Source organism: Cydia pomonella, chromosome 1 (genome assembly GCF_033807575.1).
Source record: "Cydia pomonella isolate Wapato2018A chromosome 1, ilCydPomo1, whole genome shotgun sequence".
In the NCBI taxonomy this organism is placed as follows: Eukaryota; Metazoa; Arthropoda; class Insecta; order Lepidoptera; family Tortricidae; genus Cydia; species Cydia pomonella.
Window position 1 is genome coordinate 24,924,257 of NC_084703.1, and position 144,179 is coordinate 25,068,435.

Consider the following 144,179-nt stretch of genomic DNA (forward strand, 5'->3'; position numbering starts at 1 on the left):
TTTACTTTACAATAAAACAACTTCAAGTAGAAATTAAGAAAACTTTTCTTTTTTTGTGTTGCTTTTTACTTATTCAAAGCTAGTTGACACACATTGCTATTATTTTTTATTCCCTTATACAGTTAAATAGTCGTACAAAAATATTTAATACGTGCAAAAATATTTATCGTAATACAGAATAGACCCATAAAAAATCTATGTAGTTAACATGTGAATGCTCAAGTATATATGGTGCTAACAAATTAGTTTCCGATTTTTTTATATTAAAACAAATAACTTTAAATAGTAATTAAGAAAACTTTTTATACGAGTATGTATTTTTTGTAATGATTTATCCAATAAAAAAAGTTAATCATCTAAATATAATATAATCCTAAATGTTTAACACTGCCTGTCATGTCAACAATTGTTTCTCTCAAATGTCATAATATATGTGTCATTTGTTTTAAGAACGTGAAGTGGCCAGTTAAGTGTTAGGTAAAAGAGGTTCATTGTTCATTCTGTTCAACGAGGTCTCATTTGTTTATCTCTTTAACAGGGTGTTTTTGCGTAACAATTTTTTTTTCAATTTTTTTCAAAACATAAAATCGATACTTAAATATGTTCCAGGAGCCGAGTACTTATTGGTAGCTAATTTGTTAGCACCTTATACCTATACTATACACATGTACAGAAAGCCTTATACGTACAACCTGGAGCTATGTATATAAATTTAAAAACCTTTAACTGATTTTACGAGCCTTTGCTGGCCTGCTACTCTAGCCTCCACCGATGGTTAGGTGCCATATGCCCGGATCTAGTAATGAGGATTGTAGGTATATCAAACTAGTGAGGTTTGTTGCTCACAAAACTGTAGGTATACCTTTTTCCGGAGCCAGTAGCTCCTAAGTAATTATATGTAGTAGGTCATGCCTACGAATACAAATAAAATATTTGGTGAAATTGGGAAATGTCGCTGTCTTGGCCGCGGACACCTATTTAATAAGGTTGACGATAATATCTACCTGAACAAATGATTGCGGTTGCTTTCATATGAGTTATATTTACGTACAATTTACATAAACAGTAACTCAGTATTTTTTTAACTCAAAGTTGTGTAAGTAATTGTTAGAGGTTTGCACGGTTAACTGTTGATTGTTCGCTCCGACACGGTACTACCTAAATTGCAGGTGCCATAAATAAATAAACTAGCAAGCCCATCCGACCGCTATTTGTGTCTATCGGCGAAAGGTAAAGACTGGTGGTCACATTTCTTTATTTTTGTGAATAGTCGGACTTTGTTTGTTAAGTGCCGCTTTGAAGAAAGTTGTAAAACATGGGTTTATTGAGCTTTAGTTACCCACCTACCATAGTACTCCGTTATACAAATAAACAAGGTTTTTTTATAGAATAAATTGTTGCCTACTTATATTAGTATTGGTATAGTGTACACAAACAAAATATTTTGTTACAGACGTTCAAAGCCCTGTTTTTCCCAATATATCTCTAATAAAGCGGAAAATAAACGTGGCCTAAATCGATGTTATACCTTGCCCTTTTTTGCTTAAATTTATAATATACCTAAATAAAACAAAGAATATCTGAGCTGAAACTGACCGAGACCATCCACCAGTTGCCTCTAACTCAAAGCTCTATTGTTTCAATATTGAAAAGCAAAGATCGCAGAGCTGTCGACTCGGTGAGACTAGTGGTGATGAGGAAGATTGACTGCACAGTGTAACTGATGTTACCGATACCGTTTTCTACAAAGCAAACGATAGAAAGAAATTAAAGCCGTCGTTAATCAAGCAGAATTACTAGTAAACCATTTCAAAATCCCGACGGCTAAGGTGAAATGCATTTTGCTGGTAAAGTCCTTTTTTTTTTAGTAATTCATAATTATACCTACCCAATTTCATTCTCACAACTGAGACGAATCCAATGACACATTTGTATAGTATATACATGTGTATATATATGTATATGCTCGAAAAACTTAACCCTCCTTCTGTAATCGGGTAAAAATTTGCCAATAAAATCACGGTCCTCAGTAGTCAGGGCCAAAGTAGCTGAAATAAATTATGTACAGCAACTAGCTGCCGCGCGTTGAAATCTTTTGTGCCTTGCGCCTTGCCGAACAGCTACGAAACGACTGTAACGGTGAAATCGGATACACAATTGATTGCCGCTAATTATTATAATTAAACGTAAATCCCCGTAATTCAGTGGCATTATTAGGCATGTGCATGCGTACAACAGTATGACTCGTGCATAACAACACAAAAATAAATACGCCACAGATCAGCAAATCCACAGGAATTTCTCTTTCTGATTTAGGCAAATTTTAACAACTACTCACTTAATACTATCATCGACTCGAATGAATAAGACGGATATTCAAGAGAAAATAAATTAAAGATTTATTACCCTTTATGTGTTGAATTACTTTAAAGTTTTTAAACATACATAGTTCACGTACCTAAAATGTCTTACATAGTTTATATGTTGATGGCAACGCACCAGGTATTAGGCATTGGTAGGGTTGCTACCCATACTATAGTATATAGTATCGTACTATATTTTAGTCAATTATACTATATATTATACAAAAACAATATAGTACCAAAATACTATATTTTCATCACAAAAGAAATGGGTATACAAATGTCCCCGATATTGCATCGTAGAGTCAGACCAATCTAAGTTGGTAGTGATAGCCAGCGCAAGTGTTATTTTAAACGTCTAACATCTATTAAATTATGTTTACTTAACACTTGCACAGGCTGAGCTATCAAATTCGCTGCCAACTTAGCTTGGTCTGACTCTGTGCTGTGCGACTTCGATTTTTAATCGCCGCAATTCGCCTCAAATCGGTGTACTATTATATTTCCTCTTTCCCAGTAAATACTATATTTTTTTCAATATATTTATTAAAATACAATGTTTCGGTAGAAAAAAGGCGGCAACCTAGGCATTGGACAGCGGCTACGCGGGACCACGTTGGCGATCTCAGGATGTCAACTTGTTGTGCAATCGTGATCACCTACACGTAGTTGGGGCATTAAGACAGAAAGAACCGTTACAATGACACAAATGTTACTCATAAATGACTTACAGTTTTTCACTTAATTAAGAAAACTGTAAATAACGGTATATTTTTAAATAAGAACATGGTGTCAGTGTACGCGTATGCTTTGGTATGTATGTATACGGTGAATAGCTTCAGGACTCTTAATGCTGTATGTAACCTCAAATATGGCCTATCAGTAAATATCAGTAAATACCTACGTTGAAAAATCGCATACCAATGCTATAGAGACCATAAGAAATATTTATAAGCGAAAGACTACAGTCCTATCTATAATTATACTGATCTTAATCAAGAGTAAAATAATGCACATTTCACCTACTTATAGGTACAATTGTTTTACTTAAGCTAAGAAAAACCTACGGTCGATTTACTCAAATAAGCTTCTTGGAGAACTTCACAATTTTTGTGCTTATTAAGACGTAAGTATACGTCAATTCGTGTAACCAGACTTTTGTACTAGGCCGGATATTCAAATCGGACGTTTGGATCGAACTGCAATGAAACAACGAAAAGAAACATATTAATAATGCGTATAGAAAAAGCTAAAAACAGAGAGATATTACAACTGAAAAATTCTTATATACAAAGCGTTTGAATGAACTTGCGTGAATAATAAGTAAGACAAATGATACAAAGGTATAAATCAAAATAAGACAATAAAGCGAGCTGGAAGTGGGTCAATGTGTCACTTTTGGGGCATCAGTTAGCGGCACGTCGTTGGCGACGAATCAGCTACGAACACGGGCCGCGAGCCGCGGCCTGCAAGCTTCAGCCGACACTCGCAGAGCTATCTCGTGCTGTGATACCCTGTGAGCTATAAATCATAAAACATGTCGAAATCTAGGGGTACGATTCGCCGAATAACGTTTCGCAGAGTGATTCATTTGTAGATGTAACTTTTGGTCGACTAACGTTACGCAGACTCTTCAAAGTTCAGTTCGCTTCCGTGTAAATTAGCAGAACTATTATTGGACGATTTTCATTTGGCAGAGTAATCTGTTCGTTTAAGAAATGTTGAGTCGATTAATGTTTCACATTTAGTACATCGTTATTTTCGAAATAAAGTTTTTACTTACAAAAAAACTGACTTCAGAAAGGATGAAATAAAATATTATCCCTTTTTAAGTATATGCGTTAAGCATAGTTTTGGTTTGAATATTTTTTTTACTTAAATACGAACAAAAGCATAGGTATTGTACAAACAGCAACACTCTTAACTGTCCACCAGTGGCTGAGTGGACCTCATGCCTTTTATAATAAGGTCCACCAACGGACAGTTAACAATGTCGGCCATCGAACCTAAGCAATATAGGTTTTTAATATCTGGACGAGCCTTGCTCGGAAAATGTATAAAACTCAAAAATGCGTGTTTTCCCAGAGATACGGACCTAGCTAGATCGATATCCCTCCCCCCCCCCCCCCCCCCCCCTCCCGTAAATCCCCATATAGCAAATTTCATCGAAATATATATATATAGAGTCTGTTCGGAAAGAGAAGAGTCGTGGAATGTATTGGGCCCATACATTCCACGACTCTTCTCTTTCCGCACAGACTCTACAAGAATTGCTCCTTTCAAGGCATACAATTTTAAGGTCATTTGTGTTAATGAAAATAAGTATATAATTAAATATATCAAAACCATGTTTATCAGACTCAAACTAAAAGTTGTTGTGTAGATTAGTAATGTCCTAGTCTAGCCATAAATAAGAGCGAAGTTTTGTTAATCAATATGCCAAATGATTATTCGACCTATTGTGTTTCGACCAATAGTTTCTCGGGTAATTGTGAGAGTTACTAAATGATTATTCTACGAAACGTAAATATGTGTATCAATGTTCTGCGTATTGACTACTCGTGCAAACGACTATTATGCGTAATGACATTCTGCCAATCGTCACTCAGCCAAAGAGCCCGTCTGCGAATCGTTGTCGGCGAATCGAAAATCGGCGTATTGTTTGTCGGAAAATCAATAGGGCACCTCAAATACCACCTAAAGGTTTTTTGAATTACCTAAGAAGGTCGTACACGGCGATTTGGCGCAGTTATATCTCCATTCAGCGACATGTTAGAACTGAGGGCCTACCGCATACCACGTTCGACGTCGCACATGTAAATTCGTACGTAAGTCTGACAGGGAGGCAACACGTCGAACGTGGTTCGGGTGGGCCCTTTGTAGCGGTGTCAGTCGTGACTCGTGACATTTAAATTGGTGTAATGGTGAATCATGCGCAGATTTGTTAACACACGGAGTATAGTAACGCCGTACCATAGTAGCATCCGTGATTCCATTAAAGTGGTTTTTTTTTAAATTAATATACTAATAATACATTAGAATTCGTGATTCTTTGTCTACGCAATTCAGCGCGTTGTGAGTCCTTTTGTTGTACTGAAGGTTTAGGTATTTGACAAGCGAAAATTATTGGACACTAAAGAAATCAATTTATAACAGAGTGTTAAGTATATTATATACATATATGTATTAGGTTTATATGCATAATTTGTTTTCCAAAAGACGTAAAAAGCCAGCTACAACCTCGTCGTGTTAGGAGTAGTTATAGTTTCGGTTGTTCTTTTAAAATAACCTAATATATAATATAACGCTTCTTTAACATAAAAGAGTCATTGTGTCGTGTACGTCGATGAGATACAATAGGTGTTTAAAACTAATAATAAAGCGCTTTCAACTACTATCAGTGTCTGAAGTCGACTATAAAGCAAAATCTCTTACTAAGTATCTAACCAATACTCTCCATAAGTTCTGTCACAAAGGTTTCGATTGATAAAATGTAATACAAAGTTTTAAATTAAAAAAATCCATGATTTGAAAGCTTGTTTTATACTGATTAAAACGTAATATAATTCGTTTAAAAGATCGCGTTTTTATTTACTACTTGTTTACTTTGGGACTGTCGTTAGATGCGAATACGCGGCTGGATTGTGAACATTATACTTTACAGAAAGGAGTAAAAATCAGTGTCACATTAATAAAATAGATAGAATTGTTTATTTGTATGAACTAACGGGCCCATATTGGGTTGCATACAAATGTAAAGTCATATATTATATTATGTCATACATTTTTAGCTATAATATTTGATGACATACATAGCAGTTGTCATATACTTATTGTACATACATAACGAACTAAATCTAAAATTTTATGCGAAATAAATTAATGACTATAAAAATTATGACATAACTCATTTATGACAAAAACCCAGTCATGCACAGGAATAATTATGACTAAAGATTTTATGACTTACAATTTTATGCATAAAGTGTTATGACAATTAAAAATATGACAAAAGTTGCTATGCGACCAGAGGGAGGGTACATCTCAACGATCCTGTTTTTAGGGTTCCGTAGCCAAATGGCAAAAAACGGAACCCTTATAGATTCGTCATGTCCGTCTGTCTGTCCGATTATGTCACCGCCACTTTATTCCGAAACTATAAGAGCTATACTGTTCAAACTTGGTAAGTAGATGTATTCTATGAACCGCATTAGGATGTTTACACCAAAATAGAAAAAAAACAAAATAAATTTGGGGGTTCCCCATACTTAGAACTAAAACTCAAAAAATCTTTTATCATCAAACCCATACGTGTGGGGTATCTATGGATGGGTCTTCAAAAATGATATTTAGGTTTCTAATATCAATTTTTTCTAAACTGAATAATATGCGCGAGAGACACTTCCAAAGTGAAAAAAATTGTGTCCCCCCCCCCCCCCTGTAACTTCTAAAAACAAAAGACTGAAAAATCTAAAAAAAATATATGATATACAACCTTCCACCGAAAATTGGTTTGAACGAGATCTAGTAAGTAGTTTTCTTTAATACGTCATAAAATTAAAAAAAAAATTTTTTTTCATCAAACCCATACATGTGGGGTATCTGGATAGGTCTTCAAAAATGATATTTGGGTTCCTACTATCATTTTTTTCTAAACTGAATAGTTTGCGCGGGAGACACTTCCAAAGTGAAAAAATGTGTCCCCCCCTCCCCCCTTTGAAACTTCTAAAATAACAGAATGAAAAATCTAAAAAAATTATATGATATACATTACCATGCAAACTTCCACCGAAAATTGGTTTGAACGAGATCTAGTAAGTAGTTTTTTTTAATACGTCATAAATAGTACGGAACCCTTCATGGGCGAGTCCGACTCGCACTTGGCCGCTTTTTGTTTATGTAAGATTGTTATTGTAAAAAAGATAAATAAATAAATAGGGATATTTTTTGCATGTGTTTTTATAACATCCAAATATTACTTCTATGCAAAACTGAGACAGCAAATTATGTTAAATTATATTGTACGTAATTCAGCATCAAATAAGCTTTCAACCCATATATATGAATAATAAGAGATCTGTACCTTTTAATCCTTTTTGACAAAACTTATGACCTGACTAAGTAAGTGAACTTATGACTACAGTCATCTTTATCTAATTTTAAAGCCGCAAAATCTTAAAACTGTTGTACCTATTGTTGAGTTTTAATCACCGCTAAAACGTAATAACTATAGCGATTAGTAGGGAACTTTCTTGGCTCAAATTAGGTTAATAATAGTAGTATTGCTCTACAATGGCTATATTTGAGCTGTTATAGTATATGACCATAATGGCTCCATGGTGAAATAAATCTTTTCATCAGTATCTGATAAATAGGACATTTTGGCTGTATACTCCTATTATAGGCCAATCAAATTAGCTCCATAAAAGGCAGTTTAAGAAATAAATTTCCAGAAAGCTGGAAATCGTTTTAATATCCACATTTGGTCCTAAATGCGTGTAAATCCGAGACTGCGCAATCCCAAAAGGTGTGCATAGTTTTTGGGAGCCTTGGAAGAAACATTTTCCTTCGACTACCAAACCAATATATAAATAAACCATCGACAATTACAATGGCACTACCAGCAAGGTTTGGTGGATCAGACACAGATGTAAAGGCCTTTTCACCACACCAACGCGATGAAAATACTAACTATGAAATACCAAAAAAAAAACAAAACAAATCAAATCCAAATACACGTAATAAAAAATGAATTATTCATAATCATCATTTATGAGTCAATTCTACCAGCTAACATAAGGAAACAACTCTACGTTTGCATCTGATTACTTTACCCCACATGTGGATAAAATGCAACTTTCTCATTAGTTTTTGAACAATCAAAAGGGCCTTTACCAGTTGGTGTGGTGAAAAGGCTTTTGTACTTGTACTAGAGTAGTACTATACGTTTACCCCTATACAAAACATTATCAAATAAATACATCTCGTTAATTTAATCTTCAAGGCAATTGATATGCTCATTTATTGAACAATTTGAGGTCCATGAGTCGTTAAGAGCTCATTAGCAATACTAATTTGCACGTTTAGTAATAGTTTTAGTGTGACAAATTAATACATTATGGGTAAATATTAAATAGGTTTTATGGATTACTTATCCTTAATGATCAATCAACATGTGCCTATAATGCCGTACAGGTACATGGGCCCAATGAATATGAATTGATGTGTAAATATATACATGTATCAATATTTGTTTTACAAGGGGGTAAAGTTTTTGTTTAACCCCTCGTGCCCGATTGATAACCAATCAAGCATATGATTCAAAAATAAGAAAATTTTGTTAAGTTTAATCTTGAGCGTTGCGAGTGTTTCAGGGCAAGGGTTAAACAAACTATGCTTCCGACTAATACGAAACACAAGAGTTTTCACAATATCAACGCGGGAGAATACTAACTGTCAAACGTTACACATCATATCCAAATGAATTTTATTTAATTTTTATCACTAAAAATCATTTCTTCACAAACGCCTCAAATCACTGCCACTTATGGATAAAATGCAACTTTCTCATCAGTTTTTAAAGAATAAAGAGAGCCCGTAGAAGCTGGTGAGGGGCAAAATGTATTAAAACGATGTGTACGTATGCATTAGGTAGACAAAAGTAAGTGTAAAGTGCACATAAGCCTAAGCTTCATGCAATCATTGCAGGCATGCAGAAAGCTCAGATCAGACTTCTAAGAGTAGCTAGAGTAATGTTGTTTACCATGTCAATGTCAATGTCAAATAGGTTACAATAAATAAGTTTACAGTACATATGGTGCTACTTTATCGCACTAGTGCGAAAATTAGCATATTACGTTACTGTGCCGAACATTTAAAGGGCAATATGTACTGTAAAACGTTGTACGATACATGTGCGAATAGGTAATTCGCAACTCGTGTCGATTTATCGCCACTCGTTTCGGATTTCCTATTTTTCGCACTTGTATCGTAATGTACTATTACAGTACATATGGTGCTAGTTTTCCGCACTAGTGCGTAAATTAGCACATTATGTAACTATAGCATAGTTATGTCGAAAATTTAAAGTTTTTCGCACTTATATCATAATAGTACATTACGAATAGGTAATTCGCAACCCGTGTCGATTTAAAACACTCCTTTCGGTCGTGTTTTAATTTATCGCCACTCGTTTCGTATTTCCTATTTTTCGCACTTGTATCGTACAACGTTTTACAGTACATATGGCCCTTTCAATGTTATATATTATGTGTTGCACTATATGTACTGTAAATCACTATTCTGCACATTGACGTTAAAAGGGGCAGGATTTGTAACTTATAATATATATACAGGGCGTCCCAAGACTATGGGACATCAAGGGAAAGTACCTTAAATATCGTAGATAGGATATTTTCCTGAACAAAGACTTTATTTTATTTTTAAAAGTAAGTAATATTGCATTCAAAGAATTTCTAAAAAAATGAAAATTGCTTACTTTTTCTGGGAATTAAACGGAAGCTTGAAATTTTAATCAAAATTTTACTCTATTCATTTCTTTCGCGATATCATATTTCTGAGATGACTTATTTTTTATGCATTCCTTCGATTGGCATCATAAAAATACAGGATGTTTTTTTTTCCAATTTGAGTCGGGTCGATTTCGAAAGTAACTTATTTTTTTTTAAATCTTTGAATGGAGTATTACTCAGTTTTGAAAATAAAATAAAGTCTCCTTTTAGCAAAATATCCTATGTCTTATATTTAAGGTACTTTCCCTTGATGTCCCATAGTCTTGGGACGCCCTGTATATATCTATATATATAAATGCACGTGCATTTATATATATAGATATATACACGTGTCCTGACTGATTGACTCACCAACGCAGAGCCGAAACTTCAAATGCTAGAAAGTTGAAATTTACACACTAGGTTTCATTTATAAAGTGTACAAGAGCTAAGAAGCGATTTTGTGAAAATCAACCCCAAAGGGGGTTATAAAGGGAATTAAAGTTTGTATGGGGTTCAAGGTAGGGTTCAACTTCGTAAAAAGATATAATATTAAAATACAAGTAAACGAATTTCAGCGTTTTTGCAAATTCATCCCCTAAGGTGGTGAAAAATGGGGCAAAGTTTGTATGGGGTTCAAATATTATTTTAAGATAGGAACTTGAAACTTGTTAAAAGGTATTTTTTTAAAGAAGAAAATTTATTTTAGCGTTTTTGAAAATTCGAATTGGGGTCGAATATTTGTATAGAGATCAAACATTTTTGTGATTGCGGGACTTGAATCTTTGTTTAAAGGCATATTATTAGAATATAAGAAAAATAATTTCAGCATTTTTAAAATTCATCCTCTAAAAGGGCCTAAGGGGTCGAAAGTTTGAATCCGCTACAAATAATGCTTTAAACATCTTTAGAAAGGCATACACTTAAACATTACTAAAATAAGCCAGTAACTTTCCTTTTAAAGTAAGCTAGGAACTTGAAACTTAGTAAAAGGGCATTATATTAAAATAAACAAAAACTCATTTTACCGTTTTTGAAAATACATTCCCCGAGTTGGTTAAACAAGTGTTGAAAGTTTGCATCAGGAACGAAAACTTTTGTAAACAGTGAACATGAAATGTAAAAAGATATTACCATAATAGAAAACAAGAAAAATGAATTCAGCGTGTTTAGAAATGTATTATTCTTTAAGGGAGTTAAAATGTATTGAAAGTTAGGATTAATCTCCTAATTCGATGAAAAAGGGTTCATAGATTGCATCGGGAGCGAACATTATTTTAAATAGTGGACTTGAAAGTCTTCTAAGGGGGCTGAGAGGGATTATATCGAGAACATTTTTTTCAGTTAGGGGCTTGAAACTTTGTTGGTTGGAACAAACAAATCTTAGGCGTTGTATAATAATTAACAATTGATTTACCGTCCCTATCTTTTGCTGCATAATGTTCTAACACTCTCATGTATATAATATATAAACTTCTTCTTCCTCCTGCCCTTATCCCTTTAGAATATATAATCACCGACATAAAAATCCTCACGTAATAAATAATACCTACATATTCTATTTATTTGCTTTTTAATCTACATAATTTTTTTTTCCGTTAGATCTATTAGCAATAATGTAAATTTTATATTTTAATCAAGGTCACCTCACTGGTCAAAATACACCTAATTCCAATAAAATACAGTTTCCTCAACAAATAATAATTAAAATCAAGGCACAACATGAATTAACCATTTCCATCTTGAAGTATGAGCTTAAGAGGACCAGGCACTGAAGGGCCAATAAAGAAAATCATTGGATGTGCCACTTACCGTGTGGCTGCAAATTTGCGCAGGGATTATACAAGCAAAAATCATGTCTAAATGGATGGTGGTAACGGTTAGACAGAGTGAAAGCATCGTTTGTAGGTCTGTAGGCTGTCAACTGCTGGAAGTAGGCGGCGCGGCGTGCGCGAGCGAGTGCCCGTACGCAACGGAGATAGCTGCCCGCTGGGGCTACCAACTTAAAGAGAAATGCGCCGCTGATCTAATTTTAACTCTTATTGTATGGCTTGTCCGATTTATAAGATCAATTTCGCCATAAATTTACTATGGCGTTAAAAACGGACAGAGTATACTAGTTGGATGGTTATTTCACTATATTTACACCATATAACCAAAAGCATACATTAAATGCAGTTACAGTGTCACTACTAATTTCTGAAACATTATACAAATAAAATGCACGTACCTAATTATTAGAATTATTTAGTTAGAAGAAATAATATAAATTTTATGACAAGTTTCTGTTATATTTGAGTATTATAAATTCCACATCTGCGAATGTAGCAATTTCTACACTACGACCCGATGACGGTGACAATTCTGCACCGAGCAGCGACGCAAGATGTAGCGGGCTGCGCTTGAGCAGCCCTGCCCGCTCGGTGGTGGTAGAAAATTTTGGTGGGAAGCAAGTAGGGTGCGCCCGCGCCACAGTCCGTCGGTGCTACGCGCGGTACGCGCCCGCCTTTTACTCGTGCAGTGCGGTTACACTCCCGCTAAAAATTGGACCACAAACTATAAGTGTCACTACTGCAACTTTTAAACCAGTGTACGTTCAAAAAATTATGAAACACGTTTTTGTTCCATTTTCGGAAAATATTATAAATTTTGTGCAAAATGGAGCAAATTGCGGGTGTTTTTGGGAAATGTTTGTAATTGGCATTTATAAAGTGACGTGACAGTGCCGCGGATTGTTGGAGTACACAGTGGATAAGCACTCTGGACGCCGTTTTATTTTCTAATTTTTTTCTTTCTTCTTTGTAAATAATCGAGGGAAATTATGTTATTTAATTTTTATTTATGCCAATCACACTTTTCCTTTTCTTATTTTTCTTTATTAACGTTCGTATTAAACTAATTGACCTCTTAACACTAATTGCATGTTGTCCTATACCATAGTATTAATGATTTACCGTAATGCGATAGTTTTCTACCACAGTGAGGTGGAAAATTCGTGAGTTCGTGGCTTGTTCAGATTTCGGCTCCCCCGACTGGTTTTTTACAGTTCTAACGGCGCGCGCGCCGGTCCGCGGCGACACTATTTTTTATGAATATATTTGATTTGCTTGTTAGAAATGTATTTAATTCACCTAATTACAACTGCTATTTAATGTAACGAAATATTAATCATTATTACTTTTACTCGGTTAAATATTTGATACTTATTATCTACATAACGGTACAATTAGTATCGTGTTATAAGCTTTTGTATTTAACACGCATGTTATCGACCTATCGTAGGTATGTAGCGAAATTGCTTTGTATTCGTAGGTAAAGTAGGTACGTATATCTTTATTCTTTGTAAGCATCGGTTGCTAACTTGATAGGTAGATTACTTATTCTACTAAAGTCTGTCATTCTTGTTTTCTAGTTTCCACCCTGATCCCGTGCTTGTTTGCCCCATTTACGACTCTGGGTACTCCCGCGTTCGCTGTTGAAGGCATACAAGTGACTCCTGTGACATTTGACAAGTGACACGACTCGATCTCGAGGAACTGTTGTACAAGTGGACTGTGTATGATGTTGGTTCGGCTGTGACACGGACACGCTGCGCTGCGCTCTCGCTCTCGCCCGACTCCAGCCTGGTAAGTCTTTGAAGCTTCTCCGTATGATATTTACTGAGTCGCGGCCTGCCTTGCGTTGAAGCGAAGTTTATATTACATATTTTTGCTAATTAAAAGTATAATTTAGTGATCAATGTCAATGTTTTAGTACCGGCATCAATGAATGGCAGGCCTGCGTAAATAATACAACGTAAATGATTAATTTTCTAATTTTGTGTTGTCATATTTTTTATAGATACGTATCTTGTAAGGATTTATTGCGAAATATTTAATGCTATGACTATATATTTTAATAAGACGCTTTTTGATTGCCCTTCTTATGAAATAAATAATAAGTTATAAGTTTTCCTGATATAAATTATGTTTATATTATATTTGATCATTATTTACTACCTATTGTTACAAACTACACGGGATTTCATCGCGGTTAGAGTACCTTCAGGACCACGTATGTTCGGTTGGACACGACTAAAACGACACTGTTTTAATTATATCGACATGTGACTGCGCCCTGATTAAATACACAAATACAATTAATCAATATGTTGTCTCTAAACAAACACTGCACGACCTTGCTGACTATCTATTTAAAAAAAAAAACGAAGAGTGAGGGTGCCCCTTATTAATTTCAGATTACTAGTTTACAAGTTGCTCTGATTATGAAATAAATTACATGGGTACTGCATAAAATGGTCGTATAACGTACTCGTATTGCTCACGCTACACCTTGCACATCCCAATTTCCCAAACCACGGGTTTGCTTAGCGTGGCAATCGTTTTAATCTTGGCTAAATCATTAAGATTTTAAAACTTTGCTGTAAAACATATCCTGTGGCTGTAACACAAATAGACATAATGACATAAATATTGGTATCTCTTATCCGAGTTTGACGGAAAGTTTTCGGTAACACGGGCACGGGTGTCAGTGTCACACATTAGTTTGTAAGTCGTAAGTAGTAACTGGGCTCGGCACGATCTAATGTGAAGCATCCTTATTTCTGGTCGTGGGTGCATACAATCCAAAATATTAATTAATTCGTACTTAATTATGTATAACATGTGTTTGTTATTTTTTTAATAATAAATCGATATTTATATATATGTAGGTAATAAAAGGCGTTAATTACATTAGGCTTTTTTAATATAACCCTAGATTATACTTTATAAATATTCATATTTAGTACTTAGTATGGGTGTTTCTATCAACTAAATCAAGTGTATTCGCTCGGACGTTCGTTAAATAAATAATAATAGGTAAGCAAAAAGGTACCTACTAACAAATATAATATGTATTTAAGTAGCAAAGAAACAAACAGGGTACAGCCGGACCAAGAAAGGTTACCATAACGTTATGAATCAAGATATGGTTCAGGGATCCGCGGCTTACAGCTGCAGGACGGCAGTGTCATGTCAGCTCGCGCCGCCCACCGCGCACTGCGCCGCTGATTGCTTCACAGCGCGTTTATACTGTGACTCATTGAGCTTTAGGATTCAACGCGAAGGATGAATGTATCACCTGTATACGACCTCTAACGAGTGGTAATTACTACTTTTAGGTGACACATTCAGATATCTCGAAAACTACAAATAAAAGTTAGAAATTTCAGTGCCTCCAAACGTAAAACGTACCCATGGTGCCTTAGTTAATACAGTCGCCATTAAATATATCGGAACGGTCAAGGTGCTCAATATATCTGAACACGGACTTTAACGTCTTGATAATAGAGGTTTTGTTCGTATATTTGTGAACACCTTGGCCGCTTCGATATATCTAATGGCGACTGTACATCTGTGCAGGTACTTTAGTGAACTCATGGTTATTTGGTTACTCATTTAAAAACAAAGGCCAATTTCGGTTTCATGTGCTGATGTGTGAGCATTTGCGTAAGCGCGACAAAATCTACCTAAATTAGTAGGGCTAAAATGGTCGGCTCTTTATCTTTTCTCACCATACCTGTCGCGTTCTACCAAATATGTACGCAAAAGTGACGGGCATAGTGACAAGTCATAAAAATTGAACCATACTGCTACCGCAGATTAAATATCATGAATTAATTTCTTTTCAAACTGAATTCGCATGCACTGAATCTAAATTTCTATGTATCACGTATTTGCTCTTGTATAGGACTTATTACTGACACTCCGCTGCCCGTCCGTCCGTCCGTCTGTCACCAGGCTGTATCTCATGAACCGTGATAGTTAGCCAGTTGAAATTTCTAAAGATTATGTATTTCTGTTGCCGCTATAACAAAAAATACTAAAAACAGAATAAAATAAATATTTCTTTCCAATCTCCGAAATTAAGCAACGTCGGGCGGGGTCAGTACCTGGATGGGTGACCGTTTTTATAGATAATGGTACGGAACCCTTCCTGTGCGAGTCCGACTCGCACTTGGCCGGTTTTTATTTTAAATTTTACCTATTGTGGTGACAAACAAGCATTTAGCCCACCTGATAAAAAGCTGTTATCAAAGCCTATTTATGGATGATGTGCTATAAGGGTATAAAATGCGCATCGCCGGCCCTTAAAACACCTACACCTCTTAGAAAAACCTCGGCAGAGAACTCCTTGCGTAGTTTTCGCGGAAGGAAACATCGGAATCAGGTACTTAAACCTAAAATACAGGCAATCTTACGAGTGTCGTACAGGCGTAGTACCCTGATAATATATGGCTACCGCCACTCACGAACACAACGAGTTGCATACTGCACATTGTACATACGGGAAAATATAGTGGAAAGCCAATACTGTTATTAGTAAGTCCTCAATAGTATTTAACATTGGCAAGCGTTAAGGTCTACGTCTAACAGTGACACATATACCGCGGGACGCGCGGGCGGCGGCGGGTGCTGCGCAACTTTCACTCGCGCGCCGGAGATGTGCGCCGCGCCCGCGCACGCTAGATCCGCGGCAATGACCACGCGAACTGGCAACAAGGCGACATGTCAAGTGCAACACGACTGCCGAGAATTGACCGAGTTCACGGATGACAAATAAATTTGAACATATGTCAAGCATGATAACATTTACTTACCTAATACAAGAGCGTACTAGAAAATTAAAACGGAGAACTTGACAACTCCTTACTTTCTTAAAACCTTTCTTACGAGCTGAAGAGCTCCTTATAGCTTCACACTTCAAGCTGTTATCATATATTGATTGATGATCAGATCTAATACGTATTATATTAAGGAAATCAAGAGGTCCACAAAGTTGTTTACTGACACCTATTAGCCTATCTCTAGTCTCTTTAATTTTACAAATTGTTAGATATGTAATTGCAAAATGAATGGTATTCGTCGAGCAGGATTGTGGCGATCAGCTGATCCCGACGGTCGAGTCCGCGGAACGCTTTCACCACGGCGCGATGGCCAATGGCCGCCCGATCGTTGTTATTGATTTAAATGTCGCGTGCGCAGTTTATATGTACATGCCTAGTCGCGACTCTTCTTGCTAGGGTAAAGGATGACAACATACACGTAGTAGGGATGTTGCAACAAAAAATATATCTATGTTACATAACGAATCGTCTAAACCTGTAACATTATTAAAAGAAACCCAGTAGCTACCAGAATTTAATCCATCTATGTAACTTCGTAATTTGTCAAACTGGAGATCAAATGAAGGTCACGGTGTTAATTTTGTGAATAACGTAAAACTTGTGGTAGGTACGTTTTGAAAAACCGTATACGTACTTGAGGTTCAACTTACATATCCCTCATAACTAATTAACCAGTGAGAAGTGATCAAATGTATTTAAACTTGTTGAAAAAGATTAGATACGAGTATATTGTTTACATTGAAGTGCAATAAGTGACATGAGCGGGGTAGGTACAGGTACTAGCATCGATGACGAGATTTAGATGCAGCACCAGTGCAGGCGAGCAGCCCGAGCACCAGGAGAAAGCTGCTCGTTGCGGCTGCCGGCGAACTTGCCGGCTCCACCTGATTATGATGACTTGTCACACACCAATCAATTTAATAAAAATATCATATTCAATGTGTATTAGTGCAAAATTTTGTTTAGGGAAGGGACGCACGTTATAATAAATAAACAGTATACCATGCGGCATAAGATTCATTTATCAACCTTCTTGCAGAAATTGGCAAACAGTAAGTAAGTAGTAGTAAAGTATAAAAAAATACCCTTGTAATTATTTGGTATCTACATATACGTAAGCATTGTATACAAATCAGTAATTAGTAGGTATTACATAAATATCTGTATGTCAAAAATAACGAATTCCTTAAAGATATTTTGAGACTTTAAAGACACATGCCATGCCTAACAGGACAATACAGCTTTGCAACACATGGTGCCCAAAATACACGTTAAGTAAGGCTTTCCCATCGCGTGAGGCTTTCTCCCGGGTGCAAGATAAAGGGCTGCGACAGATGTACCTCGAACCCTTCAATCAGTCAATATTTGAATGAAATTTGGAACGGCAGGTAGAAAAAAAGAACATGTGCTTGTATGGTGTGGGAACATTGTGTTCGTGGCAACCAGTTATTTACATTTTATTTTGTACAACTAGGTGCTTATTTATAACCGTTAGTACTGGTACATTTAATGCTGAATTTAAATCCAAACTTAGTCTCTAACATATTATGGCCCAATTTATATAAAAGGATAGGCTACGGCCGCTTCTCCATACAAACTTAGCCCTCATTTTCCTCTCTGGATATAAACATTATTAAAAATATTTTGACACAGTTTGTTATATGTCAACCACACCTATGCTCCTATGTTTGGTTTTTTCGATTTATTATTATTATAAGACTTATAAAAGTTACATAAAATCCGTTTTTCGCTCCAATTACTTATACAAAAAAAAGTCAAACATAGGATCATAATTATGGTTAATATACACCAAAACATGTAAAAACATTTGCCATAATGTCAATATCCAGAGGGGAAAATAGGAACTACGTTTAAGAAGCAGCCGTGGCCTATCCTCATAAGTTTAACTTAAAATTATAAAGTAAAATCATATCTGTAAAAAAGTTCCATATCACGTTTAGTAGTTTTATAACATTGCATTATACATATTATGTGTGTAAATAAAAATAAAAATACACAAACACACGCACATATATATATATAGCCGCGCCCATACCATTGGCAAAGCGAAGTTGATGACGGAATGAGATAAAGTAAACACCGAAACTATAACAAGGGATGCCATGACACCTGTTAAGCTCTAGCTTCAACGGGTTAGTGGGCTAGCTCGGGTTTCCCCCGGGCAAATGATTCAACATCCTGCACCTATTAAAACGATTTCCTGTTCGTTCCGGATTTAAGGCCGATGTAAATAAAGGGGTGATCACAATAGGCTACCTCTAATGATGGGTTTAACCGCATTAGATAACTATGGGGGCGTAAGTGATCAGAGTTTCGATGGGTTCGAATTATCTTTTACTATCTATGATTTTTTGAAGTAATGTCTTTTTATTGATGTGTGATGTTTAATTACTTTGGCGGATTAAGAAATTGTAAGGACTAATCTCCTAAAACAATGTAAGTCTGTTTGTTATTCTTTCACCTAAAGGAATTTACAAATTTGATCAATAATAAAGTTCCGCTGTTACAGAAATAATAATAACATTTGCTAAAAAGAGAAAAATAAATGCGTGCAATAAAAGCCCCATAAACAAACTATAAATTTATCTAAGTTTTCCCTAATGGGTACCTAAATCACCATTGGATCAAACCTCGAAAAATATCGAGATCAAAACGTGCCTAAGATTTAGATATTGTAAAACAAATATTATTCAATAAAAGTAATAAAATTCAATCATTTAAAAAATGCGTACATTTCACAATTCGGGCATTTCTCACCCATTACCCATCTCAGCTGCAACCTGACCTCGGAGACCTTGGGTGCGAGCCTTGCCTCTACCGTGAGCGTGCCGCAGAGACAGCGCACGGGCATTGTCCTGTTATGTCAATAAACTTGACCCACATTACATTCATAATAGTGTTAGAAATCAGTTAGGATTGAATCATGTTTTAATTAAAATTACATATGCAGTCTGTAAGGTTGTGGAATGCTTTTCCCATTGACATAAGACGTGCTCAATCCCTGCCCATTTTTAAAACACGTTTAAAAGAACACTATTTATCTCTCTCTTAGTCATGCTCCTTACACTCATATCTTTTTCTTACCTGGTCGTTATTTTTCTCTTACTTGATTACTCATTATGTATTTATGTATTTTGTGTAGATATATGTAGTGTATTATTGTTGCCTATATAATATATGTAGTTTATGTAGTTTATTTCTCATTGTTTGTAGTTTCTATTTACTTATTTTATAAACTTTACACTTATGTGGTTTTGCACTGCCCAATAACTTTATTTCTAGCCACTGAATCGCTATCTGAAGGTTGTCTGGAAGAGATCGCTTTTTAGCGATAAGTCCGCCTGTTGTTACCTACTTACTTCTGTCCTTTTTTTTTTGTAACATGTATGTTTCTTTGTAGTGCACAATAAAGTATTTTATTATTATTATTATATGCAAAACATAAACTTACATAAGTAGGTATGTAGGTATAACTTATTGCAATATCCAAGATAGGGTTGTTTCCAATTTTTGAAATGCTTGTAATACGTTCTATATTAACCAATCGTTGCCCCTAAATTGAAATTTTACCCTAAAAACGGCTTTAAATATGTTAAATTAACAAAATATATTTTGACCCATGCTTCCGCGCCCAAAACGCTTTTTGAAAATTGTATGACGTCACAGACTCACAGTTTACGGTTTGACACATAACTATGTGCATACCAAAGAGGAAAGTAAGTATATAGGTACATATACACACGTAACACCAAGGCCCCCCCCGTTGTCTATTCTCAGTACAAAATCTGATACTCAATTTAGGTGGTGGGCAAGCTGTGTATGCGTGCTTGTGGGTTTTTAACCAACTAATAAAATATGTTTTCTGTAATAATTGAGTTATTATATATCATAAAGTTTTCAGTATCCATTAGTTATCCATTTCTATGATGTTAATTTTAGTGCAGATATCAAAGCTTCAATTAATTGCCCACCACCAAAATGGCTACGGCTTGAGTATTAAATTTTGCACTGAGAACAGACAACGGGGGGCCTAACGCAAAAACCGAAAATCACATATTATGGGGATCTTTCTCTTTTACTCTTACTAAGACGTAATTAGAATGACAAATAAAAATGCCCGCAATGGCAAACTTCGATTTTCGCGGTTATAGCCCAGTGTCACACCGTGAGTGGTGACGTCATCAGAATCTTCAATGTTGTTTCGACTTGGGTCACGTGACGTGTGGTAAAAGATATTTTAAATTCAATATTTACAAAAATATTATCATTAGAGGTCCACTAAAGGTAGTTTAACATGTTCTTATATAAGAATTTATTGGGATACTATTCTGCCCTAAGATTTGTAGATGGAAACAACCCTATTCCTGTTTTTATCCTGATGAAGTAATTACTAACCGTAGTATTCATTATTTAATAATACGTTTGCAATACTGAAAAAAAGGTTTATTGTTTGTAAGTATATAGGTACATACACACGTAACACCAAGGTCCCCCGTTGTCTATTCTCAGTACAAAATTTGATACTCAAGCCGTAGCCATTTTCTTCATCTAATTTTTTATCAATTTTTGAGGTACAATTTGTTTGGGTGTGATGTGTATTTTAGGAATGCTGCACGTTTGAAAATACTATTACTGCAATGTTCTGCCGCCAGAGTGCATACCACCTATCGTAAACCATAGAGTAACTTATACATACTGTGCCTTAAATGTTTATTTAAAAGTTTTCAAAGCTAATAAAATATGATATTGTTGCATCATCAAGGCGGTTTGTTTGCAAAGGGCCTACCGGGAAACGCGAAAATCGAAATTTTGTTATCTGCCTCTTTATCGCTCGAATCTGCAAGAGTGATAGAGATGTTAGATAACGATTTTTCAATTTTCTTGTGTCGCGGTAGACCCTCAATATGTAATGGATTGTGGTAGTGGCGCCCACTACGCAGAGTTTCACGTAATATGCCCTATTGTATGTCGAGTGTTTTTATAATTTGAACTCGAAGAATTGTTGTGCTAGAATTTTGTGCCCTGAGTCGACAGCAAATTTATAGCGCATCGAATATATCTTGCGACTGTTTGGTTAGGTTTTATCAATTTAGTTACTTTCATATTAACCTTACGGATAATCCAGAAGGAAGTGCTCCAACTGCGACTCTCCAAACTAAAGTGGCAGCTGTGTACTCAATAATAATGAGTTACAAAAAGTCGCATATCAGACAGCTACTGGTTCATGAAAGAGCTGATGAAGGGTAGCCTTCCATTGTCCTATGGTTCTCAAACATGGTCACTCACAGAGAGCCAGAAGTCCAAATTGAAGGTTTGCCAACGGGCTATTGGACGCAGCATTTTAGCTGTGAAGAGGATAGATCGTGTCTAGAACACCACGCTGCGCTCAAACACCCGCATTACTAACGTTGGCGAAAAGACTGCTAGGCTCAAAGGCGACTGGGCTCATCACATTTGCCCCATGCATCCCGACAAGTGGAATAGGTTAGCTCCCAAGTGGATGCCAGAAGTGGGTGCGGACGCGGCAGGCCCAGACGGAGATGGCGGGGTGGCCTAGACACCTTCCTCGACAACTGGCCGGAAGAGGCACTAATTCGGGAGTCGTGGAGAACAAAAGGACAGGCCTTTGCCCAGCAGTGGTACACCAGAATAGGCTACTAAAAAAATCAGCAGATTCATCCAAAAGAATCAAGTAAAAAAAAAATTACGTTAGAAAACATGAATCTAAATAAGTAGATACCCCACAACCGCCATACAGGGCAACAAATTTCATACAAAAAGTGTATGCATTGTCCGAAAGACATAAGAAAAAGAAATTTAAATAAAAGAAAAACTTACATATCTACTTCAGTTTTTATTAATTATATGAACTTTCAGTACCTGACCTAGAATTTAGACCAGTATTTAGATACCGTGAAGTACCTATAAAGGAAAAATAAAATTAAATATTCTAAGTAATTGCAATACTGAATATGAAAATAGTAGTTTATGTTATTTCTACATAATGAAAGGCATTAAAATACGAGTGTGGGTTTATAAAACGAATGAAATAAGTTTAATAAAAGGATCATACGAGTATTTTAATGTCTAATGATATACAGTTACATACCTACACTGCTTTATCTACATCAATATCATTAGCTTCAATAAAACAAAGTCCTTTTATATTAACTAAACGTCATAATGCAAACTTTTTCGCGCATGTCAGGCATCCGTTGTTTTTTTATTCAGAGACAAACTAGAGTCGGGGTCGTCTGCCATATCGTTCGATATCAAGTAACATGCGAACATGTAAAAAATTGTTTGCAAGTGAAACTTCATTTGGAATAAAACGTCATCTCAACTGATATTAAAATAGGGGCCAAAACATATTTCTTTGTTTCTACGACATGTTCTAAATTTAAATATAATTGAGGTATCGGTTATCGGTAAAGTTAAAATTACGATGCACCTATAGATACAGGTTTGTTAATATAGGCCATTATCATTTCTGAATATATTACAGCCAGCGGCGGTATCATGGTTCCATTTTTATCACTTGTCACTATGCCCGTCACTTTCGCGCTTACATACTTGTTAGAACGTGACAGGTATAGTGACAAATGATAAATAACCGACCATCTTAGCCCTACAGGGGTAAGATGGTCGGATCTTTATCATTTGTTCACCATACCATTTTCTTTTCATTAGCGATCAACGCTCACTAGCTCATAAGTAGTAAGCAGTCAATATTAAATTAAGTTTTAGTAAGAATTAATCTGGGGTCGTACTTTCGTATATCAAATTTGTATTAAATGTTTAAGGACCTCTCGAATGGTGTGACAATGTTGATGTTTACTTAAAAATATTTTTTAAGCTTTTAGTTACATGCATGGAGTGCGTCCCTAAAAATATATTTTATTAAATTTTAAGTTTGTAACTATGTAGTGGCTCACAAAATACATCTACGTTCCAAATTTCATTAAAATATACCTTATAGTTTTCGAATAAGATGGCTGTAACATACGGACAACGGCCAGAACGGCGGCTACGGAGCCATAAAAATGTAGTAGTAAAGGTTGCCGAGTTAATCGTGTCACATAGTACCTACCTAATACTATTTGTAATGCCTTCTTTATAGTCGTCGGTGTAGCTTATGAAATACGGCGTGTCGTGAACAAAAGATTTCCTTTGGTAGGATTGGTTTCAACTTTATCATAACATCTATATAATTTAAGCTACTAAGCCAGAACAAAGATACCTAGATAGATTTATGCCAAAAATTATGCCTTGGAATTAATCATTAATTAATATAATCCCAAAAATTAGTGAAATGGGAGGTGGAAGCAGTTGTATGGGTAATCAATAACTGCAGAACCGATTTTGATGAAATTGACGTCTACATCTTTGATTTAGTTGAAAATGACACCAAACTTAAACAATCATTAACTTCAGACATCGCAGACGCTGAAAAAACCCCCAACCCTCTTCCTGCATCATAATCTGGCTCTCCACTTCTTAAATACATCTTATGAAGGAAGATTAATTCCGCCAGAGGAAACTATTTGTTCAGACCATTCAGCCATCGCCGTATTTGACCTTTTTATGCTTTCTGCATGCTATTAGTACAATACTCGAAGTTTCTTTTCTCGTTTTCTACGTTCTGGCCATTGCTATCAATTATGTATGAATTTATGAAAAGTTATAAAATAGGTAAGTATCACCTTTTGAAAGAGGTGCATGGTCTTGACTTACCTACTCGTAGTTCTAACTATTGCTACATTTATAATTGTAGTTCATATTATTATCATTTCAATGACATTTTCTATGGGATAAGCAAAAGGACCTTGTTTGGAAAATTCAACTTACAACTGTTGCTAAATGTTCATCATTACATAGTTGATATTGATTTCTTGAACAAAAATAGGCGAAATCGCAATTGATAAGCAAACGCCATCATATGCGGGTGTTATTTTTTGCAGAAAGCGTTATTAAATCGTATTAAAATAAATTCGCACTAATTTATAACAGCAGCACAAATAGCAGCATTCAGTTCAACCATTCGTGGTTATGCCCAAATCTTAGTGTGAAAATAGAATATGTAGTATTATGTATTTTATTCAGGTATAATTCTACAGCATTATAGCTAGACGCCAATGCGCTGTAAAATTCAAAGCGTAGAAGTAAACCTGTAATAATAAAATCAAAGGCTGAATATGACAATAATTAATTAAACTATGTAGATTATTGTATTAATTTTAACGCATTTTACTGAGTGCGGTATTGTAAATATAAAATTGAAGATATAGTGTAATAAGTAGAGATAAAGAGGAAATGCCGCCAGCATCCTTGGTAAATACAATGCCAAAAGGGCCTATTTTAGATATAAGCTAGTTATAGTAATCATCTGTATATATCCATTATGTATATTTTTATTGTAAATAAATACTGAATTAGTAGAGACAAATGTAATTAGGTATAGCAAGTTCCCATCGGCAAACAAAACTTTATCCTCTGGTTATCACACATTATGCAGCATGTGTACTGACATGATTACATTATGTAAATGTGATTCAGGGGTCCCGAGGAACGTACGGTTCCTCAGCACGTGGAGTGCGCGGGCTGCCCGCGGCCGGGCGGCGCGGCGCAGCGGCGGCGAACGGCCTTGTTCGCGGTGAAGCGTGCGCGCAGTTAGCTACGTCACGCGGTCCGTACGCTAACTGTACCCGCACGTGGTCGCGACTACGGGACCCGACACGATTATTCGATGCTCATTACCGGCCATGCCAATAATTCGTTGTCTGATCTAAACTTTAGATGTTGTCTTGAAATTTCAGCAATAACTTGCACATAGCGCAAATTAATTGCATTAGGGTTAACAGCCAACAGAGCAAGTTCATATACCAGTACCAGTACCAATATTTAAGTCATGTATAATCGTAGGTATACATGTAGCTAATGTTATTAGCTAGTATATTTATCTAACGAGGCCTTGCATGACGGTACAAAGAGGACACTAAACGCAACTTTGGAAATCATGTCGATTAAAGACCGAATCGAGTTTTCACCATGCCGCCTAAAGTAGCGAGTGGATCTCTCGCGCTAGTTGCCGCGCGGCCGGTGGGGCGGCGGGGAAAGGTCTCGCCCCTCACGTAGGCTGTACTTGACTTTGAAACGAGGTTTCGCGGACACGGCGGGCGGTGCGGGGGACGTGTCTCTAAAAGTGAAACGTCCATAACAGTACCCGACTGATTCACGGATTGGTTCTCCTGGTTAATTGCGGTGACTTTGTCGAAGAAGATGAGTTTTAAAGCAACATTCATCTTGCAAGTCTTTATCCCGGGTTTTTACATAGACAAAAAATTAAACTGTAGGGTATACTCCTCAAGCTTACCAACATGTGTTCAGCGACTTTTAAAAATTATGAAGTCCTCCTATGTTTCATACAAATTAAAATATTACCTTCAATCTACGCTGTCATCAGTGTAGTTAACGTTGCTAGCCACGCTTTGAATACAACAAAAATGTAATACGGAGTGTTCTATAAATCAAAATACAAGTTATTTTTAGAAGTTGCTGAGCAAATGTTGGTTAGTTTGAGGAGTACAGCCTACAGTTTAAATGTTTGCCACACCACACCCGGTATATACGACCGCTTAGTTTAAGGATCCGAAGCCGCTATTACAAAATAGTTAAGATATTATGCCCTTGAAACTCGAGGATGGTTAAAGTTTACTTGAGATACTTAGTTTTCCTTTTAACTTTCCATGTACAACCGCTGTCATGCTGTGGTTTAACTAACCTCATAACAAAATGAGGTTATCAATTCGTAAGAAAATGGTTGGTGTTATTTATATATTTACGATGGTGCCAAATTACAGCTACGGTCACTGAGCTTAGCTGCAGACTAACGATCAGATGGATAGACGAACATGGTAAAACGGTTACTCTTGTTGTTAACTATGAAACCTTATATTATTTTTGTATTTATTGTTAGTCTATTCGGTGGCTATTTAAAATGCGCATTCTACAGACTTTCTTGTCATGAATTTCTCGTAAATCGCGTCACATGCCCCACTGCCACTGATCGTTGCTAGTGACAAACAGGATACTCTTAAATACTTTTTCATAATTAGGTCGCTAAAACCGGTTAAAGCTTCACGCAACGCAACAACAACGGAAAAAGACTTTTGTAACTTTTTCTTTTGTACTAAGTTGGTATTATTTGCCTCAAGTATCAACCTACAACGTTAAAATTTAGAAATGCTGCATGCAAAGATGAAACTTGAAACTTAATTGTTTTTACATTGCAATTCAATAAGGATAAACTTAACAACTTGTAAACGATATATAAATTATCTCACAGCACTTTAAATAAAGCACATATAAGGCAACAAGTGTAACAGCACAATTTATAATTATGTTATTTGACCAGTTAAACGCACATATCAACTAATACAAGGAAAATGCACCGATAAACTCACAAAACTTATTAGGTGACATAAATCTTTGGGTGACATTAATCATAGTCTACGACAAGACTTTCTAAACTCAATTATTTGTATGTGTAGTTTTTCGAATTTTCTCACGACGTCACATGTAATGCAACGCATTAAAATAAAAGTAATACCTGTAAATTTAATAATTTGAAGGAGTTAAACAGCACTGTGTAGTTGAAGGAGATCAGTAATGTCCTATTGTAGGCGTGATATGGAATGGGATGCAGCCGGTTTCCAAAAAGCCGTTATTGAGGTCACGCGCTGGTCCCGTTACCCCGGGACGAGGGACGGACCTGTTTGTTGCTGTACTTTTGGCAGGACTCCATTCTGAAGACAACAATACGTATACAACTAATTATAATATATTTAAATTTAATAACAAGACAATAGTCAATAATGATCCCTTAGATCATTATTGACTAACATCTCATGATGCAAATAAAAACGAACTTGTACTTTGTTTCCATTGAATAATTATTCAAAACTAGTGACGCGCCCCGCCTTCGCAAGGGTTATCTAAATTCCAACAGATTTAACCACGAATTCCTGAAGTTATAATTTTTACGGAACAAAAAACTTTATATGAGTTTTGGTTAAATTTTGGTTAAATTCGGCAAAAAGATAAAAAAAAACTATTTTTTACGTTTTCTGCACACGACACGATATTTCTTTTAACATCTTGGCGAAAAAAAAAAACATTACAACGAACAAGCAAAGTTTTCTTTTACTGATAAATTGCGCCTGTCAGTATGTAAAAATACGCGTTTTTTGCTGCGACGCTGCCACTATGTGACTAGGTTTAGACATACCTACTGACAGTCGCAATTTATCAGTAAAAGAAAACTTTGCTTGTTCGTTGTAATGTTTTTTTTTCGCCAAGATGTTAAAAGAAATATCGTGTCGTGTGCAGAAAACGTAAAAAATAGTTTTTTTTTATCTTTTTGCCGAATTTAACCAAAACTCATAAAGTTTTTTGTTCCGTAAAAATTATATCTTCATGAATTCGTGGTTAAATCTATCGGATTTTATGTAACCCGTGCGAAGCCGGGGCGCGTCACTAGTTTTGAATAATTACTATAGAGGCCGGGAAACGTATGGTTGCAGGCCAAGTAGATAAAGACGGCTGAGCGTAGCGAAGCCGGATAGAGATACGCGGCCGGCAACCCCGTTTCGCGCCGAGATTTGTATAGTGATTTTCTTGCAATTAAAACAAAAAATTGTAGTCAATTTGTTTTGTGGCGACCTACTCGGCTCGCCACTCTACCAGCGGTGCCTTACGCGCGTAAGTCCACGCGCCTGCGCGATGCGCCACCGCCGTTGCTTAGCAACGAATATGCACAACAGATCACCGTACCAAGCTAACTGAAAAATATTATTTGTTGATGGTTGAATGCCAAGACGTTATGTCACAATTTGACGTTAAAAAACAAAAGAAGGTTGCTTTACGGTCCTAGGTATGTAAGGCAGTATGAAATTCCTTTACATATTATCTTCACTCATCGCACCTGATATGTAGTATTTCCGGACCTAATTTGACGTAAGTCATGACATCATTACATAGCAAGTTTGAGAAAAGTAATTTACCTTTAAATATTACTTAGTCTTGCACTTTTAAAAATACTTAAACATGATACAATCTTCAATGAAACATTTAATCCTTTTAAATTAATTACACATTGGTAAAAATGGCGCCTAAACGAAAACGCGTTATTTGACATAGCTGTTTGTTGAAAGTTATTTTCATACAACAAACAATATTAATTAATTAGAGTTTGTTCGCATTATTTAGTAGGTACCTTCACATTTCGGTTAAATTTAACCTACAAGATTTGACTCGATCTATCGATAAGTCAATTTATAGATCCTTTCTTAATTATCCATCAGAAAAAAAAATGTGATCCCTAATTTGGGTGTTAGCTCTGTCTGTTTTCACGCTTAAACCGCTTCACCAATTAAGATGAGGCTCGACGAAGGATATAGGATAGTTTTTGACAATCATCATCATAGGAAACGCTATCGCAGGAAAACCCTATTATCTAGCAGTGAAGTCAAAAAGTATGGGCGTCAACGCCACGCTGCTTACATAAAGCTCGAAGGCGCATGAGCACGCCAGTAGGTCAGTGTACCGCGCGTTGATGTCTTTACATCCACGGCTCTGCGGCGCGGCGGCGGCGGGCTGAACGCCAGGTACAAAACCTAAAAATAAAACAAACAGTTATATCACGTGTACCACACTGTGAAAAAGTGACTGTTAATACTACTAATTGTGATTATTTACTACGTTAAGATATGAATAATGGGGAATTAAAAAAATAATAACATTTATATATTTTAACTAAAAAACTTAAAAGAGGCGTACGTAATATTCGGAACAAGATTATCATTTGAATAAAATTTCTGGGTTAAGTATAGTTTTTATTAACTCCGTTTTTTAGAATGTTTTCGAGTAGTAACTATATTCCTTTGATATAATTACAAATAAGTATTGGATTTGAAGTTGATTGAGAAATTATAAAATATACTTACTCACCATTTTTGGTACGGGCGAATTTAAGATTAGAATATTCTGTTCCAAAACGTTCATACTAGTCATGCACTGCAACTTGATGTCAATATGTTATAAATTCTTTCTATAAAATATATTGAAGACACATAGATCTCATATGAAAGTGTCATTTGATGCCGTTAGCCGGTTTGACATTAAACGCTGTAATTATTTTATGGCTTAAAAGTTGACAATCGCTAATAACTGACAGGCCGATGTCATCCGGTGAACTGGTAATCAGTGGGCCCCTTTAAATGTAGCGTTTCGTTGAAAGGAATGCGTATTTAATCATTATTTAGTACAAAGTAGAAATGCTAAAGTAAGTAGGACTGGCTACTAGGTAGATGCGAGGCACGATGAGCCTGCTGTTCACAGGAGGAGGGAGCCGCGTTGGCTTCCACCTGCCTCGTGTGTAGGCACCTCAACGAACTTCAGACGGAACAAAAATAATTATAATATGTTTCGTTAGAGTGTTAACCTCCGCGGTCCGGGCCGGCCTACCCCTTGAGAATAAACCGTGTCGGGTGTATCTCGTGAACTATGGAGTTTGCTTAATTATATTGAAGAATCGCAAATGGGTAAATTGCATTAAAAATGTACATAGGGTGACTGCTATAGTTTTTGGCCACTGCATAGTAATTGGTCACTTTTAGCAAATCAGAAAGAAACAAGTCAATTGAAGCCTTATTGTGTAGAGTGGCCAACTACTATGTTAGCCTATAGCAGTCACCCTGTTAAGTATTGTTAAGGACCAGTTAATCTTAAGTTAATTGATTCCTATTACAAAAAATTACCATGTAAAATGTATTGTATTGTATTTATTGTACGGAATTCATACACATATAAGTTCATAGTAAACGCCAATAAACTTTTCGGCATATTTTGAAATAAATAGAAACTTCTCAAGCATCGTAACACAATGGAATTAGTTAACTTAAGATTAATTACAAGTCCTTAACTACGTACATTTTTTTTTGTAAAAGTGACGTTCGGCTGGCAACTGCATGACTGCTACGCAGGCGCTGTCACTGTCAATTGCCTAGAGGAAGCAGTAACGGATAGAACGTTCGAATCATGACAGTAATGAACTAAACTGACAGTTGCAGCGGTCGCATCCACGCCGCAGCCCTCCCGCGACAGCAGTGCAGCTGCAGTTACCATCAGAATGTCACCTTAATTCATCCAAATATCTTAACCGGGAGCATAATTGTCATTACAAGATTGTAGATCGTCTATTAAAATACAGTTGCGTATTTAATATTACCTAACTTGATAATTGCTTACTTTTACATAATTATACTTATTATGAACAGACTTTGTTACAGGTGCTTGATGTTTATTTTAGTCGTCATGCCGTTTACTTCAGGCTTATTTTGTGCGTAGTCAAATAGTTTTTTCCTTTGCATTGAAAATAAGTTCATAGTTGTGATTTGAAACCTTTCATTTAGGTACGATTAACATGTGTAATGTAACAATTTTTTGGTGAAGTATATAACCTGTGTCTTATAAAATAACGATAATGCTTTGCGAGATAAATATGTTGCCAGGAGAGCTGTTTTAAACGCTGTGCGAATGATTTTTCAAATTAGTTAAATGCTTATGCGAATGAATGATCAACACATTGGTAATGTATTAATAGCTTGCACTGCGACAAACCTGTTCCCACTTATTTAGTTAAACATATTAGAATATTATGCGAATACACGCTTGAAGCCAAGCGAAGCCAAGCTTAACGTTGTCCCAATCGCAAAGCCCTGTCCCGGTACAAACAAACTGCGCTTAAACTGAAACCTGTGTGAGAAGTTGAGAACTGTAGATACCCTATACCAGTATACCACTGCAGTAGGTGTAGTTCGTGGAAGTCCATCTGTACCGACTCTATCGACCTATAAGAGCATAATTTTCCCTTTTTGTGAGCGTGAAAGGCAGACTAATTCTCTAGTAAAAGTGTCAAACCTTTATCGATAATGCCAATCGAAATTTAATTGAAGTGTACAAACGATCATGTGACTTTTCGTTCGCATCTGTCACCCCGATACATTTTTACTTTTTGATAGTGGGATTTTAAGGTTGCAATGTACCTTTTTCATTTCAACAAAGGCACTGCGGGCTATTCCTATGCATGTTCTTATCTCCATTTCACTATTCCAATTCTCAGGTAACCAGGTAGGTGGCTGTTTTAGTATTGGATTTGTTTGATATGACTATAAACTTTGTCTTGGATACATTAATTCTGAGAGCAGCTTTGACACTATATTCATTGAGCAGGTAGACAATTTTCTATAACTCAGCCCCTGATGACAAAATTAGGACCGTGTCATCTGCATATCACAGGTTATTGATAAGATGACCATTTACTTTAACGCCATAGTCCAAGTCTTCTAGGGCTTCTGTCATGATTGCCTCAGAGTACAAATTAAAAAGTGTCGGCGATAAAATGCACCCCTGCCACGCCACACGTGCAATAGTTACTTCTTAATTCACTTAAATATACTAACTACATTGTATGCAATAATGCGTCAGTAAGAATGCGGGATAGTTAGGTATCGGATAGTTTGAACAAGAAATAGTGTTGCATTGAGTCCGTATTCGATCTAAAAATGAAAATCGGTACAAATAATAAAAAAATCAGCCGTGAGCATGTCCGGCAAGGCCAATCGCGTAAGGTTCTGTTGTTACCGTTTTGTTAGGATAGGCTAAACGGGGGCTATAAGTCAGTACCGTGTATATTACAATAGATACAAGCATAAGGGAGTACCTTCGCAGTCCTTTGTTCGTTCATTTAATAAGAAGAGAAAACGGCTAGGCCGATCATATTCGTTATAGTTTTAATTGAAAGTGTGTATTAAGCTTTTGTTTTACTTATTTTCATATTTTGTGGACCCATGGTTCAAAAGTTAGAGGAGATTTATTGTCTTCTAAGTTATTTGTCCTCAGGACACATTTTTTCTTTCGGAGCAATTATTTCTGAAAATATTCACTTTATCAAAAAATGATTTTCGGAGACCCTTCTTCGTTTTTTTAAACCTATTTAAGAGGCTCCCTAGCGCCAATGACCTTTTTCATAACGGACGGTTACAGTCTACGGTTCAATTTGTAAAGGTTAATTTTCAATATTATCAATTCTAATTAACGTTCGGCCAACACTGCCTGCGGGTGTGCGGAAGGCCTTTCAATACAAAACGGAGGTCACAATGGAGAATGGACAAAGTTTGCCCATTTTGATTTTCTCCTTTTTTTAATTCATTGGTCTGATCATGACAAAATTGATAACTGAGGATATTATATCCGCTAAATATTCATCCGTAGTCAAAATTTACACAAACAACTGCCATCTTGAATTTCTTCATTTTTGCTCTAATCATGACAAAATCTGAGTATTCTAAAGGCGCGTTCCTTAATAATCCGAGGTTAAAGTCGTAAAAAACGGCCTCCATCTTGAATTTCTTCATTAGGGTTCCGTAGCCAAATGGCAAAAAACGGAACCCTTATAGATTCGTCATGTCCGTCTGTCTGTCCGATTCTGTCACAGCCTCTTTTTTTTGCTCTAATCATGGTGAAAATTGATATCTAAGGACTCGAAACGCTCCTTAATAGGAATTCAAAGTCAAAATTGTAAAAACGGCCACCATATTGAATATCTTCGTGTTTTACTCTAATCACATTAAAAATTGATATTTTATCCGAAGTCAACATTTTCATTTTGTCCCGATGTGAAAGACCTTTAAACATAAATTCGTAGTCGAAATTTTAAAAAACAGCAGCCATCTTGACATTCTTTATTCAATGATAATTAAATTGATGCCTATGAATCTATTCTATATAGTTTTTGGCGAAACGCAAGTTCTCAGTTCGGGGCGAACTACCTACGTACTAGTTGTCTTACAGATGTAACTTGCGTACAACCACATTTTGCAATATTGTATTTTGCATCGGCAAGTCTTATACAAAAATACAATAAACCACACAAAAAAGGGGCGAAGCGAAAACGTAAGATAAAATTGAATTTGCCTACAGGTAATAAAACGTAAGATAAGGAGCATACCAAGAATACAAAACGGTAATACGTTCGGAGCGGAGAATCCTCAAGGCCAAATGCGCGCAGTGGGTCGTTCCCGGCCACGTGGGCGACGACCTCTCCGGGAACGATAACTGTAAACGCGGTGTAAACAGTCCTTCCCCAGGCAATCCCAGAATGAATACAGGCCGTTGACCGCGGGAAACGGCCCGCTGGTTCTACTCGGAAGGATGTTAGAGTTATCTCTGCTCGAGTCTGCCCAGTTGTGCTGCCATAGGCGTCTTCATGTTCTAAGCACTTGTTCCAACAGATCAATAGAACATAATTTTGTATGTGTAATAAACTAAGAATATTGTCGGTTTTAAACATTAAATACAATTGATTAGGTTTCTACTCAATACAACACATGGAACAAACAATACCGAAACTCGGTACCTATAAATGAAGCAAAAGATTAACCTCCTATTATGGGATCTTACCTAATCATTGTCAATACAAATTTGCGACAATAATTCATTGTTTTCGGTTTAAATAACCTATCCCGTAAAAATACCTATTCCCCTACGCAACGTAGCTCCGGTGATCCGGAGGTTAGATCTGTGTTATTATTTCTGATAAGGTTGTTGTTGACAAGCTCTTATTACAAATACAATATAAGTTGTTTTCGCTAACCATGGCAGGTTTGTAGTTAAAAGCGTAATCGGTAGCGTAATCAAAGTAATATTCTGAATCTGAAATTTGAAGTAACAGAATAATATCATAGTAGGCAGCGCTGTGCTGTAGGTAAATCCTTGTGCTCAGAAAGACAGCGTCCACCGGTCCGGTCCACTCCCAAAAACCCGTTGTAGGCTCGTAACGGTACGCGCCGTTACCGAGCCTTGACAAACCGACGGGCAAATACTTCATATTAGGCAATTAGGATGAGAGGATCTCAAACGTGCCGCCGCTTTGTGTTAGCGCAGGTCGTCGCCTAATTGTTTTGCGTCTACCTCCGTGAAGGTACTTGGAGGCTCACCGCCATATGTGCTTAAACAGTACCTGTATTGCAGGTTGTACTATCGGAAATCGGAGATTACAGGTGTGATGTACAATTTGTCGTATATCTTATACCTTTAAACGAGCATTTTTTGTATATATATATATATATATATATTTCGGGGATCTTGGAAACGGCTCTAACGATTTCTATTACGAAATTTGCTATATGGGGGAGAAAAACCGATCTAGCTAGGTGTTATCTCTCGGATAACGCGAATTTTTGCGTTTTTATATGTTTTCCGAGCAAAGCTCGGTCTCCCGGGTATTTTAATGTGCTACAAATGAACCAACTCCAAGCTACTGATGCTGTTTGGATATACTTTCCTAAAATTTTATAAACAGGACTGTCTAACTGATACTACAAATTCAGAATCCCCCCATAAAGCTAAATATTTAAATGCTGAACCGATATTACAAGTTGATTTTATAAATGAAACACTTTTTGACCTCGAGAGCGAAGTTCTCGAAGCAAAGGTACTTACTTGAGTTGAGGCACTTTTATCTGAGGGAGTGTTTTGTATAGGAATGTTTTGTATGTTTTTATATTTTAACCTCGAAAAAGGCTCTTTGGTAAAAGCAGACTCGGTAAAAGCGTCGAAAATTCTAAAGATACTTTTTAGGGTTCCGTACCAAAAAGCTACAAAAGGAACCCTTATGGTGCAACTTTGTCCGTCTGTCACATTGCTAAATATCTCGAGAAGTACTTAAGCTATCGATTAGAAATTTGGAATAGTAATGAATAACGCTAAACTAAACATATTGGAAGTATATTTATTTTATTTTATTTGTTTTAATTATGGAAATTCCCAATATAAAGAGGGGGCAAAATTTCAAAGTCTAGTTACTAGGCCAAGTGGGGTATCATTTGAAAGAGCTCAATTTGAACATTACCAAACAATTTTTTTTTTCATAGTGAAAAAAATTTACTTATGAAGCAAAATGTGAAAAAAATACCATTCCCCCCCCCCTTATCTCTGAAGTTTACGAATGAAAAATTATGAAATTTTTATATAATAATAACATTATCTAAAGATTACAGGAAAAATAAAATCAGACCTCTATCTTGATAACTTTTTTTTTAATTAACAGAAAATATTTTGTTATTTAATTTGCAATTTAATCCCGTTTGCAGGTGTTTATTATTGTTGAAATTCCTATGAAATTACAATAAAGGCACCATCCTTCAAATAAAATAAAAATTATCGATATCGGTTCACTTGATAATGATGATGATGTTTGTTACCTCTTCACGCTTACACCGCTGAACCAAGATAATTTGAGTCGTGGGGAACAGTTCAGTTCAGTTCAGTTCAAATATACTTTATTCATGTAGGCCCAGCAACAAGCACTTATGTATAGTAAGACAGTATTACATATTTATTATCTTAAGCTAATTATCAGAGCAATTTATTAATGTAAATATTATTCCATATATAATACTAATGAATATAATTCATAGATCAAATTTAATACTAAGTATTTCACAAAATATCGTCAAACAAAAAAAACAATTGTATAAAAAATACTAGTCTAAAATGTTTCTAGAATCAATTCTAAATGTCATACAAATAAAATAGTTTTATTTTTAGGAAGTACATACATTGGAATATCCATTTCATCATCATTATTCAAATATAGGAAATAATTAATCATTTCGAATCACAATTAATCCCACGTCATTTTATCATCCATGTAGTCTTGTGTGGTAAATTTACGCTTTACATGATTTTTTTAATTTATTAATTGATTATTCAGTAATATGGTTCGGAAGTTTATTATAAAATCTTACACAATTACACATGAATGATTTTTTTAATTTTATGGAGCCGAGTGAAGGGCAGTGCGAACTTATGTTAATTTCTAGTATTAATATGATTAATGTGACAATTTTTCTTAAAATCGGCAATATTTTTATGTACATAAAGAATATTATCATAAATGTATTGACAGTGCACTGTCATTATGTCAATTTCCTTAAATTTATCTCTAAGTGAGTCTCTATGGTTCATTTTATATATTGCTCGAATAGCAAGCTCTTCTGCAGAACAAAAATGGTAGTTATCTCTGCAGCACCACCCCACAGTAAAGTACCATATGACATAATACTATTTTACTTACTGCAAAAGCTGCAGAACTCAGTCTATTCGAAACTGGAGTTTAGAATCTAAAGTTGTACCAAGAAAAACTGTACTATCAACTGATTCCAATTCCTCATCCTTCACAATGACACTTGTTTGCACATGCCTTACATTACTAGTGACAAACTTAATACATTTAGTCTTTTTCTCATTTAACAATAAATTATTAACATCGAACCAATTTACTACTTTAGAAATAGCATCGTTTACATCATTGTAAGCTTGTTGCTGTCGTTTGACTTTGAAAATAAGTGAGCTGTCGTCTGCAAACAATACTATATCATGGTGGGTCTTTACAAGGAATGGCAAGTCATTTATGTAGATAAGGAACAGGAAAGGCCCCAATATTGACCCCTGTGGTACACCCATAGAGATCGATGACCCCGGTGATCGCTGTCCATTCACATCGACCCTTTGTATTCTACCATTTAAGTAGGATCTAAGTAAATTCAGTGCCGCTCCTCTAACTCCATAATAGTGTAGTTTCCTAATTAATGTTTCATGACAAACGCAGTCGAAGGCCTTAGACAAATCACAGAAGATACCTAAAGCATCTCGTGACTCCTCCCAGGCATCGAAAATATGCTTAATTGGCTCAACACCAGCATCGGTTGTCGAGCGACCCCGTGTAAAACCAAACTGCTTATTACGCATTAAATTATTGACGTTAAAATGTCGTATTAATTGAGAAAGAACTAATTCTTCAAAAATCTTACTGAACGTTGGTAGCACAGATATCGGTCAAAAGTTAGTGGGGTCAGAGTTGCTACCCGATTTAAATAAAGGAGGTATTTTACTATGTTTCATGAGATCAGGAAACTCGCCGCAGTCAACATTTATGTTAAATATAATTACTAAGTCAGGCGCTACAATTTCTACTCAGGATTTGATAGCATAGACAGGGACTCCCCAAAGGTCATTAGTTTTTTTGACATTAACTGAATTAAACGCCTTTACTACATCTGAGGTACACACATGTTCAAAATGAAAGTCTACACAACACTCTGGAGCGTTATCTTTTTATACAGCATAGTTCATATAGAATTGGTACGCACTAGTATTTTGTTAAGTTAATAAAATAAGAAAGTTATGAATGATGAATTTTAAATAGTAATGTATTTAGGTTTAAAAATGTATAAATTAAAAAAAAAAACTGTTATGTAAATAATTATGAACTGTTTTCTTAATGGACCCCCGTCATTTTCTGCACAACACTTTTGTCGACATTTTTGGCGTGTTGATTTCTTGTAGATCGCAATGAATTGATACCCTGGACAATTTGACTAGTCTTATTTAATTTTTTTCATGATTGCCCAGTAGTTTTGATGGATTGAAATTGGGGACAATTCGAAGGATTCATCTCGCGGGGCATGTAATTGGCCTGATTATTAGCATACCATGCCAAAACTTTTTTGAGTAGTGGCAGCTGGCTAAGTCTGGCCATCATTTCACAGGACCGTTGTGGGTTCTAATAAATGCCAATACTCATTTCTCTATGCACTCTTTAATATAAAGGTCCGACTTCATTGTTGACTATGTTATAAAACTTTTCGTCTTACAGCCGCAATTATAAATTCCTTGCCATATCATATGTTTTTTTGCGAACTTGTCAAATTTCACGAACTTATATTTTTCGGGTAAATTACCTCTATTATTGGCCATATAAAACTTCGAACCGAGTAGTTGATTAAAATCGAGTGTTACATACGTCTTGTCGTCCAACAACAAGCAACCTTCGAATTTTGTCAATACTGGGTCGTACAATAGTCGAGCTAGTGTTTTAGCTTGTCGGATCTGCTTAATAGTCCGATTTGGCTGTTTTATTGCTCGATAGCTCTTATAGCCACCTCTGAGGTGAATCATCTTTATCATTCTAGAAGTTTCTTTGAATTTTTGGGATGAATCATAATTAGATCGTCCTGAATTTTGTTTGAGTGATCTTGGGACTTTTTCCCAAAATCTTGTTATTTGTCCCAGACCTCCGATTGGTTTGTGTTTTCCTGTCGGCTGATAGAGTCTCCTTGTAACGTTTTATGACCCTACAAATACTAGCTTTTAGCATCTTAAGCGACTTAGCTGTCTTTGTCCGGGATCGATAAGAATTTTCGAAGTATTTGTGCACGATCAATCTCCTGTTCTCAATTTTCATGGTCGAAAACTTTAAAATGCATAAAGCTAGGAAAATAATATTTTTACAATTAATACTTTGAAAGTTGTTGATTGAACTGTAATTGTCAATTTTTTTCCCGCCATGGAATTATTATTTTTTAAACATTGCTAATTATGTGCCAATTCTATATAAACTATGCTTTAATGTAACAGCAGACGAGGGTGATGAATTTAAATCCTTAGTTGTGAAAACTGGTACCGTGGTGAAATTTTTTTCCAATTCTGTAGCTACTTCTAAATTTGAATCTATAATTTTGCTATCGATATTTAGTTTAAGATTAAGATCATTAACTGTGTGTTTCGAGCGACCAGTCTCCACATTGATTACTTTCCAGGTTGCTTTAATAATGTTGGAACTATTTTTTATTTTTTGACTTAGATAATTTCGCTTAGCTATATGACAATCTATTTTAAACTTTTTCGAATATTTCTTGACATGTTCTTTAAATTCATCACTCGTATTAAACCGCCGTTCCTCATACAAGGCATACAGTGCACGTCTTCGTTGATGTAAGTCCGCAGTAGCCCACTGACTAAAAACTGATGCACCACTAACTAAGACCGATTTTGAAGTAAATATCACATTATAATGAATGGATCATAAAAGTGTGAAAGAATGAATTATACATACTATTAGGACTCATATCGGAAGACAAAAAGGGTAGCGCCTGAAATAAAATTTGCTTCATTCTTTCTACGCGGTCCGAGGTTACTGGTACAAAAGTTAGTTGTTTTCTCAAAGTATTTTTCCTTAATGTCTCAAATACCAATAATTGACCTAAGTGGTCTGATTCTAAATTACTGATAACTTTTTTAGTAATAGGAACAATATCAGTGAAAATATTATCTATACAAGTTGCACTAGTAGCAGTCACTCTAGTAGGCTCCATAAACATGTGGTTGAGATTACCAGATTTGAAAGATTCAACAATCTACAAGACATTGTTGAATTTTCCAAAATATTTACATTAAAGTCGCCGCATATAAATAATTTCTTACTAGAAGATGATATTTTAAGTAGCACAGATTCCATTACACTTTCAAATATTTCAAAATTATTTAATGGCGGCCTATACACACAGACAACAATAAATTGCTCCAATTCTACTGCACTTAATTCTATAGTCCGTTCAACAGACAAGGATCCTTACGTTCCTTAAATTTTAACTAACTTTTAATATAATTAAGGACCCACCATGTATGGAACTAATTCTGGTGAACGAACTTCCCACCTGATGATTATTAAATTGAGGCATTAATTCATTACTTGTTAACCAATGTTCAGTAATACATAAAATATCAACATAAAAATCGTTCATAAAAAGTTCAATCTGTAAATCTTTTCCTCTAATACATTGAATCTTTTGATGCACCAGGTGGATATACTTTCCATGTTTACAGTATTTTTTATTATAATTATTTAAAACTAAATTGCCAGAGACAGAATCTTTTGTCTTAACAGCTAGTTTAAATAATTGGTTATGACTGGAACCAATTCCAAGCTCATAATGGGCTGCTCAATAGGAGCAGAGTTGTCTGCCAAATTCTTGGCAGAAATGTCAAGTAAATAGGATAGCGATTAAGCTATTTGTCTCTTGTAATAATTTGAAAGGTAACACTTACCTTTAGTCAAAAACACCGTAGGCATATGGTATTTACTAACAAATTTGTTAGTGTCAATTATGCTAAACTTACTATTATATGTACAAAGATTATATAGAGATATATTCAACTTATGTCTAATTTTATTTTCTGCCTCTGACATTTGCTCACAATAGGGGAATGTGAAAATAATAACTTCATGCACTGCAAGTAAATTTAACTTTTCAAAGTATTTAAGAAAATTATTTTTGTTCACATTTCCCCTATTACCCATAAGCAGTGTTGTCTAGACGACAGAATAGTTTTATCCCCGAAATATTTATGCATTTTTGACCAAATAGGACTTTTTGGGGGTGGAAGTTTGTATGGGGTATATAAAAAGCAGGTTGGATAAAAAATACGAGTAAATACCCACATCACAAATTCCACGCAGACGGAGTTGCGGACAAAAGCTAGTTCCTTATGAATATTTCTGAAGCGTTAGTTCGCGAGCCTTACGTACGTCTGAGACGAAAGCTCAAATTCATTCTTCTTTGTTGAAGTTATTGTAACCTAATAATCAAACTTAACCTATTTTAAGTAAATCTAATGGCAATGAAGGTTAGATTAAAAATTAACCCACGATAGGAACATGTTTTTTTTTATGTTGTGTTTAGAAGTCAATTGGGAATTCATATAGCTTTATCAATGACTTTGCTTAGGGAAGCTTTGATATGAATACCGCCACAAAAGTCCTAAAATACAATACTGAATGCATATAATTTACCTCTCCTACATATAGAGAGGATGTATTTTTACGCTACTACCAACAGGGTGGAGTTTTGTTACGTAGGCCACAATTTTTTTTACATCAGGGACCTACCACCGAGTATAGTGTGTTAACCAGTTTTTAAACTCTAGAATTTTCCAAAAACATTTAAATAAGTACATATTATTTTAATTGTACAAGATATTATAACAAAATATAAAAGGTAAAGGTACAGTCAGCATGAATATTAGCGGATGAACCAACGCACCAAAAGTATCTGCAACCCTAGAATACTTTCACAAATAGAGATACATGTACTTTACTATTCGCGCTCAAAAGTATTTGCCACAGTCTAATTGTTCTACATACAGAGACACATGTCTTTTTGTTAACCTCTTAGAAAATGGTACCATACAGAGCGATGAAAAGCAATGGCAATGCAAAAGAAATCACTACTGTGCTAAAGTAATGGATCGAACACATTTTCGAAAAAGTTATTTTCTGTGGACAATATCATAAAAATTAACGACTTTGGTACATATGTATCCTGTTTTTCTTGTTTGGGTCTCAAGTACAAAAAAATGTAGCCCGCCTGTAAGACGTAGCGTAAAAATTTGCTTTAGATTTCCTTAACTTTGCTGTCTCACGAAAAACACGAACGAATTAACCATGTATATGACCCTACTAGGTCCGTAAAAAACTGCATGTAAGCGTGATTTACAGTTTAAAAGAATGTTTATTTAAGAGATATGAAACCTATGCTAGAGTAAAGAGTATTTATAAAAGTTGTCTATATATACGTAGTTTAAGATTGTAAAGTTTAAATTAATGATTTTTTTTCGCTTAGTTGTCCGATTATTGATAGCCACTTAAACTTCCACCAAAATTCACAAATAATCGTATCACAATATTAATTTTGAGGCCAGCCCACACGCTATGCCCGCATCGAAAATTTGTCGCACATTAAGCGAGAAGGTAGGTATAATCTAAACGAGAGTGAATGAGAAGGGTATAAGAAAAACAGGGCCGGCTAACGGTACACACACGGAAGTGTGTCAGTAGCGTAAAGCGTGCTTCAAAAGCGATAGGCAGCAAGCGGCTTCACCGCCGCAATCGAATACCTACCTTGACCCTGTTACTATTGATTCGGAAGTTCTATCAAAAGTAATCTGGTTTTCGATTTTCACGGTGTTGATTCACAACAATAGAGCGTTCTCTGCTTCTGTTTTAATACCTACATAGTCAGCCTACTTTGAAACCTACCTCAAGGGTGAACTAATGATTTAGAATACCAGAAAACCTTTCCTGGCCTCATTTCAATTTCAATATTTTTGATAAATGATGTTTTCCACGGCAATGCCACCGGCAGTAATGCGAGGCTTATTCGCAATTAGAATTTAACATTAAAGCATATGCGCTATTTAAGGCACAACATTAACTCGTAGCCCTTACAATTGACGCACTTCAACGTGATTGCTTTTCTAACTCCACTTCTTTCTGTAGTCGAAATACATACTAACCTTTTTCTATTAAAAGGACGTCAGAGTCATAAACACAGCTGTTTTTGTTATAACTCTGCAGTATTAAGGTTCCCAGGGGTATTAGGCCTGGTTCGACATGGACTTAGCCAGTATTGTCCACTACTGCTAATAGTGTCTGCTAGTGTTGATACAGTATCGAGTCCTTGAGCCCTTATCTTTAACTTCTATCAGTTTTTAGGCTCTACTACACAGTTTGTAAATGGAGTCCTTAAACGAATCTTCTGTAAAAGCTCAACTCATTTCTAGAGAAGATTTTTTGCACCAATTTAATGATGCAGTAGTTTTAACCATTTCGATATACTCTTATTTACACAGAACCTTCAAAAGTGATATATTTATTTTGGGACTCTTCTTAATCCTTTTGAGTCACGTTACTAGAATACTGGGCTCCGGACTCAAAATGTTATGAAACTTTAAGCGACGGCCGCTTCTTCATACAAACGTAGTCCCCGTTTGTTCTCTCTAGATATTGCCCTCATGGAAAAGATTTTTATAATATTAGATGTTTAAATAGACTATAGCTATATAAATATAATAATATATATACGCGAACATTAGAGCAAATAGTAATCTAAATTAAATAAATAATAATAATCGATTGTCCATGTACGTACTTCCTTTTATTTTTGTATACTCAATTAAATAACATGATAGGGAGGCTACATTTTTTTTTACTTAATATCTACCTGCCACTGTTGAATTTCAAAAAACAGTATGCCCTGTACGCGTTACACTACAGTCATAGTTTATAGAAAATATAAATAGTAGTTTCAAATGCATAAATGTCTTGAGGGGTTCCCGATTTTCATCGATTTTTGACTAGTTTTGAGTCTTTACTCCTACATTTGCACTATAGGTACAATTATAAAACAAACGGCTATCGGTTTTTTAATCTTTTATCTCAATTCTGGTCTGCCGGATTTTGAAAGAAATTAACAGTTATTTTTTCATAACATTGTTTAAAAAAACTTTATTTCATTACTAGATTGCTGTGAAGGATTTTACATGTACGAAGTCTACATATTTGGGTTTCTAAAAACTGGTCAGAGATTTTAATTTTTTACTAATTGACACAAAAGTTATGGCTAGTAAACCAGTTTTTAGGCCTAACATTTTGAAGTAAATATGTCGTTGCTGTTAATATTATAAGCTACAAAAAACAATAGAAAACTAAGGAATTCAGATCGAAGGTCATTGGCGTTAGGGACCCCCTTAACTGGTCAAATAAAACGTAAAACGAAAACTTCAGATCAATATGTACGTATGCAGGTAACGCTACGCTAGTGCTCTATTTTTTTATGCATAACAATTATACATACCTACAATTGTTATGCAATGCAAATTATTTAAATGAAATTATTTATGGTGGCCAGTTCCGAATACTATTCCTATTAAATCGGTATGATCTCGATTGAGCAGATGATAAAGGGGAGTTTACGTATTAGTTAAGAGTACCCAACGTAAGCCATGTAAAGTGCGTAAATGATACAATTTGGCCATGCATGATATGGGTTTTTTTTAATTAATGCTCATTTTCAAGCAGCACTCTTTGAATGATTTGTGAATGTCAAGCTACATAATAAAAACACATTAATAAAATATCTAGTCATGCATTTTTCTGGTATACACCTAATTTTATTAATGTTTAATTTTTATTGTAAATGTATACCTATGGATCGGTGTTGTCTGGAATAAATGATTTATTATTTTTCCCTTTATTCATGTATGGTCTTAGATTAGGTCATTTACGAGTATACTATGAATATAAAAGCTAAGCTTAAACCCGAAATAAAAAAGATAAATTGTTAGGTTGTCTGTGACGTTTACCTTTATATATTCGACAACATCAACAACAGATTGATTGTGTTTTTATTGCGTAGTTTGATATCCACCAATTATTCAAAAAAGTAGTGCTTGAAAATGAGCATTCATTTAAAAGATATACCATATCATGCATGGCCAGATTTTATCGTGTACATACTTTAGGTATTGTATGTTACGCGCAAGGCGTCGGAGGCGTGCTGCAATGCGCATGTGGAGTGGCTCGGCCTCTAATCGAGAACAACTAAAGAGCCGGGAGGGCTCAAAGTGCTATCTATGGAAAGATAGGCGAGTCTTGACATGTTATGGGAAAATCGCAGTAGGTTCATTAGGTAATTTACCGAGGAACAAAGAGTGCGATTTTTTGTATGATGTTGAGATTTTGTGCGCTGAAGGCAGGCAGAATTAACGAATTAATTTCACGGACGACCATCACCTCAAAGAACTCTACAGGAACTCGGTATCACCAAACCCCTTAACCACACAAACAATTATGTTCGGAAAATCAAATCAATCACAAATAATTAAACTTCTAGTATTAAGGCGAAGTAGGTACCTATTAACCAATATACTCACAAAGCCATAATACGTCAAAATTTTAACGTAAGCGGTGACAGGTACAATTAGGATCTAATTTATATAAGTATTGTATTTGTAAGTCGTATTTCGTCAAAATATTAAATATCAACAAAAAGTGCATACAAAAGCGAGTTTTTCTGTCACCGCTCAAGTCACGTTCCGTTCCGAGGTTCGGAACGCAATCGCAGTCTTGTAATTTAGTATTTTTTACAACGATGTATTGCGTTAAGTGGCCGCCATCGCCACGGGCCATTGACCCGTGCAATCGGGCTTTATTCACACTCGGCTATTTTGCGAAAAATCACTCAAGGCCGCGCTCTTAGCCGAAACAAATCTATATTTTAATAGAATTTTTTTGGTTCGATATTGCAAATTGCGTGCGGCTGTTACTTTGTTGGTCAACCAATTGCGTGATGCCATGGATATTGTGAAGTATTTTTTAGCCTGTTACCTCTTCTATGTTTGGGAATTTTCGTACATTATTCAATGACTATAATAATAACGATTTACTGTACCTAGTAAATCGCGTTAGTGTAGTTAGTAGTAGTATTAGTAATTAATTATAACTGGTTTACAATCAGTGTCTTCCTTATGGCCACAGTCCTGCCTATAGCCATCATCATCTTCCAAACGTTGTCCCGGCTTTTTGTCTAGGCTGACTAAGGAAACCTGGGCCTCTCTAGATATCATAACCTTAACCTAAAAGAATTGGCACAGGCTATGAAAGCGGCTGAAATGTAAATTTGAGGTTTGAACATCTTCCATAGAAATAGCTAACCAGCTAACACCCATTCGGGGCAGGTCTCAACTTTTATCTCTTGACGGCGGTGGCGATCCACATATATGTTGTACTGTACTATCTACCTACTTGTACCTTTTTAACAAGATTAAGTACACTTTGACATTTTGATTTGAAAACTTCGAACATTGATTGACATTATTTATTTTCCTACTCCTCTACTGTTATCTGTCATTTATGCATTCATTAACACGAATATAAGAACATACATAAAAGGCTTCAAGAAAAGTCTATATTGTCTATTCCTCATAACAGCACTTGTGTTTTAAATCGCTATAACGTTACTGCGATTAATGGCTACCAACCTAACAAAATCAAAACTAATACAGTTTTAAACTAATAAGTGCATTGCTGCCAACTTACAAAATATTCATTTGGTTGCATAGTAAAAACAATTGAGAGAGAGAGAGACGAAATGAGAAAGATCTCACATGCGTGTTTCTCACACCCGTAATATAGCAACACCCATAGACTATGAAGACCGCTTCGCGTTGCTTGTTAGTCTCCGGCTACTGTGGCCAAAATCGAGAGAAAACTGTCCAAAAATTGAATTTAGCAAGGAGCAAGTACCAGGGCCTCATGAGTTACGAGAACGTGTCGCCGACCGACCAGGCCGTGGCGGGCCGGGCGCGTAACAAGGGATGCTCGCGTGTCTTAGCTATTTACTTTTGCTTTGTTTGCCTAAATTAAGATTTATTTTTGTTGACTCGTAGGAAAAGTATTGTATGCAACGTTATATAAGTAGGTCAAAAAAATGCTCGTGGCGTATTCCTTTACAATGTATTCCTTTATATATATATATTTATAATATTTCTGTCCCTACCTTGCCATAAGAGTTTATGACATTTATAACATTATCGAGGACATAAAAAATATTAAATTATAGTATTTTATGCAATATATATATATATATATATATTATAAATATATATATATATATATTATAAATATATATATATATATATTATATATATATATATATATATATATATATATATATATATATATATATATATATATATATATATATATATATATATATTTGTATATGTTTAGAGTTTAATCTAAGATTAAAAGGGTTTTTTTTAAATTAATAAGTAAGTATGACGCTGTAACATCTAATGCAATAATATAAGTACATCACATCGGTTTTAGTACAATCCATTTTTAACCTAAATAGACGAGTCAATTAAATTCAACGAAAAGTAGATATTAGGTATTTTTATTTACTTATAGTTCACGTGTGCAAAATATATCTTAGTATAAGATTATTTACAAGTATACCTCTATTATCCGCATCCTGATTTCGTTACGATTGGCAGTAGATTCTTGCAAAGAACACGGTCAGCTAACTCGAATAACTCGGTTAATTGTTAACGTGTGCGCTAAGTGCCCGCCGCCCGCCGGTACCTTAGTAGTCAGGCGCTAGCTATGCTCATCGGCAGATTCCTTTATTAGGCGTGGAGAAATGGACAACCCACGAATCACGTTATTCCGTTGTAACTTTAGAAATACATCTTTACAAATACTCTTTTGTTCTATGAACATTTTCAATCTAATAAAAGGAGTAGTGATTACTGGTGGTAGATTCGTTTATATATTGCCATGCAAAATAAAGAGGTGAATAAAATAAAAGACGCATTTTTTTATCTACTAGAGCAAAAAGCTGCCTCTTCCTACTTTAGGCCTAGTTTTTGAATGGTTGTAAGCAGGTCCGTCAGTATTAGGTGTATTTTAGGTGTCAACAAACACAAGACATGTCCAATTGTAAACAGTGCACGATCGGACACTCGTACTCGTAGTCAACCAATGATTCATTATTAATATTATTATAAAAATATTGCACTGCTGGACCATATGTACGTATACGTATTTTCATGGTAGTCCGATGCGTAATCTATAGGGCACGTCAAATGAAACAAGTTATCTGCCTACCGATATTTAATTGAGATCTTAGTGCGTACTGCGTAGTAATAAAGGTTATCTGAAGTCCATGGATTTGGTGGAATACGTCATGTTGTTGAACAAAGCACAGGTGCTTCTTAAGTCACTGAACTGAAAATTATTTTACGAAATTATATTCAAATCAGAATGCAATACTCAAAATTTTGCAAGCTTCGTAGTATAAATTTGGATGGATATAGGTTAAAAATCCATAGGCTTAATATACATACCTATATCGTCTGAAACATCTAACTAGTCGATATTCTAAATCAAGTTTATTATTCAAGCTTAAATCTGTCCGTAAAGACAATGGCGTCCATCGGCTACCAGCGAGGAATCACGCCATTACCTAGTCCCAGACGACCTAACGCCTAACCCATTTTTTTACTATTTATGTTTATGCCAAAACTAGGATATTTGGTAAACCGCTAAAAAGCCCACTAATTTGGCATTCAGAGTTTAGGTAGTTTAATCTTGACACTAAGCGACGTGGCAAGATATGAAGGTTTTCTTAAGAAATATAAACTATTACGAAGGCCCACACATGCTGGCTCTATTTATTATTATTATTTTATACATATACATTGTTTCTTAAACTATGTAACGACAGTCAACCGGACATCTAGAGACGAATCGTTTGACAAAACAACAAAGTTTACGTCCATAGACTCCTAAAATTATAAACCCTCCTGAATAAAAATCTACGAATTAAATAATAGGAATAAAAAAGTATTTGCATAAAGTGTTGCTATTGCTACCCACAGCCACGGCAACAACACGGATAGCTACTGAAGCGAAGCGGCTAAATGGAAGCGATTATTTCGCGCCTACATCTTGATTGCGTACGCGCCGAGAACCCACATTTACAATCCTGATCAAATAACTATTACGATTTACGCCATAATAACTTAATATATACCTACCTCATGACTTGTCTTCAATCAATATCTTTTGAATGAATTTAGAAACATATCATAACTTCTTAACCTTTGTAACATAGTATGAACAATGTTTATTATATGATATTTAAATGTATTTGCTATATGTTTTCAATAATTGTTGCAGATAATACGTCAGGGTGGCGGCGTCTAAGTATGGCAGCGGCGGGATCTCGCTGGGTTCTGGGGTCGCGGTAAGACGCGGCATGAAGTGCGCGGGGGTCGCCGGCAGCGGGGGCGGCGACGAGCTCCTTCTCGGCGCGTGCTGGCTCGACCCCAAGCTGGACGCCGCTTCGCCCCCTCCGACCTGCCATGAATTGTTGGATTCTCTACTAGCTCCACCTCCACTGGCAGAACTAAAACCTTTGCCTCCTTTTACTGGCTATACTGGTCATCTTTCGATAAATGGTATCTCTGGTCACCATTACCACGCCATCGCTCAACGTCTTCCAGAAGAAAACAATAACTACCCCACACAAAGTGGATATGGTGCTGATCATGACGTTGTCTCATCATCAACATGTGCTGCGGAGACTGAGCCCCCTGATCTCGAAGATGTTAAACCTTTCCCGTTAGATGCTGATACGAAACCATTCTCAGCGGAAAATTCTGCTCCCGGCGCACCTGATTCTTGCGCTACATCTTGCTCGCCACCTGCAAAAATGTTTGATGATAGTCACAAACAAGACATGTACGACATTAGCTCCATTGAGGATATAGCTGCCATAATTGGTTCGGCAATAGCTGACACAACAGTACCCTCACAACCAGAAGACCCTGAAAGAAATGATTCAAGAGACAGTTGGATGGACATCGACGCATGGATAGCAGGAGCCTGCAGCCAACACAGTGATAAAATAGTACCACAAGACCTGGCTGAGTTTTTGCCAAGTTCTCCACCGCCGTCACTTCCAAGTTCTCACCATCCTGGGTTAGATTTTCCATGCAAACCAGGTCAGGAATTTTCAAAAAGCCAAGAATTCCTGCACAAGATTTCATCTCACGGACAAGCTGGCTCAACTCTACAGACTCTTCTCACCCATGGTTACATGCCTCTGCTTCAAAATAGGCTACAAAATGGCCCACCGGTGAAACAAGAAGCACCCAGTTCTACTAGTTTTGGTATGGATGTAATATCGACCTCTTCTCCTCCAGGAAACGCTGTATCAACCACAGATGGCGTAGGTGGCCTCTTGAACGGCCGGTACCCACCTCATTATGCTCTCAGTTTGAAACCCGATGGACTTTGTAGTCCGGATCGGCTATTGGGCTATCCTCACGCCCACACAACGACTGCTACTCCTTCCAGCAAGAGTAAAAGAAGTCGAGCAAAGGCGAAACAGTCAAGTAATGGAGGGAATATTCACGGTAGTTCTTTGGCTTTCCCCACAGCGACGGCAGCCGAATTGAGCGGCCTTCTTGGAAAAGAAAAGCCTGTTCATCGTTGCGGTATATGTAATAGAGGGTTCCTCAACAAATCTAATATAAAGGTGCACCTTCGAACTCACACAGGTGAGAAGCCCTTCAGGTGCGATGTCTGCGCTAAAGCGTTTCGCCAGAAGGCGCACCTCATCAAACACCAGCAAATACATAAGCGAATTGGGAGAGACTAATCATAGAGCAAAGACTAACAGGATCATTCCTGGCACTAGCTCAAAATGAAGCATTTTGTAGATCGTAGATATGTGTGAGTGATTGTTGTTTGTGGACGGACGTATTATTGTGTGCTGCTAGTACCTCAATTTGAGCGGAATCTCACTTTTTAGCCTAGTAATTGTTCATGAGTACTTCAACATTAAAAGTATGTATATGTCATTGTCTTTTAACTTAGTTATGAGCGATAGTCTTGTATTGATTTGATATTAACCCCTTTAGGTTACACTCCTCCTAAGGACAAGTGCAATGTTAACTAGTTTTAAGATATGTCTCCAGAAATACTTTGGTGTAGATAATATTATTTATATTAATTTTAGTGAAAATTTAATTTACATTTTCCTGAATGGTTATTTTTGTACTTATTACTTTAAATTTCATCTCATTAGCTAGATTTATTAATTTGGCTAAGTAACAATTATTTTGATGCTCCTTATTTGTACTGTTAATATAGTACGTATGTTAGATCGACTTCAAAATGAAATTGAAATAATTATAATGCCTTATATGTAAATAATTACTCCGATTACCTATTTATAGTCAATTCTAACGAATATTAATTAGTAAATTGTAAAAAATTTGGTGCATGAATCCTTCATATAAACAAATAAGACAAATCTCATGATGCTAGCGCGTAGGTACTGTAAATCTTTGAATATTTACGTTTACTTCAACCTGCTACATATCTAATACCTCCACTACATTATTTGTCAGCGAAAGCTTTCTTCGTATATACTTTTATAGTTTTTATAGTAATATGAATTTAAAAGCAAACACAAAGTCTAGCGGTGTTTAGTCAAACGCTGATTGTGCGGCGCCGTGAGTTGATCGATTCCTTCATATTGCGCTGGCGCACGCGAGCTCCGGAACTGGCCGCGTCCGGGAAGCGGATGGAAAAAATATTTAAAAAAATTGTTCCAATAACGATGTTGCGCAATAGTGCATTCGACTCATGTTAAGTTAAATAATTTGCTTACATATATTACCTCTAACCTAACGGTGTCTTTTACTAGATGATCGACAGCCGATAAGTACTAAATTACGACTCTCGTCTTTTTTCACAAACCGTTTAATACTTCTCATACCCTAAATAAATTGTTTTTTTTTTCTTTTTCCCAAAGTTACATATATTTGATACATAATTATTTACAAATCCAGGGGAAAAATAGCAAAATAAATAAAACATGGATTTTCACTGCTAGATCAATAAGCTAAATCCTATTCACAATATATATTATATTTTTATTATTGTTAGTATAAAATTTTAGTAGACAATATATGAAAATTTTAATAACATCAGTAAGGTACACTATTTGTAATATAATATACCTATGATAAAGTATTTAAATATAAAACAATTACTTACCTAAAATAACCCGCCCTTAAAAAGTTGTTATAAATTATCAACATTTAGCTTTTTGCTACCATGTCGCCTAAAAAACTATGTACTTTTAACTAAAAAGAAATAATAATATTAAAAAAATAAATAAATAACTTAAATTTGATTTTATCTGATTTTGCATAAAATTAGGGTCGTTTGTTATGTAGGCTGCGTCCAATATGCATTTAAGAGTTAAGTATCTCTTTGCTTTATTGTTATAATAGTAGCTTGTTTTGTGAACAAAAATACAGTACCTACCTATTTTTTTTTCTTACAAATTTCACTTTTTTACGAAATCTTTATGTTTTTTTTTTTAATTTATTGCTTTCTCTCATACGATAGCATGAGAATCACCTTATGCTCTTCCCTCACTTTAATGATTACTCGTTCTACCAAATATTTAGTGCTGTATCGTCATCTAATTTAAATTGTTATTAATTTTCTATAATAGTTTCTTCTTATTAATTTCGAATGAAATAGTTGAGGTTCGCTCTTGCCGCTAGAGTTCACGGGCCGGCGGCCATAGAGTCTGTAAACGACTCGACATCGACATTAATTAATTTCCTATTTCTAAACATGGTTTGGTGAAGTTATGGCATAAAATATCATGTTAAGATCAAATGCACTCAATTAGAATACTCCGTTTTATCCAAATATACTTGTATAGACCCGATTTACCAATATGTTCTCCATTAAATTACCAGAAAAAATTAAGTTTAGAATCTATTTCTCAAACAATTTAACATTACCAAAGCCAAGTTCAATTACCGTTTTGATCACTGTGTCACACCCCAGCTTATAATAGAGTCATAATGTTTATCAAGTACCTTTTATTTAGTAACTAAGTGATTGATAGTTCTTAAGTATTTATTGGTAACTTTAGTTATGTAATTATTTTTTTTATTGTAAATCTTTTCCAATCCATTCGGTCATGCATCACCAATACTTTCTTTGTAGATATATAATGTACTGTTGTAAGAAACGCTGTTATATTTTTCGAGAGGTTTTCCAATTATCTTAAGTAAATTGTAAATTAATGTAAATGAAAGAAGATTTTTCGTTAACTAAACCTATGTTTTTGTCCTATCAACATTTCCTCAACCGTTTAAATTATATTCACTAAAACGCATTCCTATCATGAAACTTTTCCATCTCTGCTCACTACTAACGTAAGTAGGTCAAGACGTCAATGTCGCAAACAAAGGTGTGAAACAGACAAAGTGAAAGATTCCACTAAAAGTTCACAGAACACACGTAATGTTCCCGTGAGTCGGAAGAAAGTCGGATGTGAAAATTGTCATAATGCACATACTGCCAAGCAATTGGTTTTTTGCGATCACTGCGCAAGTGCAGGGCATACGAGAGAAAACAGCCGCCGACACACGCGGCAGCGGCGGGGAGCCCATGCAGTGTCCCCGCGCACACTAGCGTGCCGTACCGCCAGCAAATTATCCACAATTAGGACTGCTTGATTAAACGCCGATTTAATACTGATTACAACAGATTCCGGCGATAAATGTATGAATTTCATTCCGTTACAATACTCAAAATACGCCAAGGTAAAATTATTTATACCTGTGGATTAGTGTTCATTTACAGTTTTTTTTTTTATTTAGTAAGATATACACATATACACTTTATTAGGAATACAAATAGTTCTACGTACCAATTACTATTCGTTACTGGAAAACTAAAATTGCCTATTTGGCTGTTACCAACACACGTGTTTGCATTAGTAACAGCGTGTGTAGGCCAGCGTATCGTGCTGACGGTACCGGCGGAGCCGCACGGCGCAGCGCGACGGAGAAATTCTTTCACCAACCCACTTACATAGAGAGGTTTGATTTCACCGCCGCCGCCACCTCTACGCGACCGTTCGTTCTGTTGCTTATAAAATCTCACGACTACCACTCGTTACTTGAGTTTTAAATAAAGCATGCGATCAATGGTCCAAAACTGGCAATTCAGCAAAGTCGTGGGGTCAATTAATTGTTTATAGCCTCCGAGTTCTTAAAAGATTTACAAAGAATAATTATATCATAACGAATATAATTTCATGTTTGAAAACACAGATCATTATTACCAACTGAACTTGGTACCAAATAGTTTATTATCATATGTACTATATGTACTTAGTTGAAAAGTTCAACATGATATGGTTAGGGATATCAGAAGTATGTGAAAATCAACTTTCAAGGTAAGTGTGTTAAAAATAAAGTTATTCCATAGATATAAATAAAACATTGTTTCTCATCCATAATTCGACAATTTTTTTTTACCACACAAACTCGTAAAGGCTCTCTTTGTACTTGTACTTCAAAAATTGAAAAGCAAGCAATGCATTCCTTATCCACATGTGTGGCAAAGATAATTGATACAAATTTTGAGTTGTTTGCTCGTGTTGGGTAATAGAATTTACTATTAAATAAGTGATGATTTTGAATGATATATATTTTATAACGTTCAGTTTAATTTAATTTGTAATGTTTTACAGTTAGTATTTTCCTGGCGTTGTTGTGGTTAAAATATTTTTGTGGCACTCGAGCAAAGTTTCCCAACCAGCAAAACATATTAATGTTAAAAGCACGTTTCTATCTTGGCCTAAGGTGGTAAGAAGGTAACAAGAATTGGTCCAGTAAAGTCTCTAAAAACGTTCTCTCGACACGATTTGGGTACAAATTACTCGGCTTAAGGTGCTATAATCGTTGTTTGTAGCTTTAGAAGCTAAATCATCGTATAAATATAAAAGTAATACTTAGCACAATTAGTGCTATAATAGCAAACTTCAACACAATATCTTAACTAATTATCGTATAAAGGTCCTTTAAAAGTATTACTCAGAGTTATAAGTACCAGAAAGGGTTTTTTAATACCATTACTCAATAAATTATCGTATACAGGTTCTATAATGGTAATATGCAAGACTATAAGTAAAATACAAGAAATTTGAACCCGTCTATCGACACATTAATTTGTCAATTAATGGTCAATTAATTTATTTTACTTGACTTATTAGCACTATAATTGTATTTTTCATCGTAATTACTCTACTGATTGGTAATTTGTATATACAAAAACGGTCACATTCGCGAGATCTGATGTAGAGAGCGCTTAGTAAAAATGCTGTAGTGTCTCCAATACATTCGTTCGTGCTATATCTAGAAACAAAAGGTAAAAAAATCTATCGTTGTTAAGTCGGAACTGGAAATATGACTTGTAAATGATATTACCCCGTCAAGTACAGTATACTTTAATTGAAAAATTTGAATGGACCCACTGAATCATTGCGATTTATACAAAATATTTTAATTACAAAATAATTATATTAAGCGATTGGCCTTGATAGTAATATACGATCCATATTACGACATTTAATCGAACATCAGTCGAATAACATACGTTAGGGTCCCATTTATATGTCATATTAAACCGCCATTGCCACAAAATGTCGGTTCTTTGAGTTTGAACCGCTACAAACCCCATCACGAAGTTTTTAAAATGTTTCCTCGATTTCTAATAAACCTTTTCAGTGACGTTTTAATCCGCTTTATGACATTTTATTGTTAATTTTTGGTTGTTCAAGCGTCCTGAATAAATTTTTATTCTATTCTATTCTAATGGATCTGTAATTCTGTATGTATAAATGTATACGTTATATACTCTCAATCGATGCTGTATGGATACTTTCGATCAAAGAATATGTTTCAAAATCGGTCAACAAAAAAACATAAAACTCAATTTAGAACCTCCTCTTTTAAAAATGAAATCAGTTGAAAATTATAGTTTAACAGAAATAAATCAAGCATCAAAATGACACCAAACGTTACTACATCAACAAAACTTTTTCTAAGACAACATTTTGAATAAGGTGACACTGAAAGAGTTCTTAGTGAGTCAAAAGGACCAACTTTGGAAAAGGAAATTTACTGAAGCAATAGATGTGTGCCGTAAATCGCACTTTTTAATCTTCGTCTATCATTTCAGTACCTATAGTAGTGTTACTTACTAAAATATTTGTAATGAATAATTAGCTTTATGAACCTATTTTCCATGTATATCCGGCCTTTTTACAGCAATTTATAAATTTTCATCACACTTGCTTGTAAAAAGTATTAAGTATCTCACGTAGGCGATGCGGTTCGTAAATCCTAAATTTGGGGCTGTAATATACGTCCGAAATTAGACAGAAAAGTGTTATTATTTTCCCTCGCAAGTGATGAAAAACATTGTGCTTGCCATGGGCTATACAGGAATTACGACTCGTGTTATTTAATCCTTCGCCTTTGTTTACCGCCCTTAATAAACAATGTACTATTTGTTCATTATTGTTGTATCTGAGTAGTTTTGCATATTGTAATTTTTTGGTTAACGGGAATGAACCACAACGCTATTAATGTTTTGAAACGTCGTGATGCATTTTAAATTCATTATACGCGATATAATCCGTTAAAATAGTTATATTTCATCTACTATCGTGGTCATCGTATATTAATATAAAATATTATACGGAACCACTATTATTTTAACTGTCTCCACATTGATAGCCGGTCAATATGAAAGATTTTAGAACACTGCTACTTTATACTGTGTGATAGGTCTAAAACAGTATTTTAAATTAAGTTGTTGTTGCTGTTGACAATACTATTACTTTTTCTCGACATAATATTGAGTAATAATCACAGTTTACGCCCGAAAATTTATAAACAATATATTTTTCCGACGTAAAATGCTATGTGATTAACTGACATGGCATTTTAGAAATGTCGTAGCTGTTATAGGACTAATATACACTAAATAATCGAATAAATGTAATAGTGTGACATGTGTTCGAGTAAACGTTTATTAGATCATTTTGTAACTATATATAGGTAACGATATAACAAGTTTAAAAGTGTTATATTTGTAACAATATAACACTTTTAAACCACATAAAGTTCTTTAATCGTAAACGACTTGACTTTTGTTTGTTCTTATATTTAATTCAACTTTTAATAAATTATTGATTAAACAACTCTATCTCTCTCTCTGTCTATGGGGGAGTGGGGGATTTAAATCTTCTCGGGTCAGAGATGTAGGGTTAGAGCCAGTGTAGCTTTATTTGACGTTCATAAGCGCATTGTAGGTAATATACCTACTGTTTTTAGTAATATTGAACTTAACAAAATTTTGGTAAAAAAATCTTACTTTACTGGGAATAACATTCCCAGTAGTTACCACTAAACCAAGTTGGTGGCAACTAGTGGGATTTTGTTTCCAATTTTTCATTTTTATTATTTTTTTAATTTTCGTTACATGTGACTCTAGTACTATACCTCAATACCCTGGGTAGTAAACAGCCCGAGGAACAGGGTATGCATGCATTCTCAATATTTATCACAGGAAACTATCAAATGGGAATTATACAAAATACAAATAAATAGGCATTATTAGGTATGTGTTTTTTGCTAAGCAAGAATGGCGAAATACTCTGAAAAATCGGTATAGGTAATTGCTGTCGGTTAAAAGGCCGCAAAAATCTATGAGTTGCGGGTGCGAGCCAGCGAGGCGAAAGTGTCGGGAGCATCCACTACGCACACTTCGGTGTAATAAGTAAGTATCCCATAAGTAAGTAATACAATGAGAAGTATAAGTGTTCTTTATATTCGAGTAACGTTAGACACCGGAGTAATAAGAAAATGTAAGTACCTATTTGGTACCTAAATATGATGATATAGCAGCAGGATGGTCGAACTTATGTAATTACCGTTATTGACATAATAAGTCTTAGGTGTTGTCAGTTTAAGGCCCCAAGTCCTAGGGAAGGTCGTGTGTGGCCCGTATTTCGGCCTCGCGAATTAGGGCCAGTGAGATGTTATCTGGATACAATGAAAGGATCATTCTTCAAACGGTAAATTTTCAAAAAAGTATTTAGTATTTATTTCTTGCAAGCCATGTACATATTTAATTCCTATAAATATCATATGGTATCACATGGGACCCTGAATAGGGTATAGCAAATAAATCATTATTAAATTTTAAATATTTGAAGATACATGCTTAATATTAAATAGTACAATCTAATAACAATATTGGGACCGTGCACGATGAAAGTACCACACAGCAGTTGCAAGATGCAACTATAGGCTATTTTGTCACAACTATTAAGCAGGGATCGTTACCGGTATTCTGACTACCGGTTTTAAATTAGATATAACCGGTTATAATTGTATTTCGCTATTTATATCACTAAAGCTTTGATTACCGGTATAATCAATAACGGTATTCATGTCTATTAACGATTTTGCCTTTAGACAACAATACCTGTATTTGACATGTTACCCTTAAAAACCATAACCGGTAATACATGACAATGTCAATACACTCCTTTATTTGTTTCTTCGAATATGTTGTGCTTTGCTGTATGTATGACATACGTCGCATTTTTTTTTATCCAGTACCTAATGATAGTAGACACTTCATCCAGCTATGCAGAATGTTATCGCGTGACGTTACAATATTACACCTATTTGTTGTGTATGATTGACATCTTACCTTTCAACTGCAATGAATAGCGGTATTTAATAAAGGTATTTAATATTGTAAATAATCTATATATAGCGGTAAAAACAAAAGCGACATGGAAACTATACCTCTAATAGGAATATAGTTTTCTTTTTATAGCGGTAATAGTTTGACAATTTATAGGTTGTAGGGTCAGCATCAATAGTAACGGATGAAACAACGCGCCAAAAGTATCTGATATTCCGGAGAACTTTTCCAAATATTGAAAAATCTCTAAAATTTCTATCAAAAGTATATCTTTTAACGTCTTAATTGTTCTACATAGAGAACCACCACATTTTGTTGAGCTGTTACAGAATGGTAGATACTTTTGAAACTTGATCCGCTACTTTTGATGCTGACTGTACAATCACTGCTATTAAGCGAGAATTAAGTAAACATCATTATAATGGCAATGAAAACTACTCTACGGAATAGAGTGATTCTTGAAGAAGGTGTATAATTTGTTAAGATTTTGTGTAAATTGGTTGAAATATACGATATGTACTAATGAAGACGGAATAAATCACGCTGGCTAACAGCTTTAATCGAAAACGCTTCCCAATCCGTTTAAGATATAGCAACACAATGTTTGCTGAAATCTCTCTTTCATTGGTGTACAAAATTGGTGTAAAAAATCCTCGATGGTCTATATACTCATTCTTATCTTCTACAAAAAGATCACATAATATGTGGTATTTACACAGCGATTTACACGGAGTGTTAATAATTATCAAATAAAAAACGTTAGTTACACCATACAATTTATACCACCGCATGTGCTGCGATCGCTTTACTTACCCTCACCATGCACTTCGCACGGTGCCACATTATTTTAATTAATAAAGTAGGTATGATGTGTGAGTGCCACGTGCCAGTGCTTCAATGGTTAATGTAATAAATATGAATGTTTCTTTCTCTCCTATGAATTCAGCTATTGAATATTGCTTTATTTATTAAATGGGTTAAATGACGCATCAATTTCGTTTCAAATAAATAGCATTTTTTTTTCTAATGTGATGAAAATAGGGATTTGGTTATAAATTTGTATATATGTGTACTAGGTATAGGGCATTTTTTGAAAATGTATATTTTTGATTCCAGCTGAATTAAATCTAGTTTACGGCGGGAGTTTTTAATTTTTATTGAATTTGTTGATGGTAAAATGTATACTTTTGATTCCAGCTGAATTAAATCTAGTTTACGGCGGGAGTTTTTAATTTTTATTGACTAACTAACTAATTAACTCCTAATCTTATAAAATGTGGTTTGCAGCTAGTTGTCTGTTTAATAGTTACTATAATGCGAATAAAATTCTGGAATACGTGTACCTACCCATAGTATGCTGTAAGTTACATGTTTCGTTTGTGTTAGATTTCAGTAGGTAGTTAAGCTTAAAAGCTAAAACAGGCATAAAAATTTCAGACGAGTTTTTTTTCATTATTTTTCCACGCATTTTAACTAGGACAAGATTCCTATTTTATTTAATGTTATAAATAATTAGTTAAGAAAGTGTAAAGGGTCGAAACCTCAGTACTTTGGTGCGTCGCCCTTGTTTTGACCAAACTACCCCGAAATAACCAAGTAATGCATCGAAAACAAGTATTGTATTTAGTCGAATTAGCAGATTAGTTATTATATTGCTGGCAGATTATAGTCCTTGTATTTGATGTAGCCCATACATTTTACCTAACATCAAATGAGGTAGTTTGGTTTTTAGGGTTCCGTAGCCAAATGGCAAAAAACGGAACCCTTATAGATTCGTCGTGTCCGTCTGTCTGTCCGATTCTGTCACAGCCACTTTTTTCCGAAACTATAAAAGCTATACTGTTCAAACTTGGTAAGTAGATGTATTCTATGAACCGCATTATGATGTTAACATAAAAATAGAAAAAAACCAATAAATTTTGGGGGTTCCCCATACTTAGAACTGAAACTCAAAAAATCTTTTTTCATCAAACCTATACGTGTGAGGTATCTATGGATAGGTCTTTAAAAATGATATTGAGGTTTCTAATATCATTTTTTTCTAAACTGAATAGTTTGCGCGAGAGACACTTCCAAAGTGGTAAAATGTGTCCAAAGTGGTAAAATGTTGAACTTCTTCTTCCTCGCGTTGTCCCGGCATTTTGCCACGGCTCATGGGAGCCTGGGGTCCGCTTGACAACTAATCCCAAGGTTTTGGCGTAGGTACTAGTTTTTACGAAAGCGACTGCCATCTGACCTTCCAATCCAGAGGGTAAACTAGACCTTGTTGGGATTAGTCCGGTTTCCTCACGATGTTTTCCTTCACCGAAAAGCGACTGGTAAATATCAGCTGATATTTCGTACATTAGTTCCGAAAAACTCATTGGTACGAGCCGGGGTTTGAACCCGCGACCTCCGGATTGCAAGTCGCACGCTCTTACCGCTAGGCCACCAGCGCTTGTTGAACAAGATCTAGTAAGTAGATTTTTTTTAATACGTCTTAAATGGGACGGAACCCTTCATGCGCGAGTCCGACTCGCACTTGGCCGCTTTTTTTTAATATGTTGGTAGTGATGAAATTGTATTAACAAATACAAGTTTTCGACCTCAAAAGCCCTTTGGATCATTGAAAAGTACATGAAAATCGATTAAATTTTAGGACTTTTTTCAGTTGTATTTTTTTCCACAAAAATCTGGGAGTTACGGCAAAAGTCACTAAGCACACTTTTAAGAAGATAATATTTACAATTAATTGACTATAATTAAGTCTTAGTAAGCCAAATAGTTCATAAGATACTGCTTCTCAAAAGTTTATAAAATTTTGAACTAACTGTAATTAAAAAAAGGTTGTACCAGTAGCTGTGGTTGCAGGAAAGCCGGACTCAAATGCTCAGCTGTTTGCAACTACAGCAATGGTCAATCGTGCGAGAATATACAGGACCGGAAATGTGTGCCGACATTGAAAAACTATTCATAGATAATCCACCATCAAATGATAATTTCGACCGGCCTGATCAGGTTGACGAAGAAATGCTACCACACACGCTGGTCCCAAAAGGAGTGCTGTGGATTCAGAGGACCAGCCTAATTCATCAAAGATATACAAGAGATACGAGTTATAACAATTTCCCTCGCTGTACTGTATATTATACATACAATGATCCGAAAGGCTTTCGAGGTCAAAAACTTGGATTTGTCATTACTATTTCATCACTGCCAATATGTATAAAAAACAGAACTACCTCATTTGATGTAAGACAACACCTCTTTTTTGGTATGATTTCCATGTATTAATGTAGTTTTGCTTAAAATTAAAATAAATCAATAAAAGTTGTGTCCAGAGCTTCACTATCATACCCTCGGTATTGGTTTTTTCATTTCCCTTGTAAATTTTATTATTCCCCTGATAGCTAAAATTCAAATGGCTATAATTTTGTAATCAAAGGACCTTTAGTGAACTTGACTAGAGCACTATTGCTATGGTAAATGATACGCGGAGTTCGATGAATATATGAATATATGAATATAATCAGAGAATATTTACAATGTTTAATTACAATAGAATTTACAAATAAGATTTAGGCTTCCGTAATGCAGAAGGAAAATTTTGCTGTCGGAATGACGTTGACACGTCAGCCAGTATTGTGATGCACCACAGACCAAAAGAGATGTCTATTCGAGTGAGGAGCTTGGGCTTGTATTTCAATTAAATTTCATAATTTATTACGACGTGGTCAAAATTAATACAAATAAAAATCGGTAAGGGAATGATATGAATGGAAGAATGACCTAAGACATGCCTCAGCCTCGGCTTCCTCTGGGGTGTACACCAGCCAGCCATAGTGCCTTATTGATTGATTATTCTAAGAAATTTGTTATGCAATATTTGAAGACTTTTAATTTGGCAACATAACGTGACATTAGGGATCGCAGATAACAGTTTATCGTAGGTACAGGTATAGTTGTGCCATTCTCGAGAATGTTCTCCATTTACTAAGGGGAATGACCTCGCGCGAGAAGTTTCCCCATACAAATGGAGAACATTCTCGAGAACGGCACAACTATAGGTACAGGAGAAGATAATTTCCAGGCTTTTGACGGGTTTTATTTCCACATTGGATGCATTCTGCAGAAAGCGGTAGGGTCATTCTCAAAAAATATGTCTGCGATCTAATTGCCGTGACCCATACAAAATGTATGAAAATACTCGTGGCAATTAGACGCAACCGCAGACATTCTCAGAGAATGACCCGGTAAACTCTTTCAATACCCGGGAAGGAGGTATATATATATTGGTGTATCATCTGCAAATAATGACTAGATATTAGGTTTGGGGGAGTTTAGAGACGGTATTGATGTATATGGAAAAAGGTGGGGGGGGGGGGGGGGGAGGCAGGCTTGGCTTGAGGTACCCCAACCCAGTCTAGTAGTAGAAATATAGGTAAGATACTTATTAGATTAGGTAGATAGGTAATGGTTGTGTGGAGCTTTAAATAAAATTCGAAAACTTCGGTTTAAGTGTGAGAATGAGAATCAGTAAAAGCAGAAGATGTACTCCCAAATAAGTAAAGGAAAGGTCAGTGTAACCTTTAGAACATGCGCGGGGATCAGGTGAAATGGCGGCCGATAATAAGCGTGCGCCGCCGCCGCGCCTTGCCCTTCATACTTGAACTTGCGCGTGACCTTAAGACGAGCGCGAGACACAGGCTACGGCGCTTTTCCTACCTACTATACATATACGTAACCGCTACATACGAGTAAGATTTGTTTTTACGCCATTACGCAATTATGCCAGCTCTTCTGGTCACAAAAATTACCTTCGGAGTTCTACAGCTGCTTACACAAATTTATCAAAATAATTCGGTATATTACACTTACATACCAACACGAATAAAACATTTCCTAGCTGGAACTGGATTGTGAGTTTCCCATGTTTATAAGATTATAAGTAAGTACTCTGCTTTCTATGTTTCTGATTTTCTTAAGTATTTGACATTGTATCATCTGGAAAGTAGAAATATGTTTAGTCAAAATATGTACCCTACTCGTCAACTTAGATTTTTTAAATAGTATAATGGGTGCTTAGGTACCTATATATGTAAGTATGCCTACTACCTACATATATTAAAGTTAATTAAAAAAATCAGCTACTTACCTACAGCGTGCTCTTAGTCATTTGAAGACCGCTGACGCTAGCAACTTGGACGGAACGACGTAACCTCTGAAACATAGACTGTGATTTTAGGTCACAAAATGAATACACACCTACAAAAAAATATATATCAAAATAGGTAAAATTGTTTCCCAGTTTAGTTGTTTCATGTTTCCTTTTTAGGGTTCCGTAGCCAAATGGCAAAAAACGGAACCCTTATAGATTCGTCATGTCCGTCTGTCTGTCCGATTCTGTCACAGCCACTTTTTTCCGAAACTATAAAAGCTATACTGTTCAAACTTGGTAAGTAGATGTATTCTATGAACCGCATTATGATGTTTACACAAAAATAAAAAATAAAACAAAATTTTGGGGGTTCCCCATACTTAGAACTGAAACTCAAAAAATCTTTTTTCATCAAACCCATACGTGTGGGGTATCTATGGATAGGTCTTTAAAAATGATATTGAGGTTTCTAATATCATTTTTTTCCAAACTGAATAGTTTGCGCGAGAGACACTTCCAAAGTGGTAAAAAGTGTCCCCCCCCCCCCCCGTAACTTCTAAAATAACAGAATTAAAAATCTAGAAAAAATACATGATATACATTGCCATGCAAACTTCCACCGAAAATTGGTTCGAACGAGATCTAGTTAGTAGTTTTTTTTTAATACGTCATAAAAATTAAAAAAAAAATTTTTTTTCATCATACCTATACGTGTGGGGTATCTAAGGATAGGTCTTCAAAAATGATATTTAGGTTTCTAATATCATTTTTTTCTAAACTGAATAGTTTGCGCGAGAGACACTTCCAAAGTGAAAAAAAAATGTGTCCCCCCCCCTGTAACTTCTAAAATAACGGAATGAAAAATCTAAAAAAAATATATGATATACATTACCATGCAAACTTCCAACGAAAATTAGTTTGAACCAGATCTAGTAAGTAGTTTTTTTAATACGTCATAAATGGTACGGAACCCTTCATGGGCGAGTCCGACTCGCCCTTGGCCGCTTTTTTTTTTATACGTGCATCGATAAACATTTACGTGTTCAATGTGTTTTGTAATAGTGCAGATGATACCGGATAGTTATTTAAATTAAAATATATTTAAAATAGTTTAATGTAAAAATCAGCAAGTAATTGACATCATTTGACACAAACTTAATGAGATCAAATAATTAATGAGATAAATCAACAACTACTACAATTTAACAAATTTACGCGGCGCGGATGGATCAGGAAACCAAAATTTATATTAGTTAAACTCTCTACTTTTCAGTTTGAGTACTAGTACAGTAGAGTAAAGACAGGTACAGTCAGAATCAATAGTAGCGGATGAAACAACGCGCCAAAAGTATCTGATATTCCGTATAACTTTTTCAAATATAGATAATTCTCTAATATTTACCTTCAAAAGTATATCTTTTACAGTCTAAATTGTTCTACATATAGAACCATCAACTTTTGTCAAGCTGTTACAGAATGATAGATACTTTTGAAACCTTGTTTGATCCGCTACTTTTTATGCTGACTGTACTAGTGTCTTTTACGACTCATGACTTAGTATAAGGATGTTAAAAATAAAGTGAAATTTTCATTGCTACGAGAGCGTCCTTTGATGTGCTGAATATGAAATAGAATGTGAAATAGACAGCTATCTGGTTTTACCCGCTGTCTGGTTTGTTCCTCCTTTCTTATAAATTAATTCACATAATTCCAAATGCACGTTCTTTTTAAATTACGGGTCAAAAGTAAAACCTCTTTTAAAGGAAAGACAGACTAACTGAATATGGATCGGATATGAGTATGTAAAAGGTCACCTCTCTCCGGCTACTCAATAATTATAACAATATGACTGTGTATCCGCTGCTGCCATTTAAAGCAATCTTGAACTTAACCTTCCTCAGATGGAACCTTGACCACACATGTTTCAAAGCATATTGGATTTTTACAGCCCACGTGGCTTGATTCAACATATGTATATGGATTCTACATGTGAATGCGGCCTTAAGCCCAAGACCTGTCGGGACTCAGGGATGAGGCTCTATAGTGCACAGCGCAATAATATTCTTAACAACCTAAAAATAACCTAATTTCTCGAACAGATAAAATCGTATCAAACTATGATTTGAATACGATTTACTAGGTACTAGTAAAACTTGTCAATTATATCCCCAAATTATAAAATACTAGTATTCCCAACATCCTATTCATCAAGTAAATGCAAATATGTAGTAAAAACTAGTCCAGAACTGTAAAACAAACCTAAATGCACTGGCTAACTCCAACATAGTCATACTTAGATGGATACCAGGGCTCTTCGACATTAACGGAAACGAAGAAACAGACGAACTTGCAAGAAAGGGCGAAGACACACCCCTGGTCGGCCCAGAACCGTTCCTGTGGAATCACACAACGGGATGCATGTTCTCTGCTCAGCAACTTATAAAAAAACTAGAGCAATCGATTGGTGGAAGTTCGTCAAAGGACAAGAACTCTCGAAAGCTCTAATCAAAGGGTTCAACAGCAAAACTGCTAAGGAGGTTTTAGGGCTCAAAAGACACAAAACCTGCGTGGTGACCAGAATATTGACTGAACACTGTAAGTTGAACAAACACATCTTTCAAATTGGAAAGAAACAAGATGCGACATGCAGGTTCTACCAGGAGTCCGAGGAGACTGCAATGCATACTCTCTGTCCCTGTGGACCACTAATGTCAAAAAGAAGTACCTACTTAGGAAGGCATGTATTGTAACCCTATGAGGTTGTAACCTAGCTATCGTATAAATTTACACTAGAGGTACCGATACATTTTTACTTTTCGTTTGGCGTCTGTGCAGAATGCTGCAACTAAAACAAAAAATATTACTTTACTTATCCGCGAAAAGATAACGTGCTGGTCAAAATCAGTGCTAACCCGTTATACTTGAGTATTTTTACATGCTATTAATGTTTCCACCCTCCTAACGCAAAAATAAATATAACAACCCCCCACCGAAAATACAAAACTCGACACGTGTTTCGCCTCTCTACGAGGCAGCCTCAGGAGATGTTGACAGTCCGAAGTCCGACGACTGAATCCACTCGACGACGACTCGGAGACGAGATCGAGATAAGACAAAGTAATTATTATTTAGTTATTTTGATCAAAATTTTCTAAAAATGTAGTATTTAGTGTATATGAGGAGTGTACGGAACCCTAAAAAGGTATCCTATTCAGGGTACTTACTGTTTGTTAGGTATATTTGCTAGGTTAGGTTAGGCTAGCCAAAAAATTATGGATACGCTCCACCCGATTCCGCATAGGGTGCACCACAGCGCTCTTATCGACAGTAAAAGCCTGTCGAGCACAATGAAGTAATAATGCCTGAATAATATGAATCTACGCTGAAAAATATTACTCAAAACAAATTAAGTAATTCACACGAGTCGATGTTTCAATCTCGTTCGAGATCTCTAAAATATTCATTGAGATCTCGACCAAGATTGCAAAGATCGAAGAGAAGATTTCCTGCTGACGAGATGGTACCTTAAAAATTTACTCGAGATCTCGAGAGATCGCGATTGCATTCCCTAGTCACACCAGGGGCCTATTTCTCGTACGTTACAAGTCTTGTAATACAAGTGTGTATCTATGGTAACGCTTGTATTTCAATATTTTTTACAAGTTTCCGTTTCACGTAAATGTATAATTGTTACAAGAGCGGGGATAAAAGAGTTTTCACAAGTGTTGTTGTTTCACAAGTTGACAAACACTAGTAGATATTATATACTAAAATAGTAATATCGTTTCTCAAAAGCTGTACTTTATACTTGTAGCTTGTGACTTATCACGAAATAATGAGGAGTCTCTATAAACTGCTAATATGCGTTTTTGGTAAAAATCGATTAATAAATAAATGAAGATATTGCATTTTTAAGATCTCAAACGTGTAAGTTTTGAATGCACTTCGTTAAAATCAGTAATATTATTTAAATTTAGCTTTTATTCTCCAAAAAAAAACAGTAAACTCATTCCTATGAAATTATTATAATTGGGAAAGAACCAGTAAATGACCAATAACATAATAATTTTGTAACGAATTCACCCGTATTATAAAAAAAAACTGACCCACCCTGAAGCTTGTAAACATTCATAGAGTGACTGACGATACTGAGTTTGATTTTACACTTGTAATTGATAATTTTGAGAAACGCTTTTCATTACTACTTGTATTATTATACGCTTGTATATTCCGAAAACACCAGTCAGCCATTTTGTTGAGGACGAGTTGATGAGATTGATTGTCACTTAAATTCAATAAAGTGTAAACAAACCTATTTTCTAACTTTAGACAGCCGCCTTGTAGCACTTGTAGTAATCATTCCTACGAGAAACAGAATTAAAACACACTGGTACAATGAAATTTTAAATGTAAGCTTGTAGACTTCTGAACTTGTAACGTACGAGAAATAGGCCCCAGGAACGGAAACAGAGGACACAACTTTTGTTTTTCTGCGTGTGTATGATAAGTATCTATACACCGTGTTTATATTGAATTCCGGTAACTCCGGAATATGGGTAAGTACTTTTAAGGAAACTAAATGGCATAATTAATTAAAAAAGAAAAAATTACATTTTTATTTAAATAAGCATAAAGTAATTAAATGTTGCATATAGCGTTGTGGTTACAGGCCCTAAGGTAAGTGTATACGCTTGTAAGGACCTAGTAAGATGAAAATAAATTATTGATTATCTCCGAAATGGAGTTAAATAGAATACCGGTGTCTTTGAGACTTACTTAATTTAAGCTCAGGAATGCACCCTTGAAATTAACGGAAATAAATAAAAAAACACGGTGTATATAAAGTACATGTCTTCATCTGGCGTCAAGGTCGTAGATGGGGATGGTAGTGTTCCCACCTGTCCTCTTATATATCCTACTTAGTCCTACTTATTTTATATCAACATGAAAAATGAAGTAGCAAACGATGTAGCAAATGACGGTGGTAAATAAATAATATCGAATCCCGTTCCCATGTTATAACATACCAACAAAACTAACCTATGTAAAATAATGAAAACTGAGAGAGGGTGCGGCCAATGGGTATATACGCAACGATTAATGTAACGGCACAAAATAGAGGACATATTGTACCTATTTATACATATTTCACTGAAGCCTGTTTAATTTCTACCGCTTTGCGCTTTAAAAGTTGCATGTGTTTTATGTTTTCGACGTGTTTAATGACAAATCAATATTTCAAGATAATCAGTAAATTAAAACTATGTTTTTTTCCCTAGCCATCAACAGTATGGTGCCATTTCTTTTAAAACAGACAGAAATTAAATAAACTTAAACAATGCCTTTGACTCTTGTTTATGGTAAACGTTTGCCAGTGAAATACATATTTTAGAGGCTTTGTGGATTAAATAGAGGTGTTTACTATAGTTCCGTAAAGAAAAGTCAAGAACTACTACTGCGCTGCGTTACCATCCGCAAGTATATTTGTTTTGTAAGCACACCCCAATATATATAATTTCGTTTAAAGTTTACGTGTCTAAAAATTGACGTGAAAGACGTAAACGATAACCCATAACCTTGACCATAACCGACCTTAAATGGCACTTCCGTTTGCGCGGGGAAGCTGCGCCGGCGGCGCGCGGCAGCACGGCGCGTGCGCGAGCAGGACGGCACTACTGGAAAGTGTGCTAGTGACACAGTTTGAGTTCCGACGCTAGCCGTGGGTACCACATCCGTAAACATGTTCTCGACAGCTTGGGAATTAGATTGCTCCTTTTCATATGTATGCACCCTAATAAAAGTGTACGTGTATAATTCCAAAAGGAGGAAAGTTTTAATTAAATACGTACATAACTAATAAACCCTTGTAGGTACATTAACATATGTATCAAGTTGGATCTATACGTAATGAAAATAATGATACTCAATTTCAAATTACTAGTATTAGTAATGATACTCAATTTTAAATACGTACATAACTAATAAACCCTTGTAGGTACATTAACATATGTATCAAGTTGGATCTATACGTAATGAAAGTAATGATACTCAATTTCAACTTAAGGTCCGTGATAGCTTTGTGTAATAAGGCAGTGTACCACCTACAACTGGACAAATCAATAACAGGTAGGTATTTTTTATGAAATGCCAAGCGATATGATAGAGTCAGTGCGGAAAGAGAAGAGTCGTGGATTATAAGGGAACCCCTTATAATCCACGACTCTTCCCTATTGTGTGTTGTCTGTAAATCTAGTTAGAGTTATCAATCAATTATATTCGATCTTTTATTTTATCTTTTTAGGTACAAGAGAGGCACCTGAAAACTACATATGTACATATATTGTACCAAGTAATTTTGTTATATTCTGCTTCTGGAGTCTTTGTGTGGAAAGTACTTAATTGTCTGATCAGTCGATTGAGCGAAGTTGTATATTCACAATTTATTTTAAAAATAAATTAGTAAACAATGTATCGCAACTCACAAAACTGACCACGCAAAAGAGAAGTAGCGGAAGAGTGAAATATAAAAGTAAAAGTCATGGCAGAATCTAACTGTACCTACTCGCGTTCGCTCTCGACGCGCGCTCGCGCAATCAAGACACACTTACTGGTGTGGCGGCTTGTTGGCAAATTATCACTACTCCACAACCAACATATCTTTGAAAGATGTTTTAGGGTACTTCCAGATGGAATCTGGATGTATGGGGAGAATGTAAATGAGAGACTGTTAAAGTAAAAATATAATTAGATTTTAAGATTATCAATTTATCACTCACCTTTAGTCAAGTGATTTTTTAGAAATCAAACCCATTATTATTTTAGGGTATGATTCTCCGACAATTATTTCGCAGCTTATCGATTCGCCGAACATCGTTTCGCAGAGTGATTTATTTGTAGATGTAACTTTTGGTCGACTAACGTTACGCAGACTCTTGGTTCACATACAGTTCAGTACCTCTAGTGTAAATAAATTCGATTTCCAAACGTGACGTACGCGTTTGCGTTTAGTCTCATTTTGTATTGGATTTCGAAAGAGCGCGCCAAGCGGGACGTTTTGGAACCTCAAAATCCTATACAAAATGAGACTTAACGCAAACGCGTTCGTCACGTTATGATGTCGATCAAAGTTACACTAGGGGTACAGTACCCCTAGTGTAAATATTTTCGACAGCGAAACGTGACGTACGCGTTTGCGTTAAGTGTCATTTTGTATGAGATTTTTGACTTTCCAAAACGTCCCGCTTGGCGCGCTGTTCAAAAACCCATACAAAATGAGACTTAACGCAAACGCGTACGTCACGTTTCGCTATCGACTAAATTTACACTAGGGGTACTGTTCTCTTCTGTGTAAATTAACAGAACTATTATTGGACGATTTTCATTTACCAGAGTAATCTTCGTTTAAGGAATGTTTAGTCGAATAACGTTTCACCTTTTATACATCGTTATTTTCGACATAAGAACTATTTACAAAAAAAAAGAAAACCGACTTCAAAAAGGATGAAATAAAATATTATACGCGTTAAGTGATAGACATTCGCTACCAACGGTTTCGTAGCGCTACGCTCGTAGCTGATCCCAGCGTTTTCCCGCTTTGTAGAGGATAGCGACTACGGACAGAGAAACCGCCGAGTGGGTTCCCGGTACTCAATGTGTTCACAGTGTGGGCCATGGTACCTATGTATGCAATATAGGTTTTTAATATCTGAGCGACCGAGCCTTGCTCAAAAATGCGTGTTTTTTTTCCCAGAAAACCCCCATACAGCAAATTTCATCGAATCCGATAGAGCCGATCCGAGATCCCCGAAATATACAAATATATATACAATAATTGCTCGTTTAAAGGTATAAGATTTTATGGTCATTTGTGTTAGTGAAAATGAAAATAAGTATAGAATTTAAGAATCAAAACCATGTTTCAGAATCAAACTACAAGTTTTTGTGTAGGTTGGTCATGTCCTAGTCTAGCCATAAATAAGAGGGAAGTTTTGCTAATGAATATTAATGCCAAATAAACTTCTTCACCTTCGCCTTGAACCAATAAAGCTATATTATAATTGAAGAGAGGTGTCTCTTGACACACGTATTTCGTTACTTAAGGTGGTTCGACTAGGTTACCCAAAGCTTAAACCTCACTAGATGGCGCCACAATTGCAAATTTTGAGTTTTAATTTTTTTGTGGAGTAGTCTTGGTATTTCTATACTGTAAATTATGTTTAGCGCACTCTTTAAATAAATATTGAACTATTACAACAAACATTGAACACTTCATTGTACAAAAACTACCCCTTAATGTCGACAGAATGTTTCTTGACTCTATTTCTAAGTATCACTCACACATTCAAACAGTCTTACTGGGATCCTTGTAGTAGACAATTTGACACAGCGTGAGTAGGCTTCAATAGCGTTGCGGTATGTACGTGGAAATACATGCAAGAGGATGTGGGTTCGAGACTCATTAATTTTTTTTGTTATCAGTATTATCAAGTACCTATTATTAATAAATTATTTTATGAGAAATATGAGCGTTTTCCATAAAAATATTAAAAATCTGATTCTCACACATCATGATATTTTTGGGTTCTTCCAACTCAGAATCACTAGCATAATCAATCCTCATGCTAAAAAAACCCGAAAATTTGTATAGTTTTACATTGAAATTTCTTTCACACTAAAATGTGACGTAATGGTATGGATATTTTAGGATATCTTTTTTTACTGCTAGGGTGGAGAAAATTCTAAGTAGAATGAACCTAAGAAAGTCCAAATTTGTAAGTCAGATTTTCTGGTATTTTTTTCAAAAAAAAACGCTGTTTTGTTCTAAAACTAAAGCAATCCCTTACTGCCCAGCCTTTAAAAAAGTAGGTACTATTTTACAGTAGAATTAAAACATTTTTTTTACGATACATTTAATTAAATTACAGTGAGTTACAAAATTGCATGGCCTTCTATTTATAACCATTATAAAAAGAAATGAGATATTTACCATGTTTGTTTATATTATTAATTTCCCGATATTTTGACACAACTAGAAGTTTCACACAATGCCTAGAGATAGAAAATTATTTATTTATTGTCAATTTCATTCAACGGATCACATCATATCCAATTTATGTGTTTATGTATTGCATTGTTTTCTACCTAGTTGGTTATTAAATTCTGTTACTGCAATAATCTTTATCTACATAAAACGACAAGGCCAGTCATCAATAGCGGCAGGCACGATTGTCATGTCTAATTCCGTCACTGTCTTAACTATGGCCCGCTTGAGGGAGTTAAGATTTGTGTGGGGTTTAGCACAGGCTTTCTCCTCAATAACCTGCTATATGGCATAATCCAGGGGGTTAAGGTCCGGGCTGGAGGACGGCCAGTCTTCGTGGGCAATAAAGTCAATTTTGTTCCTTCGAAACCAGGCTTGAGTTGTTTTTGCCTTATGTGCAGGAGCTGAGTCCTGTTCAAAGATCCATGGCTGGTTTTGATATTTCAAAACCACCCCCCCCCCCCCAATACCCACACCCTATTGGGTGTGGCTTAAGGGCTTCACTATTGGTTCGAGAACGGTTTCCAGTTTCCGGTTTTCACACCTTTTTCACAGAAATGAATCTGTGTTAGCCCTAAGTATGACACACCCAAAATCATGTTTGGCGGGTGCCCACATTTGTGCAACGCAATAGGGTTGTTTCCATCTACAAATCTTAGGGCATAATTGTATCCCAAAAAAATCTTTTGGATTATAAAAACATGTTAAACTACTTTTAGGGGACCTGTAATGACCATATTTTTGTAAATATTGAATTTAAAATATCTTTTGGCACACGTCACGTAACCAAACTCGAAACGTCATTGAAGATTCTGATGACGTCACAACTCTCGGATTGACACTGTTGACAGTTAGGCGATTAACAACAAATGACAAATATCAGTTGACAGTTCGTATTTTCTACGTGTGTATGTAGTTATGTGTCAAACCATAAACTGTGACGTCACACAATTTTCAAAGAGCGTTTTGGGCGCGAAAGCATCTGTCAAAATATATTTTGTTAATTTAACATATTTAAAGCCGTTTTTAGTATAAAAGCTGAATTTTAAGGCAACTTTTAGTTAATCTTCTTCTTCCTCGCGTTGTCCCGGCATTTTGCCACGGCTCATGGGAGCCTGGGGTCCGCTTGACAACTAATCCCAAGATTTGGCGTAGGCACTAGTTTTTACGAAAGCGATTGCCATCTGACCTTCCAACCCAGAGGGTAAACTAGGCCTTGTTGGGATTAGTCCGGTTTCCTCACGATGTTTTCCTTCACCGAAAAGCGACTGGTAAATATCGAATGATATTTCGTACATAAGTTCCGAAAAACTCATTGGTACGAGCCGGGGTTTGAACCCGCGACCTCCGGATTGCAAGTCGCACGCTCTTACCGCTAGGCCACCAGCGCTTCAACTTTTAGTTAATATAGAAAGTAATACAAGCGTTTCAAAAAATTGGAATACGATTCTCTTTTAGGCCCCAATTCATTATAGATACGACGAGATAAGCGTTATGTGTGGTATATAATTATAGCTCACAAATCCACCACATTGTCATTTTTTATTTTTTCGGTAGCATTTGTTTTAACGGAAATAAAGAGGTTGCAAATCGAGAAACAGAACTTCAGAACAGATATCATTTGATATTTACCAGTCGCTTTTCGGTGAAGGAAAACATCGTGAGGAAACTGGACTAATCCCAACAAGGCTTAGTTTTACCCTCTGGGTTGGAAGGTCAGATGGCAGTGGCTTTCGTAAAAACTAGTGCCTACGCCAAATCTTGGGATTAGTTGTCAAAGCGGACCCCAAGCTCCATTGAGCCGTGGCAATATGCTGGGACAACGCTAGGAAGAAAGAAAGAAATCGAGTAACAGAACTTAGTAACCAACTAGGTATAATAGTTATGATGTAAATGTCCATATCATGTTGGAGTCATATATGTATTAGCCAACTAATTATTCAAGATCAATACACTTAGCTCCCTTAGGTATTCGCCTAAATACAATCTCGGGCAAAATTGAGTTTTATAAAAGTGAACTAGTTTCTAGGTCATATTTTCTATGAATTGGTCATTTTTGTAGACTCCAATTACAGTTACACTTTTCCTTGATTTAGACGTTGCTATCATTTTCAATCCAAAAACACATAAAATCACAATTCAGAACATGCGGCAGTGTTGTTTTCTATCAAGTACCTCAAGCACCAGGGCGGCTACCGGGAAAATCGAAATTCGTCAATTTCGAGCATTTTTCTCTGTCACTCTAATTACGTCTTAGTGAGAGTAAAAGAGAAAGATCCCCGCAATTTGCGAATTTAGGTTTTCGCGGTAGGCCCCCAGGTCCTGTCAAGTTTCAGCAGTGTTGCCAGGTGAGCGGAAGCCGGAAGAGAATTATCGTACTTGAGTGTCAATATTATTGTACCGTTGAAAAAAATATCGTACGCCAATCAAAAATGTAGCCCCTAAAAATATCTAGCAAAATAAGCGTAAATTTCCAATTAATAATAAAAAAAAGACAATTTTTGTCTAAATTGCGCAAAAAATCTGTTTATGTTTGTGTATTTTTGGGATAGACTCAAACGGTATAAAGGAAATTGTGACATTTTAAACTTTAAACTTACACCAAGGAGCCGAACACCCAAAAGATACTAATTTTAGCCTATTTCTGAGAGAAAGTGTCATATTTTGCTTTAAATTACTAGACTTTTAAGGTGGCATCATCCAAGGGCTGAAATTATAGTACTTTAGTGTACCATAATGCTCTTTGGAACATTACGTCATACCGGGGCCCAAATTATCGTACATGTACGACAATTATCGTACGCCTGGTCACACTGAGTGTCAGTGTCGACAGAGTCAGCTAAAAACGCGTCAAACATCGCAACGTCGCGCCGATGGCTGTCCGAAGCATGGAGTGGCAACGCCGCAATGTATTTGTACACGACATTTGTCACACACACATGAGTAAAATTTATAAAAATATAACGTTGATTATTGCATGATTTCTGTATGAAACAAAGTTTTTCTATTAATTTAGCGCAAATGAATATTCGAAAGTAGATAGATGCGCAACTATTTATGTAATAATATTGTGTAATTAATTAATAAATAGCGATTGTTTTTTGTATGAAAATCGAACCACCTTAAAAAGAGACACCAACCTGCATATTGTAAACTTTTTGTTGTTACTAAATGAAATATTTTAATTTTTACAGTACATATGGGGCTACTTTATAGCACTAGTGCGAGAAGTAGCATATTACGTTACTGTGTCGAACATTTAAAGGGCCATATGTACTGTAAAACGTTGTACGATACATGTGCGAATAGGTAATTCGCAACTCGTGTCGATTTAAAACACTCCCTTCGGTCGTGTTTTAATTTATCGCCACTCGTTTCGAATTTCCTATTTTTCGCACTTATATCGTAATGTACTATAATTTAATTGTGTTTCGACCAATAGTTTCTCGGAAAGTTGTGACAGTTACTAAATGATTATTCTACGAAAAGTAAATATGTGTATCAATGTACTGCGTATCGACTACTCGTGCAAACGACTATTACGCGTAATAACATTCTTCCAATCGTTACTCGGCCAAAGAACTCGTCTGAAATCGTTGTTGGCGAATCGAAAATCGGCGTATTTTTTGTAGTTTTAGGAAAAATGAGTTTCAGCCGATATAACAAAACGCGTGCTCATTATTTTTTCCTGCTCTCAAACATATACTCAAACCAGCCATTAACTAGCAAGTTGCCTGGGCATCACTTTCTATAGGAGTTAGAAGATTTAGTAATTTTTTAGTATTTGGAGAACAAATTTTTAACGGCATACAGCCAGGCGTCCTCTGCATAGCGCGGATTGCTGGGCCCTAATTGAAACTCGTTGATGGCGCATGTATACATTCACAATACTGTTATAAAAAAACATACAACGATGTATAGGCGCCTACCCGCTTTAGGCGGTCTACCCGCTTTAGGCGGTCTACCCGCTTTTGGCCGTGTTGGCGATGGCCAACCTCGATGATAATCACGACGAAATATGACATTTCGGTGCTAAACGATTTGTAAATACCTAACTAAGGTATAGGTATTATGTTTCGGAAAAAGTAAACTCTCAAAAAGCATCGACAAGATACGAGTAAAAAGACATGTAAATGATAGACCTTACTTTCACTTCCACTCCCGCTCCCGGTCCCGTTCTCGCTCCCACTCCCACCCATCATTTCATCTAAAATGGATTCAGCAAATCAAATTTGACGATATACCGATAGCCGCACCACCTACCGAGTCCTAATGGTTTTTCAAACCATCCATGTATACCAAAACCATCTCCAGTATGTAACAAACACTTTACTGAAAACCGCATCAAAATCGGTTCAGCCAAACGCAAGATAATCGCGGATAAACATACATACAAAGACGAGTCAAACTGATAACCTCTTTTTTTTGAAGTCGGTTAAAAATAGACGGGTAACATTATCCAGAAGTTTACAGGAATGCTAGGATAAAACCCTTTATTCTTCAAGATACTCTGTTTCAACGTCTTACGAGCTGTTTCCATACGAAATCGAAGTGTGCAATGTTGGGTGAAAATGGCCTTCCGTATTTAAAAACAAATCGTGGTTTATCGAAAAACTTGGGGCAAAGTTGGCGAGTTTGACGTTACATACGCGGCCGGTATAAAAAAGAAATACGGTTTACAAAAGAGCCTCTGGCCAAATTTTTCGCCGTTTCTTCATTTATTAAAACTAAATTAGGCATGCACACTACCCTATTTTCATCATTTTTTCTTTTTTACTTTTATGCAGGCTTTCCTCATGGACCAACTACGTATGCACAACTGGTTGTGCCATAAGGAATATTTTTTTCGAAATCCTTCCCATAGACACAACTGGTTTATCAAGGATTTAATTTTAGTTCCTAATTACACAACTACCTGGCATGACCACGCGGCCTCTCGTCGCAAAGTCGAAACCATACCTTCCCGCCCCGAGTTCCCGCCTTTATTATCGACGTATACAATTGCTTCGTCTTCTGACAAAGACATGCTTGTAGTCTGGATATACTTTTACACAAAAAACAATATTAAGCTCATAAGAATAATCACTTTCTTGAAACAAAATAAATGTCATTCATGATCATGACGTTTATAATTATTAATAATATTATAATGCAAAGATAAGTGGGAAAAGTGGCCATTATCACTGTCAATATCTCTTTAGATAGGATATTAATCTGAAAGCTATCTATTTCCTCTTTTGATTGTAGTTGTGTTATAAGAAATGGTTCGAGAGCACATTAGTTGTGCTTAGTTGTGCCAGTTGTGCGTAGTTGTGCCATTAGGAATACATATATTTAATGGCACAACCAGTTGTGCATACGTAGTTGGTCCATGAGGAACGCCTGGTACTACCTCATAAATTATCATTGTCAGTAATTTTTTTAGTGTAACTATATAATTGCAACTTGTATTTCCGGGGTGAGGGCCTGGAGATCTGTAATACAGGTCTAACCTAGTTCAGACTTCAGTCCTCTCGCAAAGGTAAAAATAAAAACTTAAGTTTATTTTGTAAAATTATCGTTTGTGAGGTTAAATAATAACATTTTATTATTTATTATTATTATTGATATATTAAATAGGTAATCTCTATTGTATTAAATAGATAAATATTATTATATGCCAATCTGACACTAAGCGATAGTAAGTAGCAAAGATACATGGATTAAGATGTGTAAAATCTAAGACAATTTCGTGGTTCGTAGTTGGTAGGTAAACAAGATGGCGCTGTACAGCTCCATACATTTTGCGGTAACTCTGATTGTCAAAAGGTGACGTTTGACAACTCAGTGACCACAAAACATATGGTGCAGAGTACAGCACCAACTGTTTTCGTTATCAAAATAAGGTCCTACGTTTTTTTCTTAGACTTTACCTCTCTGTTACAAGTAATTCTCTTTGATAGTAGGTAGACTTTAGGAGAAGCGCTGGTAGCCTAGCGGTAAGAGCGTGCGACTTGCAATACGAGGTCGCGGGTTCAAACCCCGGCTCATACCAATGTTTTTTGGAACTTATGTACGAAATATCATTTGATATTCACCAGTCGCGTTTCGGTGAAGGAAAACATCGTGAGGAAACCGGACTAATCCCAATAAGGCCTAGTTTACCCTCTGGGTTGAAAGGTCAAATGGCAGTCGCTTTCGTAAAAACTAGTGACTATGCCAATTCTCGGGATTAGTTGCCAAGCGGACCCCAGGCTCCCATGAGCCGTGGCAAAATTCCGGGACAACGCGAGGAAGAAAGAAGTAGGTAGGCTTTATCTTATACCTTTAAACGAGCAATTCTTGTATATATATATATATATTTCAGGGATCTCGGAAACGGCTCTAACGATTTCGCTGAAATTTGGTATATGGGGGTTTTTGGGGGTAAACAATCGATCTAGATTAGTCTTATGTTTGGGAAAACGCGTGTTTTCGAGTTTTCATGCGTTTTTCTTTCGACGCAGAATATGGTCGCTAATTTCGTGTTGCTGGCCACTGTCTGTCTGGTCCAGCGGGTTAAGACGCGGACGGCAAGAAACAACCATTGTTACGGGTTCGAATCCCGCCCGGTGACTAACTTTTGTTTTTTTTATATGTTCAAGTTTATATATTTTTTTTAATTTTTATTGTTTTTAGACAAGTTCAAAAAATGTAGTTAATGTTTTAGATAGCAATATATACTCCCCAAAAGAAAATAAGGGCCACTGAGTTTTTTGGCTGTAACTTAAAACATACTTATTTTATGTGATATATTTTTTTACAAAAAAAATGGCACTCTTTTTTTTACAATTTAAGTGTATTTCTATCCGAGCTTTGCTCGGTTGCCCAGGTACTAATGTTTAAGTGCGCACCCCATGTATGTGCATCAATGTGTGTGTAATTTGGTTCCGGCAAGTTAGTATCTGCAAATGTATTCACCATGTTCACTGCCATCTTTCTACCCAGTTTAGGCTGGTTCAGGTGAGGCGATATTGCGGCTACCGTCGTTAGCTCATATTCTGCCACATCGAGGTCTCCCGTCAATCACCCTAAATTTGGCATTGCGAGGGTGTCCCTGGCTCTTGTCGCCCCAAGGAAAAGAACAGCTTTCGTCATTGGGAGAGACACCTTGGAACCCAGCTGCGATCCACGACAAGTTCTCTCCCTATTACTAAAAATTAGTAAGACAAAAGTTTCGCAGTATTATGTGACAACAGATGTACAATTGTACTAACATTAGGTACAACAACAGCAAGGGCTAAAATTGCAAAAACATATGTTCTGTGGTAAAAACGTTCCCTGTATGAAAATGTAGCCAACTTGCAATAATACATAGCTCAATAGCTCGCCTGAGATAGATGACGTCCCAAGTTTCTCCAGGGCAGAAGTATTCAAGTATGTCATGTATCACAAAATCCAGCTATACTTATGACTGTGCTTTTTTCGTATCCCTTCATTGTTACAATGGTTACTAACAGAGGTGTGTAATGAAGTCATAAAAATAAAGCTATATTTCAAGCTTGTGTATACAAGTAGGTAACTTGTTTGGTTGTGTGCAAGTGCTGTGAGCGTATGCGTGGCGCACGGCCGCGACGTCGGCAGTGGGTCAAGAAACAAGGTCACGCCATTTCTCTTGCGCGGCGCTCCTCACTGGAAGGAAGGAGGGCAAAGGCTGTGTAGACGCAGATTTAGATTCAGTATTTCTGATTAGGTACTAAATTTTGTGTCCTGAGCATACTAATCTAATAACGTATAGCGGCTATACTACAGCCTAAAGTCAAATCATTTATTTGCCATACGTATACAACACAAATACACATGCAACTATACAATAAAATAGTATTTACATTACAATAATATTTACATAAAGGTATTATTTACAAAAAAAAGGAATAATTAAAGTTAATATTTACTGCCGCACTTGATCATTCAAAGTTTAATGTGGTTGTCCTAAAGCACTCCAGAGGTGCAAAGGGCCTTCACAAGCTCGCGCCACGCCTTCTTACATATCTTCAGCTCGCCTTCTTTCTTTCTTTCTTTCTTTCTTGCTTGAATAAATATATTAAATTAAATAATCTTAAAAAACATGTAAAATACTAAATGTCTAAATAAAAAATATAATAAGTAATTATAATGTCTAATCTAGTGCGTTTGCAAAATATTCGTCAATTGTATAACAAGGTCTGCTTAATAGTTATTTGTTTTACAAAGGGGCAAAGTTGTGGTTTAACTGCTCGTGCTAATATTGATACCCGAGCAAGCGAAAGATTTCAAAATTGATCTAGGAGTGTAGCGAGTGGTTCGAAAAGTGGAATCATGAGTGTTGCGAGGGTTTCAAAGCACGAGGGTTAAACAAATTTTGACACCGAGTGAAACAAAAAAAATCACCACAACAACGCGAGGAATATACTAACTGTAAGACATCAAACAAAATCAAACTAAAACATATCCAATTGAACGTTATTAAATATTTATCATTCAAAATCACCATTTATAAAAGTCAATTCAACCAGCTATATACACATGTGGATAAAATACAACTTTCTCATCAGTTTTTAAACAATCAAGAAAGCCTTTACCAGCTGGTGTGGTGAATAAAATATTAAATCCAACAAAACTGAACAATAATCTTTGTGCAAGTTTCACATCTTCTCTTTGAAACAAGTTCCTAAAAATATAACTAGACACTTAGTACCCGTATACGGTTACGTATATAGTAATAAGATAAAATAGTTATATACCTAACTATTAGTATGTGCCTTTACCATATTTATAGATAATTGTTTTTTTTTAGTAGGTTCACCAGGGGTGGGGGATTTCATGATTCTCATGAGATAAATTATTCCTAAAATTACCAGGTTGTGATATACATACTTAGCTGATATTAGCAGATATTGCGGATTACGCGTACCTATTTATAAAAATTATAAGTACGCGTAAATATTGATATGTGACAAACTTAACCCGAGCTCGACTACTAAAACTAGTTAGCAATATAAATATTTTAATTACCTATGCATGCGGATACTTCATTATATTTTTTGTCTCGGAGTGGGTGTAATTAAACTATTGACCCGAAAATTAATGTCAGTGCAATGGCACTCCATTACTATGCTAATGTAGGCAGCTTTAATCGGGGGCATGGTAGTGCCCCCGCCGCCAAGACGAGCCAAACGAAGCGCAAGGGCACTACCTACCTTTTCTCAATCAGAATCAGAATATCGGTATTTTCCTACTTTGTGTACTACATAAATGACCCTATGGCCGGTGAGCCGTGTAGGGGTGAGTCTTTATGTCCTAATAGACCTAACTTATGTCCTAATGGATCTGTGTTTACTGTGTTCTATTTATTCGCAATAAGTTTAATACAAACAGATTACGTGTTTTGCTTTTGTGTGCTTACAAACTAACTTATTCTAAGGGGACGCGGGCTTTAGTTTTATCGGTAGGCCACCGCCTACATCTGTACTTTTTTATTAGGGTCATAGGTTATTTCGCCTATTCTGTAGTTAACCCTGAGGGGGTTGAATTCGCCGTGCGCCATGTAGGCGTCCCCAGGGGTTTCAAGATCTTTTATTTGCAATCTTGCGATATTTTCCAGCATCTTGGTGTTGAGGTCCTCAGCACGCAGGTGCCAAGCTTCGATGTCAGCCATCTCCCAAATCGCTTCTGTGGGTGTTCGTCTTGATAATTGTGCGGCATTTTTTAGTGCCATTCTGATATAGTATGTCCCATATGTCATGGACGTACAGATTGAAGATTACCGGCCCCAGGATAGAACCTTGTGGCACGCCGTCAGGTATCGGTTTGACATCGGTTTCGGTAGTTCTGAATCTATCTTTCAGGTTTCTGCCTTCGAGGTAGTTTTGAATTATTTTTATGACGTTGTTGGGGAAAACTTTTTTCTGAAGTTTGTTGATCAGGCCTTTGTGGTTGATGGAGTTAAAAGCCTAGAGGTCCGTAGATATCATGGAGACGCTATCTCCCACGGCTAGTGCGTCAGTAATTATTTTTCCGGTACGTAGGATCTGGGTCGCCTTTCCCCTTGCCCTCGTGAAGCCGTGCTGGAATGGTGGTTGCAGCCAGTCCACTGTAGCAGTGAGTCTTGTCAGGATCAGTCGCTCAGATAGCTTGCCCATGATATTGAGCAGTGTCAGCCGCGTGCAAAAATATGCATACGCCAGTTTTCCAACGGTTAGGGAAGTACCCTGTGGACAATACAAAGTTAGCAAAAGGCACGAATGCCTCAGTGAAGACTTCTCCCCAAGCTCCAAGTTTAAGGGCGTCTGCCCTGATTCCGTCTGGACCTTCTTGTTTTTAAATTTGCTCAGTGCGCGTTGGACTTCGCTCTTACACGTTGGATCGAGCGGATGAGATGGAGCCGTCTTTTCGGTACCCTCATCTTCTTTTACTACTGACTCCGTACTGCAGCCTGTGATGTTTGGTAGTTTGGCGATTGGCTTTTTCATGTTCCGTTGAATACGCCACATTTGTAATCTGAAAATCTGATTCTGAATACCTTTTCTCAAAGCGCTTCGTCTTTTTTTGACCCTTATAACTTTATACTAGAAGAAACCCTTATAACTTTATACCAGATAAAAATAATCTCGAGATATGATGTCAATAGTGGACTTATTAAACATAGGAAGTTTCAATTACATATCTCTTTTACTTTAGATTTTATTGATATCCAAAAAACCCCGATTTCGTCACTGACGCACTGATGATCATAAAAACACTTAGGGTCAGGGATCGGAACCGGTTTATTGGAAAAACTTTGAAATAAACATATATTTCGGTTTATTTTATACTCTAAATTTTAATATAGGACTCGGTTGTGTTTTTAGATAACGACTTCGTATTATTAGATTGCCCAATTAGAAAGGGAATAATTAACAAAGAACGAAAAAATACCGTTTTCGTTCCCATACAAAAAATACCGGTTTCCGATCCCTGCTTAGGGTACTTCTTCGAGTCCTAGAAAGCTTGGTAAGTAAGCTGGTATTAGTACAAAAACAACAAAACAATCTAGAACTTGGAACTTTTATCCCTCCAACCTCTTAAACTAGGGGATGAAAGAATGTGTGAGATTTCCGCAAATTTTAATGCTAGAGGTCTGAAAATTTACACAGGGACTCCTTGTTATAAAAAATGAAATACGTATTTCAGGATTTTTAGTAAATCACCCCCACCTTTTAAATTAGGGGATGGAAGATTGTCATAAGCAACTTACAATATCTAAGAAGTAAAATCCGACCAAAAACATTTTTATGTAAAATGTTGCCAAGAGGAATCCATAAGGCTCGCACTGTAAATAAGTTATCAGAGCTCATATAGAGCCAAGCTGCCAACCCTACAAGCCCTAACTTCACAAACTCTACACCTTAGTCAAAAAATGTGGCTTGGCTGTTTTGTTACTACAAGAACTACTAAACTTGTACCTTATAACAAAAAAATAATGAACAGTGAATACATTTTACCTTACGCCCATGTGAGGGTATCACGGTAGCCAAACGGCCAAGCCACATATTTTGACTAAGGTGTAGTTTGTGAAGTTAGGACCGGAGCCTTTACAGCATCTTAGCAACATTTTACATGAAAATGTTTTTGATTTGATACAACTTTATCGGTCACCGATGGTTGCATGAGAATGTGAACTATTAAGCCTTTATAAAAAAAAGGAACTAATAAAATAAATCGATCAAACATAAATCATATTTGATTAAATGGGTAAGAGTTTGATATACCTTTTTAGTGTTTGTGAGACTGCAAGACCTATGTTTTCGATCTTTAACACGTACCTTATGATCATGATATGATAGGACCTCGTTTATCAAGCCCTGACGAGCTTGAGTCCTTGAAATTATGGTCGGGCTGGAGCCCGTGGCAATATCATTTAAGATGTTCCGGCCCCACGGACCGAGGGTCTTGACACCGAAAGGAATAAAGTTGTAGTTGGCGTCGAGACTCCCGTATTTTCGCCTTTTGAGGGCCTCGGCAGCTGCACCCGCTTTCTTTGTAGTACCGTGAAGGTGAGACGGGGCCAGTGATGTCGACACAGGTCGCGTTCCACACCAACACTCGTCCCGTCCTCCATGGTATCAGCAAAATACCATCAGGTCTCTTGCCATCGTCCCGGGCTATACCGGCCGGCTCGAGTATCGCAGGCACGTTGATTAATTAATTAATTTAATTCAAGGAAAACCCCTTCCTAAATCTTTACGTATGTGTTTTGCGTTTTGGCTTTGATATCAAATCCCGTATAGAACTGTACTGTGTTTAACACACAAAAAAAGGAAAGTGGTTAAATCAGAAAATTAGACTATATGGCTTTTTGAAGTTATAAGATATAGATAGATGTGCAAATCCCAAAATGCTTCATGACAGTTAATAGTACATTACGATACAAGTGCGAAAACTAGGAATTCCGAAACGAGGGGCGATGAATTAAAACACGACCGAAGGGTTACGAGTTGCGGATTACCTATTCGCACATGTATCGTACAACGTATTAGAGTACATATGGCCTTTTAAATTTTCGATGTAGTTACGTAATGTGCTTATTATCGCACTAGTGCGGTCAAGTAGCACCGTATGTACTGTAAAATAAGATTTTGGCAAAAATTTCATTTTTGTTACAAGCTTTTATCGCTGACTGTACTTTTTTTAGACAGGCAACTAATACCTACTCATCGAGCTAATTCTAAAAACCCCATACACAATTAGGTTGCGTTGTTTTATCACAGAGTTCCTACGGTCAAGTCCAGTCTCCATCATCAGATCAGCTCGATGGTACCATAATATTGCATGTCACCCGACTTACATATGCATGCAAAATTGCAGCTCAATCGGAAACCGGGAAGTGGATGAAATTTAACTTGCAAGATTTGATTACAGACCGACAGACAGACAAAGGGACAGGTGAAACTAAATAAGTTTTTGGCAAAAATTTCATTTTTGGTACAAGCTTTTATCGGTGACTGTACTTTTCTTTCCACAGCCAACTACATAATACTCATCGAGCAAATTCTTAAAACCCCACACACAATTAGGTTGCGTTGTTTTATCACAGCGTTCCTATGTCCACCTCTTGACTCCATCATCAGATCAGCTCGATGGTACCATAATATTGCATTGTCATCTAACTTACATATATATGCAAATTTTCAGCTCAATCGGATACCGGAAAGTGGATCAAATTTAACTTGCAAGATTTGATTACAAACAGACAACGGTCAGGTGAAAGTAAATAAAAGCTTGTAAAAAAAGCATGTAATAAAAAAACGGCCAAGTGCGAGTCGGACTCGCCCATGAAGGGTTCCGTACCATTTATGACGTATTAAAAAAAACTACTTACTAGATCTGGTTCAAACCAATTTTCGGTGGAAGTTTGCATGGTAATGTAATAATTTAAGATTATAATTTTAGAAGTTACAGGGGGGGGACACATTTTTTCACTTTGGAAGTGTCTCTCGCGCAAACTATTCAGTTTAGAAAAAAATGATATTAGAAACCTAAATATCATTTTTGAAGACCTATCCCTAGACACCCCACACGTATGGGTTTGATGAAAAAAAAATTTATATTATTTTTATGACGTATTAAAAAAAAAACTACTTACTAGATCTCGTTCAAACCAATTTTCGGTGGAAGTTTGCATGGGAATGTATGTCATATATTTTTTTTTTTGATTTTTCATTCTGTTATTTTAGAAGTTACGGGGGGGGGGGGGGACACACTTTTTCCCACTTTGGAAGTGTCTCTCGTGCAAACTATTCAGTTTAGAAAAAAATGATATTAGTAACCTCAATATCATTTTTAAAGACCTATCCATAGATACCCCACACGTATGGGTTTGATGAAAAAAGATTTTTTGAGTTTCAGTTCTAAGTATGGGGAACCCCCAAAATTTATTGTTTTTCTTTTTCTATTTTTGTGTAAACATCATAATGCGGTTCATAGAATACATCTACTTACCAAGTTTGAACAGTATAGCTCTTATAGTTTCGGAAAAAAGTGGCTGTGACATAATCGGACAGACAGACGGACATGACGAATCTATAAGGGTTCCGTTTTTTGCCATTTGGCTACGGAACCCTAAAAACAGATCGTTTCATCGATTCAAAATCAAACTATTACACAAACAGATTATTTATAGGTATACTTACCTTACTGTTTGGCACAGACAGAGGAAGTGTTTTTTTTAACGTCAAACTTCTATGAAATTATGACGTTTGCTTAACACTTGCTGCTGGGCTATCAAAATCGCTGCTAACTTATCTTGGTATGACTCTAACAACATTCACACCATAAAATAAATGGTATAATACCATCCACAGGAGAAATAGCTTCACACCTGACAATGTCAAAACTGACATATATGCTATCGAGAACGTAACTTACTTTCTATACATCTCGCTCGCACTTATATGCGAGTACGAGCGAGATGCATAGAAAGTAAATTACGTTCTCGATAGCGTTTATGTCAGTTGCGAACTGGTGGTAGCCACACTATTGCTATGATTACTGCGTGGGTATGACTCGTGATCATATATCGTCAGGTGACAAGCAAAACTCACTAATTACCACCACAAGTTCATAGCCACAATGAACCATCTTGCTACTAAAATAAGGTTGAGTTTTGTTTAATTATTTTATAGTAATTAGTGAGTTTTGCTTGTCACCTGACGATATGTGAAGTTATCAGAGTGAAGGGACCTTATTATCGACATGGACTTATTTGTGGTCCCATTATCTAAATATATTCAGTTAACGATCCATGTACAACTGTACATATCATGTAAAAATTATGTGTGAAGGTCTGATAGATACATATATTTGAAACTATCAGTGCAAATAGGCGTATTTCAGAAAAAAGGATATAAATTTACTCACTCAATAAAAGTATGTTATTGTGGGAAGTTACATAAACGATACAATTTTTGAGGAGTAGGCAGGTTATATATGTTTTAAATTTTGAGAATAAGTTTTCTAATTGCATAACTACTTAGATCTCGATAATGCACAATTGGTGCAAGTATACAAAGTCTCAAGTGAAAGTGATGTTTAATAATTGAGTCGAACTTTGATTTTAAGTAGCGGCTATTATGAGAAAGAAAACTTAAACAAAAATAGCTTTGTAGTTTGTAGTAGGTATAAAAAAGTAAGACCAACCGTCAACAAGGCCCTTCTTTTTATCAAGCGGATACGTCTGCGAGAGATACTTCAAATTATAGAAAAATTGCAACATACACCAAGACTCGAACTTGCGACCGTTCGGAATGCCGGTCCAATCGCTCTTAACGCAATTAGTTGACATTTTGAAATAGTACGAATCACCCGAATACACTTATTCTATTTTACACTGGTCCCTGTCTCTTGTTTTCATATATTTATTCACGGTATAATACGCTTTTCCGCTTAAGATGCGTTTGCGACTTGTCTGTCCGCACTAAAAGCAAGTGTCAATCTCATAATCGTTTTGTTAATAAATATGGAGTTCAAAAGAAAAATATTTTTTTACGGAGTTTTACCCACTAAAGATGCGATTGCGATTTTGCGAACCTAGAATCGACAATTATAAGGGCCCTTTTCATAGATAACGTCACATCTTCACTGTGTTTACTGTTTAGTCATTATCTATCATTTAGGTAAGTACTTACCTACGAATACTATATAAGTACAACAGAAACTTTTTGGGTTTTTTGGAACCCCGCAATAAAAATATAAACTACCTACTTACTTTAAACGAAATGCACAGTGCTATTTATTTATTTGCAAACCAGCAGGTCTAAAGCCCCCTCCAGACTATGCGCGTGAATCGCAGCGCGACTTCGCGGAGCGAACATACCGCGACGTTGACGTAGACTCCACACTCGCACAACTTCACGGCGGCGATTTCGCAGTTTGGTTCGTGGCAAGATGGCGCCGAAGCGTCAGCTGATCGGATTTAGTTTGCGGCAAGGTAATACTCGTACTGATTCAACCTGGGAACTGTCAAATTCATTTTTGGTCGATCATGTTCGCACCCAATAACCAAGTAGCCGCCATAGAAGGTTATGACAGTTTAACAGATTAACCGACTCGTGAGCGAATCGCGGCGCGAAGCGATTGCGAATGTGGAGTCTTGCAAGTTCGCGCTTCGCGTCTCCTTTGACGCGGGCCAAATAACGACCAAAAACGAGGAATAAGGCGCGAAGGCGTGAACAATATGCGAAATCGACGCGAGGGCCATCCACACTCGCGTTCGCGGCTTCGCGCCTCAATTCGCGCACGAGTGTGGAGGGCCCTTAAAATAGATCCTGTCACGTTCTAACAAGTATGTAAGTGCGAAACTGATGGGCATAGTTACAAGCGATAAAAATGGAACCATGTTGCCACTGCAGTTAATGCGAAAAAATAAAGCCATATTAGGTGTACAGTTGTGCAGTATGCATAATCTTAACGTAGTTATCCCCCGCCCCCTTTCACCTGCCCCCGCACCCCGCGATGTTCCACTTCCGCGACACACATTCCCAATCAACCGGATTGGGGCCTAGATATTTTGGAGCTCGCATTTCCAAGCCGATATGAACTCGAAGACAGCGACGGTAAGCTCGTTATTGAATGACGTGTTCCATACAATCGAAAATGACACCATGTGCCAGAGCCGAAGGTTTATTTTGCAATGAAGTTTAAAGTTACTCGATGAATTAAAACGGTATGCAAGAGTAGAGGTGCGTGAGTTTAATTTTGGTCGATTTTTAAAAGGCTTTACCAAATTCATCATATGAATTTGAACCGTGCCGCATTTCTTTAAGGTTTAAATTTCTAGCATAGCATTTGTAGGTTCTTGAGCAAAAAGGTATGTCACAGCAGGGTTTGCATACTTAATCTTCGATCTGTGCGACTTTTTTAAAATGTACGTTTGCTAGCTAAGTACCTACTATAATTCAGCACAGTTATGTATCTCAACTTTTACTATCTTTCAGTTGTATTTGGGGGCTAATTGGTTATTTATGCTAATTCACTACCATACGTCGGAAAATGCTGCTGCCGTTGGATGAAGCGAGAACCTTCTTTTTTGCATTTAGAAAGAAGGTTAGCCATCTTGACGTGTCTTTTTATACAAAAACGCTTTTGAAATATAAGTCACGGCAAATATATAACAATTATAAATCATACGATCATAGACAATATTTTGCTTTCATCTTCTTTTTCTAAATATATAAAAGAAGAAACTCACTGACTGATTTACTGACATATCAACGCACAGCCTAAACCGCTGGTTTTAGAGATTCCAAATTTGGCACGTAGGTTCTTTACAAGGTCTAGGGGTGCACTAAGAAAGGATTTTTCAAAATTCACCCCCTAAGGGAGTGAAATGGGGGACTGGGGGTCCAGAGTTTGTATGGGGAAATAAGATTAGTTAGACTATTTTATTCGAAACTTTACAAGAGTATTCCTAACGATAAATGAGTGTTTAGACGTGTTTCAGGTTTTTTGAGTACCATGGACCACATACATACGCTGTGGCAGGTTATACAGAAGAAGTAAGAGTATAATCGGCGACTATTATGCTTGGCATTTGTGGACTATGAGAAAGCCTTTGATTCGATCGATACGTGAGCTGTGTTTCAGTCTCTCCAGCGATGCCGCATAGACTATGAAGTTATCTAAGCATTTGCACCGAGGTGTAAGACCGGGAGATGTAATAATCTCCAAAACTGTTTACCGCTGGCGTTGGAACATACCTTTAAGCTCCTGGATCAACGGCGAAGCGGCGAACGATCACGTTCGATTCGCAGACGATATCTTGGTTACATTGGAGTCGCTGACGTGCTATTCTTGAGGACCTCTGCAGCAGAGTTTCACAACAGGTAAGTCTAAAAATAAACATGGAGAAGACAAAAATTATGGTGAATCTCCATGTTGCATCTTACCCGATAATCGTTGGGTACTCTTCTCTCGAAGTTGTAGTCGTATCCGGGACAAGTGGTCCAGTTAGGTAAGACCACCTCGAGAAGGAGGTTGATAGGCGAATCCAACTCAGTTGGACAGCGCTCGGGAAGCTACGACATATCTTCTCGCCCAATATCTGTCCCTCAATGCCTGAAGACAAGTCTTCGAACAGTGTGTGTTACCAGTGATGTCCTATACCGATCGCAAATGTGGTCGTTTGCAAAGTGACTCATCAGGCCAGGAGGCTCAAAGGCACTCAAAGTGAAATGGAAAGAGCTATGCTCGGAGTTTACCTACGCGATAGAATCAGAAACGTGGATATCCGTAGAAGATTCAAAGTACCCGACATAGCCCGCAGGATTGCACAGTTGAGTCCGGAGAGTCGATAGCCGTTGAAAAAGTCGTAGAAAAGTCCTAGAGTGGCTATCCATGGTGAGTCCACTGATAGGATCGCGCAGTGTCGGATGATCAGAAATCAGATGGACGGATGATCTTAGACGGGTCATTAAGAGTCGATGGCTGCAGTGTGGTAGAGATCGCTACCTAAACGCGGTATGTAGGGGAGGCCAAGTTCAAAGAAAAAGGAACTGGCGACTCGGCGACCGTGTGTACACGAACTATTTCGAGCTACTTTTGACCCCTCCGCAACTTGAAACCAATTTAACCTAGACACATGAAATTTGTCACAGTTATTATATTCAAGCCCCTTAGCTTGTCTATCTACGATACAAAATTTCATAAACGTAGCTCAAACAGTTATTGGTAAATTAACGTTTAGTTTAAAATCCGGCATTTTTGTGACTGTCCGACTTATAGATCGAAAACCTATCGAAAACCAAACCCACTTCCAGATGACCTAGAAACTTGAAATTTGGCATCAAGGTAGTATTAGTGTTGGTAGAAACTCAAGTCTTTTGAATCTATTTAAATTGAAGAACTCGACTCGTTTTTACGAAACTAAGAGCTTAAAAAACTTCCGAGTCTTTTAAGTCCCGAGTCGAGTCCTTTATTGAGTTTTTTTTAAACGCAACTCAAAAGGACTCGAGTCTCGGAATAAAGACTCGGTCAACAAATTTATAGGTTTTACCTACACTACAGTAAAGTAGCCGTTCCTTTTTGTTTGAACTTGGCTGGACAGGCTACCGCGTATCTAGATAGGCGTTATGTACATCCATGAATTTTACATAAACACAACGCATTTCGAAGTTATTTCTAAAAAAAGATACAAGTTCTCCAAAAAGGACTCAAGTCTCTACGACTCGGTATGTACATGCATGAATTTTACATAAACACAACGCATTTCGAAGTTATTTGTAAAAAAAGATACAAGTTCTCCAAAAAGGACTCAAGTCTCTACGACTCGGTATGTACATGCATGAATTTTACATAAACACAACGCATTTCGAAGTTATTTGTAAAAAAATTACAAGTTCTCCGAAAAGGACTCAAGTCTCTACAAACGACTCGGGACTCTAATAAGTCGAAAAGAACTCGAGTTTCGTCTTGATTATAAGAGTCTGAAAAACTGAGTCGAGTCTTAAAGCAGAGGACTCAAAGGACTCTAGTCTTAACCAACACTAGGTAGTATTAGGAGTATATAGAGGACTAAAAAACTGAAAAATATTGATAAGTCGATGGAAAACAATAATATATTGATAATTAAGTATTAGATTAATTAAGACTTATGGATCAAAAACCTAATCCACTTCTTGATATTTGGCATCAATGTAAACTATTAAATGTATATTATAGAGGAAAAAAATCTGAAAAATGATAATTATTGATGATTATTAGATTAATTATATAAGACCTATAGATATCCCACTACACCAATAATATATCCCACTTCTAGATGGCCTAGAAATGGATTTTTGCCATGAAGGTAGATTTATTAGGCGTATACAAAGGTACAAATTTGAAAACGTATGACAATTGACCGCGCGTTAGCGAGGGTCTCCTTTTCAGCTTGGGAAAACTACTTTCATGATTAATACTATAGTGATTTCTGTACAAAAAGTAATGATATCCGGGATATCCCAACAAAATCATAAATGTGAAATGAAAGCCAAGTTCATTATGAAGAATATGTGTCGTAGTTGACTTGCCGACAAAAGAATTGAGATCTATATGAGTGCCAAGTTCTGTGCTGCGTAGAAAATCCTAAAATTATAAAGGATTTGTCTTGGTTAGTTTTTACGTATACTTAGGCTATTAAGTATACATATTTTGTTTAAGTTACTTTTCTAAATTTGGTTTGTTGGTAAAAACCATCCCAACCAAATAAACCCGTCTAAATTGTGTCAGGTGACCAAAAGCCCAACTAAGACTAAATAGTACTTACTATAGAGGCCGGGAAACGAAGGGTTGCAGGCCAAGTAGATATAGACGGCCGAGCGTAGCGAAGGTGAACTAAGTACATTTGATTATTCGTGCGCTACGACACACGGTTTAGGAGATACAGCCCTATAAAGATTTCTGCATGACAGAAAAGAAACTGTGCGTCGTAGCGCAAAAATAATAAAATTTTCGTTACCTTTTAGGAAAGCCAGAAATATTGGTAAAAAAGGAAAAAAAACGAATACTTACTTAATAAAAAAACATTAAGTTTGGCAGAATTTTGCTTATAGGTTTTTTATGGTTGAATGTCACAATTTGACGTTTAAAAACAAAAGAAGGTTGCCTACCAGGCCTGAAATTCCTTTACGTATCATCTTCACTCATCGCACCGGATATGTAGTATTTCCGGACCTAATTTGAAGTAAGTAATATCTACATTTTATTGCAAGTTTGAGAAAAATAATAAAACAAAAATCAACCTCAAACCAGATTTGATAATAATTTATTATTATTAATATTAATTATTAATAATTAATTGATAATTAAGATTGTGTACTTGTCAATAGGATGTAATTTAAGGAAAAAATCCAACCCACATAAATTTATCACTAAATTACTATTGTAACTGCCTGTCTGTCAAAAACATGTCACATTCGTTCTAATGCTAAATTATGCTAAGTGCGCTGTCTATGATTCGTTTTTTTTCTCAAGTATTCTAGGTATTGTAGCGCCACCTATTTATGGTTTTTTGTCGGACACTTTTTGGTACATGGAGATTTTGTTCCTTGCCTCTATCTTCCATACGCTAAACCTTGGCTAAACCACATTAAATACACTTACCGACGGTTTTTTAAGGCTGTCGCCAGCCTAAGGTCTGTTTTTTATTCCATAGACTAAAATGACGTTTCATATGTAAGACATGACATTTCTTAGTACCACATGAAATGTCATTTTAGTCTACGGAATAAAAAAACAGGATATAGGTTCCCCTGTCAATCCTACCAAATAATTTATGGTAGCCCTTTAATTAAAATAAAATAAAATAGAAACAGGGGAAACCGATTCTAGCGCCATCTATCTTTACCTTGAACAGTTTCCTTCCTTGTTAGTTCTTTCGAAAGTTTGTGTTGTGATTGCTAGATGTAATACCGAAGTATAAGCGATTGATTTAAAAAGATGGCGCTGTTATCAAATTAACAATGGTTTGAGTCCTTTTTGTTCGAGTTTAGGCTGCAATCGCTAGGTGACGTTATGTAAAGGTGGCGCTGTTATAAAACAATCAATGGTTTGAGTCCAAGAGTTCTTAGGCACTTATGTTTGTGTAGATTGCAATCACTAGGTGTCGTTTCATAATGTGATATTGGTAGTTTTGTAAAGGTGGCGCTGTTATAAAACAATCAATGGTTTGAGTCCAAGAGTTCTTAGGCACTTATGTTTGTGTAGATTGCAATCACTAGGTGTCGTTTCATAATGTGATATTGGTAGTTTTGTAAAGGTGGCGCTGTTATAAAACAATCAATGGTTTGAGTCCAAGAGTTCTTAGGCACTTATGTTTGTATAGATTGCAATCACTAGGTGTCGTTTCATAATGTGATATTGGTAGTTTTGTAAAGGTGGCACTGTTATAAAAAAAATTAAGAGCCCATCAACGTGCTCATTAGCGCCACTGGAAAATAATTGTGATTGTTAAAATTTTACGATAGATATTTAAAAAAGGAGGCCGCTACGTACTGTTTTTGAATTTAAGTACCTTCTGAATACATCAAACTGGTTTCTATGTTGCTGGATTCGTCGATCTATGAACTCAAAACAAAAACGGCCGTTTTAACCTTGGACGCCTAGATTGACGAATCCAGCAACGTAAAAACTATTATGTTGTATTCAAAAGGTACTTAAATACAGTATGTAGCGGTCCCCTTTTTTAAATACCTATCATTAAATGTAAATAATCACAATTATTTAGCAGTGGCGCTAGTGAGCACGTTGATGGGCTCTAATGGTTTGAGTCTAAGTTCTTAGGTAGTTCCGTTAGTTTAGATTACAATAACTAGGTGTCGTTTTATAATGTTATTGGTGGTTTTGTAAAGGTGGCGCTGTTATAAAGATTTGACTTATTGGATCGAATTGCTATCGATAGATGTCGTTTCAGTAAGTGTTTTCAATAGTTTTATGAAGATAATACAATGGTTTGAGTCTATGAAATAGGCTCTTTGGTAGTCATGTTAGTTTGGGTTGATTCAGCTAGAAGTCAATCCTATGTTATCGTTTGGTTAAAAAGACGGCACTGTATGCAATATTTTAAAGAAATTATTTCAACTTTCTATTTTTTTATAAGAAACAGTGTGCTGATAAGTATACCGTTTAACTCAGGTAGTCGGTAAGAAAGTATATTAAGTATATGATCAGCTATGGACTGTTTGAAGGCTCGCACAGTGTGGGATTTTCGATCAGTTTTCACCACCCTCGTTTTATATTTTTATAATACGCATTATAATATCCTGCATCCCAGTGTAAAACTCCCGAATGATTATCTTGCGTAGTTAATGCACAATATTTTTTTGTTGATTAGGTCAATGACCTTAAGAAAACATGTTTATTGGCATAAGTAATTACTAAAGTACCGTCAATATAGTTCCAATTTTTATTTCTGAGTTTTAGTGAGAGATACTCATTAATTGTACGAAAAATCCAGCATTTTAGTGCCATTCAGTTAAAAGTTACTAAAGTTTTCAATCATTTTTTTTATATCTCCTATATTTTCCGATATTAGCGTTTTATTTTTTATTTAATGTATTTAAAATATGGTTAACTATAATTACTCAAAATTTCAAAAGCTAACCTTGCGGGATTTAGGATTTATAACATTTCTAAGTTTTTTACCGATTTCTATGGAAATAGGGTTGTCAAGATTGACTTTAAGACATGATACAGTAATATAGTTTTTAACAGAAAATTTAAATTAACCAGTTAAATGAGAATCGTCTTCAGTCGTCAACATCATTATCATCATCATCTGAATGAAGTAGAATTTCTTCTGTAGGGAGAATTAAATCCGTGCTTAACTCCAATTCCGACTCCTCTGTTGCAATGGAAGAATTTGGTTCGATTGGTTTTAAAATGGCCAAAACTTTTGCCGGAATAGGCTGACGCTTTTGTTTACTTAAACGGTCTTTCAGGGAGAAATGTGAAATGTAAGGATCAGATGACTCTAACGCACGCCGAAAAAGATCTAAGATTGTAATTTGCCTATTGATTTTCCTCGTGTGGTGCTCTCTGTCATAACGCCAGAATTTGTTCCTGGATTCACCGGCCTGTTCAGACTCTTGATGTTTTTGACAAAACCACGACATGTTGCTTTGTGTAACGTTTTTCAGTGTCATGTGTGAAATGGATAATACATTTTTTAATTTCTTCATTGTTCACGTCAATTTTCGGAATCCCCTGAGGGTACAGGAAATTTAAAATGATACCAATTCGCTCTGTGATAGGAATATCTCCTGGCCTAATTTTGGATCCATACAACTTTGCTGCCGCGGTCAACTCTTTGTAAACCTCAAGCCGATTTGCCGTCTTGGGTTTGTCATCTCCTAGTATTAATGAAGATACTCCCGGAGGGTGAAGATTATCCGCATTTGCCACTCGCTGACCAACAAGAGGGTTGGCGCCCTCTTGCCCCTCTCGCATTAAGTCCTCCGGTCGAGGCCCGGAAGGACATCCCCCAGCAGAACCAGTCAGTTCCTGCCGGGGCAAAGCAGCGTCATGGGTCTTTACCGGCACCATGACGCCTCACCCCCGCTCCTCCAGATATCATGTATAAGTATTGGGTTTCAGCAATTGCTTTACGAGGGCGGACCCCTTCCCAATACCACATGATATCCTTCATCAGAGATATAACGCAGTGCTGATATGACCGTTCGTTCTGCTGTAGAGTTAAGGCTTTTAGGCAAGACTATATTGGTTAGTAACATAACAACACATCCGTTGTGGTGTAACAATTTATCTTATAAATACTTAATGTACTGAATAAATGCTTAAATATCAAAACAATAAAGATTAATCATTATAATTCATTGTATTTCCAGACATTGTAACTATGTAGGTATTCACCTAGGTACACAACACCATCAACATCAACATCGTGAGGAAACCGGACTAATCCCAACAAGGCCTAGTTTACCCTCTGGGTTGGGAGGTCAGATGGCAGTCGCTTTCGTAAAAACTAGTGCCTACGCCAAATCTTGGGATTAGTTGTCAAGCGGACCCCAGGCTCCCTTGAGCCGTGGCAAAATGCCGGGACAACGCGAGGAAGAAAAGACACCACCGGAGTTATGTGACAGCCCTGACCCAAATATTTAAAAAGGCATATCTCGGCAATCCTGCGTTATTTTAATTCAATTTTTTTTTCAGTTCCGCCTTTATAGCATAGAACAGTTTCGTTTAGAAATAAAATGCTAGAAATGTAGGATTATCGAGCAAAAAAAAGTTTGTCAATATATAAAAAAAAATTATATCGCCACCCAGAATAAGAAATTTTAACTTTATTTTGATGAAATGTATACTTCAATATATCCCTAATAGATATAAATTAGATTGACACAAAAAAGATGCACATAAAATAAGAAATTTCGTTTCTATGTTTTCTATGAACATTTCTCAAGTTTATGATTATCTCCAAAATTACGCATGATAGAAATTTTGGAGTTTCATTCTGAGCTTTTATTTGAAGAGACTAATGCGATGAATTAAACAATGAAAATAGTCAAATCTGATCGAAAATCCCACACTGTGGCTCGACTGCATGAAACTGATCAAATCCCCAAGCCACAACAATAGCCTTCATCGCTTTTTTCCTCTGCCAGACACGTAGGATAGATCCAAAACCTTGCTAGACACTCCACAACTTTAATAAATTTTGAATAAGTACTTACGTTACAGTTGATCATAGTTTATAAGCTGAAATTTATATATATATTATGAGGTTATTGACGGATCTATAAAATTATATCTCTAAGCTTTATACTATAACAATTTTTTAAAAACAATATACACCTTTATTACCTGTTACCAAAGCCACCGCGATTCAAGTTTCATAGTCGGGGATCATTCTTACCTGTTATACGCGTAGTAGACATTCATAGAAAAACTTCCAGCTTTTATACTATGACTATGACAGCTTTTTCACTTTATGCTCCCCAGCAACCCCAGATTGCATTTTGGCATTTTTTATTATATAAAGATTTGGTACATAATAAATACTTATTAATTTGTACTTATTTAAAAAAATTGTACCTCACCAGATTAAGAGTAAAAGCCAAAAGTATTTGGGGGTTGCTGTAGACTTGTAGAGCATCCTTCCAGCAACCCCCTCTCGAGTTTTCCCATCAATACTATATTTTCTACTAAACGAGAGGCCAGAAAATTTTGTACTCACGATTTCACCCTCAAATGAACTGACTAGGTATGTCTAGTTAAATTACCTGTCAGCGGTTAGAAAGCTCGCACAATATCACTCTATGTATAAACTTTGGTTATGTCGCAGAACCGCGATACGAAATGCACATGAATTTTATACAAAAATTATAATTAAGAAACGTACAAGATTTCTTAAGCACATAAGAATATAATATTATGCTGTTGTTCATTAGAAAACGCATGTCAACATGTTACTGCCAAACAAGGTTCTCATTGTGCCGGTTTGTTAATAAAAGCATATTTTTACAATTATTAATGTGTTAATTACTGTACGTAAAGTGTACAAAATATTTAGCATACTCGTAATTAAAAAAATACATTAGTGTGGTTCTACTGAAAGTTATGATACGGCACGTCGCCCGTCCATTTTTTCAAGGAATAATTGTAGATTTCATGATAATTTTAAATAAATAGAATGTACATGATATGTACAAATTAAAATGTATAATTAAACATAATTTCTATAGCTATTTTAATAAAAAGATGTGAAGATGCGGTGTATAAATATTTTTATTAAAACAACAAACTATGTAAATTATGCTTCCTGCGCAACAAAACAGCGAGACGAAGACTTTCGCTAGCGGGAGCATTCATGCCTTTTTCTTATCAAAATAGCAATAGAAATTATGTTTATATTGTACTTTTTATTTTCAACATATCACATACAGTATATTTCTTTTTAAATTATCATGAAACCTACAATTATTCCTTGAAAATATGGACAGGCGACGTGCCGTATCATAACTTTTATTAAAACTACATTAATGTAATTTTTGTGGAAAAGCATAATATTATATTCTTATGTGCTTAAGATTTTGTACGTTTCTTATGCATCATTTTTGTATAAAATTTATTTGCATATCGTATCGCGGTTCCACGATATAACCAAAGTAAGTTTATACATAGTTGGTATATTTTGCGAGCTTTCTAGCCGCTGTTAGGTAATTAAACTAGGCATAGTCAGTTAAATTGAGGGTAAAATCATGAGTACAAAATTTTCTGGCCTCTCGTTTAGTAGAAAATATAGTGTTGATGGGAAAACTGTTGCTGGGAGGATGCTCTACAGCAACCTTGCAATACTTTTGACCAACTTCTAATCTGTTGAGGTACATTTTTTAAGTAAGTTCAAATTGAGCCTTCCAGGGCACTATGTCCAAAGGTCAAAACATCCAAGGAGTCAATATGTCCAAGGGTCAAAACGTCCAAGGAGTCAATATGTCCAAGGAGTCAACACACCCAAAGGTCATAACGTCCAAGGAGTCAATATACCCAAGGTGTCAAAATGTCCAAGGGTCAAAACGTCCTAGGAGTTAACAGGTCCAAGGATCAAAACATCCAAGGAGTCAATATGTCCAAGGTGTCAAAATGTCCAAGGGTCAAAACCTCCAAGGAGTCAACAGGTCCAAGGGTCAAAACATCCAAGGAGTCAATATGTCCAAGGTGTCAAAATGTCCAAGGGTCAAAACTTCTAAGGAGTCAACATGTCCAAGGAGTCAATATGTCTAAGTGTTACCTAATATTAATACACTAATAAATAATAAATAAATAGTTTATTTAGTAATACACACTATGTCGACTCTACTATTATACTTTTTTTACTTTGTTCCTTCTTTAACTTTTCGACTCTATCAAATAAAAAACCGGCCAAGTGCGAGTCGGACTCGCGCACGAAGGGTTCCGTACCATTATCTATAAAAACGGCAAAAAAAAATACGTTTGTTGTATGGGAGGCCCCTTCAATATTGATTTTATTCTGTTTTTTAGAATTTCTATATTATATAAAGCTGCAGCCCGAACACTAATCGACACGAATTGTTCTCCCGGAAGGAGGCGCGGGGGGGATTCGAGTTTGGTACGGTCGTACAGAGGGCGGTCCGGTGACCTCCGGAAAAATCCGACATTCGGTCTACCGGATCGGGACAGAAAAATGTTTGACGGCCCGGCCAAACGGTGGGAGATAGTGGGGGGGTGCTCGACCAAATGTCACAGAGGACCCTGGGCAGTTTCGGAGGCCGCCATTTTTTTTTCAAAATGGCGGATTCAAAATGGCGGCCGATTTTCAAGTCGGTCCCGGCGCGCTCAAATTTCGGTCACGGAATCTCGGGGCCCTCTAGATCGGTATGGAAAAAAAAAATTTGGAAAAAATCCAAGATGGCGGACACCATGGCCACTTTTATTTTGTATGGCAACTTTTAAACGGTGACAGATAGGTGGGGGGTGCTCGACCAAATGTCATAGAGGACTCCGAGACAAATGGAATGGCATTTAAAAAAATTCAAAATGGCCGACTCAAAATGGCGCCGAAATTTCAAAACGGTCCGAGAGCGCCGAGAACCGGTATGTGGGTACATATGGGCCCCCGCATTCGAAAAAAAATTTTTTTTTTTTTTTTAGCTCGAAAAAAAATATGTATGGGATTTTTTTTCGAATCCCCCACATGCTAAACGGTGAGAGATAGGTCGGGGGAGCTCGACCAAATGTCATAGAGGGCTCCGAGTGGAATCTGAATAAGAAAAAAAAAATTCAAAATGGCCGACTTTTTTTTTTTCTAAAACTTCAAAAAGGTCCGAGCGCTCTGAAATTTTGGTCGCGGTATCTCGGAGCCCCAATGACTCGTACGGAAAAAAAAAATTTTGGAAAAAAATCCAAGATGGCGGAAAAATGGCCAGTTTACTTTTGTATGGCAACTCTCAAACGGTGCGTGATAGGTGGGGGGTGCTCGACCAAATGTCATAGAGGGCCCCGAGACAAATAAAACTGCATCAAAAAAAAAAACAAAATGGCCGACTTTTTTTTTTTTCTTTTTTTAATGTTGGTCCGAGCGCGCTGAGATTTTGCATGCGGCGAGCCTGGGGGGCCAAGATTACCATATGAAAAAAAGTTTTTTGGAAAAATCCAAAATGGCGGTGGACAGGGGCAAAGTAAAATTTCCAAGTAGGTTAAGCGAGCCCGAAGGGCGAGCTTCAGGCTGGGAGGCCGAAGGCCGACCCCGGCGGAGGGCCGAAGGCCCGGAGCCTTCACCCCGACCCCCAAGCGTGCAACCCCCAGTAACTAAAAGCGAGGCCGAAGGCCGAGCTGCGTGCGTACGGTGCTCCCAAGCGTTCTACCAAGTCGACTGTCTTGATAAGCGGAGCCGGCGGGCCGAAGGCCCGACGGCGACGCGTCGAGGCCAGCGAAGGCCGAAGGCCGAGCTCCGCGTAGGGCCGAAGGCCCGAAGCGTCACCTGAGAGGGGGAAGTTGGAGCTTAAACACGACCCAATAGGAAAAGTGTCTTAGACAAGCGAAACGGCGGGCCGAAGGCCAAAGGCCGTAGGCCCGACGTGAGCTTGTCAAGACACTTTTACTATTGGGTCGTGTTTAAGCTCCAACTTCCCGCACTAATCCCGAAGCGAAACCAACCCTCCCCGAGTGTCTTAATAAGCGAAGCGGCGGGCCGAAGGCCCGACGCTGAGCTTCGAAACCCAGCGAAGGCCGAAGGCCCGGAGCGTCCCACTGGTTCGGCCAAGCACGCGAGGCCGAAGGCCGAGCTGCGAGAGTGCGGCCCAAAGCGGAAGTACAACCGCATTACATTTCACCTTTGGAAAACAAATATTCTTTATACTAAAAATAACGGGAAAAATGCATTTATAGAGCGAACCGGTTACAAGTTAACTGTTTTAATAAGCGAAGCGGCGGGCCGAAGGCCCGACGCTGAGCTTCGAAACCCAGCGAAGGCCGAAGGCCGAGCTCCGCGTAGGGCCGAAGGCACGGAGCGTCCCATTGGATCGCCCAAGCACGCGAGGCCGAAGGCCGAGCTGCGAGAGTGCGGCCCAAAGCGGAAGTACAACCGCATTAACTTTCCCCTTTGGAAAACAAATCTTCTTTATATTAATAACAACAAAAATAACGGGAAAAGTTATAAAGCGAACCGGCAACAAGTCAACTGTCTTAATAAGCGGAGCCGGCGGGCCGACGGCCCGACGGCGAAGCGTCGAGGCTAGCGAAGGCCGAAGGCCAAGCTCCGCGTAGGGCCGAAGGCCCGAAGCGTCCCCTTCGAAGTTCGCCAGCGGGGAAGTTGGAGCTTAAACACGACCCAATAGTAAAAGTGTCTTAGACAAGCGAAACGGCGGGCCGGAGGCCGAAGGCCGTAGGCCCGACGTGAGCTTGTCAAGACACTTTTACTATTGGGTCGTGTTTACGCTCCAACTTCCCTTCAACCCCCAAAGTAACTATATTGCGAAGGCCGAAGGCCGAGCTCCGCGTAGGGCCGAAGGCCCGGAGCGTCCCATTGGATCGCCCAAGCACGCGAGGCCGAAGGCCGAGCTGCGGGAGTGCGTGCTCGCACGCGGACCATTCCTTGCAAGCAAAAGTACAACTGCTTTACCTTTTCCCTTTGGAAAACACAAACTTTTACACCTAAACAACAGCAACAACAACAAACACTACAACAACAACACATAAACAACAATATTAATAACAACATACGCAAGGCCGAGTGCATGCTCGCACGCGCAACAAAAGTACAACTGCAACACTTCTTCCCTTTGGAAAACAAACTTTTTCACTCAAACAACGGCACCTACAACAATAACTCATCAACAACAACATCAACAACAGCACCAACTACAAAAACAACAATACCAACTACAGCACCATGCACACCGCGGGGCCCACGGGCCCCGCGCACCAAGCAAAATCTAGTTTGTCGTTATAGCGGCAACGGAAATAAATCATCTGCGAAAATTTCAACTGTCTATCACGGTTCATGAGATACAGCCTGGTGACAGACGGACGGACGGACGTACGGACGGACGGACAGCGGATTCTTAGTAAAAGTCCCGTTTACCCTTTGGGTACGAAACCCTAAAAAGGTATAAAAAGAAATAAATATTATTGTTTTCAAAATAACGTAAACTCCAGCTATTCCGTGGACATTTTGACCCTTTGACATTTTGGCACTTGGATATATTTACTAATTGGACTTGTTGACTCCTTGGACATATTGATATTGACTTTTTAGACATTGTGACTCCTTAGACATATTGATTACTTGGACGTTTTGACCATTGGACATTGTGACTCCTTAGACATATTGATTACTTGGACGTTTTGACCATTGGACATTGTGATTCTTTGGACATATTGATTACTTGGACGTTTTGACCCTTGGACATCTTGATTCCTTGGACATATTGACTCTTTGGACATATTGGCACTTGGATATATTGACTCTTTGGACATTTTGACACTTGGGCATATTGACTCTTTGGACGTTTTAACTCCTTGGGCAAATTTACTCTTTGGACGGTTTGACCTTTGTACGTGTTGACTCCTTGGACATATTGACTCCTTGGACGTTTTGACCCTTGGACATATTGACTCCTTGAACGTTTTGACCTTTGGACATAGTGCCCTGGAAGGAAATTGAGTACCTATTGTGTACTAAATCCTCATATAATAAAAAATGCCAAAATGCAATGTGGGGTTGCTGGACAGCGTGACGTAATTTTTCTTGGCGAGGCAGTAAAAATGTAAAACAAAGTATTAGTCCCATAACTCAGGTACATTCTACTAGAAAGTGCAACTACTTTATCAACCGCCTGCGATGAGCAAATTTGCGTCAACCCTGATCGTATAAAGATATCATGTTTAAATATTTTCATATTTTTGCTCTGAAAGTGGGTCATTGTTCATCTATAAAGTCCCTGTCCCATGAGCAACTAGGTGAAAAAAATAAAATATTGTCTTATTTCCCCGCTACTAACTAACGGAACTATTGGTAATTGTTCTAATTTTACTAATCTCGCATTGGATATTTTTTTTACCATAACTGATTAAACATTTTTTTTACGGTATTTTACGGTAGTCACATTCGTTAGATTACTTCAGATGCCTAAAGAACAAACTGTCCAGAAATATGGACGGAGTCCCGTTACGCCCCGACTCGGGGAACTAAACAATGATTTCACGATTCGCGATATGCCTAGGAATATCATCATCTGCCTGATTTTACGATTGGCCGCCGACATTTACATCGATTTCATAAACTTGCGAAAGTGAGCAAAGGAAAGGAAAAGGAAATTTACCATTGCGCACTACTTTTATCGAAGTCGCTCAGGATATTTCAAGATAAGTACGTTTTAGGTATGTAAGTAAACGTACTAATTCGCCTTAGATGCCTGAAACATAATTATTATTTTATTATACCTATAAACAACTCGAGGACACTACTCACTTGGCCGTAATTGGCAATTTCTGAATAAACTTAAAAAAAAGTGGCACCAATTATGTTATGGGTTAGTCGAACAACATTCAGGTTTTAAAAGAATACTTCTTATATATTTATATTTAGCACAGCACAGTTTATTTATAACAGCCTCGAGTGATTCTATTAACATATAGGTAGGATCTCTGTAAATACTGATGTGTTAACTACAATTCTATCTGCACTACCAAGACTGTCCTAGGATACTTTACTTTTTAATCACAAGTGAATGACATAAATGCGCCTACTAGTCAATTTGCATCATCGTGCTATGTATAAGGTTTCAAAACAAAAGCTCCCCGTTATACATATTTTTTTGTACTAGGTTATAAAATCCTGGCAATAAAAACACTTCAAGATTTTCGAACAGTGTAAAGACTAAAGTTTGTAGATTTTGCCCAAAGAAAAAAAGAATCACTGCCGAGAGATTCACGTAACCGCTGTCAACTACCATATCCCCACCTAAAACTTAATAACATACAAAATCGAGAACTGCTTCCATGAAGACCAGAGTGTTAACTGTAAAAGTTTGCTAAACAACTGTTCATAATTGCAAGTTAGCGCTCAAAACATAGTATGTCAACAATAACTACTCATTCCGCCGTTTTATAAGTTTTATCGCACGTCAAGATCACGATTTTGAAGAAAATTTTACATGTATTCATCTAAAGATTGTCTGAACGATTTTATTAGCAGCGGTAGAGAGAGTAATTTTAGTTGGCGTCGACGAAGTACTCCTGCGCAGCCTTAGTGTCCGGCTTGATGGTCTTAGATCCTGGCTTCCAGTTGGCCGGGCACACTTCGCCATGCTTGTCCGTGAACTGGAATGCTTGAACGAGGCGAAGAGTCTCCTCTACGGACCTGTTTGATAAATTATATTATTTTAGACATGTGTAAGTTGCAGAAACGTCAAAAGAAATTGAAAATACGGTAAATAATTGAATAAGTTTTTCAACTGTTATTCCGGGTAGGACAGTCTAACAGTTATACATATACAAAAAAGATTAAGTTTTATAATACACGATCCAGACAGATGATTGTCATAGAGATAAAGAGTAATAAATATTATATTAGTAATCTTATCAAACAAGGTTTTATACCTTACACGTGCCTATTACTCTTATCCTTCTAAGAACGATTTGAAACTGATAACACTAATGGGTGAATTGCAGAAAATACGTACCTACGATGAATTTTATCCACAAATAAAACCCCCCCCCCCCCCTCCAACCTCAACCATTTTAAAAATGCACCCTTCCAAAGTATTATGGCGCCAAACACGACTGCACTTGGTTAATGTACCATTATCTATCTATTTACCTGTCGCACATTTAAAAAATATTAATCATTCGATAGCTTATGAATTAGGGCATAAATTTCATACATAAATATCACAGAGAATTTTACACAATCACTCGAGATAATAACAAAGATAAAAATTGTCTTCAAAAATTTCCTTTTTTTTTTACATTTTATCTCTTTTTTTCGAAAACAAAGTCGTTGACCTGTACTTTTTTTATTGTTAAATGATAGTACAGGATAACAGCTAAAAGTTGGCATCAAAATGATAGCCCTAGTTAAAACATTTCACAAGTTACACGAGTCCAAACAAGACCTTCTTTAATGTGCGTCGAACTAAGTTGATTTAGTTCCAAATGATAATTTGGGCGGCGGGCAATTATTCCTTAGAACTAAGTTGATGCTCATTAAAGTAGGCCTTGTTTGGACTGGTGCAACTTGTGAAATGTTTTAACTAGGGCTATCATTTTGATGTCAACTTTTAGCTGATATCCGGTACTATCATTTAACAACAAAAAAAAGTAGAGATCAACGACCTCGTTTTTGAAAAATTTTTGAAGACAATTTTTATCTTTGTTATTATTTCTCGAGTGATAGTGTCAAATTCTCTGTGATATTTATGCTTGAAAATGGACAGATTCTGGTACATTAACCAAGTGCAGTCGTGTTTGGCGTCATAAAACTTTGGAAGGGTCCATTTTTAAAATGGTTGAGAAAAAACATAGGTATTGGGGGGTGATTTGTTGATAAAATTCGTCGTGGTTAAAGGCTCCACTACACTATACGTGCACAAACACATTGTATAATTATGTATTTAGCGTCCCGTGAAAACACGAATGACTTAAAATAAAAAATTTAGAATGAAACTAGACGGAGTTATGTTAATTTAATCAAAGTAATTTTTCCGATTCAAATAAATAGTACATTGTGCAACGAAGGTGGTAAGTAAAATGTTGGATATGAGGGTGGTAATTCCCGACAGCCCCGGAGGCTGGAGGGCATTAAAGAACCAAGTTTGCAATATTCTTACCCCCGGAGTTACACACAATGTTATTCATCACACTTGGGAAGAAAAAACTAAATTTTTAGCGAAATAATTTTTAAATACGGTGACATATCAAACATTCGTCCGCCATTTTGTAATTTCTTGGCAGGTGAGGCATCGAAGGCACAGACCTATTCGGCATTCAGCCACGATTGAAAATTAGGTAAAAATATTTTAAAAGGCTGTTAAATTAATCAAATTAAATAATTTTAAACATAAACAAAAATATTAAATTATAAACGTCAGTATTTTAAAAGTAACATTCATTAATGCTACTTGGTTTGTATGACATATTTAAAAAAAAGCTAACTCCCTAGGTAGTTATAGCTTTTTTTTCACAATCCATAACTCCCGCAGGAACAAAATAGGCCTTTGTGCTTCAGCACAACTGCGTGAAATAAAACCTTTTTCGAACAAGTGCGATGAAAAATTAATATTTTTATAACAATCCAATTTCTTTGTTCATGCATCATGTAACTTCATATAGTCAGCAAAACTGCTTGTTGTTTATATACGCTAAGTCCTGTACCTGCTCTGGTATTATTATAATTAATTGTAAAAAATGAGCATAAAATGTCATAAATTGTACCTTTTTAGAAAGCTTATGAACTGAGGAAATATATTCTGTAATTTGTACGCGAAGTGTTATTACTTTTTTTTTAGTTATGCCTTAAAATGTAACAAGATTTGAAAAAAACTTCTGACTTCAGATGCTTTTATTTGCAAAATTTTGATATGTTTTGTACTTTTTTTATTATTTTACGTAATCAGTGATTCATTGGCTATTCGGAAAATCTTTTTTTTTTATTTGAAAAATACGTAGTTAAAAAAAAAATACTAGTTTTAGGTTAAAAAGCGGGTATTTATTAAAAAAAATTAAAATCTTGATTAACTTAAAAACCAATGAGTTTTGACCCCTGGTTGACTGGACTTAAATCACTCCAAATAAGCTGTAGAATAACCCCCTTGAAGGAATACGACGAATTACCAGTCACCCTGTATATACGATGTACGATAAGAGTGTGACCATAAAACTTAGAAAAAAATAAGAAGATATAATTTGCATACTTCTTTCTACGACTGTGACAACGGGCCGCCATTTGCGAACTAAGTAGCTCTGCGGCACAATGTTGATGCCCCGCCCGCTTCGGCACAATGTGTGTGGGGTCATTTTGCAGAGCTAGTTCGTCATCTATGTTTATTATCAATCGCTGCTTCGAACAAAAGTTTTACCGTAAAATTTCCTATAAATTTGGTTATGTTTATTTATACTCGACGATCAATACTTTAGAAACTGTAGGAGTGTTTAACTTAACAAAGAGACAAAAAATAGACAATTTAAGAAAACGTCGTTTTTTCATAATTGTTCATCTTAACTCAATTTTTTGTTTAGAATAAGCAAGCTTAGTCACCTGCTGACCAAATATATAAAAAAACCGCCGGCCATGCTCAGTGTAGGGTTCCATAGTTACCCGTCCGTCAACGTAGACTTTGCAAAAACTTAAAAACGGCTAAACCGATCACATTCGCTAAATTTTTCCTTGAATGTCTTTACTAAGCTTTACTTTCACGATTATTTTCATATCTTTTGTACTCACAGTTCAGAAGTTAGGGGAAGTAGAGGGGGAAACATATTATTTTTCTTTCAGAGCGATTATTTCCGAAAATATCACGTTTATCAAAAACTGATTACAGAGGACCCGCATTCGTTTTGAAAGACCTACCAACGACACCCCACACTATATGGTTGAACCCATTAAAAAAAAAACATCCCCACTTTTGTTGTAGAGAGAGCCACCCTGAAAATGTATTTCTTCTAGTTTTTATTATTTTACGACTATGTTCGGGTAACTTTCATGCTAAATTTCAGCTCTCTAGCATTAACGATCCGGGAGAAAAGTCGCGGACGGACAGACTGACATGGCGAAACTATAAGAGTTCTTAGTTGACTACGGAAACCTAGAAATGCCGCCAAAATCGTAAAATAAAAACTAGAAGATAAACATTTTTAGGGTGGCTCCCCCGACACCAAAAGTGGAGATGATGATGTGGGGACTTAGTATGTTTATCTGGAGACAAGAAGGTATACTATACTAATTTTCAAAACTACACGAATTATTTCCCCTGATTGTCTATATTGGGGTTAATTTTCTAGTTAAAAAACGTCATCGAGTTCCGAGCGCTGCCTCATTTAATGAAACACTTAAATTAAAATTATTTTTTATCCAAATGGCTAAAAACCGTCTTACCTGTGAAAAGAAATGCCATTTTTTGTACACCAGAGTTTTTAGTGTTCTTGCCACACCAGTAATGCATTTTTCATGGCAAAAACTTCTTCGACATACCGATGTTTCTAGACCGAGCCCGATCCGCTGTCTGAAGTAAGCAATTGTATGCGTTTCGAAATTCGAGTAAACCTACCGTATGCGTGGCAGAGAGGGTATAGCGCGACTATGCTACGTTTTTTAATATAAGTGGTATGTGGGTTGAAGCGGAACAAATTATCCCCACTTTGAGAAAAGGGAGATACTCTTGGCTATGGAACCTAAAAAGATTCTAATGAATTGAGAATCTCCTCGTTTTTAGGGTTCCGTACCTCAAAAGGAAAAAAAAAAAACGGTTGTATTATATTATAATAAACATCCCAACTTTTTTAATCCTCTTGCCGCCTAAAGCCTGTAAAAAGACTTTCCCTACTCTACACACAGGTAGACGTGTCGTTCTCCAGTAAAAGGTGGTGGGATACAATGAACCCGTCTAAATTACGAAGGTTGTTTTTGTTTGATATGTTGTCAGAAAGTTAAACGTGTTTATAATTTCGTGGCAACTCTATAGGTCTAGTATACTTTATATAATTTTTGTTGCTATGAAAAGTTTCGTATGAAAATTGAGGCAAGAGCATCCCACTTATTGAAACAGGCACTCACCGTCCGACGGGCAGGTCGTTGACGGTGATCTGGCGAAGATTCTGGCGGTCGTCGATGATAAAGAGCCCGCGGAACGGGATGCCGGTCTCCTCGTTCAAAACGCCGTAGTCGCGCGCGATGCGGTGCGTCTTGTCGCTGATAATTGGGATGTTCATCGGTCCAAGACCTCCTGTAGGTTCAGACAATGAAGGTGGATTTTTAACCCAAATTTGTGTAGTGCAGTGGACCCTACTCAATGACAATTTGATTTCACAGTTCATAGGTTGAACATGAATTCCTAAATATTCCTAAGTTAGATATTAACCTAAGTTTGCAAATTGGCCGTATTCGTTACATATTTAAAGATTACCTTTAATGAAAAAGAACCGACTTCGCTACACAATTTGAAATGACACCTTTTTATAATATGGTCTTCTTCATCAGTAGGTCTGTTTCGCAAAATAGTAGTTTTCGTAAAAAAAATACTTAAAAAAGAATAAATTATTAATATTATCACTTCTGTATGTGCTAGCAGCGGATATTTATTTATTTAAACTTTATTGCACAAAAGATAAACTTAATGTACTAAGGGCGAACTTAATGCCATGAGGCATTCTCTACCAGTCAACCTTAGGACAAAGCAGAAAAGACTGTAGGTGGTGTAATTAAAACTAAAAGAAATTGTTATTGAAGGAATTAAAGAGTCCTAATACACATTAATTAATTATAAACTACTTAAATACATACAGATACATAAATTACATTAATATATATATAATAAACACAACCGATTCGTGAGACTGATACGAGTACTTAATTGATCTTTGAACTGCCAGTCTGCCAGCAAAAAAATCACGCACAGTTTTTTTAAAGCAGACTTCTTGGGAGCTTTTCTAATGTTAGGATTTGAAATTTGATTCGGTGCAATTGGGCTTATCGGCATAACATTTGAGGAGTTCTCTCAATGCGTCATGGATGCCATCATTAGAACAGAATTCGACAAAGTGGGACTAACTTGGAACTAAGGTCTGTTTTTTTATTCCGTAGACTAAAATGACGTTTCATATGTAAGACATGACATTTCTTAGTACAGTCAGCGTCAAATACTTTGTAGCAGTCAAAGTGGCCAAATAGTTCAGTACACCATACTAAATGTATGGTGTACCGAACTATTTGGCTACTTTGGTTGCTACAAAGTATTTGACGCTGACTGTACCACATGAAATGTCATTTTAGTCTACGGAATAAAAAAACAGAATATAGGTATATATTTTTAGATAAAAAAAAAACAAACAAAAAACATATCTTAAGTAGCAAACCAAAAAATAAGGTCAAACAACCTCCTCCTTTTAAAAGTATTAAGTATTTTATAAAAATACTGATATCTCTTTAAGTAGGTATGCCCATAAAAACTCTTCAAAGGAGCTTCCTTTATTACTCCAGGATCTTGTCACCAGATTATGACTTGAAGACAACGGGACCAACTAGAATGCATATCTACCTACCCTTTTAAAGAAAAAAAAACTTTTCAAATAGGTCTAAGTCTCCGTCGTTCGCCGTCAGCTAAATTGGCTCTCCATCCGTCGTCGTAGGTCCCTTAGAATCCTGAGTATTTTATTCTCCATTTTGTTCGAGCCTTCCTCTCCTGGTTATCTTAAACGTAAATTCACTTTCATCACCCCAGTCCAGGATGTGAACTCCGTTCCTCCCGTTCTCTCAAACTCTCGATTCCTTCTCACCGTACTGGTTTTATGTCTAACTCTTTCACCGTTGAGGCAATCCGTCTCTGGAATTCCCTCCCTCTCTCTTTATTCAACAAGCCCCAAGCAAACCCGTTTTCAAACGCCTACTTCGCAAGCATCTTCTGTCAGAAGAACTTAAATAAGGTTCACCATCATGTATATGTACATTAGTCTATCTTTTAAGCATTATACAAGTATAAGTATAAGTAGTAGTATTTAACTATTTATATATTTTTAATATTATTTGTCTTCACGTTTAATTTTTTCCTTATTATTTGTTATTAATTTTTCCTGCACCAAAATACACAAATGTCTCGGTTTGACCCAATGGTTGACTGGTAGAGAATGTCTTTTGGCATTAAGTTCGCATAGGGCATTTTTCTTGATGTGTGCAATAAAGTTTAAATAAATAAATAATAATAAGCCTCAGAGGAATCGGTGAACACACATAGTAAAAAAAAATCGACGAATTCAGAACCTTCTCGTTTTTCGACATACCTTGCTTGCGTGGCGTGTTGATCCAAGCCAAGTGCGTAAAGTGGGAGTCGGTGGAGGCGGCGATCACTTCGCACCCAATTTTACGGAAGTCATCAGCATGGTCCGAGAACGCGATGATCTCAGTAGGGCACACGAAAGTGCTAAAAAATAATATAAGGGTTCAAGATGCATTCATTAAATTTATTAGGTGTATTCTCATCTGTCCTCGCCGGGCACAGATGCACTACATACAAATCATTCCCATGATGGAAAGACACCAATTTATTTGTACGCTCTTGTTCAAGCCGTTACTATGGATAGTTTCAAATGAAAGATAGCTTCTACTATAATAATTTAGTGCCTATGCAAAAGGAGTAACTAAGAGGTACATAATATTTTGAATCGGTTTGTTTGACAGTTTACCCTTACCCTACATTCAATATATAGTATGATTCCTTTATATTTTATTACAATGTGTTTATATAATCACAATGTTATATAATTGTGTTCCAGAATTATCTACTAACGACGCTCTTACGACATTTAACCTCTTCACCATAAAAATGTGTTTATCAATGTCAAGACACCGCGTTTAGTATAAATAACTAAATGCTGTAATAATATAATGACGTAGTTAAAACCAGTTTTCATCTTGTTATGTTTATACAGAACCATATGGAACTTCATTATTAATTTATTGCAAATAACGCCCTGTAGAGGTTATGCTATTCAGGAATGTAATACCTGGTGTATGTCCAAAATCTGACAAATTATACTTAAATACTTTGTAACCTATAATATAATAAAATATAAACATGTGTAAAGTATGTCTTTATACCTAAACGTTATTTAGATCAGGGGTCTCCAAATCCCGGCCCGCGGGCCAAATCCGGCCCGTGAGGCGTTCTAATCCGGCCCGCGGACGCCCAACGCGACAGCCCACGGTCCGGCCCGCGGGAGGTTGCCAAAAGATCCCAGACTCCAGGGGGTCAGCGTTCTTTGAGAGTGGAACTGTTCCTAACAGCAGCTAGACTAAAAAACAAATAGATCTAACACTGATGGTGGCGATAAAAGTGGCCCGTATGAAAGTTTCTGAGATGAGGTGCAATATGGCCCTCAGGTAAAAAAGTTAGGAGACCCCTGATTTAGACAATTGTAACCATAGGTGCAGTGCGTCACTATACTTTCCAGACTTTAAGGAAATAAGTATTAAATAAAAACGTCGTGTTACAAGGAAAATATTTGTATAATTGTATCATAATAATCCCTAAGTAGTACTAAGACTACTCAGTATTATAAATGCGAAAGAAACTCGTGTCTGTCTGTTTCTTCACGCCTAAGCCGCTGAACGAATTTAGATGAAAAAGGGATAATATGATGGCCGGGACACAATGATAATGACATAGGATAGTTTGTTATCATCATCATAATTCCACGCAGACAAAGTTGCGGGTAGAAGCTAGTTGTATCACAAGCACAAAATCATTTATTACTCAGAACATAATATCTAATTGACAGCTTGATTATTAATATTGTAATTACCAAATAACTATCTATAGTTAGGGGCTAAAAGAGGCGCCCTACATTGCTTATTTCAACTTCCACTGAAAGTGTATGTGACGCCACTGACGCTTACCTATCACTATCACTTATCACGCTGGATAAAACAAGTTTAGAATAAATAAATTAACCGAGATAAAGAATACCTAGAAATTAAAATTAGCTATATATAGTACATAGATACTTACAAATCCAGGGGATAGAAAAAAAGGACTACGTATTTGCCTTTGTAGTCGGACAAAGCAACGTCCTTGAACTCGCCGTTGACGACCGCGGTGGTCTTGAACTGAGGGGCGGGTTTGGTCAGCTGGAGAGGCATCTTGTTAAAGCTGCGGCATAAAAACATCACTTAGTGACCTGTAGTGGCTGCATACTTTACCAATAATATACAAACGTTTCAATAATACTGTATATCCGCCTTAGGCCATATTTAAAAAATTACTGACTGAATTTCCACGGTAAACACAGCGTTGATCAGATCCTTCTATTATTCAATACTATTAATTTCTGACTACAAAATTATTTCTAACTACAACATAATTATAGGTATTATTTAAACACGTAGGTAGATAAGCATACCTGTTGTAATACGCATCATCATTACCTATTATTAGACCTAAGTAGTCCATTTTATCATATGTTATGCTATTTTTTTATCATAGGTTGACATCTCTACTCTTACAAACCTAACTACATAACGAATTAAATACTATTGCACAATAACAGTCAACATTGAGTAACACGGTTGATATCAAAAATCAATATAAGTGTAGGTACTTTCATTTATGTTTCAGCACATTCTGATCAATGACTAATAAATTATCATGAAGATGTAGTCAAACTTTAATGGCTTTATTTGCCTAGCTGCGAGTTTCAACTTTAAAATATTTTGTTATATTTTCAGCCATTAACCATGTTGTATTGATTGGCCGATAAATGTTTAAATAACAGTCGTACAGACGCCCTCGTTATCTATAACAATGACTCTAAATAGGATACTTCAAAATACCTGATCATGTTTTCTAACGCAGCGTCTTACGTAGGCGAGCAACTGCGAACGCGAAGCGAAGCGGGAATAAACAAACCGTTGTCACATATGGAGGTGTGAAGGTGCCCCAGGAGTGGGACTGAGCGATCTTAACGCGAAGGAGAAGCGGCGCGGCGCAATAAATCCGTTTGATTTTTAGGCGCAAATACTGCGGGTTCGCTATTGCGAGTTCGCTATGATAATGACTCGACAAAGTTACTTATAATTAATTATTGATTAAAGCTCTATATTTATACTACTTATTTACAGTACATATGGTGCTACTTTATAGCACTAGTGCGAAAATTAGCATATTACGTTACTGTGTCGAACATTTAAAGGGCCATATGTACTGTAAAACGTTGTACGATACATGTGCGAATAGGTAATTTGCAACTCGTGTCGATTTAAAACACTCCCTTCTTTTTTTTGTGGCAAACAAGCATACGGCCCGCCTGATGGTAAGCAGTCACCGCAGCCTAAAGACGCCTGCAACTCCAGAGGTGTTACATGCGCGTTGCCGACCCTAAAATTCGGTCCCTTCGCTCGTGTTTTAATTTATCGTCACTCGTTTCGAATTTCCTATTTTTCGCACTTGTATCGTAATGTACTATTTTATTAGTATTTAATACTGACCAAATTTTGGTGGTAACTACTGGGAAAAAAAATCCCATCTTTTACCAGTGATAACTACCTAGTTGGTTACTAAGTTCTGTTACTCGATTTGCAACCTCATTATTTCCGTTAAAACAAATGCTACCAAAAAATAAAATAATGACAATGTGGTGGATTTGTGAGCTATAATTATATACCACACATAGCGCTTATCTCGTCGTATCTATAATGAATTGGGGCCTAAAAGAGAATCGTATCGCAGTATCCATGATTTTGAAGTTACTTGAAAACCTAAAAATCAACAAACAATTTGTTTATCGCACAATTAGATACAATAGTTCTCAGAGCTTCGATGACCGCAAGAGGTCTGGAAGACCACGCACCGTTCGGACCCCAGCTCTAATAAAGGCAGTGAAGGCGAGAATTGCAAGAAACCCCGTCCGGAAGCAAAAGTTGTTGGCAATACAGATGTCTGTGAAGAGAAGCTCCCTAAAATAAGTTATCAATGAAGACCTTGGACTACACGCTTACCGCAGACAAAAAGGTAATTTGATTAATGGACGATTAAAGACTATGAGGCTAGAGAGAAGTCGCATGCTATTGAAGCGGTACACACAAAATGGCCACCAAAAAATACTATTTACAGATAAAAAAAATTTACCATTGAATAATTTTGTAACCGCCAGAATGACAGAGTGTATGCAAGAGGCGATTGTGGCTGTTCCGAGAGTGCAACGAGGCCATCATCCCTCTTATGTGATGATTTGGCTGGGTGTGTCATACTCAGGGCTAACACAGGTTCATCTCTGTGAAAAAGGTGTGAAAACTGGGGCCAAAGTTTACCAGGAAACCGTTCTCGAACCAATAGTGAAGCCCTTAAGCCACACCCTATTTCAAAACCAGCCATAGGTCTTTCAACAGGACTCAGCTCCTGCACATAAGGCAAAAACAACTATATTGCCCACGAAGACTGGCCGTCCTCCAGCCCGGACCTTAACCCCCTGGATTATGCCATATGGCAGGTTATTGAGAAGAAAGCCTGTGCTAAACTCCACACAAATCTTGACTCCCTCAAGCGGGCCATAGTTAAGGCAGTGACGGAATTAGACATGACAATCGTGCGTGACGCTATTGATGACTGGCCTCGTCGTTTGAGGGCCTGTGTCGTGGCCAGAGGAGGTCATTTTGAATGATATTGTCATATGTAATTCCTGATTTTGTGTACTTCATTTTAATATATAGTTTATTCAACTTACGTTCGTATATTTTATGTAGATAAAGATATAGCAGTAACAGAATTTAGTAACCAACTAGGTATGTAAGCTTATCGCATGGTGTACTGCTCACAGAGCCACTAGTTATTTTATTTTTATTTCTTATTTTTCACAACGATTACTGTAGAAGAAAACAAAAATCAACTTAAATAGTAATACGGTAGATATCTTTCTACCATCAAACTATAGAACCCTTTCGAACTTTGCTTTTATCACGCGTTGAATCCGCGCACACGTGTATTACAGACGCGCTTACGTCGGACAAGGCCGTCGCTTCGCTTCGCGTTAAGTTCGCTCAACTAGGACACTTCCATGCGTATCCATACGCAACAGTTTGTTTCTTCCTCGCCGCGACGCGCCGCTTCGCATTCGCGGCAGGGACCGGTTCGGTATTCAGTGTATTCACTTCGAGGGTTATGGAAGGGGTATTCCAAAGGTTTTGCTTACCAAAGCCGTTACTCTCTAAAACCCTGATTTGCTTTTTAAACGGTTCATAATACGGGTAAGGAGTTTTCTCTTCGAAAGTCTGATACCCATTCCTAAGCGCTTACCCCTTAAAGGGGTATCAATTATAATTTATAACGCAACTAAAAATAGGATAAATATTGCACATTTATTTTAAGTGAAAAACTGGGTGTCTAGCGCGTTGACAGGTGTATATAATGCATTATTTAATTAGGAAGGGGATACCCTTTCATTGTAGCGGTAAATCAGAAAGGAAACCCGTTCCTAGAGCTAAGCCAAAAGGAAGGGGTAAATAATTCAAAGGGAAAGCAAATCGTTGGGGCTATTCGATAATAAACGACTAACCCATTTAAAGGCTTTTTGGGTAGGAGTGGACGGGTCCGATTCCTGATAAATTCGCTCGGCCGTCGCGTGGTCCGCCGCGTCGGGCGCCGCGCCGCTTCGCGTTTGGCAATTGTTCGCTTACGTAAGACGCCGCGTAACACCTTCACAATAGATAGTCGGCATTCAGATATATGGGACTATTTTCGCTCCTATGCATCTTATTTGATGACGACTGTACCTGTCTAGTCTCTACAGACAGGTAATTAATCATTCAACCGATAAGCGGCTGAACGTAGATATGGAGTTAATTAAGTCCCCGTTTCATTGATAATAGTGATAATTGATAAGTTTTCATTGATATTCCCATTATACTCTGATTCATAATTAAATTCCATCAAATCTACCACTGTGTTGCCAGTAAAATAAAACGTTCCAAATGTATTATTGGCGAACCAATAGTAAATATATTATTGGCGAACGAATGCACGTAAGTAAATAATTTACTAATTTGAAATGAAATATTTAAATGCTTAGTTTAAATAATCAGACTTATCAAAAAAGCAGTCCTATTAAATAATGTTGAATCAAAACTATTTTGAGGTAGAAATTTTCGTTTTGAAATGGTAATACTTCAGGTTTAAACAACATTTGGTATTCCGTTTTAATACTATAACATTATCGTCTTAAGATGTGTGTATTATTTGTATTATTTTATTACCTTAAAACGTAAATTCGAAAACGACTACTACAGGATAGTGTAATATGCCCTTATGGTTACCATGATAGATTTATGGCGGCCATGACACTCACTTGTCAAGTTGTCACTTCATTCGGCATCTGACGCTTGTTACTTATAGTATTTTTAAAACAGAAAGGGTAATCACTAATCAGAAAAGAACAGAAATCATCTCAATACAAATTTGCGAGATTTGGCATTTTAAGATTATAAATTGTATGGAGATGACACCTGTCACCGTGCTCAGCATGTTTTAAAAATACTCTAGTGCCCAACTGAGCAAGGCTTGTACTGTATAAATTATAATTGCTTAAAGACGATACATTTGAATGTAATTTTGTACGTATCACTTGAATAAATATTTACCTATAGTTATATACATAACAAACATCTAAGAGTCGAAGTATAGGCGACACATTTAACAAAAACCCTTCATTTATAGTGTTAGCCGCGTTTCATTAAAGGTATAAAAAATTGAGTGACCGAAACCGGCAAAACCTCCCACTTTGTCGCTTGCCATAAGGACGAGACTTGCTTGTATCTTTATTCGAATAAGTTGTCAAGGCGACCTTATGGCAAGCGACAAAGTGGGACGTTTTGCCGGTTTCGGTCACATATTTTTACGTAATTTCTGTATTCCATACAAAAAAGGTTTTATTATGTTAGTCACCTTCAGTAAGATAATAATATTTTTTATTCCAAAAAGGTTGGTGACATCTGGTCCGTCATACTGACGTTGACAGATGTCATTGTGACAGTGACATTTCTTGGTAGATTTGGTGGAATTTAATTATGAATTAGGGTATAGTACGTTATATTATCTGAGTAAGTTTACGTTTAAACCGCTGAGCTTGAGAAGAGTTAAGAGAAAGAGTTTATATGGCTAATAATAAATAGCTATAGGATAGCAAACGAACCTATCGTGTATTGGTTCCAAGAGTCGTAAGTAATGTTCCGGTGGCACTATATACACCTCGTGTAATGTTCTGGAAATATTCCATAGCTGAGCGAGCAAACTTCCATCTCCGCGGTACAAGTGCTCGGTGAGAATCCCGCACGTTAGCATGTTAGTCAAGATTGCTTCGAGTTTATTGACCCTGGGAAACGAGGGCATTTGACAATGCTTTGGATTTTAAACCAAACTTTGAATAGTTAGTGGCACACCAAGGCAGGATAGGCATTCTATAGAAACGTTTTTTTCCAAATTCTGAACATCAGCAGATGCGACCACCTTAATTATATATATATCGAAGGACTTATTCAGATATTAAATATAAAAATTCAACTAAATGGTAATATTTAAATAAACTCTATTACACCCCGAGCTAGGCATACGTGGGCTACCTGTCCACCACCAGCCGACCTATAATCCAACAATATAGTTAAGTAGCTGACTTTCCAGTAGCAGAATTATATTTCTGCCTTAACCTCTATAATACATATCTGTTGCTAGCTTAAGATCCATGTAACGACGATAGTATTACTGTAAGGTATTAAAAAATCTTAATTTGTCGCTAGTTTTACTGTCTTCGACAGTTCCTCATGCAAGATCAATAAAAAACCGATTATATGGCTCGCGACTGCTCCGCGAATGGTGCAATGTATGTAGGTAGGTAGCATTTGTTTGCAAATTACACATTGGAACAATAAAATGAACATTTTTACAATGTGGGTAGACGCACGGCAAAATGGCACCACATTTTTGCCTTCAAATTAATTGTTATATTATTTTCCTGTCATATTTTAGTAACATATCTCTTTTAAGAAGACATAGGTACTTACAAGAATATCGTTTTCCAGAATATGTTATTTAATGTCGGCGGTAGATCGTTAAATCCGCCAGATCATAAAATTCACGATCATCGTTTTACAATTAGCATTAGCCTAGCGACGTTGGCGTATCGAATGAGAAGGACGTAACAAAGTTCCAGACAGTGAACAATTGTTGTTCCAGACAGTGAACAACTAAAATTAGGTAAATTTGGTAATATTAGTTTACCTAATTAAATTAATAAAATAACAATATTACAATTGTTTAAATAAAATATATTATAATAACCTTACAACAATACTGTCAAACGTAACTTACTTATAGTTCATAAAAAATGCACTTCTCTTCTCAATAACTTTATTATTATGCCTTCAGGATTGTTTTTAGGGTTCCGTACCCAAAGGGCCAAACGGGACCCTATTACCGAGACTCCACTGTTTGTCCGTCCGTCTGTCTGTCACCAGGCTGTATCTCATGAACCGTGATAGCCAGTTGAAATTTCTACAGATTATGTATTTTTGTTGCCGCTATAACAACAAATACTAAAAACAGAATAAAATAAATATTTCTTTCCAATCTCGAGGTTCTCATCCAATCACTAAAGTTAAGCAACGTCGGGCGGGGTCAGTACTTGGATGGGTGACCGTTTTTATAGATAATGGTACGGAACCCTTCCTGTGCGAGTCCAACTCGCACTTGGCCGGTTTTAGATAATGGCACGGAACCCTTCGTGCGCGAGTCAGACTCGCACATGAACGAATTTTTTTGTGACACTTCATGTTTCACGCATGTAAACACACCTAACAACATTAACATGCAAGTATTTTAAGATGTGCCTGTTACGTAGGAAAGGATATCAACGAATACGTTGCTCTCATCGACCTGCCGTATTATTTATAAACCGCATCAAAATTATTCAAATTATGACCTGGCGGTGTTTCATGATATGCCTGGGAATTCCATGATTTGTCGGATTACACGATCGGCCGCCGATCCAAATATCATATTATTAGAATCAAATTAGGTTCGAGAGGTTAGTTGAGTCATCATCTATTTCAACTGTAAGAAATTACATTTGGATTATGTAGGTACTGTAGGTAGGTGTAGGCAACTACAAATAAACTTAAGTTTATCTTTCAAATAAACTTTTTTCCTACATTGTCAGCAGTAAACGCTGCTTAGCGGGCGAGGTGTTCAAAATAAACTGAACAACTTTATTCATAAAAGAATAAGAGCGTGTGTTGGTAATTATGAACATTTCACCCTCTTAGCTACCTCTGCGGCTGACTGTGTCTAGTTAGACTAATTAATTATTGTACACTGGTGGTTAAAATTATGTAGGCTGATTACCTACGGTGATAATGATAAGGTACCTAGGTACCTAACCTATGTTGAATAGATGAGGCTAAATGCGTAAGCGAGCTCAACACAGATGGCATTTGACTTTTATTAATATCATACAGATGTCTCTATGTTAACAACTTGAAGAAAAAATATAGTACCCATTTTTTATTAAATACTGTTGCAGTTAGTAAGTTTGTTGTAACTTGCAAGGTTTTACAAATTAAAGTACAAATACAAACATAATTAAATAATTATGATAATATAAAAACTACCTTACAGACAACCTGACCTGTGACCCATCCTAATATTCCTAACTATTGTAAACATGTATATATATATTACTTATTTATAATAAAACTACCTACTATCTACATGTTATAATACAACACTACAAGTATTGCTACATAAGACATGTTAATGGAACCTCATTGAAAAAGGTCTCATCATGGGCATCAGGTGTTCCGGCCTGTTCAGTTCTAAGTTGGAGACCTCATCACCTCGACAGTAACATTTATGCTCCAAAGACATCCTGGCTGCTAACACTTCTTTATTTATAACTGTAATAAGTATCAATTAATTAAAATTACACCATACTTATGTTTTATTTTTTAGAGATTATCAAGAACTCATGGGTTCATGGGCAATTAGACAGTCTCAGGTCAATTCAACCAAAGTAAAATCAAGATAATTCTGAAATTAACATCATAATGCTAGAAATTTCTCTTGGTTAATTTTTTTACTTAAGTTAGTCATAGATAAAAATGCCTAGTTTGTTTTATGACGATTTCTATTTGATTTGGCTATGAACCACAAGAAAAATGAAATGTTTGTTGAACAATAAAATAAAGTCTTATACCTACATTGCATGCAGAGTGGAATGTGCAAAACTATAGTGTTCTGTTTGGTAGAACAATGTCTCCATTTTAATTTTCTTACAGTCACCAAACTTGGAATTAGTTTATACATTGGTTTAAGAGAGAAAAAAAACATTTTTAAGAATTCAAACCTTAAGACACTCTGTGAATCAATATTCTAAAAATACATATATACACGGTGCCAATGAGCATTGCGAGAGATTTTAACAGTATATTCCTGAGCATATTTAAAGACTAAAATGTCCTATAAACTTTTATGGAATTGGCCTAATTTCTGAGTTAACCACTTACAAAATATAAACATCTTTTTATTGTTGCCTTTTTGATGGCGATGTTGCCATTATAGGACCTAATCCAAATATCCTTATTGATATATGTCATAAAGTAACAAATAACACTGCAAAGAATAGGTTTTACAAACAACAAGTTAAAAAAAATTTGAGGTACAGTTTAACAAAAAGCATTTACATTTCATGTAGAAATACATGCAAAAAATCAAAAAAACAAATAAACATATATCATCTTTTGTGAAATTATTTAAAAAAAAAATGCATCCATTAGCCTCAGAAATGTGCGGTTAAAATCTTTGGGAAGGCTATCTTAAATTCTACCTTCACATAAAGAGATAGATCTTATCATTCAAATTTCTTGCATTTAATAAACGAAGTAAATATACACATTTAAAATAATGAATCACTTGTATACTCCCGCTGTAAACCCTAGCACTAAACAGCCATACCAATAATTCCTCAAACATGTGTTGAATTAATAAAACTATTTACTGGTTTATTTCCCTTGAAACAAATATTTATGTATATAAGAGAACCTATGCAAGCAAGACAAACCAATAAAACATACATACAAAAAAATATTTGTTACTCCATGGAAATTATTGCATTATTTATAATAGAAAAGAAAGACCGGAACAAATAACAAACATCTCAAGAATATATAAAAGCAAAGCAAACCAAAAGAATAAGGACTTTATAGTTTTCTTTCTCCATAATTATAAATGTATGATTTATAGATTACCTACAATAAAAAATGGACAGTAGTATTTCCTATGAAGCTCATTTTTAAGTCATTTAACCTATGTTTTAATAAAAAAGCAAACAATCTTTTCTTTAAAACATGCTACCCCCGACACCACAAGAACAGTTACCTTTGTGTCACTGTCATTTTTTTGGCCACATTGCCAGTGGCTTCGGTGTCGGATTCACTTCGGTGTCTTTTCCTATCATTAGACTCTGAAGGCATCATGAACGTCCTTTTCAAAATCAAAAAACAGTAGTATTTATAATTATAAAGAAGTGGAAAATACTAAAAGACCGTCTCTTATGGGCTGTCAAAGTTTAACCTAATTGGGTAGGTACATCTAGAAAAAATACTAAACCGCCAGATCAATTGTATCTTCTAGACAAGAAATAACTTGCTTGCTTGACCCAAGGTCACATCATTACTCATACCTTGGGATTATTCTAACGGTTCATAACGTTTTTCTACATGTACTTTAACAATAGACATACAAGACGGCAATAAGTACTTTGATTTAAGAAAAGATAGAACACCTTGTCTTTAAAAAAACAAAGTAAGAAAAATCTATAATAAAATAATCAAATATAACTCACTTAAGTATGTAGGAAATAAACTAGAAGACTCCAAAGAAGTCACACGATCTCCGCTTCGAAAGCCGGCGTGCTAATGACAGATAAGACAGGAAAAGGACAGATCAAAACTAAATGATGGCTCTAGTTTTACTCCCTCCCGACTCTAACTTTTTTGTCATACCAAATTGAGCCTTAACACTGAGTCAGAAAGGTGTTCTTACCAGACTAGAGAAAACGGTCCACTTGAGATAGCAAAGGTGGGTCGCAGTGTCTCACTCGCACATGTTGCCAATGTTAAAAACATACCATTGTAGTAGTATTTATACCAATATATAGTTGGTCAAGCAAATCTTGTCAGTAGAAAAACGCGGCAAATTTGAAAAATCGCGGGCTAGCAACACTGTGTTCGAATAATTCCAAAATCGCGTGTAATCTGTGTTTTATCTGTAGAATGTGGATCGTCCATCTTGTTTGTTTACATTCCGAATCGGTGCTAATTCAAGAGAAATTTCTGCTCCCAGCATTAAAATAAATATCAATATATTAAATAATATTGTGCATGACCATAAGCAAAGTCAAGATGCCTACAATGTAAGTAAAATCATGCTCGTTGATCTTAACCATTAGAAAATTTTGAGGTTATGATAATTACTTCAAGATCCCGGAGAATTTTTAAGATAATGTCCAGTTTTTTCTGTTTCAGGGTTAAAAGGCTTAAATAAAGATAAAACGTATGCCTAAATATATCCAATAAGACCATGAATTGTGCCCTCGAAACCGCAACTGATTCGATTGTTCCCAATATCAACAGACGAAGTCCTCAAATATTTTCAAAGGTGACTTTTTTAAACAATCTTAAGACGTTTAAGAACCTTGATTATACCTACTTTCTTTCGCAACATCAACCTAATACTTCCATATGTTTGTTGCAGGATTAAAACTCGCCCAATATAAGGCGTTCGTAAAAGTTTCTCTTCATACAAAACTTACCTACGGCGGTTTACGTACATACGTGTACATGTACAACGCAAACAAGACGAAAAATAAACTTGTTAATTAAAAAAACTAAAAAAATTGGGACAATAGTTTAGATTATTATTGTTAAAGTTGTCCGTTTGTTAATCATCACGAAAATATATTATTTAGGCTGATTTGTTTCATGCACTCAGCTATTGCACATGTATACCTATGGAAAATCCTAGTTTATACTTTCTGAAGTTGGTATGTACCTATTTAAAAGAAGTTTTAAGTCGCTTTACCTGTTTGTTCAATAAATTAAAATAATTTATTCAGTGTGCATAATTTTAGAAAAATATTTTATTATTTAAATCATACCTTCTTTTATCCAGAAACAATATAACTCCATATTACTCACATGAGTGGAAGTTGTTAAGTTTCCATTGTCAAGGTATCTTTGATTAATATTTTGAGTACCTGAAATTGTGTCAGTTCCTGACAAGTCTTGAATAGACTAATGTGAAAGTTAATAAAATTTCTTAACAGCATTCTCCTGATATCTAAATGACTTTTTTAAATATCTACATATAAAATATGATCTAGCCAATACATATACCTGTATAAAAACAGTAGTGTGAGCAAAACCTTACCAAGCTAGCATGTAAGAGTGGTCTCAGAGATATTGGAATATCTCTGTACTATAAATTAGGCAAATTGCTCTAGACTAAGTTTTATGTGTAACTACTACTATAAGAATACATTTTGAAACTTGGAATGGAAACTTTAAACTTGAAATTACAAATTTTCAAACAGATCTGTTTTATGCTTAAGATGCAATAAGTGACTAGGTACAAAGTATTCTGATGCTTGGAGTGGACCAGTAACATTGGTAACTTAATGATATTTTTTCAATGAATGGCCTGAATTAAGTGTAAGTAAGCTAAAGTGATCCGTATCTTAATTGCCTTGAAATTAAATGAACACCAAAATATCTGCAGTTGTGTTTTATTTATTTTTAATCTGTATATTTATATAAATATATTGTAAAACCATTTCAAAATTACACTGGTATGTGAATGTGACATTGTTCAAGAGAAATACACTAATTTACAATTAACAAGTGGCATAATTATTTTCTTTGGGCTTCTTCAGTTTCTGAACTGATGTTAAAAACAGCTTTCTACCGTGGTGCTCATGTTCTCTTTGCTCCCTATTTGTCTTCTAAGTTAGCTAAAACAGAATAAAACCATATCAAAATGATGTAAATAGTCCAGATATTTGATATTTAATAAGCCCTGCAATTGTGACAAGAATAGTTACAGTGATACCCTACCAGGGCTACCGCTGCCAGTGATGGCTCAGGGGTTACTTACCTAGGTTTTAATATTTACCTATATAAAACAATGGATTGTTTTATTCTAGTTAAATTCAGTAGTATAGGTACCTACTAACAGCTCGTTTGGTAAAAAGTACTCAAGTGCAAATGCCTTAACCTTTACATTTATTTAGCTATGACATCTTCATGTTTAAGTTGAATATATATGTAGCAGATCTGCTCCTAAGCATACCAAAGGTTAAGAATGCGAGCGCTCGCCTTTTGCGTCCACCTTTTACTAAGCATACAAACCTTTATTTTAATTCAATCTATTGATATATTTTTCGATTGTACCTACCTAAATATGTCTAATTAGCTTTTGAAGGTTGCATAAAGGAGCATTTGTATTGCATTTTATCGTGATATATCTTTAATATTGAATTCCAACCGAGAAATCTGATAATATATTAAAATCCAGCTACCTGCGGAAGCAATGAATTGATTCAAACATTATTTTCTCCAGCATAGTCCGTTTGCAAATAGGTATTTTTTGATCTCGTTTATCATATTGATTGACATCGTTTTTACTCCAGTTTAAATTGTCCCTCATAATAATAACAATTTCCAAATGCTTCAATAAACCGCGAGCGGCAGTTTTAGTTGACGTACGAAGAGCGCGCTCAGCGGAAAAAAAATGTTTCGGTTCGATGTACATTGCTGCTTTTCTTAGCGCAATACTGCTCTGTGAGTGTTGCCATACTTCAGTTTGCTTTACATTGCTACTGACAGACTTTGCTTGACAGACTATACTTGTACTACACATAATACTACACAAATTAAATGCCTTCTTATACATTTATAGTGCTATATTCAGAGTGCGGTTCTCTCTCTTTTAAGTAATTTGTAAATAATTATGATATCAATATTATTAGAGTCTGGCTACCGAAATATTACACAAGATTTTGGCGTGAAATTAAAAAAATCTTGGGCTAGTCACACTTTGTATAGTAGGAATTATAGTTTTGATACTAGAACATATTTTTGATTTTCTGTGCACACGAAAGGTACCTAAGGAAATCAGTTAAATATAAGTTGACGTGCACTCAAAATCAGCTCACATCATTTCTATCACTATGTAAAATACAAAGACATTATATAGACATATTTCGCCAAGATATTTTTATATATTTGATATTGTGAAATCAAATTACTACGTACCAGTCACTTCACTCCACAGATTTCTTTTAAATATTGGTTTTCAGTAACTCGTTACGTTACAATGTTTGGATTTATTTATATTTTCCAGAACTTCTAGTTTATCCGTTTCTTTACACACTTCCTGTTCATGAGATTCAGGAATTAATAAATTCACGTACTTAATTAAAGTTATAGGCCAATGTTAGAACTAGTACTAAAAGTATCAAAATAGTAACCGACCACCAACCTACTAAATTGTTTACGACTTGTAAACATAGCAGTTTTTCGTTAAACAACGCTTCACGACAACTTCGCACATTGTCGTAAATATTTACGAGCTTAAATATGTAATAGTTTGCAGACCCCACTCGGTATAGTCATTATTAATATTATTTAAAATAAACCCCTTATAAACCGCGAACAATTTGAATGAATGACATAAATTGACAACAGCCTTTAGGTTTTTTTTAATCATAGACAATTGGTGATACAATGAGGAAAAATCTGATGACAGTATTTGGCTAGCCAGACTAACTGATTAAACCAAGCACGTGCACAACAAAAAATTATAACTATTATAATATGACATTGTAGAAATTTTGAAAATTAATTGGTATCCCCAACTTGATGACATATTTTGGAGATATTTTCAAAATACGTGAATAGCGACGCTCAGCATTTGATTGCGAAATATTTTAAATAATGGGTAAAAAATGTTGTGTGACAGGTTGTAGAAGTGAAAGTTTTGCTGATCGTGGTATTTATATCCTTTCACTAGTTTTCACAGGTGAACCACAATCATACAATTTTACGATAAAAATGCAAGACGATAATTGTCAAACTCACTAGGGTGACTATGATGTCAACACGATGTGAATTAGTTTTACCAATTCTTATTAAGTACTTAAAAGTAAGTTCATCTAAATAGGTATGTCTTTATTTTGGCATGAATAAATTGGTCGAATGAGAGCTATAGTGCCAACTATGTCAACACTTTATCAGGCCTGATATCAGACCCGATTTCGGGCCCGAAAAACAATACTTTCCCGTTTCACCAAATATCAGCAAATATCACCAAATATCATTACAATATTTGAAATGTAAAAAATGGTTCATATGCAAAAAATATCAAACATTGAACATTTTTTGCTATTAGAAACAAAGTATTTTTTGCATTTTAAATATTGTTAACGATGTGCTGATATTCCGTGAAACGAAAACAATTATCAAGCCCTAAATCGCGACTGATTTTGGGCCCAAAATTGGGAAGTGTGGATGTAATTGGCGCTTATTACAGAATAAGTAATTGCCAAAATTGAAATCCAAAGTCCATAAGCATTCCAGACTTACTTTTATACATTATATTTTAATACTGAAACGGTTTTTCGATTTAACCGATTCGATATAGGTGGAACACACATTTCCGTCTGTAGAAAAAGGCGGCGAATTCGAAAACTTTAGTTGCAGTCACTGATCTACGATGAGTCAATGATTAAACTGTGCAAAACGGAAGCCATCACGTATATGAACATACCATGAGTGCGAAAGAGGCAGACTACAAATGAAAAAACGTGACCATTTTTGAGTTCAACGACGGCTGCTATTTATTTATTATCAAACACATGTTCGGCATCGTAACATCTTAATTTTTAAATTAGAAAATATAAATCAAGCAGGTAACAAATTATTTAAAACGTAATGTCGCGTTGTTTTTTTGAGTGACAGAGAAAGATGCTCGCAATTTGCGAAATTCGGTGTTCGCGGTAGGCTCGACTCTAACAAGCTCCATAATACTATCGTAAGAAAAAGGTAATATGTTTCTCTCTAATATCTACGCTCCAGTGACAAGCGCCCTGGTTAAAAATATAATAAACGGGCGGAGCGGACCGCGACCCTGGTCCTGTCAGCATATCTCTCTCTCTCTCTCCTCTCTCTCTTACTCATACCTGTGTTGTTGATAGACGTTATGGCGGACCACCTTCCTCACGATCGACCATGCTAGCGATCCGGTACGCCTATCAGTAACAGCTTTTAGAACGACTTAATTAAGTAAGGCTTTGTGATGCGTTTTACAGAAGAGAAAAAACTATATCTATCCCTTTTCAGGGGCCATAATACTAGCACAGCGAAAAGACTAATATTTTCTCTGACTATGCACGAATGAGAAATGATCCTGGCCAAACTATATTTTAAATATTATCCTTATATCCCACATTATGGTCATGTTCACCCTAATTAGAAAGAGATGCAACGACCCATTTTAGACTTCTCATGTGGACACACTTTTGGCCAATGTACACTATCCGGATTATTTTCTAAGTCCGTGCTCCCTCCACGTATCGGCGCAGCTCAGCAAAGAGCATATAATCACTATAGTTGGTCAAGCAAATCTTGTCAGTAGAAAAACGCGGCAAATTTGAAAAATCGCGGGCTAGCAACACTGTGTTCGAATAATTCCAAAATCGCGTGTAATCTGTGTTTTATCTGTAGAATGTGGATTGTCCATCTTGTTTGTTTACATTCCGAATCGGTGCTAATTCAAGAGAAATTTCTGCTCCCAGCATTAAAATAAATATCAATATATTAAATCATATTGTGCATGACCATAAGCAAAGTCAAGATGCCTACAATGTAAGTAAAATCATGCTCGTTGATCTTAACCATTAGAAAATTTTGAGGTTATGATAATTACTGCAAGATCCCGGAGACTTTTTAAGATAATGTGCAGTTTTTTTCTGTTTCAGGGTTAAAAGGCTTAAATAAAGATAAAACGTGTGCCTAAATATATCCAATAAGACCACGAATTGTGCCCTCGAAACCGCAACTGATTCGATTGTTCCCAATATCAACAGACGAAGTCCTCAAATATTTTCAAAGGTAACTTTTTTAAACAATCTTAAGACGTTTAAGAACCTTGATTATACCTACTTTCTTTCGCAACATCTACCTAATACTTCCATATGTTTGTTGCAGGATTAAAACTCGCCCAATATAAGGCGTTCGTAAGTTTCTCTTCATACAAAACTTACCTACGGCGGTTTACGTACATACGTGTACAACGCAAACAAGACGAAAAATAAACTTGTTAATTAAAAAAACTAAAAAAATTGGGACAATAGTTTAGATTATTGTTGTAAAAGTTGTCCGTTTGTTAATCATCACGAAAATATATTATTTAGGCTGATTTGTTTCATGCACTCAGCTATTGCACAAGTATACCTATGGAAAATCCTAGTTTATACTTTCTGAAGTTGATATGTACCTATTTAAGAGAAGTTTTAAGTCGCTTTACCTGTTTGTTCAATAAATTAAAATAATTTATTCAGTGTGCATAATTTTAGAAAAATATTTTAACATTTAAATCATACCTTCTTTTATCACACAATATAACTCCATATTACTCACATGAGTGGAAGTTGTTAAGTTTCCATTGTCAAGGTATCTTTTATTAATATTTTGAGTACCTGAAATTGTGTCAGTTCCTGACAAGTCTTGAATAGACTAATGTGAAAGTTAATAAAATTTCTTAACAGCATTCTCCTGATATCTAAATGACTTTTTTAAATATCTACATATAAAATATGATCTAGCCGATACATGTAAATATCTAACATTTTTAGCCTGTATAAAAACAGTAGTGTGAGCAAAACCTTACCAAGCTAGCATGTAAGAGTGGTCTCAGAGATATTGGAATTGGAATATATCTGTACTATAAATTAGGCAAATTGCTTTAGACTAAGTTTTATGTGTAACTACTACTATAAGAATAAATTTTGAAACTTGGAATGGAAACTTTAAACTAGAAATTACAAATTTTCAAACAGATCTGTTTTATGCTTAAGATGCAATAAGTGACTAGGTACAAAGTATTCTGATGCTTGGTTGAAGTGGACCAGTAACATTGGTAACTTAATGATATTTTTTCTATGAATGGCCTGAATTAAGTGTAAGTAAGCTAAAGTGACCCGTATCTTAATTGCCTTGAAATTAAATGAACACCAAAATATCTGCAGTTGTGTTTTATTTATTTTTAATCTGTATATTTATATAAGTATATTGTAAAACCATTTCAAAATTACACTGGTATGTGAATGTGACATTGTTCAAGAGAAATACTTTAATTTACAATTAACAAGTGGCATAATTATTTTCTTTGGGCTTCTTCAGTTTCTGAACTGATGTTAAAAACAGGTTTCTACCATGGTGCTCATGTTCTCTTTGCTCCCTATTTGTCTTCTAAGTTTGCTAAAACAGAATAAAACCATATCAAAATGATGTAAATAGTCCAGATATTTGATATTTGCAATTGTGACAAGAATAGTTACAGTGATACCCTACCAGGGCTACCGCTGCCAGTGATGGCTCAGGGGTTACTTACCTAGGTTTTAATTTTTACCTAAATAAAACAATGGATTGTTTTATTCTAGTTAAATTCAGTAGTATAGGTACCTACTAACAGCTCGTTTGGTAAAAAGTACTCAAGTGCAAATGCCTTAACCTTTACAATTATTTAGCTATGACATCATCATGTTTAAGTTAAATATATATGTAGCAGATCTGCTCCTAAGCATACCAAAGGTTAAGAATGCGAGCGCTCGCCTTTTGCGTCCACCTTTTACTAAGCATACAAACCTTTATTTTAATTCAATCTATTGATATATTTTTCGATTGTACCTACCTAAATATGTCTAATTAGCTTTTGAAGGTTGCATAAAGGAGCATTTGTATTGCATTTTATCGTGATATATCTTTAATATTGAATTCCAACCGAGAAATCTGATAAAATATTAAAATCCAGCTACCTGCGGAAGCAATGATTTGATTCAAACATTATTTTCTCCAGCATAGTCCGTTTGCAAATAGGTATTTTTTGATCTCGTTTATCATAATGATTGACATCGTTTTTACTCCAGTTTAAATTGTCCCTCTCATAATAATAACAATTTCCAAATGCTTCAATAAACCGCGAGCGGCAATTTTAGTTGACGTACGAAGAGCGCGCTCAGCGGAAAAAAATATGTTTCGGTTCGATGTACATTGCTGCTTTTCTTAGCGCAATACTGCTCTGTGAGTGTTGCCATACTTCAGTTTGCTTTACATTGCTACTGACAGACTTTGCTTGACAGACTATACGTTTTACAGCTAAGCTAAAGCTATAAAGGCCTTTTACTTACATCAATGTATAAAGGAATGAAATCTCTATGTACCAAAAAGTGTCATCAAAAAACCTTAAATAGGTACAATACCTAGAATACTTGAAAAAAAAAAAAACAAATCATAGACAGCGCACGCGCTTCTCTGGAGAGATTTGGAACTTTTATTTATAATAACTGAGAGCTGAGGGCCTACCGCGAACCACGTTCGACGTGTTGCCTCTCTGTTGCACTTGTAAATATGTACATAAGTGTGACAGAGAGGCAACACGTCGAACGTGGTTCGCGGCAGGCCCTCTGGACACTCTTGCAACAGTTCTACCATAAGTGATTTCATTCCTTTTAATTCCACACTCCATAGGCGCAGCGTGATTTCCTCCAGAAACAAAAATGGCGATGTGTAATGTTGCCAGATCAGGCCGTATTAACATTCACTTAAACCTAAACATTATACGTCTATGACTTAAAATATGAAAATTATTGCCATTATTATTAATTTAAATACTGTAAATGTTTAAATAATTTTGAAATGGTTAGGTTGATCTGTCGGAAAATAACTACATCAGGGCCCCTACCGGGAAAATTGAAGTTCGTCAATTGCGGGCATTTTTCTCTGTCACTCTAATTACGTCTTATTATTATTATTATTTATTTATTATTAACATAAAATAATACATTTTATGGAAAGAATACTTTGATAAAAGATCAACAGAAAAGGGTATTTGGTACAAGACAATCCAACCACATCCTCTAATGACACCGTGGATTGATTGTTTCCTTAGTAGACGTGACATTGTATTGATGATGAGACTACGTTGTGGACATATCCCATTGAATCAGTTCGGTTATTTAATGAAGAAAGTTTCTTCTCCTAATTGTGATGAATGTGACGTATTAGAAGACGTGTACCATGTTATAATGGAATGTGTCCGGAATGAAGCCGCTAGGATACAACTGGCTTTTTCAAGCCATAATACTACGTTTGATGTCGGGGGCTGCAATTGGGACCGTGCGAAGTGCGTGGTGGGGGTAAGTAAAGCGATCCCAGCGCATAAGGTGGTAAAAATTTTAACTAACTGCGGATAGCGTCTTTAACATTTCGTACAATTATATGGCTCGAAATGAAACTTTGATTTACGATTACTCCTGAAATATTCATTTAAATTGTATGGTGTAAGGGACCATTGTAATCTGTATGAAATGCTTAATATAACTAACGTATTTATTTTGATAATTGTTAATAATGTATCCATGTAAATAGCTTTGCAAATGCCACATATTACGTAATCTTTTTCTAGAAGTTAAGAATGGATATAGTAAGTTATCCTTAAAAGATAGACATTTCACATCGCGGACTTTTTTGTAGACCTATGAATGAGGAACAACCCCACCATACATTGTGTTGTTATAGCTCAAACGGATTAGGCAGCGTTTTCGATTAAAGCTCCTAGCCAGCGTGATTTTTTCCGACAACATCGTTATATTTCAAACAATTTACACAAAACCTTAACAAGTTATATACTTAAGCCTTCCTCAAGAATCACTCTATTGATAGATGAAAGTCGTATGAAAATCCGTTCAGTAGTTTTTAGTTTTGGAGTAGTTTTATAAGATGTAGTGAATTGACGTTTTCCCCTAGAATTGCGGACACTAGGTTGCGTGACAGTCGTGCACGCTCCCAATAGCGTTCTGGCTGCTCCTCTGTCAGACTCTGCCATGGCGCTACTACAGCTTGTACGAAAGGCTATTGTTAATAGAATTAGTTAATTGTATAAGAATATTGTATTGTTGTTTTTTTATGGAGCGACATGTTCACCTCGGTGACAAGCTCTTAAATAAAGAGAGAAAAATAATAATAATAATACATCTCAAACAGATACGGAGTCCCACAAAACAGTTTACACGGTTTGACTGTGGGATCGTGCAGTCTCTACTCTCTTATATTTATATTACAATGAGATTCGTTTCGTTAGTAAGAGTAAAAGAGAAAGATCCCCGCAGTTTGCGAATTTCGGTTTTCGCGGTAAGCCCCCTGTTACTTACTTACATACAGCGTTTTACTTACTCGACCACAGATTAATAAACAGTTACTAACTCGAATTGCTCATCCGAAGCTTGTTCACAACTTTTTTTATAGATGGCGCTGAAACTAAAATTCTCATAAGAGTAGAATATTATATAATATACGAAATTTTCAATATTTCATATTTAAAGAGCTCATAGAATGGACGACTCGTTTACAAGCAGGCAGCTGAATATTTTCAAGATGTTTTTCTATCGTTGCCGCTTTATCTTGTTGTTTAAGGGGCCTTATTAGGGCTTCCAATACCGGGGTCCCGGGCTCCGCATTTTCCAATATTTGAATTTTTAAATGCAATACCTATTTTCAAAAACAAAGGTAAAATATGCAGTAGGTATAATTTTATCAAATAGTATTAAACCCCTTTTATGCATTCAAATGGTTATATTCGGCTGTGTCAAGAAGCTTACTAAGCGTCAGCGTCAGATAAATATTTGGTGATGAATTCTGAGGTTCTGCGACTGATGAATATGATGATAGTGATATTAATATAATTATTGACCACCGGTCTGGCCTAATGGGTAGTGACTAGTAACCCTGCCTATGAGGCCGATGGTCCTGGGTTCGAATACCGGGAAGGGCATTTATTTGTGTTACGAACACAGATATATATTTTGTTCAGAGGAGCCTCTCGTGTGTCCCCCCCCCCCCCCCCTTCACCGACGACGAGATGAGAAGCAGGCCATGAACCGGCTAAGGGCCTTGCGCAAAGCACCGGGACCGGACGGAGTGCCAGGAAAAGTGCTCTTCCTGGCACTCCAGCATCTCGGTAACCGCCTCTAGTTCCTCCTGGAAGACTGTCTTGAGGAGGGGCGATTTCCGAGATGCTGGAAGGAGGGGCGACTGTGCCTGCTGCGTAAGGAGGGGCGCCCACCAGACTCCCCTGCTGGCTAGCGCCCCATCGTGCTGCTGGATGAGGTCGGGAAGCTCTTCGAGCGAATCCCGGCTTTCCGCATTCAGCGGCACCTGGCGGAGACGGGCCCGGACCTGCACGACAACCAGTTCGGATTCCGGAGGGGGCGGTCCGCGTTAGGCGCGGTGAGTGCGCTTCAAGAATTGGGAGTGGCAGCGGAGGACAAGGGGGAGGGAGTGGTGGCGTTGTTGCTGGACATCGCCAACGCGTTCGGCTCCCTACCCTACATGGTAATCGGCGAGGCACTTCGTTACCATGGAGTGCCTCATTACTTGAGGCGCGTTGTGGAGCACTACCTGACGAGGCGGGTAGTGCTCTACGAGCAGGGAGGAGGTCTGGGTGCGAGGGCCATGGAGTGCGGAGTTCCACAGGGGTCAGTCCTTGGGCCCCTCCTCTGGAACCTCGGATACGACTGGGTCATCCGTGGGATCCAACTTCCGCGCATGGTCACCGCGTGTTATGCGGATGACATACTGGTGGCCGTGCGAGGAAAGGAGCTAGAGGAGGTGCTCAGGCGGGCGGTGGTAGCGGCCGAGCTCACGGTCCACCGCATAGGCCTCCTCGGGCTACGGGTCGCCCTGCCAAAAACCAAGGCCTTGGTCCTCGGGGGACCAAGGGGATGGGGGCGGCTGCTAGTAAGGGTCGGAGGTGAATCTGTCCAGGTCAGGGACCACTTTAAGTACTTGGGACTTGTCCTGGACAGAAGGTGGACATTTGAGGAGCACGGAGAGGGAGGCATGGGCTGAGGGCGGAGGCCAGGAGACGTGGTGAGCCCCCAGACGCGGAAGAGGCTGAGAGGGAGACGCGGGCAGCCGCAGAGCGCCTACGAGAGCGATGGAGGGATGCCCTGGAGGATAGCTACTATGGAACTCGAACCATAGGAGCTATCCTCCCGGTAATGAATGAGTGGGTGGACAGAAGGAGAGGGGCCCTGACCTTCAGGGTAACGCAGGTCGTGTCTAGACATGGCTGTTTTGGACACTACCTGCATAAAATTAAGAGGGAGCCGAGGCCTCAGTTCCACGAATGTGGCGCGGTGGACGAGACGGCCCAGCACACTCTGGAAGAGTGCAATCGCTGGGCCGTGGAGGAAAGAGCTGCCCTCAGGGTGGCAACAGGGCGGCTACCGGGAAAATCGAAATTCGTCAATTGCGGGCATTTTTCTCTGTCACTCTAATTACGTTTTAGTGAGAGTAAAAGAGAAAGATCCCCGCAAATTGCGAATTTCGGTTTTCGCGGTAGGCCCCCAGGGGTGGTGGACCTCTCGCTGCACAGCATCATAGCGGCGATGCTGGGCAGCAAGAGGAATTGGGAAGCTTTGGCTTCCTTCTGTGAACAAGTCATGTCGCAGAAGGAGGAGGCGGAGAGGGAGCGTGAGGCTGATCCGGATGCGCTGCCTCTCCGACGCAGGCGGCGGGGTCGAAGACGAAGAGCGTATGTTCGCCTAGATCCCTAATGGGGCCAGCGGGTACGGGGCCTGCATTACACCACATACGTCGCCGAGGGGGATCAAGCGTTTCTGATCCCCCTCCATTGTTCGGGTGTCCTGGCGCCTAGCCAGGGCTGTCGGGGGGCGTTATGGTGGAGTGTACCCGATCCCATAGCGCTCCCACAAACGGCAAAGAGGGCGAACCGCCGGAGTGGGTTTAGTGGGTAGGGTCAAGTTCTCCCTCCCGTCTCGCCAGGAGAGAGGGGACAGGAGTGGCGAGTCCCGCACACCCCCCCAACATGGCCTTCCCGTGGCCGGGGGGCGGTGCGTAAATGCATTCGCCCACTCCGTGAACAAATAAAAAGATATATTTTGTTCCTGAGTCGTGGGTGTTTTCTATGTAAGTATATAGGTACCTATGTGGTTATCTATATACATATGTATGTCGTCGCCTAGTACCCATATTACATATAGGTATATTGTCAAAGAAAACTTTTCTAATTCTCTTTGATATTAGAAGCTTTGCTTAGTTTGAGCTGGGTCGATCTTTGTAAGATTGTCACCAAAATTAAATATTTATTAAGTATTATTTGTATGTCTTTCCCATCACGGAATAATGGTGTTCCGGACCTTTGGGAGGCGTGCACGGAGACGAAACCAACACGTAGACCCCCTTTTGACACATCAATGAAATGTAAGGGGTACACCGAGCGGATGCGCCTTTTTCCGTGTCATGGGACCTCAGAAATTATGCTTCATTATAAATCTTCTTATTTTTATGCATCAGATTTATTTGAAAGTTGATGGAACTGTACACAAACCGACTCGACCTTGAGTACTACGAAGGACGTTCAAACGAAATGGCTTCACTACGGGTGTACGGACTAGGAATCTATTCTATGCTCTATAATTCTCCAGAAAATGAATGATATTTAATTTAACTTAAAAAGGGAACTTTAGGATAAACATGAACCCTGTAAACAATATTTGGGCAGTCGTGTCATTAAAAAAGCCCGATGAACACAACAAACACACAATGATATTTCGATATATGTAGGACACAAATATAACATAGGATTTATAAATGTTTCATATAAATTGCTTTTGTTTGGCAGTTGAATACCGGATGACTGCACAGCAACATTTCGAGGTAAAGCCTTCATTTTTCGTACCCTCAATATTCCGTAAATTCGATAACCCGATCAGTTTTGTTCTTCCCTCGAGACTTAAGTTATATGGAGGTTCTGTACTTTACCACTAGAGAATAAACCACGCTGGCGCTACCCTGCTGAGTATTGAATTTATTTTTGTGAATTTTATGGTTGACGTCCAGCACGAGCATTTGTTTTATGGTACTAGCTTTAAAGGTCCCTTTTTTAGTTTTTCGTAAATGACTCGTAAATTTTTCGCTAGGATCAATGTTTAAAAAGATATTAAAGCGGGAAAGTTAGTTAAAATTAATTATTACCAGCGTGACAACAATTCAAAATTTCAATACCAATTCGCCTCATGCATAATGTTCAAAATTGACCAAATAATTTTTATTCGAATGATTGTTATCGTTATAGGATGTTACAAATGCATTTCTGTTATAAAATTATCATTTAACTAGCCCGCGACTTCGTACGCGTGAATTTGTATGTTGGTGGTTATATATTCTTCATGAGCGTAGAACATTACGCAGCAAAAGATTGCAGAAAGGACGGTTAATCATTTGTTACTAATTAAACAACGCATGAGATTTGTCTGTCCTATCCCAAACAACGAAGTTTCTAGATCCTAACTAAAAAAAAAGGGTTTTCGATGTAATACCTGTCAACCTCCTTAGAAGATTTTAAAGTCCACTATTAAAAAATAACCGTTCACTCCCGATGCAAATTTTCAACCCTTTTTCATCGATTTAGGGGATTAATACAAACTTTCAACCCATTTTAACGTACTTAGGGATAAAATTTCTAAACACGCTGAAATCACTTTTCTTGTTTTTTTCTTATCGTGTCTTTTCAATACTTTTTAAGTTTACTATTTACAAAAAAAATCATTTCCGATGAAAACTTTCAACCTCTTTTCACAAACTTAGGGTTTGAATTATCAATAACGCTGAAATCAATTTTCTTCTATTTTAATAAATAAATAAATAAAAAAGTTTGTTTACTTCAGACCTTCCAATCCATATTTTGTTAGTACGTCAGAAAAACTTACATCCTATATTAGTACTCACATAAAAACACAACTATTACCTACTTACTACATAAACACCTCTGCGTGTAGAGAGGACCACGGGACAAGATGGGTTATTTAGCCCCGCCCCAGTACTTTGTGAGGCGGCAATCTGCAAGTCCTCAGGAGGCTGTTGCTACTGTCATGCACGCGCTTCAACAGAGACGCCATTATTTTACGCCCAATGGCGTAAAAGACATCTATTCAAACGTGCCCGAAGCACTACAGTGCTTCGGCAGTTTCAACAGCATCCTCAGAATGATGTTGTACTGAACTTTCAGCGTGTTATAGGCCCTTTGTGTAAATGTTGCCCACAGACTGCACGTGTAAAAAGTTTGACAATATGTCTATGCCCTAAAGAGCGTTAACTTTACTTGTGTGTTACAACGTGCAAATCTACGAGCAACCATATTACCCCTTACCGCCATAGCCCTCCTCTGCCGCTCCAGATCTACATCGTCCTTCAGATCTCCGGTGAGCATATGCCCTAGATATCTAAAGCTGCCCACCACCCTGAGGGGTACTCCATCCAGATCTTAGGCACAGTTAGATCTGAATTATACTTTGGAGCATTAAAAATGAGTATTTCACTTTTGGTTGAATTGTATGTACCTAAGACCATGCTGCCCAGCGTAACCCTCACATATGGCGATCAACTTTTTTAACGCGCTTACTCGGCCCCTCAGGCCCAGCAACGCCATGTCATGTAATATAATATCTTTTTACATAGTTTCAAGTTCATAGCTACAAACTAACGTTGAAACTCATACATAAATTCATCCCCTTTTTAACCCCCCCTAGGGGTTGAATTTCCAAAAACGTCGAAATTACTTTATTTGTAATCGGCTATCCTGCCTTTCTAAGAAGTATTTGTAAAGGATTCAAACTTTCAACTCTTTTTTAACCCAGTTAGGGGATGAATTTTCAAAAACGCTGAAATCTATTTTCCTGTATTTTAATAATATGCAAATGTACAAAATTACAAATTCCGTACTCGAAAAACATTTTAATCTGCATACAAACTTTCAACCCCTTTTTCACCACCTCGAGAGATGAATAATCAAAAACGCTGAAATTAGTTTTCTTCTCTTTTAATAAAATACCTTTTTACGAAGTTTTATGTTCCTCGCCTAAAATAAAATTTAATCCTAGTACAAACTTTTAACCCCATTTTAACCCTTTTAGGGGATGAATTTAATAAATGCTGAAATATTTTTCCCTTTTATTATATTACCTTTTTACGAAGTTTCAAGTTCCTTACTTACTATAAAATGTATATTTTGAATTGAATTGAAATATTTATTTCGATCTTGACGTCCATACGGTTAGGTAACAATGACTTATGTATCTAGAGTTAGTATTACAGTTAATTAGACAAAACAAACAATTGGACAAAACAAACAAAACAAAACATTACATAATATTTATAAGTTTCGCGGCAGCACAGCAACAGGTGAGTGTAGCTGCACGTACCGCTTAACTAGGGGCGAGTCCCAACGCTGCACCAGCGTACTTAGGATGCTGTTCGTGCTGCTTCGGCTGCGAGTGAGGAGTGACGCGTATCGCTTCCTCATGATGGCGAAAAAACAGTCTGTTTGTGCCTCAGCAAACATCGTTGAGGCACTACAATACCGCGGCAACCTGAACAGCATCCTAAATGCATCATTATATTGGACACGCAGAGCGCTATATGCCCGCTGCGTAAAGTTGGCCCACAGACCGCACGTGTAGAAAGTTTGACAAAAAGCTTTGAACAATATTAACTTTACTTCTTTACTAACATGTGCAAACCTGCGGGACAACATGTTACAGCGGACATACAGCGCCCGGCGCTCCCGCTCGATGTCCTCTATATCAGACAGTGTGTCCGTGACCCAGTGGCCCAGGTACTTAAATTTGTCCATTCTTTTTAACGGAGTTCCACAAAGCTTAACCTCCTGCATTTGGTAACTTTTGTTACCTGATTTAAATTGCAAGAGCTCGCTTTTAGACGCATTGTACCTGAGCCCATGGGCCTCAGCATACGTTTCACAAATGCCTAACATTTGTATTAGACCCCCCATCGAGGGGCTCAGCAGCACCATATCATCAGCATAGCTCAAGTTGTTGACACACATGTCCTCTATGTGACATCCGACACAAGCGTTGTTGAGCTCCTCGATGAGACCATTAATATATAGATTGAACAATGTAGGAGAGCTCAATCCAACCTGTCTGACCCCGCACTGCATTATGTACTCTTCAGATAAGGCGCCTGCCCATTTAACACTGTTTTTCTGGTTACCATACCAGTGCCGAAGCAGTGAGATTACGTCACGGGGGACCGTCGTATCCTTAAGTAATTTCCTCCATAATAGGTCGTAAGACACCATGTCAAACGCCTTTGACAAATCCAAAAAACAGGCAAATATCGGCGTCTCACGTGACGTATAGTAATGGACGGTCTGCTTAAGACAGAGGATTGCGCTTTCAGTCGATAAACCCGGCCTAAATCCGAATTGAGCATCATTTAGTTTAATATTTTGTCCTAAAATGTCATCAAGCAAACCGTCCAATACCTTAGCCACAACAGTGGCGAGAGATATAGGCCTGTAATTGGATATGTCAGAGGCGTCCCCGGTTTTATTTTTTATGACAGGCACAACTATTGTTTTCATAAGTTCCTCAGGTAAGTAACTATGACTAATACATAAGTTATAGAAATTTGACAAGACTACCGGTAAATGCACACCCGCATGCTTGAGATGCTCAATACTGAGGCCGTCGTGTCCAGGTGATTTTCCCCTATGCATCTTACTAATTTTACTAGCGACATCCTTGGCCGAAAATCTAACGAGCGGGGTACCGACTTCAGCCTCAGTATCAACCATCTCCAGCGTTTGACATGTGGATCCACCGGTGAAATGTTTCTGGAAAACATTAGCGATGGCAGTGGGTTCAGAATAGTTGGCAACACTTACAGGAAGGCTCGCCCTAGAATTTAATTTGGCGGTATTTTTCCAGAATTTTCCAAAGTTCCGATTCGAATAATTTTTAGCAATAATGTCCATCTTTATGTCATGCTCATGCCTCTGACAGTACTTCAACTTGTTCTTAAAAAGTTTTTTAGTTTCACGCATCTTATTGTAGACATACCCCGTGGCCGGTTTACCATAAGTTACCTACCATTGAAACCAAAACCGAGCCTCCCGGTGAGCTTCACCGACGTGTAAATTCCAGCCAGTTATGTACCTATTCTTTCCACGCTTAACATACTTATAGGATTGCTTCGCAGCTAATTTTAGTACAGTTATTATGTTACTATACAAATCTCTCAACATATTTTTATGATCGGTATTTGAACACATCCTATCTGCGCAGAGCGAGAGATCAGTAGGAAAGTTAATATACTTTAGTTTGTTCGTACAATAATTCATATATTTTTCTACTTGTATCGAGTCTCGTTCGCCCCACTGCACCTTATCAATGGAACATGAAAGATCAATTTGAACTTTTGCCTTGATCAGCTTAAAATCACATTCCAATAACAAAGGGTAGTGGTCGGACCAATAAACATTGTATAACACTGCCGCACTAACAACCGTGGTTCGCGCGGCGCTCGTCACCACACAATGATCAAGCCATCGCCTAGATCCATGGGCCTCACTGACAAAAGTGTAGGTATCGCTCGGCAACATATCCATATCTACACAAGACAGGTACTGTTCAGAGCAAAAGCTTAAAAGTTCACGTGAGAACGACTCACCCGGGTGCGCGTTCAAGTCCCCAAGTACGAAGACGGATTCCACGTCGTTGCTTTCCACTATCGACTGAATTTCACCTAAACATTCCGTAAATTCACTTACATTATCCGCACAGTCAGTTGGCATATACACCGACATAACGATTACCGACCGGTCATTACGGACTATCTTGATAGCCACTAGCCGCACGCCGCACACTATTGCACTGAATGACAGAAACACACGGAAACAACGCCTTCCGCCACAGTAACGCAACGCCACCGTGAGGTCTCCCTCGAAGCACCTGCGCTGAAGAATCAACCGCTGATTTTCCCGTAAAAGCAAATTCCTTATCAATGGTGCCAAGGAAAGGAATATCATGTTCCATCAACCATGTTTCCTGCAATCCGATGATTCCAGCCATGTGACACAACTTACGCACACATTCCACAGATCTAACAACATTCTTGCAATTAAAGCTTATTAATTTAGTTGTATCTTCCATTTAAGAATTTAAAATTTTAATCAGTTATTATCCTCATTTCCATTATTCCGTGAAAAATTAACAGAACGTCGAAACGCCACCCCCTCTGGCCAGAAGTCATCCCTTAAAAATAAATCTAATTTATGTTTGGGTACAAACACTTTGTATGCATCATAATCTTTTTGAATTTTCATTGTCATTTTATCCAACCTCACGCAAATATTAGTTTTACTCCTTATATATTCGGTGATGTCACACGCAGACGTCTCTTTTGCAATATTATAAATATAAACAGGGACTTTGATATCCGCCGCCTTAAACTTGTTATCGGAGGTCAATACTGCTTTTCCCTGCTGCCCAATAAATCGGTTTCTAAGTTTCTTTCTTTGAACCAGTTGCCAGTCGCTATCAGGAGCCTGCAGTTTGATTACACCACCCTCCGCTACTTTAGAATAAGATGCATTTCGTTGCAAGTTACACGGTTCACTCGTATCGTTTTGTTTAAGCGGCGCGACCGGCGGCTCAGCCGCTTTTTTGCTCGAGCGCTCGCTAACAGGTGATGTGGGTACGCTAACTGCCGGAACCTCGCGCAATATTCGGCTACCCTCCATTGACGCCGATTTATTTATTTCTCTATCATCAAATTTATCCACGAACACCTCGGATTCAGTTGATACATATTGCAGGCCCATTGGTCCACTATTACACTCAAAGCTAATATTGTTACCTAGATATGCCCCTCTTTTTAATTTAAATTTTCCTCAAATCTATTTATTAACGAAGCTTTCTTCATGTTTTCTAACTCAGCCTTCACTAATTCCAACTCCTTCTTAGTGGCAGTTTCATTGATTAACATATCGGTTTGATTTCGTAATTCAACAAGATCTCGCAGAATCTTTGAAGCGTCTAGATGGCTAAACGTTACGGGCGGTAATTTGTGCAGCTCTCTAGCCACAAACACCGGAATTTCGTCCACGTCACAATTTTTCA

General features: G+C 36.7%; 2 protein-coding genes and 4 long non-coding RNA genes across 9 annotated transcripts; 2 read left to right on the forward strand and 4 right to left on the reverse strand.

The window, feature by feature from the left end:
- The first annotated feature begins 7,882 nt into the window (after positions 1-7,882).
- On the forward strand, positions 7,883-53,023 carry LOC133518598 (ichor). 2 transcript variants are annotated; one of them, XM_061852265.1, is made up of 3 exons: positions 7,883-12,464; positions 13,287-13,500; positions 49,048-53,023. In XM_061852265.1, the coding sequence occupies exon 3, from the start codon at positions 49,127-49,129 to the stop codon at positions 50,531-50,533; it is 1,407 nt and encodes a 468-aa protein (XP_061708249.1). In that variant the 5' UTR covers positions 7,883-12,464; positions 13,287-13,500; positions 49,048-49,126; the 3' UTR covers positions 50,534-53,023. The 2 variants fall into 2 exon arrangements, with proteins under 2 accessions (XP_061708249.1, XP_061708245.1); XM_061852261.1 differs by lacking the exon at positions 7,883-12,464 and having other exon boundaries at positions 12,471-13,500.
- A 3,893-nt stretch (positions 53,024-56,916) lies between these two features.
- Positions 56,917-64,160, reverse strand: LOC133518605 (uncharacterized). Its single transcript, XR_009799496.1, has 3 exons — positions 63,617-64,160; positions 63,344-63,465; positions 56,917-57,809 (listed from the first exon to the last, which is right to left on the reverse strand). It is a non-coding gene; the product is annotated as an uncharacterized LOC133518605 (long non-coding RNA).
- A 40,558-nt stretch (positions 64,161-104,718) lies between these two features.
- LOC133518643 (peroxiredoxin 2-like) lies at positions 104,719-123,893 on the reverse strand. 3 transcript variants are annotated; one of them, XM_061852330.1, is made up of 6 exons: positions 123,741-123,756; positions 121,662-121,794; positions 113,870-114,010; positions 112,143-112,282; positions 109,924-110,092; positions 104,719-105,513 (listed from the first exon to the last, which is right to left on the reverse strand). In XM_061852330.1, exons 2-6 carry the CDS (start codon positions 121,763-121,765, stop codon positions 105,366-105,368), a joined length of 702 nt encoding a protein of 233 aa, XP_061708314.1. In that variant the 5' UTR covers positions 121,766-121,794; positions 123,741-123,756; the 3' UTR covers positions 104,719-105,365. The 3 variants fall into 3 exon arrangements, with proteins under 3 accessions (XP_061708314.1, XP_061708320.1, XP_061708308.1); XM_061852336.1 differs by lacking the exon at positions 121,662-121,794 and having other exon boundaries at positions 123,741-123,893; XM_061852324.1 differs by lacking the exons at positions 121,662-121,794; positions 123,741-123,756 and adding an exon at positions 119,040-119,058.
- Positions 123,894-124,054: 161 nt separating this feature from the next.
- On the forward strand, positions 124,055-125,665 carry LOC133518671 (uncharacterized). Its single transcript, XR_009799509.1, has 3 exons — positions 124,055-124,310; positions 124,423-124,555; positions 124,652-125,665. It is a non-coding gene; the product is annotated as an uncharacterized LOC133518671 (long non-coding RNA).
- LOC133518664 (uncharacterized) lies at positions 125,665-126,796 on the reverse strand. Its single transcript, XR_009799508.1, has 2 exons — positions 126,474-126,796; positions 125,665-125,906 (listed from the first exon to the last, which is right to left on the reverse strand). It is a non-coding gene; the product is annotated as an uncharacterized LOC133518664 (long non-coding RNA).
- Positions 126,797-131,192: 4,396 nt separating this feature from the next.
- LOC133518679 (uncharacterized) lies at positions 131,193-132,314 on the reverse strand. The gene is made up of 2 exons (XR_009799511.1): positions 131,991-132,314; positions 131,193-131,433 (listed from the first exon to the last, which is right to left on the reverse strand). It is a non-coding gene; the product is annotated as an uncharacterized LOC133518679 (long non-coding RNA).
- Positions 132,315-144,179: the final 11,865 nt, after the last annotated feature.

Coding starts and splice junctions, on each gene's coding strand:
- LOC133518598 (XM_061852265.1), top strand. CDS start 49,127: ATGAAGTGCGCGGGGGTCGCCGGCAGCGGGGGCGGCGACGAGCTCCTT.
- LOC133518643 (XM_061852330.1), bottom strand. CDS start 121,765: ATGTCTTTGGAGCATAAATGTTACTGTCGAGGTGATGAGGTCTCCAAC. Junction 114,011..121,661: donor ATGAGACCTTTTTCAATGAG/GTTCCATTAACA, acceptor TTTATGCCGCAG/CTTTAACAAGATGCCTCTCC. Junction 105,514..109,923: donor AACGACCTGCCCGTCGGACG/GTGAGTGCCTGT, acceptor TTTATCAAACAG/GTCCGTAGAGGAGACTCTTC.